The 144,179-nt window shown below is 41.6% G+C and overlaps 1 protein-coding gene, 1 long non-coding RNA gene and 1 other non-coding gene across 11 annotated transcripts in view; 1 reads left to right on the forward strand and 2 right to left on the reverse strand.

The window, feature by feature from the left end:
• The window catches only part of LOC122480707, a 12,688-nt gene extending 4,155 nt beyond the window's left edge, over positions 1-8,533 (reverse strand). The window contains exons 1-2 of the long non-coding RNA XR_006296631.1: positions 8,325-8,533; positions 2,138-3,932 (exon numbers count right to left, since the gene is read on the reverse strand). This is a non-coding gene — a long non-coding RNA (uncharacterized LOC122480707). The remainder of the gene's footprint in view (positions 1-2,137; positions 3,933-8,324) is intronic.
• Positions 8,534-24,482: 15,949 nt separating this feature from the next.
• Positions 24,483-67,467, reverse strand: LOC122480708 (SSX family member 2 interacting protein). 9 transcript variants are annotated; one of them, XM_043575451.1, is made up of 14 exons: positions 67,302-67,467; positions 47,359-47,490; positions 46,284-46,453; positions 45,602-45,814; positions 43,213-43,323; positions 41,015-41,150; positions 39,125-39,200; positions 38,865-39,042; positions 34,834-34,984; positions 32,950-33,086; positions 32,448-32,621; positions 29,503-29,617; positions 28,748-28,913; positions 24,483-25,343 (listed from the first exon to the last, which is right to left on the reverse strand). In XM_043575451.1, the coding sequence occupies exons 2-14, from the start codon at positions 47,399-47,401 to the stop codon at positions 25,169-25,171; spliced, it is 1,845 nt and encodes a 614-aa protein (XP_043431386.1). In that variant the 5' UTR covers positions 47,402-47,490; positions 67,302-67,467; the 3' UTR covers positions 24,483-25,168. The 9 variants fall into 9 exon arrangements, with proteins under 9 accessions (XP_043431386.1, XP_043431381.1, XP_043431387.1 ...); XM_043575446.1 differs by having other exon boundaries at positions 38,865-39,054; positions 67,302-67,449; XM_043575452.1 differs by having other exon boundaries at positions 32,448-32,618; positions 67,302-67,424.
• On the forward strand, positions 48,336-48,443 carry LOC122482225. Its single transcript, XR_006297032.1, has one exon. It is a non-coding gene; the product is annotated as a U6 spliceosomal RNA (small nuclear RNA).
• Positions 67,468-144,179: the final 76,712 nt, after the last annotated feature.

Raw genomic sequence — 144,179 nt, forward strand, 5'->3', positions numbered from 1 at the left:
GCGAAGGTGAAGAAATCGTGTTTCTAAGGAACTGGGCTGGCTGTACACAGACCAGGAGAGTATAAGACATAATGTCTCTGTGGAATGACACTTAACATAAGTCTCCATTTTCTTCTGATTTCATCAGTTCAGACAAATCGGATTGTGTCGGCTGACTCAGGGACAATAAAATATTCCCGCCACATACAGATTTCCTGTAAGCTGTTTTGCAGTAGAAAGGTTGACAAAGGCCTGGAGGACTAAAAACTCAATTCTGTTCAGGCATTTTCCACATTTTTAAACTATTTTTGTCAGAGCTTTTTATGTGGGTTCTCTTTAAGACATGTTGGTGGCGGGGAGGTTGGGGTGGGCACCTGGGTGACTCAGTTGGTTAAGCATCCGACTCTTGGTTTCGGCTCAGGTCATAATCTCACAGTTTCGGGGGTTCGAGCCCTGCCTTGGGTTCTGCAATGGCGGCTCAGAGTCTGCTTGGGATTCTCTCTATCCCTGCTCTCTCTGCCCCTCCGCCACTCACACTCTCTCTGTCTCCCTCAAATAAAGTAAAACTTAAAAAAAAAAAAAGACATGTTGGTGGGAGTAGTGGTGATGCTATTAAAGCAAACAAGAAAAACAAGTTGCCTTTCATTGTTTAGGCAGGTGCAAATGAGACTGAGGCCATCAAGCCCTGGGGTGAAGAAATCGGGCAGGTGGTGAGCATTCATTGAGAAGTTTTTGGTTAAAGAAATAAAGTTATCAACGTTTCCATACAGGAACTCTAAAAAAAGACAAATGAATAAGCAAACAAAAAGCAGAAATGACCCACGACTACAAAACAAACTGATGGTTGGCAGAAAAGAGGAGGTTGGATGGGGGGGCAAAATGGGTGAAGCAGATTGGTCGGGGGGGGGGGAGGGCGGGGGAGGGGGCAGGTACAAGCTTCCAGCTACAGAATGAATATGCCACCGGGATGAAAGGTACAACAGGGAATATAGTCAACGGTACTTTAACAGCGCTGTATGGGGACAGATGGTGAGCACAGCATGTTCTATAAACGTGTAGAATCACTATGTTGCTCACCTGAAGCTAATGGAACATTGTATATCAACTATACCAAAATACAGAATAAATAAATTTTGTAGCAAGAATAGCAGCCAAAAGGAGCCGATGGGTAGTGTGATTCTAGAAGCTGGGGTGCGTTTGAAGGTTTGGCTTCAACTACGCCCAACAGGAAGAGGTCGGGGAACAACTGAAGATGTTTGGAAGACGCTCTGTCCGGAGGAGACAGCATGGTGGCCCTGGAAAAGAGGGACGCACCTCTTCCTTTGTGAGCAGGAGAAAAGAGCAGCAAGGGGAGAGAGGCCGGGGCTGGGAGGCTGGGGCTTCTGCACAGACTGGGCTCCATGCCCAGCATGGCCCAGATCACCCACAACTCACCGGGATTCAACTGCTCACGTGCCTTCCCTTCTGAAGTCGTGTGCCCTTAAAACCTACTTGTGCCACACCGATCTGATTGGATGCTCTTCCCCTTAAAATGCTTTCATAGTTCTGGCGGTCACCGTTGTTATAGAATCTAAATTCCTGGGATGCCTGGGTGGCTCCGTTGGTTAAGTGTCCGACCCTTGATTTCGGCTCAGGTCGTGATCTCATGGTTCAAGAGATGGGAGTCCTGAATCAGGCTCTGTGCTGACAGTGCGGAACCTACTTGGGATTCTCTCTCTTCCTCTCTCTACCCCTCCCCTGCTCATTCTGTCTCTTTCTCTCAAAATAAATAAGTTAAAAAAAAAACAAAACTAAACTGCTGAGCTGGTGCCTTAAGTCCTCTCTTCTTCCCACCATCCCTGTGCCTCGCCCCCACCCAGAGGAGGTCCCTGGCCAGCAACAGGAGTGCAACACAGAAATTTATTAAAAATGCAAAATCTAAGTGGTGCCTAGGTGGCTCAGTGGGTTAAGCATCCTACTTTGGCTCAGGTCATGATCTCACGGTTCGTGAGTTCGAGCCCTGCATCGGGCTCTGTGCTGACAGCTCAGAGCCTGGAACCTGCTTCGGATTCTGTGTCTCCCTCTCTCTCTGCCCCTCCCCATCCCCGGCTCAGTCTCTCTCTCTCTTTCCCTCTCTCTCTCAAAAATAAATAAACATTAAAAAAAAAAATGCACTTACCCCGGACTTGATAAATCTGAAACACTGGTAAAGAGGCCGAGCAATCTACCAAGGCTTCCAAGGGATTGTGATGCATGCTCCAGTGTGAGAACCGTGGGCCTAGTCTTCTGAACCACTGGCAGCTCCCCAGGCCACACTGTGCTGGCCATCTGCACACCTTTATACACTCCCCTCACTGCCCAGCAGGTACCTCTCCCTCCCACTCCCGTTTCAAGCGTCAACTGTGAATCATTTCCTGACCTGCCCTCTCCTCTTCCCTGTGCTTCCATGAAAACTGGGGAGAACCTCCATCATTCAGCTTTGCTGCAGCTCAGGGTTTATGTGTCTGCCTCCCCCAAAGCCAGCGTGCTCCCCAGCACGACGACTGTTTGTCCTGGCACAGTCCTGGGGCTCAGAAGATGTTTGTTGCGTCAAAACGTTATTGAAAAGCAAAGTACAGACAGAGGAGAGAAGAGGGAACCAGCATGAAAGAGACAACCACGAAACGATAATGGCCGGTGTTTGCTGAGTTCTATCTGTGGGCCAGGTACTGTGTGCTAAGTGCGCCACAGAAACTGTTACTTAATCCTCACAAGAACCCTGTAGGGTTTACTGAACTCATTCAACAGGGAGGTTACATAAGGCACCCGAGATGCCCTCAGCCGGCACGTGGAGGAGCTGAGATGACTACACGAGCAGTTCTGTGCTCGGGAGTCTGTACTATCAACCCTAAACGGTCTGGGGGGAGGAGATAGCTTTTTCTGGAGCCCTCATCAGTATTCACTAGTTCAGCAAATATTCCCTCAGTGCCTGCCCTGTGCCCGAGAATACAAAGAGGAATGCAGAGAAGGGCACAGGCACACGGGTGCTGATAACGCAGCCCCCGAGGAGCTCACGCTCTAGTAGAGAAGAGAGAGCTGTAAGCCAGGGAGCATGACTCAGCCAGGACAATTTCCGAAGGATGTCCGAAGTGCTACTTAGACCGCGCAGCAGGCGGGACCCACTCGTTCTGCCAAGGGTGGCACTGGATTTGGATCCTAGGAGATGAGCATAAACCCACAGGAAGTGAGGGTGGGGGAAGGGCAAGATTCAAGGCAGAGGGAAAATGCAGAAGTGACCTAAAGGAGGCATGAAACACCTTGGGAAGTCTACGGAAGGACGTCTATGGAAGGGAGAGGTGTCGCAGGGGCTGGACAGAGAACAATGAGCTGGATACTCCGGACTGACCCACGCCACAGCCATTCCCGGTGTGCTTGCCTGTTCTGCAGAACTGGGAACAAAGCCGCATTTCCAGAATGCCTTGAAGTTATGGTTCCGGAAGGAACTCTGCCAGTCAGATACAGTTTGCAAACCCCACCTGTCTACAGTGTGCAGTGGCAAAAGCATTATTTAAATGATCACTGGAGGTCACCTGGGACAAAAAGTGTCTATGCAAACCAAAACATCGGAAACCCAAGACGCTCTGGCAATAAACGTTTATGGAAAGAGTGAAAAGTTGAAAGACCACGGGGTTGGCTGGCTTCTCTGGAGCGCAGAGAAAGGAAAAGACAAACATGAGGTTACCTAGAGCATCTTCTACCTGCTAGCAGATTCGATGTCAGTTAGGCTTAGGCTCAGCAGCAAGGGACAGAGACTCAGAATAACAGTGGCTCAACTAAGTTAGAAGTTCATCTATCATTGAAAATTCCAGATATAGGCAGTCAGGGCTGTGGCAATTCTGCTCCGTGGCACCTCCCGGCTTGCTGCTTTCCTTTCCCTGGGGTGCACCCCGCATCTTCATGGTCCAAGATGGAAGCCGTCACACTGTTGTTCCAGACTGTAGGATGGAAAAAGGGGGAACAGAGGAGGGGCAAAGGTCACGTCCTCCTGCAAAAGTTCTTGGAAGCTTTCTCATGATACTTTTGCTTCATTCCACTATCCAGAACTTTGTCACCTGGCCACACTGAATTGCAAGAAAGACTGTAACAGGAATTAGCAATTGTCATTATATTTTTTAAATGTTTATTTTTTTTTTAATTTTTTTTTTCAACGTTTATTTATTTTTGGGGCAGAGAGAGACAGAGCATGAACGGGGGAGGGGCACAGAGAGAGGGAGACACAGAATCGGAAACAGGCTCCAGGCTCCCAGCCATCAGCCCAGAGCCCGATGCGGGGCTCGAACTCCCGGACCGCGAGATCGTGACCTGGCTGAAGTCGGACGCTTAACCGACTGCGCCACCCAGGCGCCCCTTAAATGTTTATTTTTGAGAGAGAGAGAGAGAGAGAGAGAGAAAGTGAGAGAGAGAGCGAGTGCGCGTGGGGGAGGGGCAGAATCCGAAGCAGGCTCCAGGCTCTGAGCGGTCAGCACAGGGCCCGATGCGGGGCTCGAACTCACAACCACGAGATCATGACCTGAGCCGAAGTCTGGATGCTTAACTGACTGAGCCACCCAGGAGCCTCAGCAATTGTCATTATTTTAATCCGGAAGCAGGAGAGAACATAAATTGGGGGGGGGGGGGGGTGGGCAGACCATAGTCTCTCCTGCATGACACATGGTAGAGAGTGTCCCAGGAAGACACTGGGATGGCCGGGAACCAGATGGGAAGAACTTGATGTGTGGTGTGACCAGAAGTTTGGACCTTATCATACTGGCAATGAGAGCCATCAGAGAGGTTTAAGCGAGAGACAGATGGAAACTGAGCAATGTTTTCCAGGGATCCTCTGACAGCTGTGCAGGCGAGCTCTTCTGGTGAGATGCTACTGTGACCCCAAGATCAGTTAGAAGGCAGTTTCCCAGTGCGGGTGAGAGCTGCTGAAGGCCTGGACCAGGGCTGTGACAGTGAGGTGGAGAAAAAGAGAAGGGAGAGTGAGACACGCTAGGGTACAGGAGGATGGACCTTGGTGACAATTAGGAAATGGGGGGGGGGGAGGACACCAAGGTTTTCAGCCTGAACAATCTGATAAATGACCATGTGGCTCACCAAAATAAAGAAAGGGATAGAGAAGGTGAAGGAGGCTGCTCCCAGTGATGGAGATAATTGATTGGTTTGATCTGGAAGATGCTGAGCTGCAGGCGCCTGTTGGGTAGAAGACATTCAGCAGACACAAAAATACGTCTGGAGCTCTGGAAACAAGTCAGGGATAAAAGTGCCAACTCAGGAGTGTGCGTCTATGGGACGGCTGCAGACACAGTTTGGGATGGCTTGACCAGAAAACGATGAGGGAACAGAGTCGAGGATGAAGACTGGAGAGTGCCAATGTGGTGTGAGTTCCCTGCAAAGTCTATTCTGATGGAAGGTTCTTTGGAAATTGAAGCTCAAGAGAGTTGAAGTTGCAAATGCATCCTTTTCCCAGACATCTGGGACCTGGGTCAAACTCTCCTTTTCAAGACAAGGTAAAACCACTAAAAGCTTTTGCTTTCCCTGGCTGAAATACTTTAACACCAGCTAATGCTAGGTTCGGGGGGAAAAGTCATATTGAAGGTTGTGGTTTCCATTACTACTCTGTAATACAGTAGAGCCTGTGCCCGGAAAACCTCCTGCCTCCCTCGTCATCCAGGGAGCTGCCTTGTCATTATGCCACCAGGTCTAGGGCTGGGCAACGTCAGCAGGCTGAGGTACGTGTGGTGAGGGATGCAGATCAGAGAGCGCCTCGTCTACAAACTGCTTTCAACCGCAGGGTGATTTAATGGCCTGATGGCTTTTAAGAAATGGGAGGTTGACTGTTGGTCCTAATATCTGCTTCAATTCTAGAAAAGGTTTAAAAAAATGGCATACAGCATCCCTTTCATTTTAATTGATTCTTATTGTTGTTCCCCTCTCCTCTGCCTTCACTCCTTGCTCCTCTCCCCCCTCCCCTCCCCTTCTGCTTTTAAGCAGCTGGCTAGTATAACCCACTTGCAAAACTTGTTTCCTTGAAATTCGCTGATTCTAATTTGGAAAATACTTTAGGCCAAAGAATATGGTATCAAAAGACTCAGTTCTTTGGGTGATCATTAGCAAAATGCCTTCAACTGAGGAGAATCCAAGTAGAAGGACCTTCAATGATCTAGCAAGCACTAAAAGTCCAAACCCAACAGAAACAACAAAAGCAATCTAAACCTGAAATACTAAATGGTGGTACACTTGTCTAAGTTGGAAGGTTTGGATCCAGGATTAGTATAGGATCGTAGGATTAGTGTGAAGTCCTAATTAGTATAATTTCACCCAAATGTCTACTACTTCTCACCTCCATGTACTTAACAATGTTCACTAATACTCAGCATGACTGCCCTAAAATAGCGAAAGAAAAGCTCTGATCAAATAAAGATTGAACTACAGGTCTTGTGCTCTAGTGGCTAACACATGAAAATGGGCAAAATGCAAGCCGGTGACACTTTCACTTTGGAAACGTGAAAAATTAAAGAAAATACGGTAAAACGTTTTACAAAGCAAAGTTTACTCTTTAAGACAGTCCTTTATTCTGAGATCATGTCCCTTTTATGTCAATGCGTCCTTTCTTTTATAAAAACAGTAGCGCTGGGGCGCCTGGGTGGCTCAGTGGCTTAAGCATCTGACTCTGGCTCAGGTCATGATCTCACAGTTCGTGAGTTCAAGCTCCATGTCGGGCTCGGTGCTGGCAGCTCAGAGCCTGGAGCCTGCTTCGGATTCTGTGTGTGTATCTCTCTCTCTTCCCCTCCCCTCCCCTGATCGTGCTCTCTTTCTCTCAAAAATAAACAAACATTAACAAAAATGTTTAATAAACAAAATATATGTATTTTTAATAAATTGGTTACATCTACAGAACTCAAATCTGACCACCCTTGAAAGGCACTCTTGAAGGGGAGCCTCTTGGCTTTACACATCTACTCCTCACAAAGATCCTCAAAAGACCTGGTCAGGCTCCATGTGTTTAGAACACAGCACCAAACCCTTTTCTGCTTTTCAGAAACCAGGAAGGAGAAAGGAGGAAACTTGTAATTACCACATGACGCTCAAAGACAATAAAGAGTCAGCGTTAGTTAGAACAAGCTTGAATTCAGAACTTGGGTTCTCGGGCCTCCAAAATCACAGAAAACTTTCAAAATCGCTTTTCAAGAATCACAAAGAAAAACAAAAGCCCCTTCCTATGGGTTCTTAATCCACTGTGTTTTGATAAAACTATCATTGGGATTCTATTGTTATTTCCCAGAAACCAGCAGCCCACACTTTCCGGATGAATCTGCTCTTAAAGCTGGTAAATATGTAGGCAGGAGCCGAGGCTAGTCCATCATAGTCATTAATCACGGAGACACAACCCTCAAGTTGTTACTAGGGGACCCACAGCGCTGCTTGGTGAAGCCAGGACAGTCTCTCCACGAAAGAGTCTCAGAGCTGCCAGCGGGAGTTAGGTCTGTTTATGTGCAGGTGAGGACAGTCTTAAGAGGGGAGGGGTTTCAAAAATGGTAACGACTCCCCTGCCTCAAACATTTTCCCTGCAGAACACGGAGAAAATAGAAATCATTCTAATTCTACCACCGACAAATGACCACGGTTAACATTTTGATCCATCTTCCAGGCACGAATGGACGCATGGACAAACATACAGATCACCACAACGATATACTTACTACACGTATAGAAGTGCATTTATAAGAACCTATTACTAGTTATTTATGGAGAGGAGAGTTGGTAAAGTGGTAGTGAAGGGAGACTGATTTTTTTAATATACACATAATTTGGATTTGCCATAACGACATATTACTATGTTTTACTTTCCTAACTTTTTTTTTTTAATTTTTAATGTTTATTTTTGAGAGAGAGACAGAGAAGGGAGAGAGTGTGAGCAGGGGAGGGGCAGAGAGAGAGGAAGACACAGAATCCAGAAGCAGGCTCCAGGCCCTGAGCTGTCAGCACCAAGCCCAGCTCTGGGCTCGAACCCACCGACCGAGATCATGATCTGAGCAAAGTCATGTGCCTAACCAACTGAGTCCCCCAGGAGCCCCCCTAATTTTTGTTTAATGGCAAAAGCCAAAGCAATCACTCTTGGGAGCGGTGGAGTCCAGTCGCGAGCACCTCCCCCGCCCCGCGTGTGCCTTGGGGGCGCAGAGGTGACCGGCCGGGCTCCCCTGCCTCCAAGCAGGAGGCTGGTGCGAGGGCCGGGAGGAAGACTCCAGCGCAGAAGCCCGAGGCAACCCGGGCCCGCGGGCCGCTGGAAAGGCCCCGGGGGCGGGGGCGCAGGCGGCCCTTGAGCTGCGCGGGACGGTGTTTACCTGCGGGCAGGGTGAGGTGTGGTGCGCCAATGACCACTGTGTACAGAGCCTGCTTCGCTGTGCACGGGTGTCCCGCCTTCCCGCTGGTGGGTCCGCGGCGGTGGGAGGAAGACTCTCCCCTGCAGGAAATCTAGCTGCTGGGGCGAGGACGCCGGGCGGCGATCCCAGGGTGCCCTCTGGCGGGGCAGGTGCGTGCCCGCGAGGGGCGGGGCGCGCGGCAGCAGGAGGAGTCGGAGGAGGCTTGTCTAGCAGGGATGCGGAAGAACTTGCACCCTTCAGGGACCTGCCCTGGTTTTCCAAGATTTGGTTTGGGTTTGGGTTTCCATTTCTCACCTCCTTGCCTGTGTATTCATATTTCCCTCTACTCCTGTTGGCTTTTTTTTTTTTTTTTGCAACACCAATTATTTTTCTGTTTTCCAAAGTAATGTTTATTCATTGTAAATAAAAATTTGGGAAGCACAGAAACTCATAAGGAAAATAAATAAAACAGCTGTAATCTCACCATTCAAAGATAAGCATGTGTTTAAAAGTGTTTCTAGTAGTCTTTTTTTCTGTCCCCAATATTATATATAATGGTGAGTGTGTATTTAAACAAACTGGTTAATGCTATTTGAGGAGTCAGGCCTCGTGTTGAACTGGCCCATGGGAAGAGAAGACAGACCAAAAGACAAGAGAGGAAGGGCCTTCTGCCCTTAAAAACCAGGCCTGGCTGCTTCTTGGCTTGATAAACCAGTTATTCTGGTCCTAAGGAAGCTTGTTTTTTCACATGAGCCAAAGTTGCCCCTTTACAGGAGGGAAGTAGATGGTGGTGGCCAGTGAGGTTGGGAAGGAAAGGCAAATTGGTCTCACTGTTAGCTTTAAATAACTAGAAGGTTCTAAGTATTTTGTCATGCGGTGCGGCTCCAGCCCCTGCCTGGCACCTTCTCCCAAGCTTATTCCATGTTGTTTGGCTCATCCTGTGTGATCTCCCACCTCTAGGCTGTGAGCCCCAGAGAGCAGGAATATCTCGGGCCCATTTCTTGCACCTGGAAGAATGCTGAAGTCTCTTTGGTCACTTTGTCTTCTTTTTCCTCCACACACTTTGTCCCATCATGAAAACAGCATGCTTGCTTTACAAATGTAGCTTCAAACAATCCCCACCCCCTTCCTGCTACATTTGGGCCTCCAAGCCAGACTCCTTTTTTTTCCTCCTCTTTTTTATGTTATGTTATGTTATATCCAAGTTAGTTAGTATATAGTGTAATAATGATTTCAGGAGTAGAATCCAGTGATTCATCACCTACATATAACACCAGTGCTCATCCCAGCAAGTGTCCTCCTTAATGTTCGTTTAGCCCATCCTCCTGCCCCAAACCCTCCAGAAACCTTCAGTTTGTTTTCTGTATTTAAGAGTCTCTTATGTTTTGTTTTTTTTTTAATTTTTTTTTTCAACGTTTATTTATTTTTGGGACAGAGAGAGACAGAGCATGAACGGGGGAGGGGCAGAGAGAGAGGGAGACACAGAATCGGAAACAGGCTCCAGGCTCTGAGCCATCAGCCCAGAGCCCGACGCGGGGCTCGAACTCCCGGACTGCGAGATCGTGACCTGGCTGAAGTCGGACGCTTAACCGACTGCGCCACCCAGGCGCCCCAAGAGTCTCTTATGTTTTGTCCCCCTCCCTGTTTTTTTTTTAATTAAAAAAAATTTTTTTTAATGTTTTCTTATTTCTGAGAGAGAGAGACAGAGCATGAGAGGGGGAGGGGCAGAGAGAGGGGGAGACACAGAATCCGAAGCAGGCTCCAGGCTCTGAGCTGTTGGCACAGAGCCCAACGTGGGACTCAAACCCACAAATCATGACCTGAGCCAAAGTCGGATACTCAACCGGCTGAGCCACCCAGGTGCCCCATCCCTCTCCATGTTATATTAGTTTTGCTTCTCTTATCTTATCTTCATTTGTTTTGTATCTTAAATTCCACATGAGTGAAGTCATATATTTGTTTTTCTCTAATTTCACCTATCATAATACACTGTAGTCCCATCCACATTGTTACAAATGTCAAGATTTCATTCTTTTTGATTGCCGAGTAATATTCCATTGTATATATAGCACATCTTTATCCATTCATCAGTCAATGGACATTTGGGCTCTTGGCTATTGTTGATGGAGCAGCTATAAACATTGGGTACATGTGCCCCTTCGAAACAGCACTCCTATATCCTTTGGACAAATACCTAGTAGTGCAATTGCTGGGTCCTAGGGTAGTTCTACTTTTAATTTTTTGAGGAACCTCCACACTGTTTTCCAGAGTGGCTGCCCCAGTTTGCATTCCCACCAGCAGTGCAAAAGGATTCCTCTTTCTCTGCATCCTCGCCAACATCTGTTGTCAAGCAAAACTCTTCTTTATGGGAAGTCTGAAGTTGTCCCTCTCTCCTGGGTGTGACTGGATGTTGGTTACAGTCATCGGTTTGGGAGTAGAGAATCAACTTCAGTGCTTACATGTGACATCACATGTAAACTCCCTCCCTGTCTCTGTACTACTTGGCCCAGGCTGAGGCAGAGAGACGGGATTGTAAGAGACTAGTCTGTGGAGCTGAGGATGTTGTGGGGCATCGGGGCACAAGGTCAAATCCTCAGGCCTTCATCTCCCCTCAAACTGATATAAAATCTCATGAGATCCACATTACTCAGCAATGCCTAGTAGAGAGTTTTCCCCGTGGAAACACAAAGAAGGACCGAGTTCCCCTTCTAGTTCTGCTTGGGTGAAATAAAGCCTTTAGGAAGTAAAAGTCACCACCTACTTGACACTCATAAAACTGGCTGGGCCATGCCTGGTCTGACCTGTCTTTTTTGGAGAATAAGAGAAAATCTATAATACCCAGAGTTGAAGGCCTGGGTTCTTCTTATGCTACATGTTAGCATTGTGCTCAGGAGTGGATTACCTGACCTCACCTAATCTCAGTTTGTTCATCTCTAGCAGGGAATAGTCATGTTACCTGGAGGTTGTGTTTCCATGATTGCTGTGGGGCCCAAATGAGCCTTGAAGCTACATTTGCAAATTTTCTCAACTTGAAAGCACTGTACCTCCTTATGTTTGATTCTCCTGCATTAATGTTGAAACCTCTGAGTGAGGAGTATGGGCAGCTTGACAGAGACATGACTCAACATTGAACTAGATGATCCTTCCACCATAGTGGCAGTGTCTCGTACTTGTCAATCAAGGACTGTGCTGGAATCGTCTTTTCGGCAGTTGAAAAAACAAGGCTCAGAGAAGTTGAACAACTCGCCTGAAGGCACACAGCTTGGCCATGACAGGCCCAGGACTGGAATATAGTCCATAACCAACCTGTCCTTGCACCCATCTCCAGCAGGAGATGGGAAAAGAGAGTTCCCTTGGAATTGTTCCAGGGTGTGAGTGTCCCCATGTAGGAGACACGGAGAAAGGGGTAGAGGATCTTAGGCTCTGCTCTAAATGTTTGGTAGTGGGAGGGTGACCCCATTATTCTTTATGCATTTAGAATCTTTTTTTTTTTTAAACAATGTTCTTCACATGCCATAATAGAGCTGAACACTCATTTAGACGCCGTTTAAAAATTTTATACACTGAAATTTCAAAATAGACAACTTAATAGGCTGCTTCTATGTTAAATGAGTCACTCGAAATTAAGATTCTTTCTGTATGTCTCAGAACTGGTAGTCATCTAAGAGACTGGAGAGACACTCTGACCTGGACTTTATAAATACTGACTGGTCAGTTTGACACAAAACACCTTCTTGTCTGCACACTGCTGCTTTCTTGATCAGCTTCAGAAACTGAGCACTGAGCTAGGTTAGGACACGGAAGCAATCTGTAAGAGTTGGATACATATACGTGATATCAGAGAAGATGACCTGACCAAGCAGTGAGAATCTTTTGATTAATGGGGCGCCTGGGTGTCTCAGTCAGTTGAGCATCCGACTTTGGCTCAGGTCATGATCTCAGTCTGTGAGTTCGAGCCCCACGTCGGGCTCTGTGCTGACAGCTCAGAGCCTGGAGCCTGCTTCGGATTCTGTGTCTCCCCCTCTCTCTGCCCCTCCCCCACTCATGCTCTGTCTCTCTCTCTCTGCAAAAATAAACTTTAAAAAAAAAAGAATCTTTTGATTAACCACAGTTTGCCTTGTCCTTTCCTTATTTGTGCATACATTGGCTGTTTATACAGCACACACTCAAACATAAGAGAATCACATCCCTCCTGTTAGCTGAATTTGATTTTTTTTTTTAATTTTTTTTTTTCAACATTTATTTATTTTTGGGACAGAGAGAGACAGAGCATGATCGGGGGAGGGGCAGAGAGAGAGGGAGACACAGAATTGGAAACAGGCTCCAGGCTCTGAGCCATCAGCCCAGAGCCTGACGTGGGGCTCGAACTCACGGGCAGTGAGATCGTGACCTGGCTGAAGTCGGACGCTTAACCGACTGCGCCACCCAGGTGCCCCTGAATTTGATTTTATTACCAGAAAAGGGCAGACCAACCCCTTTTGGGGGCCAAACTAGACTGCCAGGGCACTGTCCTCTGCCCCCTAGGATGTACATGGGCAGGGGGAGATAGGTTCCCCAGACTTGAACAGAGGAAGTGGAATCATTTAGAGATGACTGCTGGGGGACAGGACAAGGTGAATGAATACACCATCCCTGGGAGAAAAAAAAAAAAAAACCCGAGAAAGGAGAATTCTTTTAGAATCCTGTTGGGGATTTTATTTTCACATATTTATCGAAGTCATTCACCTAAAGTGAGAGTTTTCACATTAGAAGTGAGAGTTTTCAAAACCAAAACACACCCATTTCAAGTCCAATCGCTCCCCAGTGCAAGCAAGGAGAGCTCTGCAGAGGACTGGCTTGAGGGAAAGAGCAGCCACATCACAGCAGAAGAGCGCACACAGCATACACCAGAGACACTTCCTGAAGCACCAGGCCCTGGATGGCGTAGAGCCCCTTCATAATATAGCATTACTCTCGGGATCAGGAAGTATAGCAAGGTTTCATAACATGTAAAAGACAGGAACCTAGACAAAATGACAAGACAGAGGAATTTTCCCCCAAAGAAAGATCAAGAAGAAACCAGAGCCAGGGATGAACTTAAAACAGATATACATAATATATCTCAACAAGAATTTAGGACAACAGTCATAAGAATACTAGCTGACCTTGGAAAAAGGCATAGAAGACACCAGAGAAACCCTGGTGACAGAGATAAAAGACCTAAAAACTATTCATGCTAATATTTAAAAAAATGCTACAATTGAGATGCAAAACCGACTGGATGTGATCACAATGAGGACAGAAGTCGCAGAGGATTCAATAGGTGATACAGAAGATAAAAGTGTGGGAGATAATGAAGCTGATAAGGAGAGTGAAAGAAAACTATTAGATCACGAATATAGATTTAGGGGAATGAGCAATTCCATAAAGCACAATGATATCCATATCATAGGCATCCCAGAAGAAGAGAGGGGAAAAGGGGCAGAAGGTTTATTTGAACAAAATATAGCTGAGAACTTCCCTAACTTGGGGAAGGAAACAGACATTCAAGCCCAAGAGGCGTAGAGACCTCCTCGAAAAATTGATAAAAACAGATGAACACCGAGACATATTATAGTGAAACTTGCAAAATACATGATAGAGAATTCTGAAAGCAGCTAGGGTAAAAGGTCCTTAACCTAAAGGATAGACACATAAGGTTAGCAGCAGACCTGTCCACAGAAACTTGGCAGGCCAGAAGGGAGTGGCATGATATATTCAATGCGCAAAATGGGAAAAATATGCAGCCAAGAATGCTTTATCCAGCATGGCTTCATTCAGAATAGAAGGAGAGATAAAGAGTTTCTAAGACAAGCAAAAACCAAACAGTTTGTGAACACTAAACCAGTTCTGCAAGAATTATTAAAGGGGACTCTTTGAGCGGGAAAGAGAGACCAAAAGCAACAAAGACTAGGAAGAAACAGAGACAATCTATAGGAACAGCAACTTTACAGGTAATACAATGGCACTAAGTAAATATCTATCAATAATTACTCTGAATGTAAATGGGCTAAATGCTCCAATCAAAAGACAGAGTATCAGAATGGGTAAAAAAAAAAACAAAACAAAAAACCACAAAACAAAAACCAAAACAAAACAAGACCCATCAATATGCTGTTTACTAGAAACTCATTTTAGACCCAAGGACACATCCAGATGGAAAGTGAGGTAGAGAACCATTTATCATGCTACATGGACATCAAAAGAAAGCTGGAATACATCAGACACATCAGATTTTAAACCAAAGGCTATAATAAGGGATGAAGATGGGCACTATATCATAATAAAAAGGTCTATTCAACAAGAAGATTTAATAATTGTAAATATTTATGTCCCCAACTTTAAAGCAGCCAAATATACAAATCAATTAATAACAAACTCAAAGAAACTCATTGATAATAATACAATAATAGTAGGGGACTTTAACACCTTACTTACAGCAATGGACAGATCATCTAAGCAGAAGATCAACAAAGAAACAATGGCCTTGAATGACATACTGGAGTACATGCACTTAACAGATACATTCAGAGGATTTTACCCTAACACAGCAGAATACACATTATTTTTGAGTGCACATGGAACATTCTCCAGAACAGACTACATACTGGGTCACAAATCAGGCCTCAACCAGTACAAAAAGACTGAGATCATCACATGCATATCTTCAGACCACACTGCTATGGAACTTGAAGTCAACTACAAGAAAAAAATTTTGAAAGACCACAAATACATGGAGGTTAAAGAGCATCCTACTAAAGAATGAATGGGTTAACCAGGAAATCAAAGAATAAAAAAATACATGGAAGCCAAGTGAAAATGAAAACATGACAGTCCAAAACTTTTGGGATGCAGCAAAGGTTGGTTCTAAGAGGGAAGTATATAGCAATACAGGCCTTTCTCAAGAAGGAATAAATGTCTCAAACACACAACTTAACCTTACATCTAAAGGAACTGGCAAAAGAAGAGCAAATAAAGCCCGAAACCAGCAAAAGAAGGCAATAGTAAAGATTAGAGCAGAAATAAATGATATAGAAATCACAAAAAACAGTAGAACAGATCAACCAAACTTGGAGATTGTTCTTTGAAAGAATTAACAAAACTGATAAACCCCTAGCCAGACTTCTCAAAAAGAAAAGAGAAAGGACAAAAATAGATAAAATCACAAATGAAAGAGGAGAGATCACAACCAGCACCTCAGAAATACAATTACAAGAGAATATTATGAGCAATTATATGCCAACAAATTGGGAAATTTGGAAGAAATGGATACATTCCTAGAAACATACACTACCAAAACTGAAACAGGAAGAAACAGGAAATTTGAACAGACCCATAAACAGTAAAGAAACTGAATTAGTAATAAAAAATCTCCCAACAAACAAGAGTCCAGGGTCAGATGGCTTCCCAGGGGAATTCTACCAAACAGTTAAAGAAGCATTAATATCTATTCTTTTGAAACTGTTCCAAAAAATATAAGTGGAAGGCAAACTTCCAAACTCACTCTAGGAGGCCAGCATTACCTTGATTTGAAAATGAAAGACCCCACTAAAAAGGAGAATTACAGAGCAATATCCCTGATGACCATCAATGTAAAAATTCTCAACAAGATACTAGCAAATCAAATCCAGCAGTGCATTAAAAGAATTATTCACCAGGATCAAGTGGGATTCATTCCTGGGCTGCAGGGGTGGTTCAATATCAGCAAATCAATCAACATGATACACCATATTAATAAAAGACAGGATAAGAACTATATGATTCCCTCAATAGATGCAGAAAAAGCAATTGACAAAATATAGCATCTTTCTTGATAAAAACCCTCAAGAAAGTAGGGATGGAAAGAACATACCTCAACATTATAAAGGCCATCTATGAAAGACCCACAGCTAATATCCTCAATGGAGAAAAACTGAGCTTCCCCCTAAGGTCAGGAACATGAGAGGGATGTCCATTCTCACCACTGTTGTTCAACATAGTACCGGAAGTTCTAGCCTCAGCATTCAGACAACAAAAAGAAATCAAAGGCATCCACACTGGCAAGGAAGAAGTCAAACTTTCAGTCTTCACAAACAACATGATACTCTACATGGAAAACCTGAAAGATTTCATCAAAAAATTGTTAGAACTGATATATGAATTCAGCTAAGTCACAGGATGCAAAATCAACATACAGAATCTGTTGCATTTCTATACACCAAAAATGAAGCAGTAGAAAGAGAAATCAAGGAATCGATCCCACTTACAGTTGCACCAAAAACCATAAATAACTTATCAAATTCAATACCCAAAAAATAACCCAGTTAAGAAATGGGCAGAAGACATGAACAGACACTTCTCCAAAGAAGATATACAAATGGCTAATAGACACATGAACAAATACTCAACATCACTCATTATCAGGGAAATACAAATCAAAACTACAATGAGGTACCACCTCACACCTTTCAAAATGGCTAAAATTAACAACACAGGAAAAAACAAATGTTGGCAAGGATGAATTTCCATTGTTTACGGAAATGCAAACTGGTGCAGCCATTCTGGAAAACAGTGTGGAGTGTCCTCAGAAAGTTAAAGATAGAACTACCCTACATCCCAGCAATTGCACTACTAGATACTTATCCAAGAGTCAAAAATACTGATTTGAAGGGGTACATGCACCCCAATGTTTATAGCAGCACTGTCAACAGCCAAATTATGGAAAGAGCTCAAATATCCATCGACTGATGAATGGATAAAGATGTGATACACACACACACACACACACACACACACACATACATTCCATTGTATATACACATCTTGTATACACACACACAGACGATGGAATATTAGTCATCAAAAAGAATGAAATCTTGCCATTTGCAACGATGGGGATGGAACTATAATGTTTTATGCTAAGTGAAATAAGTCAAAGACAAATAGCATATGCTTTTACTCATATGTGGAATTTAAGAAACAAAACAGATGAGCATAGGGGAAGAGAAGGAAAAACAAGATAAAAACAGGCAAACCATAAGAGACTTTTAACTATAGAGAACAAATTGAGGGTTGATGGCGGGGGGGGGGGGGGGCTAAATGGGTGACAGGCATTAAGGGCACTTTGTGATTAGCACTGGGTGTTGTATATATGTGATAAATCACTAAATTCTGCTCCTGAAACCAATACTGCACTGTATGTTGACTAATTTGAATATAAACAAAATCTTGGAAGAAAAACAAAACAGAAAACAAAAACAAAACAAAGGAGTGAGAGTTTTCACATTAGGTTCTTCTCTTAGAGAAAAAGTAAGTCCCCAGGTGTGAAGGAAGAGAGTTTTTAAACTCCCCAGGCAAGTGATGCAGGGTATCCAGGGCTGAATCTTGCAGGCTGCAGTTCCTGTCCCTGGGTCCACAGGTTCAAGGAGCAGTTCCAAAGAGCACTGTCTGGGATTGGAGCTCAAGCCACCCTGCAGGACCCCTGGGGTACAGCCCTTCTATTGCAGGCTTCTCAGAGACCCTCCTCTCCAGAGCTTCCTGTCTAGTTGGAGCAGTAATGGTTGGGACAGAGAACTCTGCCAATACAGAGATGTCATGAAATATAATCCTGCCCTTGGGGAAAGAAAGAGCCTCACCAAACTGAACCAGTGTTAGCTCCGTTTCCCCAGATATTAAATCGAGCCAATTCTGTAACAATAGTTCATCCTCTGAACACACACTCAGCTTTGGGGAGCTGAAGACAGGATTTCTGCACAGGTGATTGTTTGAAGAGATAGGCCTGTTCTCCCCTCTTCATGTCGACAGAGCACAAAGTGGACTTTAGAGCTACAATCTTCCGGCCTGCTTCTGTCACCTGCCATCAGCACCACTGCCCCCATTCTTCTCGCTTTACTTTGCCCCGGTGTCTCCTAAGAGGGCAGCATACACAGGCAGCTTCCAGAAAGTAAATAATGTAATCCCAATATCCTGACTTTGGTGACCTCATTTCAGACCTCTTTCCTATTGCCCATGGTTAGCCAGCAATGGGTCAGACCATCTTTCTGAGGAATTCCAGGAGAAAATGTAGGCTAAGCAAAAAGCTTTGGACGACTCTTTCCAAACCTCAATGGGAAGAATATTCTATGACTTTGAGGCAGAAGTGACGAATTTCAACATGTAGCTTGAGAACCATCTAGTTCTGGGGCAAATTGACCAACACCAGCAGCCCGTTGGTAGCCTGAGAGCACATTGTATGTGCTCCAGTCTTTGAGGTGGTGAAATGTGGGCTCCTGCAGTGGTCTTCTCTTGATAGCAATCTTGCTGCCCAGGCTACTGTGTTTTCTCCAGTCAGCCTCTGTTGCTCTCAAGAAACGTAATGAAGTTCAAGTGTGTGGGAATGACAATAGGGATAAGCTCGAATTTGCTCTAAGAAGCACCGATAAAAGGAATTCATTTGCGAGCATGAATACTTTGTCACTGATTTCTCCCACATAGCTGTGGATGAGAAACACTGGCCTGGTCCCTAAGACTGGGTTTCTGCTCACATGCTGTGGGGACTGGAGTCTGCCCATGGGCCTGAGGTTCCGGCAGCCTCCACAGGCCTTGCCAGCTCCTTCTCCTGATGGGAGGGACCCTTTGCCCTGTATTTCCAACTGCAGATTTGGCATCCTGTTCTGTTGGGGCACGTCACCAGTGTTTCTTCGGTGGTTTATAAGCTGCCAAATTCTTTTGCCTCAGTTACTTCCAACTGGGTTTCCATCACTTATCTACAGGGTCAAACATGAGTTTGCCGTGATGGGATTGGAATTGCTGGTTATGCCCCTGGCACACCATTCTAGCAGCTGGGATGGTGCCTGGTCAAGCCCATGCCTGGTCAAGCCCACTACTGCCACCCTCAAAGGAAGAGTATTTTGAGGCATGTAAAAATGCATGAAATTCAATTTCCGGGACCATAATAAAGTTTTATGCTAATGCAATCATTTTAATTTATTTGCCTACTATGACAGCTTTCATGCTAAGGTGGCAGCCGAGAAGTTGGAAGAGGGACCATATGTGAAGTTCCCACTGCTTTGCACCACCGCCAGTTGTAACTGCGGTGCCACAAATTTGTAACCACAAATGCCCCACGTTTCACCATACAGTGACATTTAAAAACTCTCTATTACCGGGGCACCTGTGTGGCTCAGTCGGTTAAGTGTCCGACTTCAGCTCAGGTCATGATCTCACTGTCTGTGAGTTTGAGCCCCACATCGGGCTCTGTGCTGACAGCTCAGAGCCTGGAGCCTGCTTCAGATTGTGTCTCTCTCTCCCTCTGCCCTTCCCAGGCTCATGCTGTCTCTGTCTCAAAAATAAAAAAATAAATAAATAAAAAAACCTATTACCTGTGCACAATAGAAGTGTTTTTGGTCACTGTGACTGTAGTCACAGAGGGACATGGCACACAAACACTAACACTGCCAAGAGTGAACAAAGACGGTAGAAAAAGCAGGCCGTGTAGGTATATCTTGGGATTCCTCAGTGGCCTCTACTCTGTTTACATGGGATGAGCTATTTGAATTAGATCCTTAATGCCCCTGTCTTGAAAAGGTAAATGTCCAATTCTGAATGGGACTGCCATGGTAACCATTCACAAAAACAAGAGTGAGCCTTGCACTGGGAATGAATGACCAACACTTTAGTGCAGAAAATTATAGAGTGGCGAATTATGGCTAAAGAATCGAGTAATTTCACCTAAAAACGGATACCAAAAGGTCCTGTAGCAGTCTGGAATAAGCTGGAAATTTAGGGCTCAGAAAGATCTGGGTTTTGTGGCACCTGGATGGCTGTTGGTTAGGCATTCAACTCGATTTCGGCTCAGGTCATGATCTAGCGGTTCGTGAGTTTGAGCCCCCTGTCTGGCTCGTTGCTGACAGCACAGAGCCTGCTTGGGATTCTGTCTCCCTCTCTCTCTCTGCCCCTCATCTGCTCGCACTCTCTCTCAAAACTAAGTAAATATTAAAAAAAAAAAAATCTGGGTTTTAAGTTCCAATTTTACCACTTACTAGCTACATGATCTTAGATTCTGAGTCTTTTATTAACTCTTCGAAAACAGAAAGATTAATATTCTCTCAAGGAATCAAAAGAAATTGTGAATGTTCTGTGCAATGTGAATATTTTAGTAACTGTGTAAAACTACCATCTGAATTCCTTAAAACTTTATATTATGAAAATATATACTCTCTTTATAGAGAGTATAAAAGAAGCCTTAAATACATTCCTTAAAATACACTCCTTTCCAAAATTAAGAATATGTGACTTTAATAATCAGCAATAAACCCCTTGCACCAGGTAAAAGGTTTTGCTGGTTATTTTTTGAAGTAAATGACTGAATGGATGAAATATCTCTCTCTCTCTCACACACACACACACACACCTGCCTTAGGTAGCAAACCATCAATGCTCATCAAATAGCTGCATTTTCTATACCTCCTAGTCTTGTTGGTAGTGAGGCTGATTCCAGACGTCTAGGTGTTGGACAAAGCAATGTAGGTAGAAGGCAGGTCTTTTTCAGGTCTGGTCTGTAAAAACATCCACGACCACCTGCTAGACTGTGGTTTTCCTGATTTGACAGCATCTGAGGCCATGAGTTCCAGATGGCATACCTAAAGATGGAGGAAGACTACCCAATTCACATCAACAAGAATTTCATGTTGACCAATAATTAAGCTTTTGTATTGAGCCATACCGACTTAGTGTTTATTTGTAAGATGGTCTAATAGTCTGTGCTAAGAATCAAGCTAGATGGGGTTGGAAATAGGACCCCATCCCCCCGGCCCCAATCATAAAACAAGGTTCTTACATTCTTAAGCATTTTATAGTGTTTTCCTGACAATGAAGTACTGTGATACATTTAATTTAGTGTTTTATGTCTCATTAACAAATTATCTTACCATGTGTTAAGCATTATACTGGGTACAAGTATTTCTAAATCTTAAATATATCAATATTGAGGTGGACCTTTTACCAGCGTCTAATCACAAACCTTCCAAAACCTTCTGAACCCCTCTGAATTCAGTTTTGTGTAAATGTTAAAAATTTACCATCTTAACCAGTCAAGTGAAACAGTTTTTATATTAATCAAATAATCCATCAAATATCAATTTGTCAATAATTAATAATCAATTTATAGTTTGGTATTAAATAATTTATCAATTATCAAAATAACAATTTATCCACTCCACTTTTATATCCAGCCTGAAAAATTATATTTAGAAAAGGGACCAGAATGACCTACTTCAGGACCCTTCTCAACATGTCCCAAATCTTTGCAAATGCATTTTCTGTTTTTAATTTTTTTTTTTTAACGTTTATTTATTTTTGAGACAGAGAGAGACAGAGCATGAACGGGGGAGGGTCACAGAGAGAGGGAGACACAGAATCTGAAACAGGCTCCAGGCTCTGAGCTGTCAGCACAGAGCCCAACGCGGGGCTCGAACCCATGGACCGTGAGATCATGACCTGAGCTGAAGTCGGACGCTTAACCGACCGAGCCACCCAGGCGCCCCGCAAATGCATTTTCTATTACATAGTACTAAATGGTCTGTGGGCAGAAAATCTTACACCGCTTTGCAGGTCAGTATTTTGATTGTAAAAAAAAAAAAAAAAAAAAATGGAAACCCAGCAAAACAAAACGGTATTAATTACACAGTACTTCCCATAGGAAATCATGCAGACTCTTTAATTAGAAGCCCAGCCACGTCACTGTCGTGAAATGGACATACACGGTTCTGCAACAGAACCACCAGTCCAAGTTTTATTGAGACTGAATGAATAGCAGTAAGTGCTATTTCTTTATTATAATTTTGGTTTACATAGCCAGACTTCCATTCAGCTCAGAGGCTCTTGGTGGCAGAGTGCGTGCACTTAGTCTGTCTTCCTACCCCAGTATCTAAGAATGTAGTAGAGTAAGCCCTGAATACAACAGGTACTTCATAAATGCTTACGAAGATTGAAAAAAATTAAGGGCAAATATAGGGAAAAATATATTTACTAGCCTTCATGACCCATACTTACCTTAAATCCAAACCTAGAAACATACTTTGAAGATTTTTACAATAGGGCAATCGCATGAAGGGCTTCCTAGCTCACATCGTTCTGGTTATACACACACAACCTCTCCTGGCTTCCTGGGGCACTCTCATCATGCACCATGGAATGTGTTTTCCTACAAAAGCCGTGTTCCCACAAGCCTATACACACGTCTGGTAAGCAAAGGTAGGAAACGTGGAACTCTTTTCAAGTAACAACTGTTTTTAATTGCACCAGAAGGAAAACAATTTGCTGTGGACTATTCTGTGCATCTAAACATTTTAATACATTGCTTCAACAAACAAAGCAAAACAAAACAAAAAACCTACTTATTAAGTTAAACTTTAATCTTAATTTTCTGCTATGATTCTTCTTCTAAATTTCTCATCATCATAAATTCAAGATACAAAAGTTTAAGAGTAGGAAATAAAATTTTTCTCTCAAATTTTACCGTTTTTGTCCTTTGAAAATTCAAAATGGATATGCCATGTAAAAACAAACAAGATTTCACTTACATATTGATGAACAAGAAAACATTTATCAGGAGGACTTTGAAGCTGAGGCTCCCTGTGGTGCCATCATGTAATCATGGCTTAATGTAAGACCAAAGCATAGTTGAATTATTAGTACCTTGCAAATACCTAGAGAAGGGGAAGGGAAACAAAATTCTAGGAGTTGTATGTGTGAAGTCAGGAGTTTTCCAACACAGAAGGCATTCCAATCATCGGGGAAGTTAAGCGTGATTGGGAATCGCTGGAAGTTGCAATTTACAGTAAAGCAAAAACTGATGCTGTTCGGTAAAAGCTACAATGTCTAGCAGATCTATGCAGATTTTTATTAAAAACATAAGGAACCTGGCTTTCATTTTACTGTTTCTTTCACACCTTTTATTTCAAAATAAGTCTCAAGAGATTGTTCCTTCCAATATGAGAATTCAACCAGCTTAGAATGGAAACAGAATAAAAAATAGATGCTGCTTTGTAGAAATCCATTTTTGTCAAGTGCATTATTCTCTGCAGTAAGATTTATTTTAAAAATTAAAATGTTCTTTCCTGGCAAAGTAGATCATGGAAACTCCTGCCAAAAAAATTCTTGATAAATGGATCAATGGCTATTTCTAAATTTGATTGCCTTTCTTTGATCATATTATTGCTCAATAGTTTAAAAAAAAAATCTCAGTCGTTTCCTCCTTTGGAATATGGTACAATCTCAGAAATTTTGTATCATTTCTAATATTTTAAACTGTGAAGAAGTGACCATGCATCGAACAGAAGGCAGTGACTGCTTTGCTTTCTAAGAGCCAGTTTTTTGAGACTATAAATGTGGCTATTGTGTTACAAGCAGTTTCGCTGTCTTATAAGATATTCTATCAGCCCTGAAAAAAATGGTTGCTACACAAACTCTTAGATCTAGTGAACGATGACAAAAATAAGACTTTTTCTTTTCTGAGCATGATGGATTTAAATGGAACACCCATAACAGGGTGAGTGTATATAAGTGGTTGAACTACTAGAAAATGGGAAGGCAGATAAGCTTTACAATATCTAGCTAGAACTGGGATCTGTATAGGCTTCTATGTACAAAGACAAACAGGGTTAGGCACTGAAGCTTTTTGATACAAATTCTGGGAAAGAACCTGGGCCTACATTTATTATCATCGGTAACAAGAAGAAACATGCAATCAGTTCTGGAAATGAGATGACACAAGTTTATCCAGAGTATTATATTTGGATAAAATCTGATGCTTTTTACATTGTCAGATTTCTTTATCATTTGTGGCAAATACTCCATTGAAAAATTATTTAAAAATTACTGGCAACTATACAAAACCCGAGCTGGTACAGATGTTGCAGTGCTAGTCCCCATCTAGTAAAGAGAAGATCACCATTCTGATATCTTAAATATCTTCTATCATCCCACGTATCTTAAATGGATATTCTTAACTTGTTTTATTCAAGGGTACTTTTATCTTGCCTCTATTATCCTATAATCAAAAGTCCTTTGAAAAATTATAATATCCTACATATATAAAAGTCTACTGCTGTAGAAATCTCAAAAATGTAATGTCAGTAATGTTAATTATCTGAAGAAGTCAGCTTCATGGAACAGCTTTTGAGTATTTATTGCTCAGATGCATTCAAAAAATTCTTAAACATAATGTGGCAATGGCTCTAATACATCTGTAAACAGAATACCACTAAAAAAATTTTATTGGCATGAAATACTATAATTATGGATGTGTAAAATTTTTAAATCTTAAAGCCTCTTAACATAATCATGTATATCTATGTACAAAACATACATAAATTTCACTTTATTTAAAACATATGAAAGAGGAAATTTCAAATCACACTAAACATAATAAATATAGAACTTGCTTTGTTAAAAATCTACAGTATACATTCAAGTAAAGGCTAAACTTCCAATGCCAACTATATAGGAGACAAAATTAAACATTTACAATAATCAGTTTCCTAAAAGTGCTATTTTTAATACCTATAAGAGGAAACTCATTCTAGTGCTTCTGTTTTCGACCAAACATATACATTCCTTTATTCACAGAACCAGATGCTTCTGTTACTAAAAATACATTATCCAAAGCTTTTATATCCTTTTAAATAGATTTAACATTTTAGCTCTTTGGGGGAGGAACAGGAAAGTCCAAACAAACAACTCAGACCACCTTAAATTAGTAGAGATGACTGACTTTATGACACACCCTGTTTCAACTTAGATGTGAAATCTGATGAACGTGTTAATGAAAACAGTTCCAGTCCACACGTCTAAGGTAAGTCATCTTTTTCCACATGGGAGTTGGTGTAGGTCAAGGAGCACCCACTATAGCAACCTTCCTGTGACTCAGGTCTCGATGCCATGCTCCACTTCTGATTTGCACATTCTCTTCCAACCTGATTTGGTTTAGTTTCTTCAGGAGTTATATTCAGTACGTTGACTGAACTATTAGGAAAAGAAAGGCAGATCTTAATAACCATCTCCTCTTTCTTTTATACTTAAGCTAGGCTTGAATGTCTAAAGTCAGATTGCTCCCTTGTCCGATGCTAAGTCAATTGTGAAGATACACAGATAGGGAACAAAGAAATGTTTCAAAATGGCCTAATTTATCACTTTTATCATATCTATCCATGTATTATTTTTCTGTTTACCCACTTATTTTATTTATCTCTTTGGTTTACGCTGAAGCGCTCTACCCAACTAATGCCTAAGTCAGATACAGGACACGTGGGCTTTGAAAGCCAATGTCCCTCCATGTCCCCATCTTCCTGCCACTATTTTGTAATCTGTTTTTTTTATATACATATCCATTTGTACACGCAAGTTTTCCTCTACCCACCCATTTACCCACACAGCTATTTAACGAGTGCCTACAAAAGTAGTAAGGAGTCCAGGCTCTGAAGTCAGATGGTTTAGGTCCATACACCAGCTGAACCACTTACTATGTCACTGTTTCTTCAGCTTCCTCAGTTGTAAAATGGAAATAATAATGGTATCTATCTCACAGGGTGGGATGGAACTGAGTTAACATACATTAAGTGCATACACCAGTGCTGAATTAATTGTAAGTGTCAGGGAGGAACACTCTTAGGTTCTGAATGTGGACACAGCTGCTACCCTTCAATGACACAATCTGAGAGCTATGCTCTGTGACCATCTCTAAACAAAAATAGCTGGTTAAATGATTACTTTCGAATCTAAGGGGTTTAGCCAACAAATAATATATTTTTATCAACTGAGTATCTTTTTTTCCCAAAAACGGGGTTTTTTCCCCCCTAAATGTGCATTTTTTGAGACTTTGGTTTACTAACTCAACCTCGATGTGGCAATCATCTTATTACAAACCCAGATCTAAGGTGCTTCAGGAGCAAGGAGTCCAAATTTTCCAAATAACTTAAAATTTTAAGAACTATGTCAAGCTTCAACAGCTTCTCTCCTGAAACTAGTTACACAACTCTTTTCTGTGTTTTATATTCAGAGGCCAGTAACCACAAATATTAATAGCTCAATGGAGCTTCTTGATGCTCCAAAGTTCTATTTCTATGCCACTGATGTTCTTTAGTGTACCCCTTGGAATATATGAAACAGAAAAGTACTTTTATAAACCATTTATATTTACATATATTTTTATGTTTATAGCCTGAGGGCTTATAATGGACCAAGTACTGTTTTAAATGCTTTATATGTATCATCACTGAAATCTCATAACGCCCTATTATATAGGTACTAAATGTTGGACTTATCTTTACTAAACACAAAATAATGTCTTCAAGGAATGTTATGTCAAATATTTCATAACTAAAAATTAGATTTAAAAGAATTTTAGATACATAAAAATAACCAAGACAAATGCTATGTTCTCTCTCAGATATAGAATGTATTATTTGAAAATGGCGACTAGGGGCGCCTGGGTGGCGCAGTCGGTTAAGCGTCCGACTTCAGCCAGGTCACGATCTCGTGGTCCGGGAGTTCGAGCCCCGCATCAGGCTCTGGGCTGATGGCTCAGAGCCTGGAGCCTGCTTCCGATTCTGTGTCTCCCTCTCTCTCTGCCCCTCCCCCGTTCAAGCTCTGTCTCTCTCTGTCCCAAAAATAAATAAAAACGTTAAAAAAAAATTTAAAAAGAAAAAAAAAAAAAGAAAATGGCGACTAGAATTTGTGTTATTTACATAGAGCACTCTAATTGGTCAAATTTGGGAGTTTAATAACACTCCGTATAAGAAAATACTCTGAACTTACAGTATCTTTTGATTGTAAATTCAACTTTCACTTCCGATACTCCCCCCATTAGTCAATCCGTTGGTTGAACAGCAAAATATATCCCAAATCCAGTCATTTCTACCTTCATGTTATGACCCTTGTCTAAACTACCGTCACCTCACCTTGACTCCATTAATGTCTCCTAACTGCATCTCCTGACCTACAGGACTCACTCCTACAGTCTGTTTTCCAAACAATAAAACAGTCATCTTTTCAAAACAAATATTTTCCACTGCTTACAAATCTCCAATGCTTTATCTGTTGCCCTTAGAACAGTATCTGACCTACAAATAGAGATTGAAATACTTTACAAATGAGGGGCACCTGGGTGGATCAGTCAGTTGAGCGTCTAACTCGTGATGTCTGACTTGTGATTTTGGCTTAAGTTATGATCCCAGGGTTGTGGGATCAAGTCCCGTGTTGGGCTCCGTGCTGAGGGTGGAGCCTGCTTAAGATTCTTTTCCTCTGCCCCTCTGCCCCTCTCCCCTGCTCTCATGCGTGCTCCCTCTCAAAAACAAAAACAGCAACAAAAAACCTTACAAATGAACTGCCAGGTGTGTGTATGTGTATGGGGGCAGCAGAGTGGGGTTATGTATGAGCAACACGGTCATAATTCGGTAATTGTTGAAGCCGGGTGATGGCTATAAAGGGCACCATGACCTTATTCTCTCTACATTGGTATATATTTGAACTCTTGCATAATAAACTTTTTAACCCTACTCACCCAGGACCTTACAGGATGTGATCCTTGCCTACCTCCCACTATTAACTACCTCCTACCTCTTGGTCTTGCTAGCTAACAACACTTGCCCTCCACAAACACACCAGTGTCCTACACCTCAGGGGTCCCTACACTTGCCTGGAGGACTCTTCCCCAGGCTCTTTTTTGCCCCTCAATATTTAGAGTCTTAAACCTTTTAAAACTCAACAATATGTACAGTGTCTTATCCTTTTTAACCTTCATATTTTTGTTCTGAAATTCATTTATTTAACAATTCTTGGTCCAAGGGCTAGTAGGCTTCTTCAACACTTAGCTCCACACCAGTATCTCACTACCACAGGCAAGTGTGCCCCTGCTTTCTGGGGCACCTACCAAACTGGCACGTCCTCATGCCACTGTCCTCTGCTTTGGTTAAAAAGGAAAGATCACCACCACACTTTCCAAGGTATCCCTTTGTTCTTTGCTATTCCTCTGTCGCTAGGAATGTTCTATCTACTTAATCTTGGAACAGGCTCTGAGGTAGAATATTGATATTATACCTTAGAATATGATTTAACAATTTGAGACAGAGAAAAATACGAAAATGCATCAGGTAATAGAAGTATGTGGGTTTCCTGGGGATAGGGAACAAATTTTTTTAGCTCCCAGAAGACAGGGACCAGGATCTACTTTGTTTGCTACTGCATTCCCAGCACCTAACACTGTCCTTATATAATGGCTACCCAATAAATACTTGCAGAATGAATCAATCTACTAAATTCCTCTCCAAAGCCACTATTGTTGCTAACACTACAGATATGCCACCTTTCCCTCAGCAGTGCAACTCTGGCAATGGTACAGATATGTGCAAAGATCACCCATAGACCAATACCTATGTTCAGATGCACAGGAACGTGTCTGGCAAAGGTCTGAAGTAGAAGGAGAAGCGGGAAGAGACTTAGTAAGTTTAGATGTGCAAACTGGAGACCCGTTAGACATATTCTGAGGCTTCTTTTGCCGTGGTCTTGAGTGCATTGTAAGACTGTCCCGATCAGAACCTGTTAAAAGAAAGAAGAAAAAAAGGCAGTCCCTATGGTGAGGTATCAAATATAGTGAAGGTAATTAACTATGATCACCTGAAGGGTAGTGAGGTGTGAGATAGAACAAGTTAATGTGGGTGTTCACTCAAGCCCTTGACTCTAGTCTTGCTAATCTTGCCATCTCTTATGCATATTCCATAAACATCTAGAAGGATTTAGTTTTAAAAATATTTGGTGATCTCCAGGGGTGCCTGGATGGCTCAGGTGGTTAAGTGCCTGACTTGGTTTCGGCTCAGGTCACGATCTTGTGGTTTTGTGAGTTTATGCCCCACATTGGGCTGTGCGTTGATGGTGCAGAACCTGCTTGGGATTGATTCTCTCTCTCTCTCTCTCTCTCTCTCTCTCTCTCTCTCTCTCTCCCCCTCCCTCCCTCCCTTCCTCCCTCCCTCCCTCTCTGCCCCTCCCCTACTAACGCTGTGTCTTTCTCAAAATAAACTAAAAAAAAATTTTTTTTTAAGTATTTGGTGATCCCCAAAGTTTTATATTAATAATTTAAAGTATTTTACTGACATGCATTTTCAGATTAAAGGGTTAATGGAGTACTCACTTCCTGAGAAGGCACTGAAAAGTTTCACATTTTCTGAGTTCTGGTGGTCAAAGGTAGTCATATTTAAAAACTGTTGCTTTAACCAACTGGCTCTTTCTTCTTCAAATGCCTTTCTCTGTCATAACAAGCAAACCAAAGAAATACTGATCAGTATTTCAACATTCACACCGGTGCCACTTCCCATGATTTCTGTAGCTGTTGGTGTTTGCTTTCTGGCTACCATCTATATTTTGTAAGTCAAATGAATTAACCTAAAAAACTAAGAAAAACTTCATTTAAGAAAATCATATTTGAAGAATAAAAATTTACCCATCTCACCTAAAAATCAACTGTTATTTTCACATCTATTTTAAATAAATTCAAATGGATAATGCAAAAAAAAAAAGATAGCACATTAGAATTTTTGAACACACAGAACATTGTAAGTATAAAATTACAAATGACGGAAAAATACCCACTGTAAATTAATCACGTGAGAAAAAGAAGCTATGACCTCACCAGGCATCGCTCTCAGCCTCCAACCATCTACCAGCACCAGCAGCCACCACCACTAAACCACAAGAGGGCACACGTCAGACCTTCCCCTTCCCAACAGCCAATGATAATCCTCAATTCTCCCTCATCCCTCAGGTCTCTCGTGCTTCCTTCCCATCCTTCACTGGCCCCACTGACCAGAGGCAGACAGACTGTCCTGCAGAGAACTGGGAGTGGTACAAAAAGTAGCTAGAGGATCTCCCGGAATAGGACGGATACAGGGATTCAGAAAAAGGTTCCTGTAAGACAGGAGAAAACGCTGATGCAAACGGATTTTATTTTCTGAGAAAGGTAGCTATTGATAAGATCAATTTTCACAAGTGTGGAGGAAACCCATGTCAGCTAAACAGCATATATCTTTCATTCATAAACACTAATACAAAATCATGCGTCCCCAGACATTTGAAGAAAACGAAGAGCATGAAAGAAAAAGAGCCAACATAAAGAGACCTGACTATAGGTAACAGTTCAAGAGCCTTTCGAAAAAATATTCTAACACAAATGACCAGATTTATGAACACCTGTAAAATAATATAATGCTCTACAAAAAGAAAAAAAATGAGGACACCAAAGCCTTGAAAGATAAATTCTAAAATAAAAACTCCTTGGATGAAATGAAGAGTTAAAACTGATGGTGCTGAATATCAGGTTGGTGATGTACAACATAAAGGTGAGAGAATACCCTTAAATTCAGGACATAAAGTCAATCTATGGATGTAGTCAGAAGGCCAACCATTTGTCTAATAGGAATGTTTGAGAATGCAAGGGAAAAAATACAGAATCAAAGAAAATATTCAAAATTGAAGAAATACAGTGTCTTCAGGCTAAATTACCTAGATATATCCTCATAAAATTTTGGAACTTTAATATAAAAAGGAGAAAAGAAGAAGAGAAGGAAAAAAATAAAGCACAGGATATCTACAAAGTATTGCCTGTAGGTTATATGATAATCGGGCTGCTTATTTGCAAAACCAAACAGCAGAAGAAATGGAATAATGGGAAACTGAATTCTATATGCAGCCAAAACAATCACACATGAGTGCATTTTTGTATATCCCAGAATTCAGAATATTTTTTACTCACACAATACTTACAAAAAAATTACTCAAGAAGCTAATACAGCAAATTGAAAAAGGAACCCAAGAAAGTAGATAGTGTGAGCTACAAATTGAATGTGATTCAGGAAATCCTAAGCTATAAAGAAAGTCAAAAGATTCACTACACAGTGGTACACGAAAGATTCTCTCCAAGGTGGCAAAGTCTTATTAATATAGAGTATTTTCTATGTGATCAAACATATTAGTAGGTTACAGAATGAATAATATTTACAGAATCATGATGTCATCAATGTTCTTTCCATTTTTAAGTCTCAACCTTAAAGTACATACACCTGGATTACACCATAGGGCAGAGGACAAATGTGGTAACACCCAACGATGAGAAATAATAACCATAGACAAAACTTGGGAAGTAGAAGGGCAAGAGAAGGGGAACAAGGGTAAGTACAAGAATGTCTTCATCTTTCATTGCAGGGATATGGTACTGCCTCAAGTCAAGCACACGTGAAATGGAAGCATCAAACATATTATTTAAAAAAGTCAACCAAAAGAAACCATTTTTTAAAAGTGGTTTTAAAAAAGTATGAAGTATGAAGTATGAAGTATGTATGAAGAAGTCATATATAGAGATGAGCAACAGCATAGATGGGAGCTGCAGTAAGGACACTACATTCCTTATCTTTCATAGCCGGGAATCAATAGATTGTTATCAAGAAAACAAAGGCTGAAATACACTAAGGTTAAAACAGTACTTCTCAGAAGAATTACGAAGTTCAAACAGTGGTGACTTCTGAGGAATGAAACTGGTGGTAAGAATGGAGGACATTTGTTCAGTTTGTGGTTTTTTGTAGGAGTTATTTTTTAAACCATGTTCACACATTACTTGTGTAACTTTTGAAAGGGAAATATGTAGGTTAATATATCATTAAGTCAAAAAGCAAGCTGTAGAAGGTGTGTGCACACATCCCTGGGTGAGGGGGAGAGGGAGAACTTTTGTACTACTTTTTGATGCCCACGGACAGTGGGAAGATAACAAATGTCCCAGAGAGATCTCCTGTGTGAAGCTAAACACTGACCAGTAGAAAGCCAACCAGAAGGGGATAACGGATGCTTAGAGTTTTCTAAAAAGAAAAGTTTCAATTCCCAAATCTGGTAAAGGCAAAACGACACCCTTCTATAATAGTTCACATGCTTACAATCCTTTCCAGTTTGTTATTTATAAGATCGCTGGTGAAATACTTTAGGGAACAACTGGATGGAAAAAAACAATGAAAGGCAGAACTTCGATACATTCTGCCGGGCCTCCCCAGAACTTGCAAAAGCTCTACAAGGAAAGCTAATTGTTTAAGATACCTCCAATCCTAGGCGGATAGCCGCTTCTGTAAAGCTTCGTCTTTCCTTTTCAAAATTCTTTTTTTGCTCTCTAAATAGGGACCACTCTTCTTTGAGGCGCTCCTTTTCTTCCAACAAGTAGCAGTCTCGAAGCAGTGAAGTGGTGTCGTCATCACATGCAGTAGCAAGCTGCTGCTATTAAATTTTAAAACATAGTAAGTTCCAGAAGGTCCCCGCGGCACCCCAAGTCAAAGCAAGGGACGGCAGGTCAAACTTTTGGGGAAGGACAGAAATGATGAAGAATCAGCAAGTCAATGGAGGACTCTCATTTTCCACTTGGCAAAGCCCCGCCTCAGGAATGGTACGTAATGTCCCTGTTAGTAAGCCCAGAACTTAGTTTAAAGCAGAAAAATGTCAAATACTACATATCTTCTGAAATAAAGGAATAAAAATCTAGTTAAGATTCAGTAAAATCCTGGCCCTTTACAGGGGAAAACAGCTTTAAAAGGTAACTCACGTTTACCTGTAAAAGCTGCTGCTGAGTTTTAATCATTTCTTTACACTGTTGAATTTCCAACTCGAGTTTTTCAGTTTCTTGTTCGTGGTCTTGTCGTGAGATTACGTCTTCATCATTGAAACCTTCTAAGTGTACCTTTGAAACTAACATAAAACCAGTAATTTGACATAGGTTTTACAGCCTCCACTCAGTTTATGGGGCACCTGGGTTGCTCAGTCAGTTAACAGTCCGACTTTAACTCAGGTCATGATCTTACAGTTGGTGCATTCGAGCCCCACATTGGGTTCTGTGCTGACAGGTCAGAGCCTGGAGGCTGCTTAGGATTCTGTGTCTCCCTCTCTCTGCCCCTGCCCCACCTGGTGCGCTCTCTCTCTCTCTCTCTCTCTCTCTCTCTCAAAAGTAAATGTTAAAACAATTAAAAAAAAAAAAACTCTCAGAATTTTTCTAGAATCTCAACAGGTTTTCTAAAAGGTACCTATTCCCTTTGCTCTCTAAAAATTTCATAAGCTATAATAATAAAATTAAATTTATGGTATTTTACCACCATGAAAAAATGTAAAAAGCAAAGCAACTATAAAGGATTCAGGACAACTACAAATTCATACTATTTTTTGGACTCAAATGATATCTTTACTAGTTCTACTATGAACATTTAATTTGTAATCTGTATTTATTCAAGATTATGTCCTAATTAAAAATGGACAACCTATATTCACAGAGGAGAAAAATAACAAATTCATAAACTACTTTCAACACTTCTTCAAAGATCAATGCAGCACTACAAATCTTGCTCTCCAATATTAAATTCAACAAATAAAAAGTCCAAATATACTTGCTATTTACTAATAGACTGGGACTGAAATCAACAAAATCTCATGTAAATTAATTTTGGTACAGAATTTTGTTGATTAGTCTTTACTACTAAAGACAACTGGCAGTGAGTTTGTGACTTCTGACATTTTAGAATAAATTTTCTTTCAACAGACTTCATTTACTGAGCAGAAACCTTAATTTTCTTGATTTAGAAGCATGCAACCTTCAAAAAATATAAAATGTTAAGAATACATTCATCAATGTAAATTTATACTATCTATGGTGACAGGAAATGGTGTCTAAAATAATACATACACTCTTAAGTGAAAAAAAGTGTAGAAAGAATACCTAGTATTCGGTTTTTGTTTTTCATATACATATATATATATATTTTTCATGTTTGCTTACTTGCTTATTTATTTATTTATTTATTTATTTATTTATTGAGGGAGAGCACAAGAGAAGCCCAACACAAGGGCTTGATCCCACAATCCTGGGATCATGACCTAAGTCGAAATCAAGAGTTGGACGCTCAAATGACTGAACCACCCAGGTGTCCTGTTTTTTATATATTTTTAAATAAATTTTGTAAATGCCTACAGAAAAATCAAGAAAGATATGCACCAAACTGTTGAGTGTTAGCTATAGGGAGCAGAAACCTGAATATTCTACTTCATATACTTCCTAATTGATACTTTAAACCTCTATTATATTGAAAATAATTTAAAAATAAATTATTAGGAACCTAGAAGTATGCAAGTATCTAGAAATAATAAGCAACAGGTTTATATTTATACCACATCATGATTAATAATTCTTCATTTCCAAGATTTAGTAAGACACTCAGTTCACTTCATTCAACTGTATACTGCACTCAGAGAAAGATTCACTCTGAAGGCAAAGTATTTTCTCAGTGGGGTTCAAACCTCACCTCTAGAAGTAGATAGAAGCTTGATTATCAAACTACCAAACTGAGTTCGAGTACTTCACAGCGGAGCCCATAACGTGGCTTTCTAAGTGACTGAAATTAAGAGCTGAGTGTCAACTCACTTTGCATGCACTGAGGCAGTAAATTACCTTGGTTATCAAGCTTTTCTACATGACTTTTCAAAATTCTCCACTGTTTTCTGATGCTGTTGGTAAGCTGCTCTCTCACAGTTTCACAGGAAAGGTCCCACATACTCTCCCTACTCAGTTCCCCAGCATCTTCCTCAGCATCAGAGATAACCTACAAGCGAGAGAGGTGAAAGGGAAAGACCAATATCTTAAAATGGCTCTAGATACTCAGGCAGTAGTAATTATCAGAGATCCTTATCAAAATCATTTCTGCACCATATCTTAAGCATATGTGACCTAACATTTAAGATAGAAATTGTCCAATTCAAGTCTCTTCAAATGTGAATTTGAATCTAGTGATGAGAGTCAAGGAGCTGTGTGAGGAAGTTATTCATTACCTGTCCAGTGCTGTGTTAGATGCTCTCATATGTTAATTAACCCTCAAATCATGTTATAATGTGGGAAAAATGAGGCTTTCAGAAGTAGACACACTGCCCAATATCACACAGCCAAGAGGCAGAATGGAGATCTGAAGTTAGATCAACTTATCTCCAGTTCTAGGCTGTTTAAATAAATAAACCAGTGAAGTTATCTAAAAAGTAACTGTGAATCCTATTTTTTTCATATAATTTAAAAAAAATAAAACCAGAGGGGCGCCTGAGTGGCACAGTCGGTTAAGCGTCCGACTTCAGCCAGGTCACGATCTCACGGTCCGTGAGTTCAAGCCCCGCGTCAGGCTCTGGGCTGATGGCTCGGAGCCTGGAGCCTGTTTCCGATTCTGTGTCTCCCTCTCTCTCTGCCCCTCCCCCGTTCATGCTCTCTCTCTGTCCCAAAAATAAATAAACATTGAAAAAAAAAATTTTTTAAAAAATAAATAAAAAAAAATAAAACCAGAGATTATTTTCCTTTTTACTCTACCAGCACATTAATCATAGGAAAATACAGCAACCACGGACATATGATCACACAGAATCAAAGCAGGATAAAGAACATAGGAAAACAGTATTAAAATATATCGAAATAATCTATAGCTACATAAACAATAATATATATTAGACAATAATAATATGTATATAATGTGCAGGTATACATACATATATTATATATATATGCAGGTATATATATGTCTGCATAACAATCTGCATGGTCCTATTTTATTATTAACATCCAAGAAAGTGGACAGAGATCTACTTTACTAAACTGAACAGTAAATATCTTGCTGGGGGAAAAAAAGAAAAAACAGAAGATGAGAAGAAATGCTGGTTAGGCTGTTCCTGCATGCAGATGCAGCAGGAATGAGCGAGTGACTCAGTGTGGAGAGCTGTATCAATAGTGTGAGGTCAGCAATGGCTGCCAAAGTCAAGGTCTCCCAGGGGAAGCAGGTTGGGGAAGGGCCCAGCGAGGAGCTCACTATGACTCTGCTTCTTGCCAATCAATCCTCTGGAGCTACTTGGCAGTAATTCTTCCAAGAAGCTATACCTTCTATGTGTTAAAGCATACCAGAATACTATAAATCCATTACTTAAAACATTAATAATAATAATTGCTTTACACTCCCCAGACTAAATTAAATGCTAAAACCACAAAATGAAAACAAAAAGTTACCTTGAATCTTGGGCATATATTTTGGCTACAATTAAGTAAGAAAATAACTAATAAGTGAAACCTGAAGGCTACCTAGGCATTCTAAGGTTATACCTTACTCCCTTACTAAAATGCTCCAAAATCCTTAAAAGGACTGATTTAAATTATAAGAGAAAAAAGATCTAGAAAAACAGACCTTTTAAAACCAAGAAATATACTTAATTAAGGGTACTTCTCCAAACTTAAACATTTGCATTATTAAGAATTACACAGGATACTAACCCACTGGATGAGTAGCGGTGAGGAGAGGGAAATTTAAATATCTGAGGAAGGTCTCCTTGATTTACTACTTACTCTTGCTGACTGAAAGCTGGTACTGTTTGTAAAGGTTGGGCCAAAACCTGAAGAAACTACAGGAGTAACAGAAACTATGCTAGCTCTGGGAAAGCATTTGTGGATTTTCACAACGAACCAAAAAGTGACAAACTTTGAGAGAAAAGGCTAACTCAATATAAAGGTCAAGAAGGTCCCAAACTGGAGAGTTTATTTTTTTATTTTATTTTATTAAAAAAAAAATTTTTTTTTAACGTTTATTTATTCTTAAGACAGAGAGACAGAGCATGAACAGGGGAGGGTCAGAGAGAGAGGGAGACACAGAATCTGAAACAGGCTCCAGGCCCCGAGCTGTCAGCACAGAGCTTGACACGGGGCTCGAACTCACGGACCAAGAGATCATGACCTGAGCCGAAGTCGGCCGCTTAACCGACTGAGCCACCCAGGCGCCCCAAACTGGAGAGTTTAAAAAGAACATCTAGGTAATGATTTTTTTTTTTTTTTTCTGAGAGAGAGAGAGAGAGAGACAGAGAGAGACAGAGAGAGAGAACGCATGTGTGCAAGTGAGCGAGGGGCAGAGAGAGAGAGAGCATCCCAGGAGGGGCAGAAAAGAGAGAGAGAGAATCAAGGCTCGAACTTAAGAACTGTGAGATCATGACCTGAGCTGAAGTCAGATGTTTAATGACTGAGCCACCCAGGTGCCTCAGATAATGATTTTTTTAAAAAAGAAAGAAAATAAGACGTAGAAGAGGGTAGACTTATCAGCAGGACTGATCTGTGACACCACAAAGTAAACAGTCCCCAAATGTAGGTTTAAAAACAAGTTCTGATGGACTTGCTGACAATTAGCATTTTCCATCAACATTGCTATTTTCAGATTTTTAGTCACTTGGTTGAATCCGGAATTTAAACATGGAAAGCAATTAAGTTAAAAGAAGTTTTCACCATGATGTGACTTGTTCTTTCAGACCTCTGCACGTATCATTCATTCCCCTTGCATCACATGCTTTCTACTCCCAAAACATACACCTACTTATTTTTAAGAACCACCTCAAATTCACTTGCTCTCTGATGCCTTCCTTGACTGCCTCACTTGCTTTGTTCTGCACACTGCACCACCCCGTTATAGCTCTTAACAAGTGTAACAGTTACTTTTCTACATGCCCCTTCTCCCCAGAAGAGCTTCTGAAGAATGCAATGGACTGAATGTGTTCTCTCAAATCTGTGTTGAAATCCTAACACCCAATGTGTGGGTATGCGGAGGTGGGGCCTCTGGGAAGTGATTAGGCCATGAAAAGTAGAGCCCTTGAGAATGGGAGGAGTGCCCCTACAAAGGGATTCTGGTGAGCAATCCTCCTGTTTCTGGGCATGTGAGGGTACAAGGAGTCAGCAATCCGCAACCTGGAAGACCTCTCTCACAGACACTGGCCCTATGGGCACCTAGATTTTGAACTTCCCAGCTCCAGAACTGTAAAAAATAAATTTCTGTTGTTTTTAACCACCCAGTCCATGGTAGTTTGTTATAACAGCCCCAACTAAGACAAAGGAAAAAGTCAAAGTCCTTTTAGTCTTTTCTTTCCAGGGACCAGACAACAAATTTATGGACTGAATGATTAGCTGGTTCCCAGAGTTAATGAATGTTTCACTCTCTGGAAAGCAAAGCATGCTTAAATATGTAACACCTAAACTAAACTATTTAGAGGATATTCAGCACAGTACTTAAAAACACGAACTCTGGGGTAAGGCAGACTTGGATTTAAATCCTGATTTTGTCTTGTGTGATACTAGGTTAATTAGACTAAGGTGCCTCAGTTTCCTCAGCTATAAAATGGGGGATAATTATAATATGAAAAGCATCAAATTATAAGAATGAAACGAGACAATGCTCATAAAGAGCTTAACACAGTGTTGTGGGCACAGATCAAGTCCTTGGAAAATCATCTCCCTCATTTCCCAGGGCATGTCTAGAAACATATCGGACAATTTTTTGGGTTGTCACAGTGATTGGGGGTAGTACAGCAGTGAGTGTCCTGTCCAAAACATCAGTAATGTCCCCCACTGGGAATACCTATCTAATGTTTTAATTGTTCGACTTAGCAATCCAAAACTGTATTAGAGAGGAAAGAGCCACTTACAGTTCCTGTACTATCATCTGCTCTTTCTCTAGGTTTCTGCTTTTGGGGAGAAAGAAGAGAAATCATTTCCTTTTTCATTTGCTGAAGAACCTTCTTAAGTTCAGCATTTTCCATTAGGATTTGTTTCTGACGATATTCATAATCATTCAAGAGAATTTTATACATTTCATCTTCATTCCTGAGAAAGAAACTGTCAGCATGAAAATGCAGTTATAGAAAGAAAAGTCTGATGAAATGTATCAATTTAAATTGGAACTTACCTGGCCTCAGTTTTACCCGTCCTCCAGGAGCCTCTTTTTCCATCAGCTCTCCCCACATAATTTAAAACTTCCATAGCTACAAACATGAACATGCAAAACAAAACCAATTCTTAACATACATATGTTTAAGTGTATAAAACCCTAACACACTATATACACACTGGAGACCTAAGTCAACCTGGTGCAGATTAGGATTTGGGCTCAGAAAGTCCAGGATTTCAAGTTCCAGTTCTCCATTACTGATAAACACTGAGATCTTGACAAGTTATTTACCTGCTAAGCCTGTTTCTTCATCAATACAGTGGCAATAATGAAAATATCTACCAAAGAGTTGTTGTGAAGAGTAAAAGATATTGTTAAAACACTTAAAGTACTTGATAAATATTATATTATCATTATTAATTTTATCTTCGGGGTTGGCACACTATGGCCTGCAGGCCAGATGCCTGATTTTTGAAATAAAGTTTTATTACAACACAGCCACACCGTTTGTTTATATACTCTTACACCACAAGTGCAGGGATGAATAGCTGTGACAAAAGGCCACAGACTCCACAAACCTGAACACATTCACTATTAGAACCTTTATAGAATAAGTCTGCCAAGCCCCGCATTGTCATCATCATCAAAGGAGCCAAAGCCCCTGACAGTATTAATTTCTCTTCTATCCTAGGGGGAGACGGAAGCAGTTGGCATAAGAAGGAAAGAAGATGACAATAAGTTACTGTAGTTTTAAGCTTGATAAAATCATTATGAAAATACCACTTCCAGCTAGGTTTGGACTAGGAGACAGCCAGATTCCCACCAAATAAGAGCTCTGTTACCAGAGTTAAATCTTCAATAAACTTCTCTAATTAGTACACTTCATACTTCTGGCATTTCATCTTGCTCTTTATTTAATTCACGGATGAACATGAGGTTAACCAATGAAGTTTAAGTTTGATTACCTAAAGATTTCCCACCTTGTCTTAATAGCTTACCACACTTCCGTTTTTCAGTAATGTTTAAAATAAAATAGCTGAATAACTGAGTCAATAGTGAGCTGCCTGCTGACAGCGGACATGGCCCACCATGTGACAGCTTGGGACATCTGCTCATCAGCTGTCGTGTCAGCAAGTCCAACTGAGCTCTGTTTCCGAAACCACGGTTTAGGGTATTACTGTAGCATGCAGGTTAGAGGACAACCTGCAGCCCACGTGGGAACCACTCCTCGATAAATAAATGCACACATTTCCTGTTCTGCATCTCACCAGCCCAGTAAAACCTTGCATGTAGCTCGACTTTTGTGTGCATGGTTCCACTTTGTAATCTATGTCATGTACCTGAAATTATGCTTGGATGATGTAAGCTGTAAATTAATTTTCAAAAGAGTAACACTAGAAAGAAAAAAAAAAAAACGTAGGCACAAGCAAAAGCATAATGTCCACAGTCCCTTCTTTAGACCAGCTGCTTCAAAAATGCACAGCTACATTTAAAGGAAATGACATAGATGATTTGATGTGAAGAATAATTTTGCAAAGTTATTTCTAAAATCATATACTTTTTTTGGTACTCAGAAACTCATCTTGCCTTTTCATATTATCAGTTCTTTGCTATAGAAGATTAGAATATCCTCTGGCTTAGTTTTTTCCCTATGGAACCACAACTGCCATATTAAAAAAATATGTAATTCTTATATGCAACTAAGGAAGCAAAGCAAAATTATTTACTTTTCACTAACGAGTTGTCTCAATTTCTAGTTTATGTGGATATATACCATCTAGAGACATTTTATGCATAAGGCATAAAAATAACACTTCATGGGTTGTTGTGCTCCATCTATTCACATTTCTTTCTTAGCATATTAGCTTATGCATTTACTTTGCTCTATCTCAGCCAGTTGTTTCTTACCTATTTTTTTATCCTTCTTGTTCATAACAAGTTGATGCAGACGCTCCTTTAATTTATTATATTCACGTTCTTTTCTCTTCATATCATGATTATATTGAGTAGCTCTACTTGCAATGATATTTTGTAATTTTTGTACCTGAAAAAAGCATTTTCCATCAAATGAGTCCCTTTATGATTGACAATCCCCCAGTTAAAATTTATAAATTCAGGGGCGCCTGGGTGGCGCAGTCGGTTAAGCGTCTGACTTCAGCCAGGTCACGATCTCGCGGTCCGGGAGTTCGAGCCCTGCGTCAGGCTCTGGGCTGATGGCTCGGAGCCTGGAGCCTGTTTCCGATTCTGTGTCTCCCTCTCTCTCTGCCCCTCCCCCGTTCATGCTCTGTCTCTCTCTGTCCCAAAAATAAATAAACGTTAAAAAAAAAAAAATTATAAACTCAAAAGAGAATATAAGTCCTAGCATTCACCTCCTCATAAAATAGTTTACTCTAGGATTATTCTTTCTTCTCAATAACCACTGGAAATCACTTTGAAAAGTATCATTAAGTGAACCACAAAGTTTTTATTGTTTAATTCTGAAACTTCCAGAACTCCTAACTTTCGAAATTATCTTTTTCTACCCTCTTTACTCTACATTTAGAGTCTGATCATTTAGAAGCCAGAAACTCTTACAGAAGTATTAAAGTGATCAGAGCTTCATCTGAAACAAGAATCAATTGATCATTTGTAGTGACTTCCTTACATTACTTACTTGAACCACTTTATTCCCTATAAATCTGTGACAAATTAGCCATAGCACATCACAGCATGTAAACAGGTTTATTTTTTTGTTTGTTTTTTTTTGTTTGTTTTTTATTTTTTTTTCAACGTTTATTTATTTTTGGGACAGAGAGAGACAGAGCATGAAAGGGGGAGGGGCAGAGAGAGAGGGAGACACAGAATCGGAAACAGGCTCCAGGCTCCGAGCCATCAGCCCAGAGCCTGACGCAGGGCTCGAACTCCCGGACCGCGAGATCGTGACCTGGCTGAAGTCGGACGCTTAACCGACTGCGCCACCCAGGCGCCCCTTGTTTTGTTTTTAAACAGGTTCATTTATCTGATCACAAACACTTCTCAAATTAGAGTAAGCCCAAATAGCAGACAGAATCCAGTTCAAATATTTGCTGAGTACCCACGATATGCCATGCCCTACTGTTCAATGTTTAGATCTACTATGGTTTCTCAGGCAACCCTTGATAGAAAGCATGTTCTATTCTATAATAACATTTTTAATCTCCGGTGAAGATGATCACATTTAACTCAATCCTTACTAAAGACTAACTACATTCAAACCACTTAAGTGTAATCAGCACATCAAGTCAACATTTTTCTGGGAAATAACTCAAGAAAATGTATAAGCAATCTTGCAGTTTAAGATATTTCATTATCCACCAACGGAATATATTACCAGTCAAATATGATAAAATCTGTCTAAATCACTATAAGGTCATTAATGAAATATGCTCCCTTAGAAGTCCTTAATTATAGTTTAAAAAAACATACACAACACTGAAAATATTGTATTTTTACAGTTATCAAGTGGTCAGGGATCAAAAACTGCAGAGCAGTAAGAACATAATGGTTTCTTCATATATAAATTAAAAAATAACTTCAAATGCATGAACTCTATAGATCTAAATACTAAGTAACCACTATAGCACAAGTGAGATTATAATTATGGTATCATTAGCAATCAGAAGTAAGATTTTTAAATGTGAATTCCTTTTTTTAAAAACCAATAACTCTTGTGTCCATTTAGTCAAGTAACTGCTTGACTGTATGAATAATGGATTTAAGATAAAGAAGAGGGATGCCAGATATTAAACAGAGATATAGCAGAGGATAAAAGATCTGCATTTAAGGCACCCCTGCCCCTCGGAAAAAATATCAATGCATTTGAGTCCAGGCAGACATTACAGGACACTGGCTGTCACAAGCTATGGACCACTACACTAAACCAAATGAATCCTCTTGGAGCAGGGATGACACAGAGAGTTCCTGACCTCAGTTAAATATGCTGCAGTGGTGTAGAAAGAGGTCCACCATACCAATTTGACAAAGGATGAATTAATGATTCTTGTTTTAAGGTAGCCATTATGGTCACCTCAAATCAAAGAAGAAAAAAAAAATCACTCAAACTTTGTCTTCAATAACTGACAACTCACTTCATCTTTTTCATTTTTCAGTAGCTGATGCAAATTCCGGTTCTTGCACTGTAACTGTCTGTCTCTTTCCTGAAGCCCAATCATTTCTCTCCTGGAGGTTTCCAGTTGTTCCTAAAACATCCACATGCAATCCTGATTAAAATTAACACAGGACTCGGAGCAAATGAATTTTTAGAAGAACAGTATAAACACTGTACACATACTAGGGTTCGTTAGCTAAAACTGCAGTTCAATGGCACACAAAATGTTTAGTTAAAACAATTATTCTCAAACAATACTATAAAGTTATAAATTTATTTATTTAAATTCCAAAATGTTGTATGTATCTGACAAAAGAGTTTCGAAGTGGATCCCTTGAAAGGCTCTTCACTTATTCAAGTGATGCTGCCACTGGACACTTTTAAAATTTCCTTTTAGTACTTTGTAACATGGCTATAGCACACTCTTTGAGAAAGAACCAAAGTGATTTGGAGCTAAGTCTAAAGAAGATGGGTGACCAAGCAAGCAGCAACCCTTCAGGTCAAAAAAAGTGAGGCTCAGCACAATACTAGTTCTCCCTTGCAAGTGGGAACCTCTGAAGATTTTCTCCAGAGAGGAACGGCAGCATTGCTGGAATCAGTATGGGATAAGATGCTCACTTTGAATTCATTCCACACGTTCCGTGAGGAAATGTGCCAAGTTCTGCATGAGACCACTGGAATATTTTTAAAAGCCTCTTATCCTTATAAAATAGAAAACCCACTCAACTTATGGCATAAGTGACCATAAATGACAACTTGCACAATCTCTTTAACAATGGATCTCAAGAGGATTTAGGAATTTATAAAATTTAGGAATACAACTTGGATAACTAAGGCTGTCAGAATTTTTGGCACCTTCTTCTCTGGAGTGCTGAAAGCTTCCTATCATGCCAGACCATTTGGAATGGCTGAACTTAAAGGCACTGGGCCAGTTGACATGTCCCACATATGTCAAATCAGATTCACTCTGAGTAATTATCAGTGCTTTACCTGAACTCACTATCATCCCTGCAAATCTGTACACCCCCCTGCTATATCACTTAATTCAGTAAATCATACCATCATCCTCTGTAAAGTTGACAGAGACCTGGCTGGTATCTTAATTCATCACTCTCTTTACTCCCCAAATTCAATTTTTCATAGAATTCTACCCATTTTACCTCCTAAGTTTGCTTAATATCTCCCTTTTACCACCTCCACTGGCAAAACCTTTCTGGCCTTAGCAGCTGCTAAGGCCTGCCAACAGCTGTCCTTTCCACCATGCCTTCTAGGCTCCCTACTTCCACCCCAAACACAAACCTACACCTCTCCCATAATTTCTCCACCCTACTGCCAGACTGGTATCTCTACATGATGCCCACGATGCCTTCTCTTGCTTACGTTCCTTGGTGCCTCCAGGTTTCTGCACAATGCGCTCACATCATCTGACGCCTGGGTCCCAGCCTCACCTATCCGTCTTCATCATAACCATATAGTTCAGCTCCTACAGGGCTACTATCTGTTTCCTAAAAGTAAAATCCTCTCTCATACCTCTACGCTTTAAACAGGTTGCACCCTCTGCCTAGAATGTCTTTTCCAAACATTAGCAAATTTCTACTTATTCCTCAAACCTGAGATCAGTGTTAAGTCTCTGTGAAGCCTCCTTTTACCTCCAAGAACAATTAATGACGCAAATAATCTTAGTTCCATGTATCGCCTTCCACTGGACTACAATCTCCTTGAGAGCAGGGACTGGGGTTCACTCCTCTGTAAACCCATTGACCCTAGCACACAAAATACTCAATAAATTCTCCTCCACAAATTGAATGATTCATATACTAGGAGAGATCAGCAACTTTTGCCACTGAACACATTTCTGTCCACAGAGAAATACCTGATTTTGGCCCAGGTCAAACCCTGAATTAGAAGACTTCCTGGAAAACACTCTATACTCTGGGCTGTCCTAATAAGCGACCACTCCTTAGGGGAAAGGCTAAACAGCCCCCGGTTATCAATATCATTGCACGATTATTCACTATCTACTTAAAAAACACTCAGCCAAGGTTATCCAGATATAAAAAGTTTTAATGCAGAATTACTGCCTTCTTAGGCTTACAACTCTGAGTCACTCTAATTCATAAGACCTTCCATAGGCCTCTCTGATTAAAATTAAAGTACTATCCACAACCCACAGCCTTTTTATAACCTGGAGGGTATACCAACTACCCCCTCCAGCCCACCACAGCTCCCCTGTCAAAATAATCTCTAGCCTGTAGGCACCGTAGGATGTACAGAGACCTAAAAATATTAAAGAGAAAACATTGTTATCATTTGGCTTAGCTTATGAGACATCTGCCTTATTGAAATACAGGTTGACATGCAATTTCTACCTTAAGTTTTGCATAGCAGTTCTGTAGATGGTCCATATCACTTCCCAGTTTCAGATTCTGTGTTTCTACATTTTCCTGAGCTAGAAGGTTCTTCCGCTGAAGTACAAGTAGCTCATTCATACAATTTAAAACAGCAACTATATTTAATTCTCTCTTTGTGTCTTTACCTTTGGATTCTTCATATAATGAAGGAAAACCGAAAGTAGTCAATTCCTGGTAGGAGAAAATGTTTTCCTCAAAGTTAGTTATCAGACAACTAAGCATAGAAACAAAAGACAGAAATATTTTCTGAGAAATCATAAAAACTACCCTGAGTTAAGAAAACCGTAAATATCCCAAAGGACAAAGAACAGAGAGAACTGGGCTCTTTTAGCCTCTGCTCTGCAATTGCCTGTATCCTGGAGCAAGGCACTCAGGTTTCTGCAGCAGTAAAATAAGGGAGAGACTCCAAGTGGAAGAGCCCCTAGGGTGATGTGCAGGCCAACCTGCTCCTGACAAAAACATTTACCATGTATCCAGACTAGATGATCACGGTGGTTCTCTGCATTTCTAGTGTGTTTAAGTCCCAGGCCGATACATAACAACATACATGTGCTTAACAAGTGTTTTTCTCATAACTTTGATATGTTCTATTATATAACATGATTTATGCTATTCTTCTCACAAAACATTTTTTTTTTACCTGATCAAGATATGAAACACTTTGTTCAATATTCTCCTCTGTGCAGAAGGCACTGAAAAAACTGTGCACATTTTTTGATAAAGGTATTGAAGAACATAGCACTTGCTGTGAGTATAAACTTGATGGAGACATCTTTGTTTCTGAGGTATATTGACAGATATTTTTGCTTTCTGAAAGAATAAAAGGTATTTACTTAAACAATTTATAAAACACATGCAAAGAAAACTATCTCCGTTACCAAAGATGTTGAATTATATAAATATTTTTTAAAATTTTCAAATTCAGACAAAGCTGGGTTTTGTAAGAAAACTACACAAAATTGACCCTTGAACACTGTACTGACTTCCAACACAGCTGAAAAATCTGTATATAACTTCTGATTCACCAAAATTTAACTACTAATAGCCTACTGTTGACCAGAGCCTTACGAATAACATAAGCAGTTAACACATATTTTGTATGTTACATGTATTATATACTGTATTCTTCCAAAAAAGGAAATTAGAGAAAAAAAAGTGTTATTTAAAAAATCATAAGAGAAAATAAATATGCAGCATGGTACATTTATCAAAAAAAAAATTCTTGTATAAGTGGACCCACAAAGCTCAAATCCATGTTATTCAAGAGTCAACTGTACTTTTTTTTCAAAAAGATACAACTATCAAGTGCCCTTAGGAGGCATGTTAAGATACAATAGATTCTTAGTTTATACTATTTCAGATTTATAAAAATAACAGAAAAAAACCACCTATGTCAAAGTTTATATATTAAAGGAATAAATCAAAGTGTACTGAAGTAGCCAATAAACTCATTTCAAATGCATAAACGTTTCTCTCAAAAACAGTAACAATCAAACTCATCATCCGTCAAAGGCATTTAACCCCACTTAAGTATGGCACAATTCTTAGCTTTCCCAGATAATTTTTCTCAAAATAAAAATCTAGATATTTTACAATTATTTATGTCTCTCTCTAGTCACATCTTCAATATCTGTGGTAAATCATTTTACAGTTTCATTTAAAAATCCACCTTTACAATTACTGATTTAGTTTATACTTATTTTAGACTCAGGTACCTGAAGACAGATCTGGATCTGTAACAGTCATCCACTCTCCCATAGCAATCACCAGAGCCAGGATACCTGAGGAACCAGTTCAGCAGTGAAACATTCAGTCCAGCTGCTGTCACTCTTCTATGTAGGCATCTCCTTAAAAAGCAAATCATAAAATAACAGCATTTAACCAAAAATAAAAGCAAATATAAAATCAATGTGTAAAAAGAAGGATTTTGCATTATTTACTCCTGCACTCCCATGGTAGAGCAGAATGATAATCTGTGTCCATGTATGCACGTGTGTGTATGTGTGTTTAAGAATCAGGAGTAAAGAGGGATGTCTGGGTGGCTCAGTTGGTTAAGCATCCAACTTTGGCTCAGGTTATGATTTCACGGTTCATGAGTTCGAGCCCCACGTCGGGCTCTGTGCTGACAGCTCAGAGCCTGGAGCTTGCTTCGGATTCTGTGTCTCCCTCTCTCTCTCTGCCCTTCCCCAATTCACACACTGTCTGCCTCTCTCTCAAAACTAAATAAACATAAAAAAAATTTTTTTTAATTAAAAAAAAAGAATCAGGAATAAAGAGTTCTAGTAAAGTATTCATATTTTTTCATATACGAAGTACACAGTACATGATTTGACTCAGAATATAAATCTAGGTACAGCATTGTTGTACTAATAGATATTTCTATATTATATTCCCTAAGATAAAGTACAAAGCATTTATACAGATAAGAGAAAGAAAAACTTCTTAGATAGCATTCTCATTTTTTGTTTTTACTAACTATATTAGCAAAAAAAAAAAAAAAATTTAATTGCAATTCCCAATGGTGGCACAGATGTAGAAAAAAGCATACTCCCATACACTGCTCGCCACAAAGATCACATCAATTTATACAACTACCAGTGATTTGGCAATATGTACCAAATCTTAAAAATGAAAACACATTTTGACCTAGAAAAATTACTTGTAAAGTTTTACCCTGATAAAATAATGATTTATGCTCATTTTCAACAGCACATATACAAAAATTGGAACAATACAGAGAAGACTAGCATGGCCCCTGTGCAAGGATGACACACAAATTTGTGAAACATTCCATATTTTTTATGTGGAATTTAAGAAACAAAACAGATTAACATGAGGGGAGAAAAAAGAGAGAGAGGCATAATAGGAAAAAAGACTCTTAACTACAGAGAACAAAATGAGGGCGATGGAGGGAGGTGGGTGGGGGGATGGGCTAGATGGGTAATGGACATTAAGAAGGGCACTTCTGATGAGCACTGAGCATTGTATTTAAGTGATAACCACTGGATTCTACACCTGAAACCAATATTACACTCTACATTAACTAACTGGAATTAAAATAAAAACCTGAAAGTAAAAGAAAAAAGATTTGTACAAGGATTCATCTACAAGTTGTTCTTGAAATCAGAAATAGCTTGTATGTTCCACAGGAGACTGGTTAAATAAATGACACATTTATACAACAGGACACCTTTAAACACAACCATGTGGAGTTAGGGTGGTTAACAAATACATGAGAGGCCAGAAATATGTATGAATGAAGTGGACTAAGTATAAGAACCTTTCACATAACAGTTTCAGCCTACCATCATTTTCACTTTTTTATAAAGAAAAATGGAAGAAATAAATACTTCTACACCATAAAAAAATTCAAATGAAATTTTGTGAAATCTCCTAATGTTAGAAGCTAATTAGAAAATTACGCAAGTACCCTGTGGAAGGGGCAGTGGCTGGAAGGAGGATGTGAAAGAGCCTTTTCCACAGTGATCCGAGATGGCTGCACAAGTATACACATTAGTACAATCCTTCAAGTTGTACACTAAAGATCTGTGCACTTAACTGGATGTAAGTTACACTCCAAACAACATTTTTTAACAAGCCAAATAAAAGGCCGGATCTGGATTATGAAACAAAGAGTTCGCAGCCCGTTCTGAATATTTAAGATTATGGAAATATTCATAATGTAATACTGAAATGAGAGGAAAATTTTCATTCATTCAATATATTTTTAATTGTGCTACTGTGTGCCAGGCACCCTCTTCTAGGCACAGGGGAAGCCCTGCTCTCAAGTTTACATTCTGGGGGGGGGGGGTAGAAATAGATAACGAGACAATAAATTAACCTAACACAGAGTGATAAGAACTATAAAGAAAGCTAAGCACAGTAACGTGAGAGTCCTGGAGTGGGGGTATCTAGATTCATCAAGGAAGGCTGCATCGAAATGTTGACATTTAAACTGAGACCTAAATGATACACAGTCAGCCACAAGATGTTCCAGCCCAGGTAGAAGAAACGAACTTGGTAAGAATGAAAACCATAAAGAAGGCCAGTATCTCTGAAGTACACAAGGACAGATGGTAGGAAGGTAGATTTTCTCAAAGTAGCAATGCAAAGCCATGGAAGGCATTTAGGCAGTAAATCAACAGGATCTTCTCTAGGCTTTGAAAAAGATCACCTCAGCTACTCTACCCCCTGAATATATTGCAGGTGGGCAATAATGGAGGCTGGAAGATATGAGGCTACTGCATGAGTTCAGGCAAGAAGACACTTTTACATTACAGCTTGAACAGAAATAGACACAGGTAGATAAATTAGCGATGTGTTTTGGAGATAGAATCTTCAGGACTTGGAAGATGGGATTAAAAATACACAGAAGAGAAATCATCAAGGATGATTTCTAGGTCATAACAGCAGCCTATAATACATACTAATGCAAATTATGTTATGTGCTGTATTACATGTTACAATGTCACACACATACAGGTGGTTACCCAATCCGGCACCAATTTTTGCTATTTTTCTACTCATGTGCCTTAGTAAGAGCACCCTGAACTATTTTGCACTTCCCTCTGTCCTTAAATGGGTGCCTTCAGGAACAGGATAAGCAGGATAAAGGTCTGCACCAAGAAAGACAATGATTTCACTTTTTGCTTTCAGAGCTAGCAGCCATAAACAAAACAGGATCTAAGGGACAATAAACCCGTCTATACCAGCCCAGCTCTGCTTTGGTTAAGTTACTTAACCTCTCCAAGCCCTACTTTCCTCACTGGTAAAATGACATAGTAATGGCTTACTTCATGATTTTCCCTGAGGATTAAGTGAGCTCAAGCACATAAAGAAGTACTTAGCACACGACTCGGCATATGGGACACACATAATTACTATGAGTTGTCATCATCACCATCACCATCATCATCATCTGGACACAGATCTGGACTGCTTGAGATAACTGACAGGAGATTCCATAATCTATATAACAAAAGGCACTGTTGCTCTTAATGATAAAAGTTGAACACAAATCCTGAGAAAATGTGGAGGCAGATATCCTCATAAAAACACATTTGTCAGTGGGTTAATTCTTTGTAATCATGACATAGAGGGGAGGCATCATATCAGAAGAAAATAGGCACTTTCCCAAGCCCTTCCTGTTTTTGTTTTGTTTTTTTTAAAATAAGACACAATACTGCCTTAAGTACCTTTTGTCTTCATACATAACAGAAAGATCAAACACCAAAATGTTTGCCATACATCCATTCTTTAAAATTGTAATTTAAGTCAGTTATTCTTCTTCTGTGAATGTAGCTCTGTCCACTGTCTACAGGTTTAGACAGTGAATTTGTTAATTAAAATAACAAAAACAATAAGAAACAACCAACTGTGAAATATTCAGGTCTAGTTAAATGTTCACAATGAAAACCAAAACTCCACTTTGAAGCTCTACCAAAAGAAGAACTTAACCAACAGTATCTGACTTCACACAATCTAAAAGTTTCTAAGTATCCTCTTCTGTTCAATGATGCACCAAATTATACGCCAGAATGCTTGTAATAAAAGAAGTTACCCAACCAGACTATTAATCAACATACATCCCCAAACCAAGAGACTAATAAGTTAAGCAAGTTATTTCTAGCTCAACCACAGCTAAATTTCAGTAAGGATACCAACTATTTTTTATAAAGATATTATAATAAATTAGTATTAACTTCAAAAGATAAAGAAAAAAGCTAACAGGAATATCTCTGCTCTGCATAAACCTAACACCATCACAAGTATTTCAACTTTGAAAGCTTCAAAAGCAGCCAAGAAGGACCCCATTAAAGCCAAGTGCTGAAACACACAATGAAAAGTTCCACATAATAGATAAATCAAGTCATAGCAAATCATTACACAGTGAACCTTGAGCACCCATGACAAGTCACATAAGAACAAACTTGGCTATACTAGCATTGTTATTATAGATTCACTATAGAAGGAGAAAAGGAAATGGTCTACAGTAAATCATTTCACATTCAAGTAAACTGCAACCCCCATTTCTCTCCATATACCACTGGTTAGGGAAGCTGTCTGGATTCCAAGACAGATGAAATTCATGAATGAATTTTATGAGCAAAACTTGAAGATTGAAGAATTTAACCATCCTGTAAAGGTCCTTTCATTCATCTAAAATTGTTGAGGAATAACCTTGAAATAAATTAAAGAAAGAAAACATCTATAAAGTAATCCATAAAAATTCTTTCTCCTATCCTCTACATCAGAGAGTTTTATTCCCTCCTCGTGGGTAACATATATATAGACATCTAAAAAACTTTCTTGATTCCAAGTATTTCTCAATGTACATTCCAGTAAGTCAGTCTACATAACAAAAAATCTTACTAATTTCAGCAAAACTGCAGTAATTTCTGTAAAAATGTTACCTTACTCTTTTCTGAAGAACTACTTTGGCTTCCTTAATATGTTGCCAAAGTACCAATGCCATATTTCGGGTATAAATAAGCAAGGGTACTCTAGTCTTTCCTGGGTAAAATTATTATGCAGAACTTAAGAATTGTCTAGTGGCATTTTCTAGGTTAGAATCCTAACAGAAAATTGGGAAATAGTAAGACATCTGAAATTAACTGTACCCTTTATGAAAAATGAAGATTTTAGTAAGTTTCATAAGTTTATCATTCTTCATGTCAAAGCATTTTCTTTCATATATATTTATCTATATTACAGACAGAAAACTTGGGCTCAGAGAGGCCAACAGGATTGCCTGAGGCCACATTTCTGGTTGGTTGTGAAGCCTGGACACAAATCTGTCTTCAAAACTGCTCTTTTCACTCTGTCACCAGGTAACCTTTCCACACTGTTCACACAAACCTCTATATACAGAAAGACAAGAGTTAAAAGTAGAATAGAATAAAAAAGATTTCCATCAAATTTCTTAAAGAGCATGAATCCCATAGTTCACCTGAAATCATCCTACGCAGAGCATACAGTCCTTAAAGGAACATATCTACTACCTAAATTCAGGCATATGCATAAACTTTTCTGCTATGCCATAAACAACAGCTTTTTTCCTCATTTAGAAATACTTTGCTTTCAAAAGATTTAAAAACAATTCTCAGAAATGAATTCAGTTCTATAGAAAGTTTAACGAGGGTGGAATCACTCATCTTACCATTTTGTATTCTAGAGTAAATATTAAGACAACATCAAAACCAAAAGTTTGTAGATGTTTAGCAAAAACATTTGTAGTTCAGGTTAATTACACCCATTGTTTTTTGTTGTTGTTTAGTTTCCATCAGAAAAGTTCCTTGGCTGGTTATTGCTCTTCCTTTTATACAAAAGACTCTGGGGGTCTCAATATACAATAATCACTTGCAAAATTTGGGAGTAGGCAACCTCTAAGATGACTCCCAATTACCCCTGCTTCCTGGTGTGCACACCTTTGGGTGCCCTTGCTCCTTGAATGTGGGCTGGATTCAGTGGCTAACTTCTAACAAAGAGAATACACCAAGAGGTGACAAGATTTCTCTTCCATATTTGGGTTATAAAAAGGCTGTGGCTTCTGATTAGGATCATTTACCACCCACTGCCTCTTGGATCCTTCTTTCTGTCATATTGTGAGCAGAGGCCAATGTGGCAAGGAGCTGATGTCTCAATGTCTCCAGCCAATAGCCAGTGAAGACCTTAAGCCTGCCTAGACTCACAGGAGTGAGGTTAGAAGTAGATCCTCCCCCAGTCAAACCTTGATGACTGCTGCCTTGGTCAACATCTTCACAGCAGCCTAGCGAGGGATCCCGAGCCAAAGGCACCCAAATTCCTGATGGACAGAAATTGGGAAATAAATGTCTGTCGTTTTAAGCTGTGAAGTTCTGGAGTCATTTGTTATGCAGCAATAGACGACTAATGCAAGTAAAAAAAAATATGTATACATTTTGCGTCCCTCCCATAATTTACATGTCTCTAGCTGAAACATAACTAAAGTGAAATCATATACGACAAGTGCAACAATCACCTTTACGACAATATCATCTAGTGCAATTCATCTGTCCATATTATTATAGGCAGATGCCTCCCACGACTAGTTTATGAACGTCTACAGGAAGTTATGAACTTTCCTATAGGGTTGGGATCTTTGTATCAAACAGTGCCTGAAACAAAGCAGGTGCTCAATAAATGTTCATAAAATGAACTGCATCCCACATTCGGCCCACTCACTTCCAACCTGTGTGCTCCACCTGGGCTTTTGTCTCTCACCTAACCCCAAACTAACGCTTCTTCAAAGCCCAGAACAACCACCACCATCCCCTCCGCACAGCTCACGAAACTCTATTCTCTAGGTCCTCTGTATACTTACTAATTTGTGTCATTGTTCCTAGCTAGACTCTCACGTACTACAATTTTTACATTCCTGTATTCCCTCCACTAATCTTAACAGACAGAACAATACTCAATAACTGATGATAAATTAACATGTTCATTCTGGGAAGCAAAGGAAAACAGCAACGGAAAAGATGCAAAAGATGTGAGTCCTTCAGAGAAAAGTATTACTCTCTTCATCCCCCAAATCTCTAACACAACTACCAACTGAAAAAGAGCTCAGCAGAAACATAAGTAGTATCTTGATTACAAGATTTCCTTCACACAGTACAATATTTTAAGTGTTCTTTTCAAGTTCACTTGAAATTCAAGCTTGAGAAGGTGCAATTGCCTACCTAATCGGAATTCTAAAACTTCAATCAAGTGTCAGAAAATAATAGCTTTTCATTACAGGAATGTAGTAACACTCACTATACCATCTAGGCTTCTAAATATTGCACAGGATTTGTCACAAACAGCTAATTAAAGTCTTCGCTAATATCTCACAAAGTTAGAGTCACCAAATTGTCAGGTTAAGAAAATTGTTAAAACTATGTCTTTATGTATTCGTCCTATCTTACGAATTCACTCATAAAAATTAAAAATTCAGTTATCAGCATATTTTAAATAGATGTTATTACTCTCAAAAAGCAAATGTTATTACTTTAAAAACTAATACTACTATCTATATTTTTGCTCCAAAGAAGACTACAGATTTAAATTCCATTATAAATACTTCTACTACCTTACACAAAAGCACTGAGGTTTGCATATCAGTGTAGAAACACACCAAATTCAACTTAGAAATTCTATCTTTTACAAATTTAAAATCTAAAGTAACTCATCTGAGTGGCACAGTTTAAAAGTATACAAATTTTCCACAGAAACAAATTCCTCATAACTTAAGTTTGAATAGATACTTGGATGGCTGAAACTCCAAATGTGGCATTCCCTTAACCATCCCTTCTGTTGAGTCTGTGGCTACGAGGAGGCCTGAGGGTTCGGGAGTACAGTGCCAACAGGGAAAGCCTCACAGGCCTGAGCCAGACAGACTAGGATCACATCCTGACCAAGTCTCTCCAGCTGGTTTCCTCACCTGGAAAACGGGGTAGCACTCTCTTTTTGGAGGGTGGTTGTGGGTATTTAATGACATAATAGGTGAAGAACTAAGCACAGCATAGCTAGTAGTTAAGGAACTGATTTAACAAACATGTGCCAGAGGCTGTTCTAAATGTTTTACATATGATGTCAATTCTCACAACAATCCTATATCATTTCCTTTTACAGACAAGGAAATTAAGGCACAGAAAGGCTACCCACCCCCTCCCTAGACTCCAGAGCCCATTCTCTTAACCAACACATGCTGCTGCTTTAGTGGATGAAAGGCTCAGGAAGCAATACTCCTAACAATTATTAAAGGCCACCACTCATTAATCCAGATCTCCAACTGGGCAAAGACTGCACAAAGTAGTGTCAAGACACAAATTATGGTCAAATATTTCATGCATATCCTTTTGGGTTGAGGGATACAATCTTGGTGAAGCTCCAAGCCAGAATCTGCCATTAGAAAGCCACCCTCTTAGTAGCTTCGGAAGCAGGGAACAACATGCTATATTTTAAACTTCTTATATACACCCTTGAACCAACTGTTGCTGCAGTATGAGTAACAGTATGGTATAATGGTTAAGAGCACAGGATCCAAAGCCAGACCACCGGGTTTCAAACCCCGGTTCCACCACCCACAAACCCTGGACAGAAATCTCTGAACTTCATTTTCCTCATTTGCAAAAGGAGAGTATAGAGTCTTTAGTCTCAAAAGATTATTAGATGGGTAAATATATTTAGTTTTAAAAATTATTTAATAGCCTTATTAAAAGTTTATGCATGTGCAGGGCTTCACATAAGGTCTTGGTTACATGGTAAGTGCCCAGTAAGTACTCAATAAACGTTAGCTATTATTACTTTACTAACTTGAAAAGATTTTACAATATTTTGTTAATAATAAAAAAAAAGTTGCAGAACAATTATCTAACATGACCTTATTTGGTCTTTAAAAAACTCCCAGGGCGCCTGGGTGGCTCGGTCGGTTAAGTGTCTGACTTCGGCTCAGGTCATGATCTCACGGTCCATGAGTTCAAGCCCCGCATCGGGCTCTGGGCTGACAGCTCAGAGCCTGGAGCCTGTTTCAGATTCTGTGTCTCCCTCTCTCTCTGCCCCTCCCCTGTTCATGCTCTGTCTCTCTCTGTCTCAAAAATAAATAAATGTTAAAAAAAAAAAAAAAAACTCCCAAAACTATATGAGTATATACAGATAGATATAAATTCTGCTCTATAAGATAGAAATTTGTTATAACAGAAAAAAACTAGAAAACAAGAACAACCTGTGAGTAGAAAAGGGAGGGGGAAGAGCCAGACTTTATCCCTTTCATTTACACACAGATCTTATGCATAATCGTTAGTTTTTTGTGTCTTCCAAGTTTTCTGTAAGTGAATGTGTTTTCCTTACAATGATGAAAAAAAAAATCCACGTTTTTAAAAGGCAATTACAATGATAAACATCTGCAGTATCTTAACAAACAAAAGCAAGCAGCCCTGTTGGGCAAAAACCAGTGAGAAATTATACAAAAGTCCTACAGCTACTCAGATAATTATGTAAGGGAAACAGAACTTTAGCAGCGGTCAGTAGTTTGTAGTTTTAGATGGCGATCTATCAGTCTGTAAAAATTTGCAATCTGTAAAACGCTTCTATTACTACATATCCCATCATACAAATGAGCAAGCATACCATAATGACAACAAACTGGAGACAATCTAAACGTCCGTCAATAAGTAGTTAAATGCCAATACAGATAGTTTAGCCAAAAGATGGGCTACTTTGGGATTATTCAAGAAGATCTGCATGTACAGCAGATCTGAAAAAAAAAAACCCAGTATGGATAATATCAATAGTATGATCACCATGTTTCATTAAATCAAACTATATAAATACTACCTAACTCTAGGAGAAAGGTCTAGAAAAGTTACAAACTGTTACTAACATGACAATCCTGTGGGATGAGATGGCTGGGTGTAGGGAGGGGTGGACCCTACCTCCATTCACTTCTTTAATAGGACATTTTGATATAGCTGGAGTGTTTTAGGAGCATGGATTATTTTGTAGTATCTTTAAAAACAGTGGGCTCATGCACAATTAATGAGATAATGTATGAGGAAGTACTCCCACATCAATCCCAGATGGTAGCATCCCTACCCTTTAGTGGAAACATCAACTTAGACAAATGATAAGCTCTCTCCACCAATCAGTTACATTTCTAGCACCTATCCCACCTATTCACACGTTCAAGTGAGCAACGGTGACGCAGTCTTCACAATGATGCCCTGCTTTGTTGGAGTATATCCATGGGGATCTAGCCCATCAGGGAAGACCATCCCCCACTGCACTGCTGTGAAGAGTAAAGACAGAGTACTGGCACACCTAGCAAAAGGGACTATCCCTCTGGCTCAGTTATAATCTCAATGTGGTAGGAGAAAGAAGGGAAATAGATTGACACGGATTTATAACTATGAAGATTCTTTTCAAAAAAGAATGCTCTTACTCTATTGATCTTCTATGACTCAGCAGTACTTCCTTGCGTCAGGAGAGCAGTTTATTAAGTTACATAAGGTATGTACTTAGAGATATTCCCCATCACCTGATACTTCATTATACACTGACTTGCACTGCTTATGTTTTTATCTGTTCTGGTCATGGCTCCCCAATCGAATTGTTAGTGTGTTTCAGGACAGTGTCACTTCAGGAAGCTGCACAGGATATTGAAGTGAATGGAGGTAGGGTCCACCCCTCCCTACACCCAGCCATCTCATCCCACAGGATTGTCATGTTAGTAACAGTTTGTAACTTTTCTAGACCTTTCTCCTAGAGTTAGGTAGTATTTATATAGTTTGATTTAATGAAACACTAGACCAGGTGTCAGGGGCTAAGGTTCTTGGGGCCACTTCTGTCATTCACTGAGCAACCTTGACCTAGTCATCATTTCTCTGGTTTTCAGTATCCACATCTGCAAAATGAGGAGGCTGAACTAGGTGACCTTTAAAGAATTTTGAGTCTATTAACTATATATTTTTTTACATTTCTCATGGGACCTAATATGGAGTTGAGTACAGCTATTCATACCAAAATGTCCTCTTTATAAAAATGTGCACACATGGTCTTCACAACCGTATGTTTAGCAAAAGAGATTCTACCTAATTCTAACAAGATTAACTTTTTTTTAAAGTTTATCTATTTATTTGAGAGAGAGAAAAAAGAGCGGAAGGGGAAAAGAGAGAGAATTCCAAGCAAACTTCAAACTGTCAGTGCAGAGCCTGATGTGGGGCTTGAACTCACAAACTGTGAGATCATGACCTGAGACGAAACCAAGAGTCAGACACTTAACCCACTGAGCCACCAGGTGCCCCTAACAATAGTAACAATTTATTAAGGATAAACCATTAACTAGGAAAAATTTAAAGCATTTTAATATAATAACTCATTCAATCTCACAACAGCCCAAATAGTTATCTTCCCCCACCCCATTACAGATGACAAAACCGAGACCCAGAGGGTTTTCTTGCCCAAGGTCACACAGCTAGAGTGTGACAAAGCCAACATTCAAACCCAAGTAGTCCAACACATTAACTATTACAACTTACTGTCTTTATTATAAGAGAGGAGGGAAAACACAGTACATGAGCTGCTTTTCAAACTGAACACAAACATAAGTACTCACTTTTCTGCCAAGTCACCTTGAGACTACATTACAGTAAGATAATAATTATTCCAACTGAGCAACTGGGATGTGAAGTATATAAGCACAGACAAAACATTCCATGTTATAGCAATTAAAAAAATTTTTTTTTAATTTTTTTTAATGTTTATTTATTTTGAGACAGAGACAGAGACAGAGAGAGAGAGAGAGAGAGAGAGAGAGAGAGAGACAGAGCATGAACAGGGGAGGGTCAGAGAAAGAGGGAGACACAGAATCCGAAACAGGCTCCAGGCTCTGAGCTGTCAGCACAGAGCCCGACGCGGGGCTGGAACCCACAGACCACGAGATCATGACCTGAGCAGAAGTCGGATGCTTAACCGACTGAGCCACCCAGGCACCCCCCAAAATTTTGTTTTTAATCTAGTGAATATAGACCCCAAATTGCCAAGCTTTCCTGGAACTGCCATTCCCTTCTGTTTGTGTTTCCAGGTCACTTTGCATTAACTTTTTTTTTTTATATTTACCTTTGAGAAAGAGAGACAGAGCATGAGTGAGCAGGTAAGGGGCAGAGAGAGAGAGAGACAAGTAGGCTCCAGGCTCTGAGCTGTCAGCACAGAGTCAGATGCAGGGCTCCAATCCTCGAACTGAAGTTGGATGCTTAACCGACTGAGCCACCCAGGTGCCCCCACTTTGCATTAACTTTTACAACACAGATCTCACTGTAATGAAACTTGTCTCCCACTACCTAAACTGACCTACTGGTCAAGAGGCCTGGCATTGTACTGTTTGTACTCTGCTTTGCTATGATGTATCATAAATGAGCCATGGTAGGATCCAGTAAAACATTTGCTGAATAAATGTCAATTAAGTTCAATGACATATTAGTGTGAGGTATGCTACTTTAGTATGATGACAGACAAGAACCCACATTTAAGCCATAGTGCATCTCAGAATGGCTTTCAATTCAATCTTGATTGGTGCCAGCTCATAGAAGCAGCAAGGTGATCTAGTGTACAAATCAAGAGCATGATAATTTAGGGGTGCCTGGGTGGCTCAGTCAGTTAAGCATCCGACTTCGGCTCAGGTCATGATCTTACAGTCCATGAGCTCAAGCCTCGCATCGGGCTCTGTGCTGATATCTCGGAGCCCGGAGCCTGCTACTGATTCTGTGTCTCCCTCTCTCTCTGCCCCTCCCCGGCTCATGCTCTCTGTCTCAAAAATAAATAAAACATTAAAAAAAATTTTTTTTTAAAAAGAGCATGATAACTTAGAGACAGTATACCAATTTCAAATTCTTCCAGTATACATGTAGGAAAGCAACAATCATATTCTTACAAGAGGATTGTTAAGAACAAAAGAGAAGCAGTGTTTTAAAATTTATCTTACTTTGTAAGGTTGAAAGTGAGCTAAGAAGTCCAAATAAAAAAGTTACCATTTATCGGTATTTTATTCCTAAAATAATTACGGTAACAACACATAGTAAAGGCAATGGAAACAGCAACAACAAAAAACCCACCATAATTCATGAATTTGTAATAGTGTAATCATGTATAATAGCTTTCTCAATGATTCAGCCCAAATTCAGTTATTGGTTATAGTTCTCAAATTGTGGTCCCAGGATGGGCATCAGTAGCATCTAGAACTTGCTAAAAATGCAAATTCTCAAGTCCCATTCCAGGTCTAAAGATTCAGAAACTCTGGGAGTGGGACACAGAAAATCAGTGTTTTCACAGAAACTCCATGGGATTCTGATGCATCAAGTCTGAGAATGTGGCTTATACTCTACGGAATGTGTTTCAGTGTAAGTTAGTATTCTATTTATGCACTTAGAATATGGAATACCAAAAAGGAATTCTTACCTATGGGTGCTACAGAATGGATTTCGAGAATAATGTAAAAGTGTTCCAGAGTACTACATGAGGGTTGAAAACAACAGTCCTAGACAACCTGGCTAAGGCTCAACAAACCTTGGAAGGTAGGGAGCACCTTTGAAAAACAAAGTTTGGCAGCTGAAATTCATATATCCCATTCATATACTCTACAACCTAGCAAGTCCCCTTAGAGGTATAAATCCAAGAGAAACTTGTGCATCTCTGTGCAAAGGGGCATGAACATAAATAGTGACATTCTTTATATGAGCCAAGTAGCACAAGAGCATAACCCTGGGGCAACCCAAACACCCAAGAGCAACAGAATGAAAAAAAAAAGTGGGGCATATATGCAAAACAGAGTATTAGGCAGCAATCAGAAAATCCCAGAGACACACAACATAGAGGAGTCTCAGCAATACCACGTGGATGAATTTTGCATTATAGTAAGTGAAAAAACAAGTCTCAGAAGACAGGGCACGTAACATAGTTGTTAATTGTGTATGTGTTTGGAAAACCCGTAGATGCCATAAAACTGTATTTTAAAAGACACCAAGGGAATGATGAATATAAGATTCAGTAAACGGTTGCCTCATGTGAGACAGGTAGGGAAAAGGGCTGGAAGGGCCTATATGGTTATACGGAAGTTATTGTCAAGGCACTACTGTTATGTTAGATGGTGCCTATCATCAAAACTACATAAATAGATTAATTATGAGAATGTGTCCTGAACCAAGAATATAACTAATTCTTTGTATCTGAAGTCCTTTAATTTTTTTTTTAAATATATAATGTCCCTCAAATATGTCAAACACTAAATTCTACCTGGTCTGGCTATGAGGCACCAAGAGCCCTGGGTCCTCAGCCTGACAACTCCTAAGGCAGGGATAGCTAGTGATTCTTCCTCCCCCTGAAAGTATAAAAACAAGCAGTTTTGGCTATAGTTTCAAAGATCTATGAAGCCATACAGATCTACAAAGGATGCATGGACAGGGAGTGAAGAACTGGAACTCCTATGCCAGTTAATTACAAGAAACCAGTAGGAGAGAACAACTCTCAGCCGAGTGGCTCATCAGCTATGCCATCCTTACCATGGCTCTAGAAAGGAGCAGACAGAACACCATTTATAGATGGAAGAATCTGAGACAGATTAAACCAACTTGCCCAGTTACAAACCTGGGAGCAGGAATGAAAATCCAGCTATTTAATAATATGGAAGGTAAGAATAAAAACTAGCTATTAATGATTCCAAAGCCTCACAGATCCTGGCCTCCTCTTGACACTCAACACGTATCCCAAGCAAATGATATGAATTCTGCAGGCCCATCTCTTCATTATAAAATAACACAGCTGATGACGGGTTTACTTATTAACGATTTCTAAGATGTCTTCTTGCATTTTCTATTCTAGATCTTTTGTGTGGGGATATTTTTAAGACTTAGATACAGAATAGAAAGAATAATGTTGAAGGTGCCAAATTTTAGACAGGAAAGTACAGACAAGCAGATGACAATCTATTGGCAAGGGACTGACACACTCAAGACTGGGACCTTTACAACCTAGACTAACTCTCAGATGAAAGGCATATGCAATAGCCGGTACTCATCTCGGATTTTAAGTAGCTACTGGCCACTCATTAAAACCCTGTACATGATTGTATGTAGTGCTAGGATTCCTTTAGAGCAATATTCTTCTAGCAATCTCATCCCAACTCGATGTTTCCAAAACATTAAGGTTCCATTCTCGGCAGCCCTCGCACAAAAATATTAATAGCCAACTACGCAATTAATGGTCAGGGTCCGGCTGATGGACTTAGCCATGATGATGAGGATCATGAAGGACAGATAAACACTTCAGAAGTAGGACTGACAAACGCGATGACAAGTATACAAAAGGGAGGCATTTATTCTCATGCGAAAATCTGTCTTTGGTGCTAGACAGGTAACAGTGTCACTTAAAGAGAACAGAGGAAGAAGATTAATAAAATCAGGTGTAGTTAAGTATGTGATAATGACCTCAGTGTAGAACTCACCGGGTTTAGAGATGCCCTCATGAGACATTCAAATGGGGATAAACTCTAGGGCCTGGAGATCAAAAGACATCAGGGCAGATTTAGGAGTCGTCAGCACATATGTGGTACAGAAAAAGAGAGGCAGCAGAAAGAACTCTAAAGAACATTAACATGTAGCAGGTGAGTGAAGGGAACCTGGATATATACTGGGGGAGATAAATACTGGGGTAGGGGGTGGACTCTAGGAAAGTTAAGGGAAAAGAAATTTTTAAAGAAGAGGGGGTAATGAACAGCAGCAAAGGCCATGAGAGGGCAAGATCTGAATAAAATATGGTGGATTTGGCAATTAGTGACTTTATGACAAAGGTGAAGAAATTGGATTTCAGAAAAGTGATGAGCAAATATGAAAAGGAGACAATATATCATTTACTCAAGGTTAGTTTCCCAGAATGTGAAAACTGAGTTCCTTACATGTGGAGACTTTATTAGATGCTCACAGATCTGCTAGCAACTCAAAAAAATAAAAACATTCTGTCCTTAAGTTAGTTCTTATTCAATTGCAGCATTTTTATATCAAATAGAAATACTAAATAATAAATATAAGTTATTTTTCTAGGCACCATTATGGATATTAACATATTATTTAATCACAACTCCATGAAGTATATATTATTCCTAACTTACAAATGAGATGACTAAGGACAGAGAAGATAAGGTCAAGTAATAACTTGCCCAAGGTCAAAGTAGTAGCAGAATGGTCAAAACCAAAATTCGACTCAGGAGAGTTAAGAGGGAGGGAAGGCAATATAGGAAGCAAGAATTAACAGATGAGAGCTGTAAATATTATTGGCTAACTGGCTGTAGCTTAATTTCTACTTAAGAACTTTTTTTTTTGAGATGGGGATGGGGGGAAGAGGAGCAGAGGGAGAGGGGGGAGAGAGAGGGAGAGGGGGGAGAGAGAGGGGGAGGGGGGAGAGAGGGGGAGGGGGAGAGAGGGGGAGGGGGAGAGAGGGGGAGGGGGAGAGAGGGGGAGGGGGAAGAGAGAGGGGGAGGGGGGAGAGAGAGGGGGAGGGGGGAGAGAGAGGGGGAGGGGGGAGAGAGAGGGGGAGGGGGGAGAGAGAGGGGGAGGGGGGAGAGAGAGGGGGAGGGGGGAGAGAGGAGGAGGGGAGAGAGAGGGGGAGGAGGGAGAGAGGAGGAGAGGGGAGGGGGAGGGAGGGAGGGAGGGAGGGAGGGGGAGAGAGAGAGAGAGAGAGAGAGAGAGAGAGAGAGAGAGAGAGAGAATATCTTAAGCAGGTTCCACACCCAGCAAGAAGCCCAACTAGGGGTTTAAGCTCACAACCCTGAGATCAGGACCAGAGCTGAAAACAAGAGCCAGAAGCTTAACCAACTGAGCCACCCGGGTGTCCCAAGAACTTATTTTTCATTTAAAACACAATTTGTGGGTCTTCTCTCATCTCGGAATCCTACAGTGCTAGGGCCTTTGTTTTTTAACAGCCCTTAATGACACTTAGTTTCCGTACTGCATTATAATTTTATTTCTCTTACCGAACTACAAGTTGCTTGAAATGGAGCTATATATTTATCTTTGTATCCCTATTCCCCCAATCTTGAAAGTAAAACATCCTTGATAAAAATTGGTTCTATGAATAATCACTTTTCTTTCCTACAGTTTCTGGGGGCTTCAAAAACTATTTTTAACTATATTTAACTGTTGAGTAGGGCTGAGGTCTCTTAGATTCTACTTAGATTATCTACATTCAGAACATTTTCAGATCATTCAAATTACTGACTTTGGCAGAAATACCCTTCTAAAAATCTAGTATAATTCTCCTGGATAAAAACCATTTAAAAGCGGGTTGCTTGGGTGGCTCCGTCAGTTAAGCGTCTGACTTCGGCTCAGGTCATGATCTCACAGCTCTTGAGTTCGAGTCCCACATCAGGCTCTGTGCGGACAGCTCAGACCCTGGAGCCTGCTTCGGATTCTGTGTCTCCCTCTCTCTCTGCCCCTCCCCTGCTCACACTCTGTCTCTCTCTCAAAAAATAAATAAACACTAAAAAAAAAATGTATAAAAAACAAAACAAAACCATTTAAAAACTCCCTAGCATCTACTGGTCAAAGGTCATAGCTCTGTTCTCTAACCTTATCACTAACACACCCCACCTGACTCCAACAACCAATCCACTAGTATTTCCCCAACAGTATATTGGGCAGGAAGTGACACCATGCACTTACCAGGTGAACTCCTTCTCTGTCAAAACACAGCCGAAATTTTCCTTTCCAAAGCCTATTCCTAGTTGCACTTTTTCTTTTCTATTTTTGCTCTCTCCCTCCCTACACTGTTAATTTCCTACAAAACAAACTCCTCAAGGCAACACTCATCTTTTTTATCCTTAGGTCTGGCAAGCAGCAGCTCAGTGTTTATTAAAGCATAATTCAGTACATCTGCTGGTACTGTGTATACTACTGACCCACTATCAAAAGTAATGATTTTAGGTTGTTTTCCATTAGCAATAGTGAATGGTGCACCTCTCTAGGTCACCTCTGAATTCAAGATTAACATCTACCTTCATTACCAGCTAATCATAATCACCATCACTAAAGACACAAAAAGCCCCTCAAAGTATCAAAACCCTTTGTGTCTTGAGCGCAACAAACCAACAAGGCATATTCACAGCTATCGTAAAATGTATGAAAAGAAACACTACTTAAAAAGCTTTGGACTGGCTCCGATTTAAGGATGTGAAACGAACTAAAATCACACACTTGTGGGGCAATGTCTTTGACCTTTTTATCTGTAGGCACATACTACACATATAAGGATACTTTTGTCTACTTTTATAACGTCCACCTTTTTAAAACCTGCTTTGTCAAAGAGCAGCTAGGTCGGGTTTTAGGAGAACCCATGAGTATATACAATCTTTGTGCCAGTCTTGAGGCTTCTGACAAATCATCTGAACAGTTAACGTTTTAGTTCTCATATATATGCCACCTCGGCATGCCTGGAACAGAACGTACTTTAACAAGTCTTGTCACAAGGCACAATGTGTTATGAAGAGATCTTCACATTTCAGCATAGAATAACAGTCTTTGCAGTTATCTTCAAGCTGCTTCACCCATGTTACTTAATCCTAGGGCTTTATTATCTTCATTGCACAGATGGGGAAAGAGGAGGGAAGGAAGGGATAAAACGACTTGGCTGAAGAGGCCCCGCAAAGTCACTAAATGAGCCTTCATTTTATGAAAAGAGCTGCTAATCCTCTTTCAAAGAACCATTTTGTTTGAGGAACTTTCACTGACAGCAAACAGAACAGTGGGTCAAATTGGTCATTAGCTTTTTTACTTGTTTAGTTTGAATAACATAAGATTCCTAGGCCTCCGTGTTATGATAGCTATAGGAGAGGAGTTTTGATGGAAGTTCTGTCTGAATCCAAGTTCATAAATCTACCTCTAACTTCTTCTAAATTTCAAGATAGCTTGACTTCAAGTTTAACTCTAAAAGCATCTTTGTCACTCTCCAGATCTCTCACTCTTTTCAAGTTTTATTCAATCTCCTAAATGTGTCAAGTCATACCTACCTTTCAGCTCAAGATCAAGCTACCAGAATTTTCTTCTACCTAAAGAGTAAACCAATTCCTCCTGAGCCATGCAATGTTCCAAGGCATCCATCTTTCACCACCAACTCTACAGCCAGACTCTAATCTGTGTTAGGGAAGCCTTAGCAATTTCAAACTCCAGGCCGCTTCCACTCAGTTTAGATCCACTCTTGGAGGAGTGCCTCTTCTAATCCTCTCCCCCATTATGCCCCACCCACGAAAGGGAAATCTCGATTCTCTCAGATTCAACAAGAACTGTATCAGAGTTGCAAGTAATGACAATCTGGCAATCACAACTACGGACCTTGAAATGAGGTAATAATCTAAAGATCGCCACATTACACGTGCTAGGAACAAATTATTTAGCAGATTCCATTTCTTGGGCCCAAGTGGCTTGCAAAACAGGGCGATTAGCATAGGCTCAAAAGCGGGCAGGGAGCTCACAATTCGGCTTACCGTTCTCTACTGTTAAAATTCTACACCAAAATATTTTCACACTTGCCTGCCTTTTAGATGATGTAAGCTCTTCCCCTTGACTTTTAACTAGACCTCCATCGGGGATCTCTTCCCCCGCAGCAGCCACGGGCCGCTCAGTCAGTAACTCATTCTAAGGACTGCCTCTTGCGGCTCGCCCCAACAAATCCCGAAGCCCGCATGCCCCGCAGCCTCCGCTAGCGACACACCGCAGCCCCAAACTGGCCATCCCCTCCTCCCCCACGTCGCTCGTCATCCCACGCCAGGCGCCACCCTCTCTCCATCCGGGAGAGGATTTGGGGCTCCGCGGTCCGCATTCCTCCCGGGGGCGCAGCGCTGCGACCGCTAGCGGGAGCGGACCCGCGCTGGCACCTACCTCCCACCTCCTCCTCCAGCCACGGCCGGGGTCAAAGCTCGCCCGCCACCTCCAACGGCCCCAACGGCCGCACCAAGCCTCTCGCAGAGGAGCGGGGCGCCGAGCCAGGTGCCGGCGCTCACCTCCGCACCCGCCCTCTGGCTCCCAGCCGGCGCCCACCCCAGGCCCCGCCGGCGCCCCCGCCCCTCTCCGGGCGGGCGCGTCACAATCCCCGTTCGCGTGGCGGTGGGGGGAAGAGTTCTCACCGTCACCGCCCCCGAGAGCGGCGGGGGAGGCACGGCTCGCTGTCTTAAGCCGGCTCTCGCAGCCCCGGGGGCCCGCACAGGCGCCGCGGCACGCAGCGCCCCGCGCCGGCGGCCCCGCCTCCGCCTCGGGCTCCCGCCTTCCCCGCCCTTGGCCGGGCTCCGCTCCTCCCCTCGCGGCCACCCCCAGCCTGGGCAGGTTCGCTAGGTTCCCACCCCGCCCCCGCGCCGCCGGCGCCGCAGGCTCAGCCGCCTCCCATTGGCTCCTCCGGTTGCTAGGCGATGAACAACCGCGGCCTGCATTGGCCCCCAGAGTCTCCTCCACCCCCTCCAAAAAAACCTAGAGAAAAAGAAAACCTTATCCCTAGAGCCGGAGAGGGATGCGGGCGCAGCTGCGGCTGCGGCACCTGTTACGCCCTGTGATTCACCCGGGCCCTGCTCCCCGCCCCCTCCTTACGCCCGCGGGGCTGGGGCCCCTGGGCTCCGTGGGGGAAGCGGGTCGTGGCTGCTTCAAGGCACGTGTTCCGAGCCCCAGTGAACCCCAACACCCACCCTAGAAGCAAAAATGAAGCATCCCAAAAGAGCCACGTGCGCTGGCAAAAGTGGAGAAATAAACCAAACAACAGCCGGCACCCAGAATTAGGTCAGGCCCAGGGGAAGGGAGGTTCAAGCGTTGGGAATCATGGATGCAAACAACCCAACCCGGGGAAAGTTACATGTAAAATTAGGGCAAAGAAACGGACCTGGGCAGAAGACAGCGAGAAAACTGACGATGGCACTCGTGAACTAGAAGTTTATGCAGCAATGTTCCACACCCACTCAGCAAAATATGTGCAGAGAAAATGAATGCCTGTGTTGCTCCCGTAGCGGGGGTCAAACCGGCTCCTCCCCTCTTCCATAGCAGCCTAAAATTCTCCAGGGAGGAAGAGGGGCCGGGGAAAGGAAAGAGATCAGATGGTGAAGTCGCAGGCATAGGAGAGGAGTTAGAAAAAACACAAAGATGTGCTTTGATGGATTTTGTTTGTTTTTAGTGGAGCCAATGGATTTACTCGAGAGGAGAGAAACAGGTTTGGTATTTTAAGGAGGCTCCTGAGAGCTCTTGGAAACCTAAATAATTGAGACAAAAACAAATATTAACACTGAAGAACAAGGGAGGGTGTAGTGCTCCCACCTCCCCCGCCCCCAATGTACACGCACAGACCCCCAATCCTGGATGAAAGATCAAGGCGAGAAAGTGAGCACACCATGGTGACAGCTTCAGAGTCCAATGAAATCCTCTTTGCTTTTGGCCTAAGCCATCAGGAGGCTGGCTAGATGTTGTTAAGCATAGGTGAATGACAGCCAAATAGCCTGTTAGGGGCCATCATTGCAAGCTCGCTATTAGCGCAGGGCTGATGGGGAGGAAGAAACCAATTATCACCAAAGATTACTTACCTATCCCCTAACCCAGGCTACCGATACGGGGGCGAGGGGCTTAGTCCTGTTCCCAAGAAGGGTTTTGAAATTTCAACTATCCATCCCTCAAAATCCCACACCCCTCCCCATCCTAAGAAGCAACTTAATATGACAGTTTTTCCTTGAAATACCAAGGCTTCATTTTGGCCATTTCCCCTCACAGTTAAAAAGGTATAAGAGTTGAGCTCAAGGTATAAGAGTTGAGCTCAAGCAATTCAAACAGGTATAAGAGTTGAGCTCAAGCAATTCAAAAAGCAGCCTCTGGCACACCCTGTTGTGACCTAACCACTAACAGACTTGGATTCTAAGAAAAGAAGGCTTGGGTCAGGCTGAGGTCTGGAAATTCAGACGTGCCCCCACCCCCAAGGATGAATCAGGTCAGTCTGAATAAAACAGTGGTCTTCGATTTTTTGGTTTCAGGAAACTCTTTCCATTCCTAAAAATGATAGAGGGGCCCAAAGAGCTGTTGTTTATATAGGTTATATTGACACTTACCGTACTAGAAATTAAAACAGAAATTTAAAATGTTTATTTAAAAAAAGAAAAATTACATCTTAACATAAATAGCACATTTTAATGGAAAATAAGTATATATTCCCCCAATATAGTAAAGAGTGATATTAATTTAAAAGTTTGCAGATATCTTTGATGTCTGGCCTAATGGAAGACAGTTTGATTATTCCATCTGCTGAATTCAATCTGTTGCACTATTTCAGGTCGCCTTCACTACACGCTCATAAAAGAATGGTAGTAAAAAGGGCAAATAACATCGTAGCATTATGATTAAAATTGATTTGACTGCACACTTCCTGAAAGGGTCTTGGGGATTGCCACCTCCTTCCAGGGTTCCTAAGATTACACTTTGAGAACTGGTCTAAACCTGTCTTGATACTCTGTCCCTCTTTGTTAACTGGTTTAGGACCTGAGCATGTGACCTAATTCTGGTGAGTAATAATGTGAAGTAAGAGGGTGTGGGACTTGGAGGAAGAGTTTTATCCCTGAGAACCCATAAGAATTCTTTTCCTTACCTCTTGCCTTGGCCATCCTCCAGTGAGCAAGATGTGTTTGGAGCTGCTGTGGTATATCCCTCAATAGTGAGAGAAAAACAAGAAGAATTCAGGAAAAGCAACCCAGAACCCAGACATCACTGAGTAGGGCTCTGCATACCTGCATACTCCTCACATGCTTATTCACTGATGTATCCCCAGTGCCTAAAACAGTGCCTGGTACTTAGTTGTTGGTGCTCAATATTTATTTGGTGAATAAATAAGCATAACTTCAGATGAGTGGTTTTCGTTTCAAAGTAATCACTTTGGCAGGCTGTATACATGACCTATTCCATTGATGCTGCTGGAAAGGTATCACACCAGTAGGGACTGAATTTATTGAAAAGAATTTTTTTTTTTTTTTGAGAATAAACCTGATTTTTGAGACAATCCAAAAGTTATTCAGAGCCAAATCTGATGAACACATTCTGGAGCCATGCTAAAATGCCAAACCTGTGTTTTCCAACTAAGTTGCTGCATTTGGGTAGATAAAGGTCAAAAAACAAGATGTGTTTGATTTTCTAAGACAGTAAACTGACTCGGAACCTAATTGCAAAGAGGAGTTCTAAAAATGTACACCAATAACAAGTTGCAAATGTATATGTGTTTGTGTTTATGTGTGAATGAACCTCTTCCAAAATGTCTGCAGACTACAGACATTGCCCCTACTACATCAGTTTTTCAAAAATGAAAATCAGATCCTTTCTGTCCCCCACCCCCGATTAAGAACGTTTAATGGCCTCTCGTTGTATTTAGCATGACATGAACTTCCTAACCAATTATACACACACGATCTGGCTCCCATCCCCCTCTTGGTAATCTCACTATGGCACACAAAGTCCCAGCCACAGTGGTGCCCTTTGTGGCACTCTGTCCCTTGAACCTGCCATTCAGTTTTCTTCCCACAAGGGTTTAAACTCTGATTCTTTTCCATCATTCAGACCCCACTTTCAAATATAAAGTAATCTTTCTTTGGGCTTGGTTCTATTTGTTTACTTGTTTCCTTGCTTATGGTCTGTCTCCCCCGCCACTGGAATGGAAGCCTCATGAAGACAGTGATCTTGGTTGTGTTCGCCTTTGCAGCCCCTCCATGCCTGCCCTGGAGGGTTGCTAACCAAACTATTAATAGTGAGATTGGGAGGGAAGGAGGGAGATAGGAGGGAGGGAACATTTGCTTTACATTTTATTAGCTTCTGTTATACATGAATTTTTACAAGTATGTATTATTATAACTTTAAAATATTTTTATTTTACAGAAATAAATAGGTTCTGACTTTAGTATATGTATTAAATTAATAATCTACTCCCTATTTACTCATACACATGCCTTAGAAACCACTGTTTCAAATACCACAGCAAACATTCAGGCCACACAGCTTCTACTAATGTGTATATTCAAATCTGGATAATAATGGACAAACTTATAAAGCCTTTCTGTTGTAATTCATACCATCTGGACTATTTCAATAACAGCAACCATTTCTGGACCTAGAGGAGAATATTTCTTGTCAGAGCCTGTAGGCTGTAACAGATGAGAAGATGGGCTGAGTCACTTCTCCTTAATGGCTACACTTTTATTATTTCTGTGTTCTGGCCAAGACCATCTTTCCAGGGGTGGCAGGGTGGATAAACAAAATCTTACTGGATATTGTGCTAGCGATTCTCTTACCCATGGCCTCATTTTATTTACAAGATCAATTTAAGGCTGTTTGTAACTAACTGCAAAATACTGTAGGACAGGTTCCAAGGCCCAAAGACTTCAGAGTCCTCCTTGTGGGCTCAGTGGTCTGGGAGTCCTCCATAGAGGAGAGAGAACTGTGGCAATCTTCACCCTGCAAGCTTGACAAAAAGCTGAGACCAGCCACCAGCTCTGCTTTCTGACTTCTAAAAGGTGGCCTTATACTTGGCTGGATTTGGCTCCCTTAGCTATCTGACTGAATCTCTACATCATGCCGCATTTCCAAACATGATTCATTCCTGGCAAATCCCTTTGGATTTTGGCCACTTGTAGTCTGGCTTGAAATGAGAGTCCTGTGCCACTTACAAAGTCCTGGCTACATCTGCAGGGAAACAGACTGCTGTGGTGCCCTTTTCCTTTCATCTCCACTCAGGTGAAAATCTCCAGAAAAGAAAACTGTCCCTTCACATTACCTGTCCCACCCTACTCTGACACATACAAACATACAGAACAGCGTACAATTACCTGATGCCTGACAATCTTCCAGGTATTCCATTCTTAGTGCTTTAGATTTTTGTCTAGTCTGCTGAGTGTTTTGCTCTAGTATTTTTTTTAATGTTTTTTAAAATAGTTTATTTACTTGGGGAGTGAGAGCACAAGCAGGGGAGAGGCAGAGAGAGAGGGAGACAGAGAGAATCCCAAGGAGGCTCCACACTGTCAGTGCAGAGCCCAAAGTGGGACTCAATCTCATGAACCGTGAGATCATGATCTGAGCTGAAATCAAGAGTCAGACACTCAACAAACTGAGTCACCCAGGCACCCCTAGTTTTTTTTTTTTTTTTTTTTTTTTTGGTGAAAGGGTTCTCTTTGAGCAAGAATACCTGATGAATTTATTAAGCTCTAACACTTTGGTTTCCAACTCTCCCATTTGTCCCCAAATCAATTTGTTAATTTAAAAATATGCCATGCAAAACTTGATTATGCATAAACCACACAAACAATTATAAGATATTATCAAGAAAGGTGGTAAGATATCAACTGGAGTAGTTCTCAAAACCTTTATTTCTGGGAGAGAAACATACCTCCTTTAGTAAATACAGTGAACACGCGTGTAACACACACACACACACACACAATGGGCAAGCATTTTGAGCATTAATAGGGACTGTCTTGAATTCTGATATAAAACATTTGGATCACATTAACATAAGTCGTTGACACAAACTCATCTTCTTTAGTATCTACTCATACTAAGTATAACGTTTTTTATATTTTTACTGAATATATGTATATATATATATATATATAAAGGAATATTACTTGGTTACAAAAAGAATGAAAGCTTGCAACAACATGGATGGATCTAGACAGCATAGTGTTAAGAGAAATAAGTCAGTCAGAGAAAGACAAATACTGTATGAATTCACTCTTATGTGGAATTTAAGAAATAAAACAAAGAAAAAAGAGATACACCAAAAAGCAGACTCTTAACTATAGAGAACAAACTGATGGTTACCAGAGGGGAGGTGAGTGGGGGGATGGGTAAAATAGGTGAAGGGGATTAAGAGTTCACTTACTATGATAAGCACTGAGTAATGTCTAGAACTGTTGAATTGCTATATTATACACCTGAAACTAATATAGCACTGTATATTAACTGTATTGGAATTTAAAAAATAATAACAAAATAAAAAGATTAAAACTTACCAATCACACATATCTCCTATTGGGTCTCTCCTTCGGCCACCTTGTTTTTACTCGGGCCCTCTACCCCGTCCCCTCCAGTACATATACACACTCATGCACAAAGCTAACCTTGCAAACTGTGGTGACTTCTAAGCCTTTCTCAGAGCAATTTGGCTCATTCTACTCTTCTAAACTTGCAAATTTAAACCCAGAGCACCGATCAGCCAACAAAACACCCTCCAAGGAAGTGGGGGTGGCGGGACTATCAATGACCCCAAATGCTTTTTAGTTATACTGAAACCTATTTAAAAACCACAGAGCACAAAAATCCAGCCTTGACTTGAACAGTTCTGATTTAATTCTGCACCAACGCACCCTTTTATTTCACATAGTCCTAGTCTCCCTCCTCTTATTTGAAATTTTCCCTAATGGTTCAGTGAATATTTATTGAATGATTACCATGGACCACGCATTGAGGGATATAAGGTCCCTGTTCACAACAGGAACTCAGAATCTCCCAGGAACACAGGACAATGACAGTCCTGTAGGGAAGAAGTAGAGTGTATCACAGGCTCTTGAGTCAGACTTTCTGGGCTGAAATACTGCCCAGCCACCTGACTCCATATTGACATTACTGAGCTCCCAAACCAGCCTGAGGCTTCCTTCCCCTGGACATTGAGTTTAGTAAACAATAAATGCTTTGTGGTCTAAGTCACTACTAGTTAGGCTGTGTGTTCCTTGCAGCCCAAAGCATCCTGATAGTATTCTCATAAAGTAATCTGAGGGTATGATATTTCATTTTATTGGTACAAATGTACTCAAGTGTCACAAGTGGAAACAGTCAAGTGAGCAAAAAGTCAGTGAAAAATGAAGTATGGGAATTATTTACAAAGGACTGATTGAGTGGAATAATTAAATAAAGTAGCAAAAATATGGAACTTTCTGTCATTTGAATTATAATATATATCTAGGATATTAACATTTTTCTACATTATATTTTCTTTCTTAATTAGGCCAGAAAAATTATAACATATTGATAAATATAACTTTTCACAAAATTTTTTGTTATTCTGAAAATTTGAGGCCACACTATGGTTTTTTTTTTTCCTAGTACTTGCTTTATGTTACAGATATTTTCCAGGAAAAGCCGTGTGTAAATAATGTATTTAGAAATCAAATTTTATTCTAAAGCTCCTAGTGAAACTAGGTGTTTCAAAGAAAATTATGATAAATCTTTTTGTATGATAAATGACATCTTTGTAGAACAAATAATCTCTTTATCACTTATCCATTCTATAAGATAGTATTTTAAATATGCTGGCTATCCTTAAAAGGGTTTTACCTATCATCATTTTAAACCCAGACTTTTATATAACTATTTTATTTATTTATTTATTTATCTATTTATTTTAAATGTTTATTTATTTTGAGAAAGAGAATGATCAGGGGAGGGGCAGAGAGAGGGAGAGAAAATCCCAGTCAGGCTCCACACTGTCAGTGCAGAGCCCAACGGAGGGCTCAGTCTCACGGACAATGAGATAATGACCTGAGCTGAAACCAAAAGTTGGATCCTTAACCAACTGAGGCACGAAGGCTCCCCTCCGTAACTATTTTAATGAAGAGTTTTCTCTAATATGAATCGGATTACAGAAGGCTGAGGTGTTGAAATGAACAGTTCATATCCTTTTATTCTGCAACTAGCATTTCAATTTCACCTTACTTTTAAATTTCCTTTTGATTTCATTATTTATATTTTGCCAGACAAAGTTTCTTTTCCTGCATTGTTAGCGAGGAAGAAAGCTGGAGGCTTGCCTCCTGATTTTATTTCTTGCTTTATAAACCTCTATCAATGATGTCATCACATAAGTGCTCAAGTTGAAATATAATGGAAGAGAATCTTCTATATGCTGGGTAAACTGCCCATATAAAATTTCAGATTTCAAAAACGTTGATATCGATTAAAGTATGGTATTGCCTTAAAGTAACAGCTTAAGACTGAAAATCATATGTGAATCTGCCTGTCCCTTTAAAGAGAAAAGCAATTGCATTTTGGTTGCTGAGCTCTCTTGGATTTATTTTATCTTAACAGCTGTTCCTGAAGTCGATGTTATTCAAATGAGGGGTTTCAAGCTCTTTGTTATGTTTTGCAACTTATGGTGTATGCTATCAAACATAAAACCCAAATTTAGAATGGAGTGATGGGGGAGGCAATTAGCAATACTAGAGAAATAAAATAATATTGAAAAAAAACCCTCTAATTTTTATTTAACAAAGATACAACTGATGAACATGATCTGCCTGAGGCCCCGGTAACAGTAGCAAGGCAAAATCCCCAAACCTCTAGGACTGAAAGTTGGATGATATATTTAGTAATAAGTATATGTGTAGTGGGGAGGGGTGGCATTCTAGATGGAAATAATGGAAATTTTCTGTGGTTATAGAAGATGAGAAGAGAACATATCAAACACTTTTCAGTCCTGGAAATATATGCTGGAAATAAGCATATTATAAACTTTGCCTAACATAGGCCATTCTTTGATCTTGGAAGAATAACTTTACAACTCACACTCTCTATTTCATTTATTTTTGGTGCACTTGTGTTTCAAAAGGCAGCAGAGTCTGAATGTTAAGACTATGCAAACCCTGAGCAAAAATATATGCTTTGCTCTGTCACATACTTGCTGTGGAAACTTCAGTTTTCGTTTAATTTACAAATTAAAGCAGTTCACTTCAGTCATAGCAAAGTATATATCAAGTTTTTAACTTACTTAGGAGTTATCATCTTTATGCGTATGTAAGATTTAATAATTTCCTAGTATTAATGTTAATGATTTATTGAATGATTATTACTTGTTAAGCATTGTTGTCAGAGCCTTAAATATGAATGTATTTCATCCTCAAAACAACCCTATAAGGTAGATATCATTATTGCCTTTATTTCCAGATTAGGAATTAACCAGGGAGAGGTTAAATAATTTGCCCAGGATCACACAGCAAGTAAATTTCAGAGCTAGGGTTCACAGGGCTCTTTTCTTAACCACCATGTCATTACCAACCTATTTAGGACTGCCTTATCTCTGTGGCTCTCCAATCATTTTTGTTCAAAAGGCTGCTAATTAGTGAAGAGTAGTTTTTTTTATTAAAAAAATTTTTTTTAACGTTTATTTTTGAGAGAGAGAGAATGGGGAGAGCATGAATGGGGGAGGGGCAGAGAGAGAGGGAGACACAGAATCTGAAACAGGCTCCAGGCTCTGAGCTGTCAGCACAGAGCCTGACGCAGGGCTCGAACCCGGGGACTGTGAGATCATGACCTGAGCTGAAGTCAGATGTTTAACCCACTGAGCCACCCAGGCACCCCAGGGGTAAATTTTTAAACTGAGGTAACCACGCTCTGCCTAGAGACACAAAGACTCTCCATGTGGTACAGAACATGGATAGTTTGAAGGGAATCAATTCCACCCCCTCCATTTCCGCACTTTTCTTCAAATGTATCTGCCTGAGAACTGGCTTGTAGTCTCTCTTCCACCCCCTTCCCACAATTAATTGCCATTTTTCCACTTAACAAAAGAAAGTCATTCTCACACACCCCACTTCTTCCTATGGTGCACTAACCCCAGGTTCACAAAACACAGGAAATCTGAAGACCGTGTTAGTGTTGAGAAAGAGGGAATGTGATGAACAGAACTGTTGCCTGATAGAGCATTACAAGTAATTCAAACGATAAATCATCACGTGACTCTTGGCATATAATTGAGAATTCGAAGAACTGAGTAACACTGCTACAGCAAATTCCTCCCATTTCCATCTACTCATTTCTGTGGATAAAGCACTTCAGCGTTTCTAACTATACAGTGTCAAAGGCATTGAATAGAATTGAAGCAGAACCCAATCATACAAGCAGAATATAAATATATTCATCCACAAATCCACAGGATTTGAAATCCCTTTCATTAACACATGCATTTTCTTTTTTTTTTTTTTAATTTTTTTTTTCAACGTTTTTTTAATTTATTTTTGGGACAGAGAGAGACAGAGCATGAACGGGGGAGGGGCAGAGAGAGAGGGAGACACAGAATCGGAAACAGGCTCCAGGCTCCGAGCCATCAGCCCAGAGCCTGATGCGGGGCTCGAACTCACGGACCGCGAGATCGTGACCTGGCTGAAGTCGGATGCTTAACCGACTGCGCCACCCAGGCGCCCCAACACATGCATTTTCAATAAGATCTCATTTTGTAATGTTTCACGGTAGTTATCAATTTGTAATATAGCCACTCTTTGATCAGTTGTGTACTACTAATAATTTTAATGATAACTCCATCCAGAGACATTTTTAACACCTAGAACCTAGAGAGTCACTGGAAGTAAAATGATGTCAATATATAGTTAAAATGTCTGTTATGAAGAATGATGTAATGATCAAGAAAAATTTTTCATGCATGAAAATACACAATAAGATACCATCCTGTGGGGAAAATGGAGTGAAAATATGAATTCAAGAATAAAAAGCAAAAATTTAAATTTTCTAACTGTTCAAGGAGTGCTAGTGTATATACATTGAAATAATAATGTTGGGTAAAAATTACTGTGGGCTTTAAATTCTTTGGGACATCTTTATTTATTTATTTATTTTTTTTTTATGTTTATTTTTTGAAATTTATTGTCAAATTGGTTTCCATACAACACCCAGTGCTCATCCCAAAAGGTGCCCTCCTCAATACCCATCACCCACCCTCCCCTCCCTCCCACCCCCCATCAACCCTCAGCTTGTTCTCAGTTTTTAAGAGTCTCTTATGCTTTGGCTCTCTCCCACTCTAACCTCTTTTTTTTTTTTTTTATTCCCCTCCCCCATGAGTTTCTGTTAAGTTTCTCAGGATCCACATAAGAGTGAAAACATATGGTATCTGGCTTTCCCTGTATGGCTTATTTAACTTAGCATCACACTCTCCAGTTCCATCCATGTTGCTACAAAGGGCCATATTTCATTCTTTCTCATTGCCACGTAGTACTCCATTGTGTATATAAACCACAATTTCTTTATCCATTCATCAGTTGATGGACATTTCGGCTCTTTCCATAATTTGGCTATTGTTGAGAGTGTTGCTATAAACATTGGGGTACAAATGCCCCTATGCATCAGTACTCCTGTATCCCTTGGGTGAATTCCTAGCAGTGCTACTGCTGGGTCACAGGGTAGGTCTATTTTTAATTTTTTGAGGAACCTCCACACTCTTTTCCAGAGCGGCTGTACCAATTTGCATTCCCACCAACAATGCAAGAGGCTTCCCGTTTTTCCACATCCTCGCCAGCATCTATAGTCTCCTGATTTGTTCATTTTGGCCACTCTGACTGGCGTGAGGTGATATCTGAGTGTGGTTTTGATTTGTGTTTCCCTGATGAGGAGCAATGTTGAGCATCTTTTCATGTGCCTGTTGGCCATCTGGATGTCTTCTTTAGAGAAGTGTCTATTCATGTTTTCTACCCATTTCTTCACTGGATTATTTGTTTTTCAGGTGTGGCATTTGGTGAGCTCTTTATAGATTTTGGATACTAGCCCTTTGTCCGATATGTCATTTGCAAATATCTTTCCCCATTCCGTTGGTTGCCTTTTAGTTTTGTTGGTTGTTTCCTTTGCTGTGCAGAAGCTTTTTATCTTCATAAGGTCCCAGTAGTTCATTTTTGCTTTTAATTCCCTTGCCTTTGGGGATGTGTCAAGTAAGAGATTGCTATGGCTGAGGTCAGAGAGGTCTTTTCCTGCTTTTTCCTCTAGGGTTTTGATGGTTTCCTGTCTCACATTCAGGTCCTTTATCCATTTTGAGTTTATTTTTGTGAATGGTGTGAGAAAGTGGTCTAGTTTCAACCTTCTGCATGTTGCTGTTTGGGACACCTTTAAAAACACCTCATAACTTTATGTTAAAATATCATGAATTGCATTATGCTGGAAACCACACCCTTTACAAATTTATGATAAAAAATTATAAGTGGTAACATAAAAATGTCGGAGGGAAGCTGCCTGGGTGGCTCAGTCAGTTAAGTGTCCAGCTCTTGATTTCAGCTCAGGTCATGGGGCAGTTGGTGTGTTCGATCCCTGCATCGGGCTCTACACTGATAGTGCAGAGCCTGCTTGGGATTCTCTCTCTCTCTCTCTGTCTCTCTCTCTCTCTCTCTCACACACACACACACACACACACACACTCAAAATAAATAAACTTTATTCAAATATGTGGGAGGGATACAAGTTTTTCAAAATTCTTTCAGGGAGGTATATGAGCAAAAAGTTTGAAGACCACTGATCTGGAAGCCCGAGAAGATCTCCCTAGGGTAATTAATACCTGGTCCAGGTAGTCATTAACAATACCATTTTACACATAAAAACATGACTGCTATGTAAAATAAAATGCCCTTGGTCACTGCGCTTATGCCCTGGACATTCAGCAAATAAATGTTAACAAATGAGAACTGAATATACCATTTTGAGTTGACACGGGCACTTTTTTCTATGCCCTTCTTTCATCTTTAAGGACACTGTGTATGGCTCTGCCTACCACACTATGTGTTTGAAGAAAACATAACATAAAACACAACTTTTAAGAGCACATTTAAGATAAAGAAATGTACTACAAAATTCTCTTGTGAACTTTCTGTTAATATAAGCCAGGCCTATGAACTACTTGGATTATATGATTTCTTTTTTTTTCTTTTTTTCTTTTTAAATGTTTATTTTTATTTATTTAAAAAAATTTTTTAATGTTTATTTATTTTTGAGAGAGAGAGAGAGAGAGTGCGAGCAGGGGAGGAGCAGAGAGAGAGGAAGACACAGAATCTGAAGCAGGTTCCAGGCTCTGAGCTGCCAGCACAGAGCCCAACATGGGGCACGAATCCACAAACCTCAAGATCATTACCTTAGCCAAAGTCGGAAGCCTAACCAACTGAGCCACCCAGGTGCCCAGGTTACATGATTTCTAAAACCAAATTTAAGACCAAAGTGTCCTTTGGAGATTAAACCGGTAGTTTACTGAAAATCAGAAATATCCTGAAAATCCAGGGCCTCAGGTCAAATTGGATACAGTTCACACCATGTTCACTATCTTAAAGAGAAAATCTTGTAGTTTATTCTAGGGCCAAAATTAGACCCCAGAAAGCTTGGATTCTCATTTTATTCTGCTACCAATCCTTAATAAGTAACTTCTCTAGGCCTCATTTCATCATTTATAAAATGATCAGGATTATTTCCATATCTTTGGTTTCCCTTCTACACAGAAGTTCTACGCACTCATAAATTTAACAAACATTTACTGAGCACCTGCTATGTACCAGAGCTGTGGAAGGTGCCAGAGATTCAAAAGAGAGTAAGACCAAGTCCCTTTCTTCCAGGAGCTTCTAGGTTCTGAGAGTATTAAGACTGCTTAATTGTTTGCAGATAATTACAATACAGAATGATAAACACTGTGCTAGAGGATTATGGAAAGCACAGTGATAGCTCAGTGGAGGAAGTGTGAAGTTAGGGAAGACTTCACAGAGGAGGAAACACTTACATGTATCTTTTTTTTTTTTAATTTTTTTTTTCAATGTTTATTTATTTTTGGGACAGAGAGAGGCAGAGCATGAACGGGGGAGGGGCAGAGAGAGAGGGAGACACAGAATCGGAAACAGGCTCCAGGCCATCAGCCCAGAGCCTGACGTGGGGCTCGAACTCACGGACCGCGAGATCGTGACCTGGCTGAAGTCGGACGCTTAACCGACTGCGCCACCCAGGCGCCCCGTTACATGTATCTTTTATTTGGTCTATTGATGCTTTAACTGTTTGTTTGTTTTTTTAATTTGCATCACTTTTAAAGATGAGGCAATACATTCATATAGTATAAAATCCAAAATGTACAAAAGGGAATGCTAGGAAAGGTTTCTCTTCTACCTTCCCCCCCCCCCCCCCCCACCAGGCTGCCCAGTTTCCCTTCTCAGAACAGCCAGGATTGCCATTTTTTCTTGTACATTCTTTCAAAGATTTGAATTCTCTCTGAAAAGAATGAATATAAGATAATCAAATGAAAATGGGGGACTGAGCATTGCAGACAAAGGGAACAGCCTGAGCCTGTGGGAGAATTGGGGCCCATGAGGCCGCAGGACAGAATGAGGGTCAGCTCCTTGAGGGGCATCCCCATGATAAGAAGTTTGGATCTTATCTTGTAGCATTTAGAAGAGCCCTCAGTGGATTTAGAGCAGAGAAGGTACCTGATCAAATGGATGACTTAGAGGGGATCCTGGGTGGCTCGGTCAGTTAAGTGTCTGACTCTTGGTTTGGGCTCAGGTCATGATCTCACTGTTGGTAAGATCGAGCTGCCAGTGCAGAGCCTTCTTGGGATTCTCTCTCTCCCTCTCTCTCTGCCCACCCCCCACAATAAATAAACAAACTTAAAAAAAATAAATGAATGACTTAGAAATAAATGAGTGACTTCTGGCAGAAATATGGAGAATGAATTAGAGAGAAGCAAGATCAGTGAGAGCAACCCATTAGGGGGCAACTGTAATAACCCAGGGAAGGAGTAGTGAAGACCTAAGTCAGTACAGAATCAGTGGGGATTGGAAGAGGGCCAACTTGAGCTATTAAGGAAAAAGGATGAACAGCATTATAGAATCAACTGGATTCCAATGAATTGAATTCTTATTCCCTCCTCATCTAAGAATTGGCTGAGTCAAGTTCCAAGAATAATTAGAATTAATTATCCCCTCCCTTTAAGCTGCCACCAGGGCACCCCGTCTTGTCTAGATGTTTATCTCAGTGAACTCAAGATGCCTAAGCTTCCCAGGTCAAATTCATCACTCAAATTCGAATCCCCATATGGCTCTGTCATCAGAAAGTCCCCTATACCCACATTCTTCTCTGACCAGTCTCTTCACCTTCTGGCTCTGGGGGAAACCTGGCTTTTCTCTGAGGACACTGAATTCCCTGCAGCACTCATGAGTGGCAGCCATTTTCTCTCACACTCCATGTACCACCAGGCCAGAAGGTGGTCCAGGCAGACTTCTTGCTTCTCCCTGCCACTTCCAAACCATTGTCCCTTTCTTGCTCTCCCCCATCAACTGCTTTGAAACTGATGCCATCAGACTGCACCTCTCTTCTGACCCCCTTGCTCTGTGGCCCTCTCCTGTCCTCCAGATCACTCCCACACAGTTCTTGGAGATTTCAATAGCGGGTTCACTATCTTTCTCTCTGCCATTCTCCTACAGTGAATGGTCTATCCAATCTCATGGCCTCTTCCTTCCCCAATCTCTTTATTTGCAGTGATCTTTTCTTCTGCCACATCACTTCAGCCACCAAGCCAGTTATCCTTACACCTTGTCATTTATAACTGTCCCCCTCAGTCATCTCAGTTTCAAGCATATTACTTCTATACTTCAGTGCATGCCTCTTCACACCTCAGCTCAAAAAATTCTTCTCCTCCACTAGGCACTTTGTTCATTTGACCCTACTGCTCTTTCACTCTGTTTATCTCCATTCCCCAGACCTTCTTTTCCTCCTTACCTAGCTTAGAGTCCACGGTCTTGCACTATAATTAATTCTTTAAATATATGCTCACCTCTCTTGGCCCATTATTGTTTCCATTATATTGTCCTGAAAAGATATTTGTCTGCATTCCTTGTCTCCTTCTCTCACCTCTTCCTCCTTTGGTACCTTTGACCTCATTCTATCCTACTGCAGACAAAATTTCTCCATCAAGCAGGGAACATGGATGCACGTAGCTCTTGGGTGACATCTGATTGCTTGTCACCAAAGAGAGATGAGAATGGTATCTACTCCAGAAAGTGCTGGGAAGAGGTTTTGATTGTTTCAGCTTAGATGATGTGCCCACCTTGGACCAATTACTGTGTTCTAAGGAATGTGGTCAACTAGCCTAGCCTGGATCGCCTACTAAAATCCTCAGCAAGGCAGCATTACCACAATCAGCAGTCCCACCAGATCCACGTGGAGTAGAGGAGGAGCAGTGAAAAAGCTGGCGCTTTTACTAAAGAAAAAGAGATGAAGGATAAGTGAAAACAACGGATACCTATAATATAGTTCTTCAGGTGGTATTGGAACCTGGAAAAGTGGGTGGCAGGCAAATCATAGAAGACATGATTGCAGCATATTTAGATTACAAATGTATTCCATAACCAAAGTAGAGCCTGTGAAATAAATTTCAAAGCCTCATCCAATAAGATATAAATAATGAAAAAGAAAATATTAAGAAATAATATTAAGCAAGGGCCCTATAAAGTAAAATTTAGAAAATGATAAGAGGGATTTAATTTATATGTTGCAAATCAGCAGCACATGAAATGCATATCCAAATCAGAGCAATACCCAGAAAAAAGCACTTCAAAAATATACAATTAATAGCCTTCACTTTTCATTTGCATGAGAAATAACACTTTAAATTTAACTCACTTTCTGCAAAACTAGGGTAGGCAACCAAAAACATGAATACATTCTGAAATATTCAAACGAATATAGTCTTAAGGAACAAAAATAAGCAAGGGTGTCTGGCTGGTTCAGTCAGTAGAGCGTGCAACTCTTGATCTTGGGGTTGTGAGTTGGAGACCCATGTTGGGTGTAGAGATTACTTTAAAAAAAAGAAGAAACAAACAAAAATAAGCATTTGGAGTTTTATTTGTACAGAAAGTCTTGCTATATGGTTTGTTTAGTATAAGAGTATTTTTTTTTAAACGAAACATCCTCTTTTTTAAACTATACAAAACAAACAAAATAAAACAGGAAAACCCATAAACCCTGCTGGAGGTTTTGAGATGCTAAAGTTCTCAGAACTGCTGTTTGCAATTATAAGAGATGATGAACTATTTATAATCCCAGCATTTTCAGAATTCAGCATATTTAAATGTTGCTACCTGATTTACAAGCCAAGGGATTTAAGCTAGAACTGCAAGCAATATGGATAGAATAGTCAAACCCAGACCAGATGGCTCTTTAATGCTTTTTAAGTAGGTTGGTGGTAGCATGGTGTTATCTGAGGACCCAAAAAAAGCACTTCAAAAATATCTCCCTTATTCAAGTCTTGGTGGCTGAAACTCCACCTTTAGCAATTGGGGAAGGTAGAGGACATATGTTGCTTTTGCCTGCCCAGCATTGATTTCTTTTTCTGGTAACAACATCCTGTTTTTCTTAGGAAAGCACTTCTCCTTAGGTCTCCTTGAAGCAGTTAAGGGGCATTGATTCTGACCCTAAATTTGGAGGTGAGCATGAGACCTGATCTTGACTAAGCAGAGTACCCCACCCTCTGGCCATAGCAGTTGGTTAAGGGACAGGTAGAGAACCCAATGATATCCATTCACGGGATTTCGTATGGAAGGACAGAGAAAGAGAAAGTACTCTTTCCCCTGGGAAGCTAGCAGTGGAGAGTGCTATATGCCTGGGGCCATTCCCCCTTCTTTTCTGCACTCCCCCCCCCAACCCCCCACCTCTCACTTAGGTCAACCACTATGGTGCTGAGATTGGGGAATGCCTGTGTAGACTCCTGCCCAGACCTTCAGGGCCAAGCAACACTTCCACTTGTTAACATTTTCTAGCTTTTGGAGATACCCTAGGACAATTCATTGGCATCTATAAACCACCGACTCCCATATTTCCCAGGCAAATGCCAGAAGACATGTTCTAGAAGAGCCATGTTACCCTATGTAAACGCATGATATTAATATTTCTGTTAATACTCTCACAAGGGAGTTTGGAAAAAAGAGAAATCTCTATTTGTAAGGAATCACTTGATTTTTTTTTTTATTTGGCCTCTTGGAAAGAAACTAAATGGACATTCAAGTTTTCTAATTATAAATGTAAAATATAAATACTGAATTTGCTCTGTATACAGTAAAGATGACCTATGTACCGTAAAGATCTTAGAGTGTCATAGTCAACGAGGACCTCTAAAATGAATCCTAGTCCTTTTCCCTTCTTGGAAGTCTTCCATGGTGACTAACAAAATGCCAACCATGAAGACAAAGGCATGGTGAGATTTTTTTTTTTCTGAATGTGTTTCACTTCTCCCTCATTTCCAAATTTGGCAAGTTTCAAGAAGAAATCATCTACAGTGAGAGGAGGTGGCTTAAAAATAGTTCCATCTTATAAATATTTAGAAGTGAACTGACCTGAGTTTATGTACATGCTCCATTACTTCTGTTGCTAACCCTCCTCCAAAATCACTTACTGTCTGCCTCTAGTAGGACAGAGGGACACTGTGTGACAATGTCCTAGACATCAGGGATATAGCAACAAATAAAGCCAGATAAAGACACTTCTCTCATGGGGCTTATATCTGCTGTTGGGTGAGACAAAATGAAAACAAATTAGTTAAGACAATAACACCAAGTATGTGACAGAGAGTGCCATGTAGGCAGGATGCCTTAGGTGGGGTGGTCATTCTAAAATCTTAGGGCAGAGGACTCCAGGCAGAGGGAACAAATGCAAAAGCCCTAAAGCCAGAACAAGCTTGATGTGTATGTATGTATTAGTATATAAAGTATGTATTAGTTTCCTATTGCTGCTATAACAAATTACCAGAATCTTAGTGACTTAAAACAACAAACATTTATTATCTTACAGTTGTGGAGGTCAGAAATCCAACATGGGTTCAGGGGGCTGAAAGCAAAGTATCAGAAGGGCCATACTTCCTCCATAGGGTTTAGTGAGAACCTGTTTCCTTGCCTTTTCTAGCTTCTAGAGGTTGCCAGCATTTCTTAGCTTGTGACTCCCTCTTCTACGTTCAAAGCCAGCAGCCTAGCATCTTCAAATCCCTCCATGACCTCTCCCTGTCTCCCACCCCATCCCTGCCACCTTCTTTTCCTCATAAGGACCCTTGTGACTACATTGGGCCCACTCAGATAATCCAGGGTAAGCCAAAAGGCCATTCTCCACCTCAAGTTCATTAACTTAATCAAACCTGTAAAGTCCCTTTTGCCATGTAACAATTTCACAGGCTCCAGGATTTAGAATATAGACATCTTTGGGGGGCCATTATTCTAAATACCAGAGAGTATAGAGGAGGAAAGTGGTTGAGAGTTTGAACTCTGGATGGCTAAGCGGGATGGGAAGCCATCAGGGCAGGAACCTGATCTGGTTAAAGTTTTAACAAGATTATTGTTGAGTGTTGTGTGGAAAATGGAAGTAGTGATGCCAAAGTGGAAACCAGAAGACCAATTAAAAGGCTATCACAAAAGGGGCGCCTGGGTGGCTCAGTTGGTTAAGCATCCAACTCTTGATTTTAGCTCAGGTCATAATCTCACAGTTGGTGAGTTTGAGCCCCACATTGGGCTCTGTGCTGACCGCATGGAGCCTGCTTGGGATTCTCTGTCTCCCTCTCTTTGCCCCTCCCTCCCCCACTTCAAAATAAATAAATAAATAAGCATTAAAAAAAAAGAGGCTATTTCAATGGTACAGGAAAGAGATGATGGGGTGTTTAGACTTTGGGAGAGCTACTTAGCTTCTCTGTGGCTTAGAAGCCTACCATAAAATATAGGTAATATTGCAGAGCTGTCCTGGGTTAGCAACAATTCCTGTAAGAGATTAAGTGCAGTACCTACTTCCAAATAGTGCTCAAGAAATGGTAGCTATTATTTACATTTGCTTTAAGCTTTAAGTTTTAATTAAAAAAAAAAAAAATAGAGGAGAGCCTGTGTGGCTCAGTTGGTTAAGCATCCAACTTTGGCTCAGGTCCTGATTTCACAGTTTGTGAGTTTGAGCCCCATATCGGGCTCTGTGCTCACAGCACAGCTTCACAGCACAGCCTCTGTCCCCCTCTCTCTCAACTAGACGAAATCTTAAGGATTAAGGAAGTGAGGCCCAGTGAGGAGAAACGACTTGGCCAAGCATACCTTGCTAAGTCAACAGATTGATAATAAGCTGTATGTCAAGAGAAAGTAAGGACAGAAGCCACTTTCTGTCATCTTTACAGAAACCAGGAAAGGCAGCTCACAGCTCACTGGGAAGCAATGGGAAGGGCACAGGGCAGAGCCCCAGGAAGCAAAGGCCTTGGCTTTGTAGTGTAGGGACATGCAGATGGTATCCAAAGACCTACTTTCAAATGCTGCCACTTACTGACTTTGATTTTGAGCAGGTCATTTACTCTCCCTTTACCTCATTTACTTTTCTTAAAAGTGGGCACAGTATCACACTCCACAAGGTGGTCATGAAGTTCAAATAAGAAAATGTAAGACAGAGCATTTTGTAAACCACCACACCTGTGAAGTTAAGAATTCTTCCCCTCCTCCCAAGCAGCATCCTTTCCATTCCGCTCCAATCTTTAAAGGCATTTTCACAATGGTTTTAGATGGACTAACAACCTTCTGATAGCCCTCCTAGCTGGTGGATCCAGCAATGTTTACCAGTTTCTGCTTCTGAGTGCACCAACATTTTCCTTCAAAAGTTAGCATTCAATCACAAAATGTGCTTTCTCCAGGCACATGGTTCTGGGTCTTCATTTCTCTAAGCTTTTTTCTGCTTGCAAATTCGCTTGTTATAAACCAGAACTCAGATGCAATAAAAATAACTGTACTCTCCAAAAAGATAACATAGATTTGAAGCTATATGCAACTGGGGATTATTTATAACAAAGCCAGTTTAAGGACGTATTTAGCCAACTAGCACATATATGCCTTACATAACAGTTCATTTAGGCTTTGAAGAGCATTAGCGATAATAGAGCTTCGAGGCCAAATGAGTGGATAGAAGTCAATGCTGCTGTCACCCACAAGGTCAAAGCTAAAATAATAATAGTACCTTTCAGCGTTCACACATGTGAACTATAATACGTCAGCTTGTGGACAGCTTATCTGATTACTACACTGCAACTACCTGCTCTGAATAAAACACAACACCCTCCCTCCCTCTGGCTTTGTTCTCAAGAGTTCTCAGCTGTGAGTGTATCAAATGCTGTCTAGAACCAGCCCCACCTTCTCCCAAGGGAGAGCCTGCTGTCTGTCTTCTCCACGGAGACCAGAATGGAAATAAATCAGCCATTCAATATGTCTAATCAGATGAAAGCCTGTTCCCTGAGGGATGACCTCAATCCCACGGTGAATGGGGAACAGATTAGCATATCGAAGATCCCAGGGCACCAGACATTGTCTGGTAAACAAAATGAAATTAGAAACACAGGAGTAGGACACAAAAGCCAAGACAAATTAATGCTTTGCGGGTGTGTTAATGTTTATCTGTGTTTAAATGTAGATTTTTGAGACAAGTGGTGAGTCATCTGCAAATAAATGTCTGGTTAGACAACAGTGTTGGGTGAAAGTGGGGAATTCTCATTCAGTAAAACACATGAGATTTAGACTTCACAGGTGCGGGGCACCTGGGTGGCGCAGTCGGTTAAGCTTCGGACTTCAGCCAGGTCACGATCTCGCGGTCCGTGAGTTTGAGCCCCTCGTCCGGCTCTGGGCGGATGGATCAGAGCCTGGAGCCTGTTTCCGATTCTGTGTCTCCCTCTCTCTCTGCCCCTCCCCCGTTCATGCTCTGTCTCTCTCTGTCCCAAAAATCAATAAACGTTGAAAAAAAAAATAAAAAAAAAATAAGTGTTAACCAATTCTTATTTTCTTAAATGTATTGGTTCTAAATCTTAGCCTACAAATACAAGTGTATAAGAAACAGAGCTTTATTTTAAAAAATTTTTTTGGTAACGTTTATTCACTTTTGAGAGATAGAGAGAGACAGAGAGACAGAGCGTGAGACGGGGAGGGGCAGAGAGAGAGGGAGACACAGAATCCGAAGCAGGCTCCAGGCCCTGAGCTGTCAACATACAGCCTGACGTGGAGCTCGAACCCACAAACCGTGTGATCATGACCTGAGCAGAAGTCGGATGCTTAACCAACTGAACCAGCCACGCACCCCCAGAGCTTTATTTTTGTACAACTGAACATGTCTCTTTTAATCCCACTTTCTATCAAGGCAATCAAGAAAAGAACCTCAGGCAGTCCTAAGATACCCTCAAAATTTTCCCTGTAGTTGTATCTAAGTTGCAGAGTGTCTAGAGATCCAAGTGTTGGAGGCAGGCGGTGTGGGATGGGGGCGGCTATCTGACCCTCAGGTCTTCTGTTTGCACTTCCCATCTGGTGAGACATCCATCATCCCATTTAACCCATTCACCTTTGTGTCCTCTCTTTTCCCCATCTTCATATTGGGTGGGTCACTAGCCTACTTCTAGGTCAATCTCAGGCCCTTGGAACTCATACTGCTTCTCCCACCACAGTGAGCCATCTGTGAGTTTCTCCAAGACCATTTCTTCCCTGGGATTTTCCTACTTTCTGAGGTTCTCCCTGGGAGAGAAGACACCAGTCTCTTCTTCTGAACCTTAAAAACTTAGTTGGAGTTTTGTCCAGCTTCATCTCCCTCCACTGCCCCCCTCCAGTCCAGGCCGAGGCCAGGAGCTGATGCAGGGCCTCATTTCTTCAAGACCTAGGAAGACAGTTTCCCACAGATCTATCATTTTCGACACTGCCTCCTCTTGCAACCTCGGGAGCCCTTGCTCTTACTCAACCATATTCCCTTACATATTTTTCTGTGCCCTTTTAAAACTCAAATACTGAGGGGAGCCTGGGTGGCGCAGTCGTTAAGCGTCCGACGTCAGCCAGGTCACGATCTCGCGGTCCGTGAGTTCGAGCCCCACATCAGGCTCTGGGCTGATGGCTCAGAGCCTGGAGCCTGTTTCCGATTCTGTGTCTCCCTCTCTCTCTGCCCCTCCCCCATTCATGCTCTGTCTCTCTCTGTCCCAAAAATGAATAAACGTTGAAAAAAAAAATTAAAAAAATAAATAAATAAAACTCAAATACTGAAGAAAGTTACCCTCTTCTCCGCTTCCTCCAGTCATATTCTTTCTCTGAGGCGATAGAGAAAGAGTAGCTAACTAAATGGGGGAAGGGAAATGATGGGGGAAGATGTCCATAAGTATTTCAATTATTTTTCCTTCCATTCCAACAATGTATGAATGGAAAAAAAAAAACACATAGCTGAGTTACTTAGCCTTTTCAAATTCTCATAATTAGTTAAGACAGCCTTGGCTGTGTTTCAGAATGTTCAGAACGAGGATCATATTGGGTGTCTGCCTTCAGCTCAGCCCTCAAAAGAATGATGAACTCGTCAGTGTGGGCTTGTAGGTACAAAGGAGATTCCTGCCTCAGTATTTTCCAAAAAGATGTAAAACCTGTTCCAACAAAACTAGTAAGGGCAGACCAGAGAAATGTAACCACATAGAAATGTAACCAATCGCTAATTGCTGCACTTCTAATTTTGGGTGGAGGTGCATGTTTTGAGGAAGGCCTTGTTTGGGAAGACAAAATAGAAGCTCAGTAAAAGTAAATTTTGTTCTTTTAGTTCTGAGCCATCTCACCTTGCTTTACATTTAGCAATCATGCCATGCTGGCGGTTGCATGGATTTACCCTTTCGTGCATGCGGTAAATAAATATTTGCGAGTGTCCGGGTGCCAGGCACTGTGCTATGAGCTCAGGCACAACCAAGACTGAGGAATATATGGCTGTGCTTTGTCTTCTAATCCAACCAGACCCGTCTATGGGTATGAGTTTGGGAAATCATTAAACCAGGGTTCTGGCCAGAAACATTAGTTATCATGGGCTAAAGAATGTGTAGTTAGGAGATGTGTGACTAAGAAAAAAATGGTGGCTTTCAGCTAACAGGCAAAGAATAGAGTAAAAAGGCCCTTTATTGGTGTGTAACTGTGTGAACAGAGCACGGTGGGGAGAGTACATTGTGCTGAGTATCAGGTTAAATGCCAATGCGTTATTACTGGTCTAATGAATTTTAAAAGTATCGTTCTAACGCAAATCCGGTGACCTACAAAGATAAAGAAATTCTGCTGCCATAGCTGAAAACATTGCCACTACCAAGGCACTGTCTAAACAGGCATACACTCAGGCTGGGTTACACGTTGGACCCATTAGAAACTCCCTGCTCACAACAAACATCTCCTTGAACTTATAGTTTTTAACAAAAGTTAAAGACCAAGAGAAAAAGAACTCATTGTATTCTAACAGTTAAGGGACCAAAAGGTCATGCATTTACCTTACTTCACAATCTCACGTATTCCCAGAATTTCTAGCTCACCGAAGGTAAAGAATATTATTTTTCCCTTTAAAGATCGCTCATTTTCTCCATCAAAATGAAAAGCTGAAACGTTCTTTGTTACATTTCTGTTAATTAGTGATAATTACGGGGTTTATAGCCAGTTGAATCAGGTCGCTGGTTAAAAAGAAAGATTCTCTTATAGAAATTACTGGGAGTTTTTTCTTGCTATGGCATAATGTTTCAACAGTTAAGGGTCAAAACTATTTCCACGTGAAACTTAAACAAAGTGGGTATTCAGGTGAGCTTTCTTCTGGGGATTAGTGATCTTGAAAATTCAATATATGAAACAAAAACAAGAAGAAATACCTTTTCTGATATACTTAAAGTGTAGTGTAAGGATTACCCCTTTTGACGGACACACTCTATTCAAACCTCTTAGGAGATGAAAACTATGTCCATGCAAATTTACGCAAGAAAAAGTATAAATGAGAGAAAAGGCAGCTGCTTTGACTAAGAGCCATAAAGCACCTCCCTATGGTGTTTGTAAGTAATTGGGGAACCATGTCCCAGTCTGCACAAGGGGAACCACAGAATGTCTGGTAGGGGGAGATGGTTTGCTGACTCAGGGTCTTCCTCTCTCCCCCAGATTAGGTACCTTGCCACAAAGTCAGGGCTCCCTTGCAGGTCAAACTGGGTCACTCTTAGGTGACTCTATACAGTGTCGGTAACACACATTATGATACCATCATAGCCTTTAATACAATGACTAAATTGCAATCGATTATTTTGTTTCCCATTTTCTCCACTAGGCCACTGCCCAGATTTATGGCTTTCCTCCATTTTTGGCAGTTGGTTCTTCCTTCCCTGAAAAGGCAACAAATCTGCCTCCAGTTTTACCCTCTTCATATTTTTGACTAGCAAATACAAAAATCTAATGAAAGTGATCTTACAGAGTTTGTTTTTTTTTCAATATATGAAGTTTATTGTCAAATTGGTTTCCATACAACACCCAGTGCTCATCCCAAAAGGTGCCCTCCTCAATACCCATCACCCACCCTCTCCTCCCTCCCACCCCCCATCAACCCTCAGTTTGTTCTCACTTTTTAAGAGTCTCTTATGCTTTGGCTCTCTCCCAATCTAACCTCTTTTTTTTTTCCTTCCCCTCCCCCATGGGTTTCTGTTAAGTTTCTCAGGATCCACATAAGAGTGAAACCATATGGTATCTGTCTTTCTCTGTATGGCTTATTTCACTTAGCATCACACTCTCCAGTTCCATCCATGTTGCTACAAAGGGCCATATTTCATTCTTTCTCATTGCCACATAGTACTCCATTGTGTATATAAACCACAATTTCTTTATCCATTCATCAGTTGATGGACATTTAGGCTCTTTCCATAATTTGGCTATTGTTGAGAGTGCTGCTATAAGCATTGGGGTACAAGTGCCCCTATGCATCAGTACTCCTGTATCCCTTGGGTGAATTCCTAGCAGTGCTATTGCTGGGTCACAGGGTAGGTCTATTTTTAATTTTTTGAGGAACCTCCACACTCTTTTCCAGGGTGGCTGTACCAATTTGCATTCCCACCAACAGTGCAAAAGGGTTCCCGTTTCTCCACATCCTCACCAGCATCTATAGTCTCCTGATTTGTTCATTTTGGCCACTCTGACTGGCGTGAGGTGATATCTGAGTGTGGTTTTGATTTGTATTTCCCTGATGAGGAGCGACGTTGAGCACCTTTTCATGTGCCTGTTGGCCATCTGGATGTCTTCTTTAGAGAAGTGTCTATTCATGTTTTCTGCCCATTTCTTCACCATTATTTGTTTTTCGGGTGTGGAGTTTGGTGAGCTCTTTATAGATTTTGGATACTAGCCCTTTGTCCGATATGTCATTTGCAAATATCTTTTCCCATTCCGTTGGTTGCCTTTTAGTTTTGTTGGTTGTTTCCTTTGCTGTGCAGAAGCTTTTTATCTTCATAAGGTGCCAGTAGTTCATTTTTGCTTTTAATTCCTTTGCCTTTGGGGATGTGTCAAGTAAGAAATTGCTATGGCTGAGGTCAGAGAGGTCTTTTCCTGCTTTTTCCTCTAGGGTTTTGATGGTTTCCTGTCTCACATTCAGGTCCTTTATCCATTTTGAGTTTATTTTTGTGAATGGTGTGAGAAAGTGGTCTAGTTTCAATCTTCTACATGTTGCTGTCCAGTTCTCCCAGCACCATTTGTTAAACAGACGGTCTTTTTTCCATTGGATGTTCTTTCCTGTTTGTCAAAGATTAGTTGGCCATACATTTGTGGGTCTAGTTCTGGGGTTTCTATTCTATTCCATTGGTCTATGTGTTTGTTTTTGTGCCAATACCATGCTGTCTTGATGATTACAGCTTTGTAGTAGAGACTAAAGTCTGGGATTGTGATGCCTCTTGCTTTGGTCTTCTTCTTCAAAATTCCTTTGGCTATTCGGGGCCTTTTGTGGTTCCATATGAATTTTAGATTGCTTGTTCTAGTTTCGAGAAGAATGCTGGTGCAATTTTGATTGGGATTGCATTGAATGTGTAGATAGCTTTGGGTAGTATTGACATTTTAACAATATTTATTCTTCCAATCCATGAGCACAGAATGTTTTTCCATTTCTTTATATCTTCTTCAATTTCCTTCATAAGCTTTCTATAGTTTTCAGCATACAGATCTTTTACATCTTTGGTTAGATTTATTCCTAGGTATTTTATGCTTCTTGGTGCAATTGTGAATGGGGTCAGTTTCTTCATTTGTCTTTATGTTGCTTCATTATTAGTGTATAAGAATGCAACTGATTTCTGTACATTGATTTTGTACCCTGCAACTTTGCTAAATTCATGTATCAGTTCTAGCAGACTTCTGGTGGAGTCTATCGGATTTCCCATGTATAATATCATGTCATCTGCAAAAAGTGAAAGCTTAACTTCATCTTTGCCAATTTTGATGCCTTTGATTTCCTTTTGTTGTCTGATTGCTGATGCTAGAACTTCCAACACTATGTTAAACAACAGCGGTGAGAGTGGACATCCCTGTCGTGTTCCTGATCTCAGGGAAAAAGCTCTCAGTTTTTCCCCATTGAGGATGATGTTAGCTGTGGGCTTTTCATAAATGGATTTTATGATCTTTAGGTATGTTCCTTCTATCCTGACTTTCTCGAGGGTTTTTATTAAGAAAGTTGCTGAATTTTATCAAAGGCCTTTTCTGCATCAATTGACAGGATCATATGGTTCTTATCTTTTCTTTTATTAATGTGATGTATCACATTGATTGATTTGTGAATGTTGAACCAGCCCTGCATCCCAGGAATGAATCCCACTTGATCATGGTGAATAATTCTTTTTATATGCTGTTGAATTCGATTTGCTAGTATCTTATTGAGAATTTTTGCATCCATATTCATCAGAGATATTGGCCTGTAGTTCTCTTTTTTTGCTGTGTCTCTGTCTGGTTTAGGAATCAAAGTAATACTGGCTTCATAGAATGAGTCTGGAAGTTTTCCTTCCCTTTCTATTTCTTGGAATAGCTTGAGAAGGATAGGTATTATCTCTGCTTTAAACGTCTGGTAGAACTCCCCTGGGAAGCCATCTGGTCCTGGACTCTTATTTGTTGGGAGATTTTTGATAACCGATTCAATTTCTTCGCTGGTTTTGGGTCTGTTCAAGCTTTCTATTTCCTCCTGATTGAGTTTTGGAAGCGTGTGAGTGTTTAGGAATTTGTCCATTTCTTCCAGGTTGTCCAGTTTGTTGGCATATAATTTTTCATAGTATTCCCTGATAATTGTTTGTATCTCTGAGGGATTGGTTGTAAGAATTCCATTTTCATTCATGATTTTATCTATTTGGGTCATCTCCCTTTTCTTTTTGAGAAGCCTGTCTAGAGGTTTGTCAATTTTGTTTATTTTTTCAAAAAACCAACTCTTGGTTTCGTTGATCTGCTCTACAGTTTTTTTAGATTCTATATTGTTTATTTCTGCTCTGATCTTTATTATTTCTCTTCTTCTGCTGGGTTTAGGCTGCCTTTGCTGTTCTGCTTCTAGTTCCTTTAGGTGTGGTGTTAGATTTTGTATTTGGGCTTTTTCTTGTTTCTTGAGATAGGCCTGGATTGCAGTGTATTTTCCTTTCAGAACTGCCTTTGCTACATCCCAAAGCGTTTGGATTGTTGTATTTTCATTTTCGTTTGTTTCCATATATTTTTAAATTTCTTCTCTAATTGCCTGGTTGACCCATTCATTCTTTAGTAGGGTGTTCTTTAACCTCCATGCTTTTGGAGGTTTTCCAGACTTTTTCCTGTGGTTGATTTCAAGCTTCATAGCATTGTGGTCTGAAAGTATGCATGGTATAATTTCAATTCTTATATACTTATGAAGCGCTGTTTTGTGACCCAGTATGTGATCTATCTTGGAGAATGTTCCATGTGCACTCGAGAAGAAAGTATATTCTGTTGCTTTGGGATGCAGCGTTCTAAATATATCTGTCAAGTCCATCTGATCCAATGTCTCATTCAGGGCCCTTGTTTCTTTATTGACCGTGTGTCTAGATGATCTATCCATTTCTGTAAGTGGTGTATTAAAGTCCCCTGCAATTACCACATTCTTATCAATAAGGTTGCTTATGTTTGTGAGTAATTGTTTTATATATTTAGGGGCTCTTATATTCAGCACATAGACACTTATAATTGTTAGCTCTTCCTGATGGATAGACCCTGTGATTATTATATAATGCCCTTCATCTCTTGTTACAGCCTTTAATTTAAAGTCTAGTTTATCTGATATAAGTATGGCTACTCCAGCTTTCTTTTGGCTTCCAGTCGCATGATAAATAGTTCTCCATCCCCTCACTCTCAATCTAAAGGTGTCCTCAGGTCTAAAATGAGTCTCTTGTAGAAAGCAAATAGATGGGTCTTGTTTTTCTATCCATTCTGATACCCTATGTCTTTTGGTTTGGCGCATTTAGTCCATTTACATTCAGTGTTATTATAGAAAGATATGGGTTTAGAGTCATTGTGATGTCCATAGGTTTCATGCTTGTAGCGATGACTCTGGTACTTTGTCTCAGAGGATCCCCCTTAGGATCTCTTGTAGGGCTGGTTTAGTGGTGACGAATTCCTTCAGTTTTTGTTTGTTTGGGAAGACCTTTATCTCTCCTTCTATTCCAAATGACAGACTTGCTGGATAAAGGATTCTTGGCTGCATATTTTTTCTGTTCATCACATTGAAGATCTCCTGCCATTCCTTCCTGGCCTGCCAAGTTTCAGTAGAGAGATCGGTCATGAGTCCTATAGGTCTCCCTTTATATGTTAGAGCATGTTTATCTCTAGCTGCTTTCAGAATTTTCTCTTTATCCTTGTATTTTGCCAGTTTCACTATGATATGTCGTGCAGAAGATTGATTCAAGTTACATCTGAAGGGAGTTCTCTGTGCCTCTTGGATTTCAATGCCTTTTTCCTTCCCCAGATCAGGGAAGTTCTCAGCTATTATTTCTTCAAGTACACCTTCAGCACCTTTCCCTCTCTCTTCCTCCTCTGGAATACCAATTATGCGTATATTATTTCTCTTTAGTGCATCACTTAGTTCTCTAATTTTCCCCTCATACTCCTGGATTTTTTTTATCTCTCTTTTTCTCAGCTTCTTCTTTTTCCATAATTTTATCTTCTAGTTCACCTATTCTCTCCTCTGCCTCTTCAATCCGAGCCGTAGTTACCTCCATTTTATTTTGCAGTTCATTGATAGCATTTTTTAGCTCCTCCTGGCTGTTCCTTAGTCCCTTGATCTCTGTAGCAAGAGATTCTCTGCTGTCCCTTATACGGTTTTCAAGCCCAGTGATTAATTTTATGACTATTATTCTAAACTCACTTTCTGTTATATTGTTTAAATCATTTTTGATCAGTTCGTTAGCTGTTGTTATTTCCTGGACGTTTTTTTGAGGAGTATTCTTCCGTTTGGTCATTTTGGATAGTCCCTGGAGTGGTGCGGACCTGCAGGGCACTTCCCCTGTGCTGTGGTGTATAACTGGAGTTGGTGGGTGGGGACGCAGTCAGACCTGATGTCTGCCCCCAGCCCACTGCTGGGGCCACAGTCAGACTGGTGTGTGCCTTCTCCTCCCCTCTCCTAGGGGCGGGATTCACTATGGGGTGGCGTGGCCCCTCTGGGCTACTTGCACACTGCCAGGCTTGTGGTGCTGGGGATCTGGCGTATTAGCTGGGGTGGATCGGCAAGGTGCACGGGGGTGGGAGGGGCAGGCTCAGCTCGCTTTTCCTTTGGAGATCCACTTCGGGAGGGGCCCTGCGGCACCGGGAGGGAGTCAGACCTGCTGGAGGGATGGATCCGCAGAAGCACAACGTTGGGTGTTTGCGCTCTGCTCTGCAAGCAAGTTCCCTGGCAGGAACTGGTTCCCTTTGGGATTTTGGCTGGGGAATGGGCAAGGAAGATGGCACTGGTGAGCATCTTTGTTCCCCACCAAGCTGAGCTCTGTCGTCCGGGGCTCAACTCTCCCTCCCGTTGTCCTCCAGCCCTCCCGTTCTCTGAGCAGAGCTGTTAGCTTATAACCTTCCAGATGTCAAGTCCCGCTTGCTGTCAGAACATATTCCGTCTGGCCCCTCCGCTTTTGCAAGCCAGACTCGGGGGCTCTGCTTGGCGGGCGGGCCGCCCCTCCGCCCTGGCTCCCTCCCGCCAGTCCGTGGAGCGCACGGCCTCGCCACCCTTCCTACCCTCTTCTGTGGGCCTCTCGTCTGCGCTTGGCTCCGGAGACTCCGTTCTGCTAGTCTTCTGGCGGTTTTCTGGGTTATTTAGGCAGGTGTAGGTGGAATCTAAGTGATCAGGACGCACGGTGAGCCCAGTGTCCTCCTACGCCGCCATCTTCCCAGGATTCCGATCTTGCAGAGTTTAAATTCATAGTTGGGAATTTCTCTTTTGATCTTTCCCAGCTTAATTGGAGAAGGATTAGACTTCATGTCTTTCTTCTTTTTACTAAATCTATTTATAGGGCCAGAAAAGACTTAGCATTCTAGTTTCCTACATACGCACTGTGGACATCTTTCCCTGTCTTTTCAAATCTCTGTAAACTGATAGACCACCAAAAGCCATGTTTATATTATATCTGATGATGAGTATGGCCTTAAATAGTTGTCTTCATCACCTGCAGTTCATGGATCTTCTCAGTGCAGTCGGTTGGGATTTTTCTCATTCTGCTTTAGTGCTGATGATACACAGGAAGCCATGTTCTGTGACTGGAATTAGAAACTCTGGCCACTGGAAGGTTAACATTAGACTCCTTTCTCATCATCTGTGAGGAAGTAATCAGATATCCCCATCTTTCAGGAACTCTGGCATGCCACAGTATGCCACCTGGTCTCTTCTTTATTAGTCAGTATGAACAGCATGGGTTAAGAGATATTATGTCAGTCAAGTTGATCCATTGCTGTGAGTGGTATAACTATTGTTCCTCCCTTCCCCACATCTGTCATTGTATTAGGTCCTGCCAAAGTTCAAATGAATTATGAAATAAGATACAGGAGACACAAAAATGGCTTCAGATTTGTGGCAACGTGGACTTGCCCAAATCCTTCCTTTTCTAAAAGTTTATCTATCAAGTCACTGGCTCATACATGCAATCTTGGGTTTTTGAGACAGGAACAAGCCCTGTAACTTACAACAACTGACAGGGCAACTGACAGACATAGCCTTTGGTGGCTGGCAGCTCAGAAGGAAAAAGAGAGAGAGAGGAAATCAGGTATACTCAGTTCCATCACTAAATTCACTGATTTGGTAAGTCCTCCTCCTTCCTGGAGGAGGAGGTAGTGAAGGCGCAGAAGGAAGTTGATTTTGTTCTCTTCTTCCGGATAGTGGAGTGGAAATTCTTTTCCCTCTGTGGGCACATGAGCAGTGGGGACTGAGTGTTCACCTCTAACACAATTGTAAATGCTAGAAGAGTTGAAGGAAGGCCAAAGGCATGTTTGGTTCTGTTGTCCAGGCTGCCCTTGCCAAGATGGGCTTGGCTGGGTCCTGTGGGTAAGATGGGTGTCAGAGCCACAAATGGACCCTCTCTAGCCTTCTTCCTGGCCAACAGTGTCTTAGCAACGACTTTCCTTCTTTCCTTCTCCCTCTTTCTTTCATGCTAGTCTTGTGCAACTCATGACTGCATGGCCAAGATGACTCTCTCTCAGTGAAAAATCACTAGATTTAGGGGGCAGTTTTAACCATCTCAGTTCTCACTTTCTCACCCACATCCTATCCCAACTCAAAAGCCTAGCTGAGGATGTCTGAAACAGACCTTGTAGCCCTGACCCAAAACTGATGGATGGGCCATGGCCAAGATGTCAGGTGTGAGCAGGAGGTATAAACCACTTCCTCAGCCATGTCCCTTCTTGATGTGCTAGAATTAACTTAAAGGTAAAAAAAAAAAATCCACTTCTTTAGTTTATAAAGTTCAGTGCTTCATCTTCTTATCCAAACATCATTCAAGTTTTCTTGATATTTATAGAAGCCAACTATCTTAAGAAAAGAAGTTCTCTTTACAAAAGAAAGGAAAATTGACAACTGAGAGGAACCTATTTTCAGATAAGTAAATCATGTTTGTTATAACTAAAGCTTCCTTTTTAACCTATCTAGGTATAAAGATGTCTATATGTGTATTTGTGGATACATATATAATCTCTGTCTATCTATTATCCTGAATTAAATCGCAATCTTAGTAAAAGCAACAGAATACATTCTGGCTAGTTTAAGCAGAAATACTCTTTTAGAAAGGATATTGAAAGATACAAGGTAGCTCGGAGGGTCAGTATCAGAGATGATGCAGTCAGGAGTAAGATGGAAACCACACGACAGTGGCTTCCCTAGTGAAAACACCACAGCTCACACCAATAGGGATGGACATATGATGCCAGGAACCTTACGATGGCTGCCCTTTAAATGTGGAATGTTTCCACACTCACCTTACCAGTGGCTCACCAATGACTCCATTCTTTTCTGTACCTGAACTTCATTTTCCTCACTTCTAAATAAGAGTTTTGTCTAGATAGAACTGAGGCAAGGTTATCTGAGCTGCAAGGAAGGCTGCAAGGGTGACTTGAGGAAGAGGGGATTACAATGCAGAAATTCTCTGAACAGGAAGAGTGACTCAGAGGCTGTGTGACTGCAATAGGACTAGTGTTGACTTCAGTCTACCCCTTGACTGTAATACACAAACCGCTCCCTTCCATACTTACATTTCCCAACACTTAATTTGAAGAGCCATATCCATCCCCTAACAAGAATCAGGATTTGATTACAACTCCTTCCCCTAAATCCACACTTGTTCACCCTTTCCCCTTTCTTTTCTACCATTAAATGACCACATGGCTCTATCCTTTTTTAAGTTTGCCAACTCCTCATCCAAAAGGCTGTTATTGTTCCTATTGCTATTATACTGAGCTCTGGGAGGGATGAAGGAAGGAAAGTTGAAGGAGATAATTAATATTAATCAGGAAATTCTCTGAAGGCAGGGAATTGTCAAGACAGAACTGAAAACAAATATTATGTCCTGTTGTGTTCTTTTCACAATAGCTATTCCATTGTTGGAGGTTTCCTTTCAATGTTTGACCTCATTATACATCTCTTTCCCCAGGTACATCCTTCCTTGGAAAAAAGGTCCCAGTTGTAACTTGAGATTGCTGCACCTGTCTTGAATCTCTCCCAGAGCTTCTTTGGGCTCCAGGCTTTCCCTGACCTCAGTGACCTGGTAGAAAATCATCTTCTCTCCATAGGAGGAAGCTAACGATCTCTATTTTTCTCCTTACGTCAAGGATGACTCACACTAGAATGTAAGACAATGAGAAACATTATCACTCCTCATTCATTCCTATTATTTCTTCATTTATTTACTCTGAAATCCTTATAAACCCAGGGATTAATATGGTTTACTATCATAGGAGTCTTGACATTCAAGAAGCAGAGCCAAAGAGAATGCTATTGGTTTTTAGGGAGGGGGGTAGATGGAGAGCATCTCTCAAAGAACATTAAATGGGATCCTATCATATGCTGACACTTGTTCAAATCGCCATCTTTTCTAGCTACTTCCTACATCCTGTCACAACTCTCATGGCTCTCTCCTCAAGCCGACCCTCAAACTCCTCTACCCACCAGCACTACATTATTTAGATTATTTTAGTTCTTGGTCCACTATCTCTTATTTATTACCATTCGGATACATATTTTGGGGATAGAGGACAACTCAAAAGAAATCAGAGTTTGGCCGCAGAACTCTGTGAGCATCCCCCAGGGTTCTGATGGAGGAAGGAGGATGCACGAAGAGCAGAGGGAATTGCACTTAGAGGGTGCACTGGGTAAGCCACATTCCTTCCCCTTTCCCCCCTCTCTGCCTATTTTTCATCATAGAAGCCCAAAGAACAAGTTTGTCAAAGACAAAAATCTCCTCAGAGGGTAGAAGGGGAGGAGAAGAAGCTAAGCAGGCAGAAAACGAATCCTCAGGAAAGGGGATGGTGAATGACTGTGAATCCGAATATTGGTCATTTTTGTCTGGTCACAGTTCATTCATTTGTTCATTCTGTGTGCTTCCATTCTCCAAAATACCCAGTCAATAATGTATACCAAGACAGGAGCCCAATATTGGGAATTAAGCAATAAATCAGACAGACCATAGTCCACGGCCTCAGTAACCTCGTTGTGGGTTCCCCTCCCATCCAGCCTGACTTTACCTGCTGCTCTCAGGGTTGGTTTGTTCTTGTCAGCAAGGTTTCGCCCCCTGGTGGCTCCCTTCCGCAACAGCGGACACAAGGAGCAGAAGATGTCCTAGGAAGCTCCCTGCTAATAACAGCAGCTCCCCACATGCCTGGTACAGGACCTGCTCCCATCAACAGTGCTCTTAAAGTGCCTGTTGACTCACCATTTTGTGAAGCATTGGCCCTTAGCACCAGGGCTGAGTGTCTCAGCATCACCTCCAAGGAAACTGCTTGCACTAAGCTGCCGATAGACAATACCAATGCCAGGTCCCTTGTCAAAGGCCCTTGCTCCAAGCGACTGGAACAGGTTTCTCAAACTTTAGTACGATACAGAATCTCAAAGGAAAACAGCGCTTCAGCCCCTAAGAATGTGTCTGCAAACTGCAAGCTGAGAAATACTTCCTTAAGTAATGTCTGATTCTATTTAAATGTTCTTCAACTATATACTATCATAAGAGAAGTTTTATTGATATAATATATAATATCCAAAATAATTTCTTCTTAGATCATTACAATGGAGATAGAAAATAATTAGAAAGTTTAGAAATTATCCAGATTATATCCATTAGCTCCCCAAGCTGGATCCCACAACTGGCTCAGGAAGTGAATCTCACCCTACCCCACATCATCTCCCTCCTAGCCATCTCCTTCTGGGCACTCTGAAGCAAGACACAGAACATTGATTCTCTGATGACATTTCACTTCCCCTAAAGAGTGCTCTCAGGACTGATATGTCCAAAGGAAGGTAACCAGGGAATTGACAAAAGCTGAACTTAATTTCCTCTCGGCCCTCAGAGGGTACAGGGACACCCAAACAATTCAAATCCCAGAAACGACTTCATAGTTCCTGAGCATATTATGAGTAGCAGATACTCCTGCCTGCCTACCTAGTGTCTATTCTCCCCTTCTTTATTACCAAGAGATTTCCAATTTTGTTCAAGGTGACAGTGAACCCAATTGCATTTTCTGTGTAGCCAAGGGTGATGAAGAGATATGGTTTTAGCCTTAGGCTAGAGTTGTAAGCAGAATTGTTGGGCAGGGCTTCTAGAAAGCTCATAAAAGGAAGTGAGTTTAGGCAATTTTAGCTCTTTACTCTACCCCTCCTCTAGTATGTGGAGGCCATAGTTGATGTGAAACTATCATCTTCCAGCAGATGGCCATGAGCATGACACTCATACTGAAGGTGGCAGGGCACTGGGGCTGGGAGGAGCCTGGGTCCCTGGTGCCCTTTACATCCTTTACATCCTGTCCCAGCCACTGTTTTTAGAGGTTTCAATTACTTATAACCAAACACAATCTCTAACTGATATGCTATTTAAACAAAACTTGCATGTTACCCTTGCAATGGTATTTCAAGTAATGTGCCTGCAAGGTTATTCTGGAAGCATGTTGAGTCTTGCAAGTATGTTGAAAGAATTTGTTATTTTTCTCCTCTATCAAAATGAAAAATACATCTGTATATGCTATTTCTCACTGTTTTATTGACATAAAGTAGAATTCACAGCTCAGTATTTCTGAAGTAGCTCACACTACTTTGGTTTGTTTGTTTGTAGCTTTGTCTTATTCAAGATTCCCCAGGGAAATAGAACAAATAAGGTATGTGTATATATATAGAAAAGGAATTTATTATAAGGAATTGGCTCATGTAATTATGGAGGCCAGTGAGCCCGAAATTTGCGGGCTGGCAGGTTGAGACCCAGGAGAGCTGATGTGCAGTTCCGGTCCAAAGGCTGGTAGCCTAGAGAATTCCCTCTTGTCTCCAGGTGGCTGGTCTTTCGTTGTATTCAGGCCTTCAACTGATTGGATGAGGCCTACCACATTAAGGAGGGTGATCTGCTTTAAAACGTTCACCAGTTTAAATTTTAATCCCATTCGAAAATATCCTCCAAGTTGACATATAATATCAACCATCACAGGGTTTGTATTTTTGTGTACTCTTTTAACGCAGACTGACTCTAGGATAAAGGGAATGTACATGGCTTTGCCAAAATCCCTGGAGTGATTTTTTTCTCCTTAAAAATGGAAACAAGGTACAAAACTCGTAGCTACCTCTTAACAATAATCATATCACTCCTGGCTTTAAGGAAAAGTTAACAGAGATACATGAAAGTTCCAGTAAAACTGTATTTATTGAAATGACCACCCCTCTTAAAATTTGCTCACATTCCAGAGGGACTAGAATTTGCCATTAATTTGTTACTAACCAAGAGAAAGAGTACCCCTTCTATAGCAGGGAGCTCCAGGATTTAATTCTGTGCTGTGAGCCTGACATTCTAATTCTGGAATTCAATAACATCACACATCTTTTTTTCCCTTCAAAACAGTCATTTAAAATATCATATAGTTTTCTGCATCTGAGCTGTCAAGTATCCTGGAAGTTGCTGTCATTAATACACCCCTAAAAGAAACCCTGGCTGGGGTTTTGGAAAAGAATTTAAGAGGAGACTCTTAAGGTTAAGAGGACAACAAAGTCAAAGGTAAGATGAGCACACAAAATGTTAAACATATATTTTTATGTTTTTTTAGAGATGAGCCACAGATCTGGCTCTAGTATTTCTAGTGGCAAAGAAGGTGAGAAATCCAATCTATTATAGGATTTAGAATTTTCCACAAGATAAAGTAAAAGAAAAGCTTAATGTTCCAGAGAAAAATGTAGTTTTCCTTGGTTTTGAGTCTCCTACAAACACTAAATGTCATGGATAAGACCCTTCACAATATTCCTACTAAAATAGGTACACCCTACGTACATTTATGATTTCCACACCACTGTTTATGATAGGGTATCTTAAAATACTGCTTCTGAAAAAAAAATTCTACAAAGGAGCAAAATAATCTAGTTTCAGTATGTCACTCTCTATAGCTTGGTCTAAGGGTAGAATTTGAACCCGAGAGCAGTGATTTTTGAACCATGCATCCTGGACCCTCTTGAATTCCAGAGAGGTGCTTTCAGGGTTACCCCAGTGGGGGAAATATGGCTGAGACTGAGGAACCCAAGGTCTTGTTATCATCTACCATCCTTTTAATGTATGTTTGGATTTAATTTGCTAATACGTTTGTTGAGGAATTTTGCATCTATGCTTATGAGGGACATTGGCCCATAGTTTTCTTTGCTTGTAATGTCTTTGTCTGAATGATGCTGGCCTTGGAAAATGAGTTAAGACGTGTTCCCCCTCTTCTATTTTCTGAAAGATATTGCATAGAATTAGTATTATTTTTTCTTAAATATTTGATAGAATTCACTATTAGCATTGCCCTCGTATTTCTCACTTCTTTATCCAAAGCTCCCTGGGGTAAGGTAAGCAGATAAGATACAGAATTCCAGGTTAGATTTAAATTTTAGATAAATAGAAAATAGTTTCAAAACACAAGTTCGCCCCATGCAATATTTGAGCCATATTTATATTAAAATATTCATTATTTACCTGAAGTTCAAATTTGACTTAAGAGAGTTAAAATCACGTGAACACACAACTTGTCCATGAAGGTTCACAGTAGCATTATTCTTAACAGCCAAAGAGTAAAGACAAGCTGAATGTCTATCAACTGATGAATGGATAAACAAGATGTGGCATATCCATACAATAGAATATCATCAGCCATAAAAGGAATGAAGTACTGATTATGTATTATATAATTAACATGAAATATCCAAACTGGCAAATCCATGAGGACAGAAAGGAGATTAGTGCTGTCGGAGGGCTGGAGGAAGGGGAGAATGGAGAATGATTGCTAGTGGGCAAGGGGTTTCTTTTGGGGGTGATGAAAATATTCTAAAATCAGACAGCGGTGGTGGCCACATACATTGTGAATGTACTGAAAACCACTGCATTGTATACTTACAGGGGTGAATTTTATGGTATATGAATTAGAGCTCAATAAAAATAACTAATGAGGCATACCAGGGTGGCTTAGTCAGTTAAACTTCTGACTCTTGATTTTGGCTCAGGTGGTGACGTCACGGTCATGAGATTTAGCCCTACATCGCGTTCCATGCTGAGTGTGGAACCTGCTTGGGATTCTCACTCTCCCCCCCTGCCCCTCCCCCGTGCAAATGCTCTCTCTCTCTCTCTCTCTCTCTCTCTCAAAATAAATAAATGAACTAAAAAAAAAAAAAACTGGTGAAAAATTTAACCAGTCACCATCCTATATTATTTGTTAAATCTGGGTGCATCTGATCAGTGAAACCCAAGTTACATACATCTGCACTGTAGCCACAAGGGCATCTGGGAAATGCTGGTTTGGGACTTACAACGTGGAAAGCCATCAAAATGTATACAGGGGTTTTGAGACATGTTGAACAGCCTCAAATGGCAGATGTTTACTACAGATTCTGAAGTGAAAATGCCTGGGTTTGAATGTCATGTCTGCCACTTACCAGCTGTGAGACGAGGGAAAGTTACATGGCATCCCCTGCTTCTTGAAAGTTCATATTACACCACTATGCTTTTACAAAAGACCTCCATTAGCACCTGTTTTTGCTAACTGAAAGAAATTTGAAGAGCACTTTTGCTTTTACATGAGAAAGTGAAAAACGAAAGCAGCACTAAGCTTCTATTTTGCAGCGAGCTGTTCTAGAGGCAGCACGCACCCAGAGAGGCAGAGTGGCCTGCCAAGCTCCTTCCCCAGGAACTAAACTCAGCATCTCAGCATCAAGCTGCACAGTTTTGAACTGTATCTGTGAGCATCTGTGCTTTATCTCAATTTATTTTCTGCATCTGTTAGCAAGATGTGTCCTGAAGCATCAGAAAAGCCTAAGAGAGGTTATTTTTGGGGTCTGGGAATGCTCAAAAAATTTTCCATATAAATGAATGGTAATTGCTTCTTCATTTTATGGCATTTTGGCTTATGGAAGTTCTCATAGGAACGCTCTATTTTGGGATAGCAAAGGAAACCTTGTAACCATCTGTGTCTCAGTTTCCTTACACGTAAAATTTGTCAGTACTGGTATTGTGATTGCTTCCTAACTGGTCTCCCTGTTTCCTTCAGCATTCTCCCTGCACTCTCCATTTACAGAACAGCCAGAGGGATCCTTTTAAAACATAAGTTAGATTGTGTCACTTAAACTCTTCAGTGGTTTTCTAGACTCCGCAGAGTAAGAGAACAGGGGCTTATACTGAAGAGACACTTACAGAAGGGAAATCAAAGTTGAGCAGGATGCAAACAAGAGAGATCAAGGAAAGAGGTACAGATAAAAATACTGGAAGGAAACAGCCAGGAGATCTTAGAAAACAAACCTTCATATTTTCTAAACCCCACATGAAAAAAGTAAACCAAAGAGGGAGCTCTGTGGTGTTAGAAAAGCTATCTTGAATGAATATTAAATAAAACTGAGCCACAGAAAGGAATCAAGATTAAATCCCAAAGAAAGTTGTTACAATTACAAAGAGAATAAGGAACAGAATTATACCCTGCAGTCATTAAAGAAAGATAGTGCCTTCAAAAATAAATTAAAACTATAGCTTATTATTTCAAAGCAGGCTACAATACATACAGAAAAGAACATACATGAGAAAACATACACAGAAGCAAGATGACAGAACTCAAGAAGTTGGTATAAAGAATAAAAGAAAAAATCATTTTAGATATGAAGTCTGAACTATGAAGAACACAGAAGAAAATAAACACAAAAATATGCCTTAAGAGAAGTTGAAGATGAAAAAGAGAAAAATGTTAAAAATCAAAAAGATATGGAGAGAAAGTACAAATACTTAAAACAGGTAAAAAAAATCTATACAGATAATAAGAGTCACTGAAGCAAAACACAGTGTAAGAGAAGAAATACTAAAAACTATAATTTGAGAAGGAAAATCCTGAGGAAACAAAGATGTGAAAGAGGTTACCATTTAACTGAGACTATCAACCCAAGATGACCAACATGGCACGTAAAATTACTAGATTTTAAAGGAAAAGAAAAAATGTTTGGACATCTAGGTAAAAAAGAGCAAGTGCCTTATAAATAAACGAAAATAGATTGTCTTCAGACTTTTCAACAATAGCACTTGCTGCCATAGAAATTTGAGTAATGACATATTTTGTTTTATTTTATTTTTTTAAAATTTTTTAACGTTTATTTATTATTGAGAGATAGAGAGACACAGAGTGTGAGCAGGGGAGGGGGCAGAGAGAGGCGGAGACACAGAATCCGAGGCAGGCTCCAGGCTCTGAGCTGTCAGCACAGAGCTCAATGTGGGGCTCGAACTCACAAACTGCGAGATCATGACCTGAGCTGAAGTCAGTCGCCTACCCAACTGAGCCACCCTGGCGCCCCGAGTAATGACATATTTTAGATACTCAGAGATAGAAAATGAGAGTCAAGAATTTTATATCTGGCAAAATGACTTTTCGAGTATGAAAAGCACAACCTGTTATCAACATGCAAGAACCCAGGGAATATTGTTTCCCTGAGCCCTTTGTGAGCTAGCCAAAATGATTCCAGGGATTTCCAAGTATGCACTGGTGGCAAGCACTGAAGATGTCATTCCCTGTTGAACTGAGACTAAACGAGGGCTGATATGGAGAGAACATCATATGTCATGGTCGTAGGCTGTGACAGTGTGGATATAAAGCAACTATTCTTAAAAAAAAAAAAAAGAAAGGAGAATAGGGATAAAATTACAAAAAATGTGTAACTATTTTCAGTAATCATAATTGGTAGTGAGAGTGTCAGTATTGTTATTCTGAGATTCTAATGTGGGATAGAGCAAGTGAATACTGATGAGCTATTCTAATCCTATCATTCACTGTCTTCTTGAGAACCAGAATTCTTTTTTTTAATTTTTAATTTTTATTTTAGAGAGAGACAGTGGGGAGAGGGGAAGAGGGAGAGAGAGGGAGAGAGAGACAGAAAATCTTAAGTAGGCTCCACACTCAGCACAGAGCCCAACGCAGGGCTTGATCCCGCGAACCCTGGGACCTGACCTGAGCCAAAGTCAAGAGTTGGATGCGCAACCCACTGAGCCACCCAGACACCCCTCTTTTTTTATTTTTGAGAGAGAGAGAGAGAGAGAGAGAGAGAGAGAGAGAGAGAGAATGAACATGTGCACGGAAGGGGCATAAAGAAAGAGAGAGATCTTAAGCAGGCTCCATGCTGGGCATTCTTGGTCTGACATAGGGCGTGGTCTTGGCGCTTGGTCTGACAACTATGAGATCGTGACCTGAGCCGAAATCAGAAGTCAAGTGCTTAACTGACTGTGCAACCCAGGTATCCCGAGAACCTGATTTCTTATATGAAAGAAAGGAGTCTTGAAATTTATAGTCTTGATATGTGAATGGAAAATGTCAGTATGAACGTGTGTGTGTGTGCGTGTGTGTGTGTGTGTGCATGTGTACATCTATATGTACCTACTGAAAGCCCTAGAAACATAGACCAACCCAGGTACCTATGAATACCGCTAATGTTTAGACTGCTGTTTTGAAATACTATTTCAAGAAATCAAGGCTTCTTGTTCTTGGAGAACTGGCTGATTTTAGGTACAGGGCAAGAAATATACAAATTGAGCCTGGAACATCTTGTATGCCAGATAGCAAGGAGTCTGTCAAAGACTACAAGGTTGTGTCAAAAAGACTCTGAACCAACTTGAAGAGGTTTCCATTGGCCAAAGAGGGAGTAATTTGAGCTTCAGTATGATAATAGCTACCGTGTATTGGAACACATAAAATATATTTGAATTGATGAGTTCATAATGATATTTTTAAAATATAAAAATAAGTGGTCATCTTTGGAGGATAACAGGGAAACAATTTATTACTATCTTGAAATCTGGTAAATAAATGGAAAGAATCAAACATTTATCCTGCCTTTCCTGTATGAACTTTATCATTGTGTAACCAAATAGTAGAAAAGGAAAGCATTGCTTTATAAAATTATTCCAGCTGATAGATGAAAACTAAGTTATATCATTTGAATGTCACTAATTTGCAACTACCAGCGAATTAATGAATCTAGGAAATGAACATCAGTGGTTGCTAATATCATAAAAAGAGCCAGCCAGACATTATGTGCCTCCCGATAAAAGAGCACAGGATTTTTATTCTCACCAAAGGAAGAGAACTTGAATCTGCTCAAGCTCTGAATCCAGCACCCAATCCGCAAGAGACGGAGGACAGTGGAACATACTGAATGCATCATAAGGATGCAGTCAGCAAAATTATAACCGTGGAAAATTCCATAGGCCAGTGATTCTCAATGTGTGGTCCCAGACCAGCCGCACCCACATCACCTGGGAACTTGCTAGAAAAGCAAATTCTCAAGCCCCATTCTGACCTACTGAATCAGAAATTCATGAAGGGAGGTCCAACAATCTGTATTGTAATGAGCTGATGCAGGCTTATGTTTGAGAGCCACTGCTATAGGTCTATTGTCCAGGGTTCTTGAATAGAAGCGAAAGGAAAAGAAAGGGTTAGAAGAGAAGCTATAGACTAAATGAGATACATCGATTTTTTTTTTAAATGAGTGAGACAAAATTACAGTGTCTAAGGACCTGCATTTGGGTGAAAAACCATACAGAACCATAAGGACGTTATTCGGACAAAGTTAACAGCATGGTCGCTTTGGGAGAAATGTAGGAAGTTATAACTTTACTGAAGTCAGAGCACATGAGAGGATGCCTGGAGTGCTGGAAAAGTTCTGTTTCTTCACCTGGGTGATAACTACAAGGGTGTTTGGTAGATAACACTTCACTAAAGCTATACATTTCTTTTGCATGGTTTTCTGTATTTTTGTTTTGTTTCACAATAAAAAAATTATTGAGAAATTATTGTTGATTGAATGACATTATTTAAATTGGGCCTTAGCTTCTTTGTCTGAGCTATGAAGATGTAGCTTCATGCTCACTCTGGAATTTTATTTTACAAGCCAAATAATGCTGACCTTATGGTAGTTATTTGTCATGGTTACGGGAAATGACTGCATACATTATAGTTCTCTAAGCCAGTACTTAAATCATGTGTGGGGAGTGGAGAGAGCAGAAAGGATTGGCTTAATTCTTAACAATAATTGCCTCTACACTCCCATTTTCTCTTTGCAACTGCCTGAGAAATACACTCTGTCACCAGAAGCCCGTCAAAGAAGAGGAGAAAGCTGTAAACGTGGGATCCTTTGAGGTAGTAGCACCTCATTTCCCTCTGGCGGGAGGATGTGTACTTATAATCACTCTTCTGCTTATGATGGGGGTCATCGCACAGGCAAAATCTTCAGAGAACTGGCACGGGATTCAAAGTTGGACAATCTCTTTCGGCTCAAATAAAGGCGAGCCTCAGCGAGGAGGTATGAGTGATGCTACAGGGCAAGGTCCCATCCCACCAATGACTGAGGTAAAGACTGAGCTGTTGGTGTGGAGAACTCAGCAGTAGGACTACACCAGAGCAGGATGTGGCAAAAGCCTTCACGGACCACTCCCCCTGACTGGTAGCGATCGGGCCAGAACTCTGTGACTGCCAGGCCAGGGAAGTGTGTGCCCATGGGTCTTAGGGTTGTGTGTAGACAAAGGTAATTGTGAAGGAGCTTGAAACCACTCACTTGGTTTGGGAACTTTTACACCCCTTAATTCTTTTTCTCCCTCTTTTATATAAATATTAATTCCTTTTATAAATATTTTAATGTCTGTGTTTTCTATTTAACTTTTGTATTTGTCGATTTTTATTGTATTTCATAGGAATATCAGTCTGTGATTGATTGGAAATTAAAGCCCCCCCCCCCCGACCTTCTAAAAGTGTGTCTGCCATAGATAGTTTGAGAAGCACTGAAATATAGACCGCATTAAAATTTTAAAATTCTGTTCATTAAAAGGCATCATAAAGGGGCGCCTGGGTGGCGCAGTCGGTTAAGCGTCCGACTTCAGCCAGGTCACGATCTCACGTCCGTGAGTTCGAGCCCCGCGTCAGGCTCTGGGCTGATGGCTCAGAGCCTGGAGCCTGTTTCCGATTCTGTGTCTCCCTCTCTCTCTGCCCCTCCCCTGTTCATGCTCTGTCTCTCTCTGTCCCAAAAATAAATAAACGTTGAAAAAAAAAAAAGGCATCATAAAGAGTGAAAACACAAGTCACTGAATGGGAGAAAATGTTTGCAATACATAAAACACATAAAGGACTAGTATCTAAAATACATAAAGAATTCATACAAATTAATTAGAAAAATGGGCAAAAGAGTTGAAAAGTCCCTTCATGTAAGAGGAAGGCCTGATGGCCAATAAGCACATGAAAAGGGATCCGTTCATTTGGGAAATGAAAATGAAAGCCACAGTGAAAACCACATGGTCACCAGATGGGCAAAAATTTAAGTCTCCCAATTATGAATGTTGGTTGAGAGTATGGAAGCTCTCATATGTTGCTCATGAAAATGTAGAATTGGTGACATCACTGTAGAAAAATCTCTGACGGTATGAATCTACCAAAGCTTAATATGCACATGACCCATGAGCCAGCAATTCCACTCCCAGACACACTACAGATATTTGACCCAAGTAAGTCAAATGGCGGGTGCAAAATTTCACAGAGCAGCATTATTTGTAATAACCCCAAATGGAAACACTCACATACATCTGTCACCCGAAGAAGGGTACATTCTGGTTTATATACACTGTGGAACACTAAACAGGAATGAAAAAGAACAATCCACAGCTTTACACAACACCATGGATGAATCTGTCAAACATACCCCGTTGTCATAGGGCTTCATCATGGTTCCCTCAACGAGGCACAGGATGCTTCAGCAGATGTACTGGTCTATAAATTCAGATCTATCCTGGTGCTGGAATATTTTCCTCTGAAAGAGAAGATTGATGGAGTCTGGGACCAGAAGAAGTTTCAGAATCTGACTTATAGTCTATGACTCTAAGAAAGTCAGAGGCTGGAACCAGAGCAGAGGCCACCAGACCCCCTTGCTGGAGTCCTTGTGCTGGGGACTCACCAGGTTGGGGGTGGCTTCCCTATCTCCATATCCCAGCTGGACAGCATTTGGCCCAGTGGTTCTTGAACCAATCCCGTATGTTGTGCTTGAATTTGTTAGCTAAGTCATCCCCTTCTTTATAGGGTGGGTGCCTGGTTCTCTCAAATTGTTCCTTCAACCCTTGCTGGTACTCCCTGCTGGTGAGCATCCCTGCAGGTGAAGCATCCCTGGACTGCCTCCTTGTGGGGCCCAGGAGTTCCTTCCATCCTTCCACTCAGTTCCCTCCCTGGGTTTTTACCGACAACTTTTGTTTATTGTACTGCTTGTTGGCATCTTTACTAGGGTCAAAGGATTAGGCAAAAATACTTTCTTCCATTCGTAGTTAATCTTCTGTTGTTAATCAACGGTCCTAAGTCCTTGAACCCAAACTTTCCTCACCTTCTCCTGCTCTAATTATATCTGTCATTTCTCTTTCTCCCCTGCAACTTCTAGCTCTCCCTTTCTGCTGGCTCCTGCTCCTGCTGTGTGGAATGGTACCCCCGCCCCCGGCCGCCACTTTCCAACCCTTTCTCTACTCATCTACTGAGACCCGGGTTTTAGGTAATGTGTACCTCTTCACTGCCCCCTGTCCTGGATTAAATACTCATCACCAAGTGTGTCTCTCTGTCACTGCACCAACTACGATGCCAGCAGGGACACTAAGAGTATTTGCTGGATGGATGAACGAATAAATAGCTAATTATTATTATTTTTTTTTCAAACGTTTATTTATTTTTGGGACAGAGAGAGACAGAGCATGAACGGGGGAGGGGCAGAGAGAGAGGGAGACACAGAATCGGAAACAGGCTCCAGGCTCCGAGCCATCAGCCCGGAGCCTGATGCGGGGCTCGAACTCACGGACCGCGAGATCGTGACCTGGCTGAAGTCGGATGCTTACCCGACTGCGCCACCCAGGCGCCCCAATAAATAGCTAATTATTGAGGAATGAAGGTGGTATTCAAAATTGGTCCATTTTGCTTGGGTGGGCACAAGTGATAAAGTATGAAACTAATCTACCTCATGAGGTTGGGAGATGTAACCGTGCTTTAACCTTTCTCTGTCTGCACAAATAATGAGGAGTTAGCTGCATTCTCTTAGAACTGAAAGCTTTTGTTGTTCTCCATGATTTCCTGGCCATGCAAGGGCCCTCCTAATCACTGCATATGTTACTGGAAAAGGCATGCAGTGCCCTCACATTCCCACTGAAGACCTCTCCTGATGGTCCCCACTATATAAAGGAAAGTTTCGAATTTTGTTTACAAACTGTATGTAGGAAAAGGGTATTATTTGCCAACCATATGAAGCAAAAGGTAAAATATTGCGCAGAAAATCCCCAACTTATGATGGTTAGACTTATAATTTTTCAACTTTGCAATGGTGTGCAAATGGTTTGTATTCCAGTAGAAACTGTGCTTAGAATTTTTAATTTTGAGTTTTGATCTTTTCCCTAGGGATATGTGTACAACGGTCTCTCGTGATGCAGCCCCAGCTGCCAGGCAGCCACACCATCATGTGAGTAAACAACAAATAGACTGACAACCATTCTGTACCCACACAACCATCCCGCTTTTCACTTTCAGTACAGTGAGATTAAAGTACAGTGAATTACATGAGATAGTCAACACTTATTATAAAATAGATGTTGTTGGTTAGCCGTAGGCCAATGTAAGTCTTCTGAGTACATTTAAGGTAGGTTAGGCTAAGCTATGATGTTTGGTTGGTTAAGTGTATTAAATGCATTTTCTTAAAAAAAATTGTTTTTAGTGCTTATTTACCTTTAAGAGAGAGAGAGAGAGAGAGAGAGGCAGAACATGAGTGGGGAGGGGAAGAGACAGAGACACAGAATCCAAAGCAGGCTCCAGGCTCCAAGCTGTCAGCACAGACCTTGGTGCGGGACTCGAACCCACAAGCTGCGAGACCGTGACCTGAGCTAAAGTCAGACGCTCAACTTGACTGAGCACCCACGCGCCCCTGAATGAATTTTCAACTTACGATATTTTCAACTTACAATGGGTTTATTGGTAACCCCATTGTACACGGAGGAAAATCTGTATTAATTACAAGAGTGAGAATTAATTTTTAGTTGTCTCCCCTGTGTTAATTGGGATGCTGCAGACTGCTGTTGCTTGGAGCTCATGTCTGTGAGTGACTCACTGTTGAGAATAAACATCTCTCTAACTCAGGAACAGAATGAACATTAATAGTCTGCCATAAATCCTGTTGGTTCACAGTTTGAAAGCTTGTTTTTGCACAGATGTTAATACTAATGTGTGGCTTTAAAACACTCCTTCCATTATGCCAATGTTGTGTCCCAACATTCCCCGTGAAGGGTTTTATCTATTGTTCTACTCACCTGCCTTTGCAAAATTCTCACCTGATGGTGAGAAACACAACCCACCCTCTAATGTCCCAGAGCACAAAGAGAGGGCAACCTCTCCTCTGAGTGAGAAAAACAGGACTACATTTGTGTGGGAGGAAATTTATATATACCCATGTTTATAAATAATAGATTTTATACTATATCTATTAATTATATCAATCAAAATGCATTAAGTATCAGTTATGTGCACACTATACCGGGGCGCTGGGGACACGACATTGAATAAAATATGATTTCCAACCTCAAGTTCTAACAATCTAGTGAGGGTTAATACTTTAGCACCAAAGAGGGATGTGACTTAGAGTTTTTAACCACTCTTTAAAAATTCCACATTTTCATTTAGATTCATCACTCACGTGAACAGTCTCTCCTTTTATGAGAAGGGAAAGCATCAACTCCAGTTTCTGTTCTTTTGCCCCAGCCAGCCATAATTCCTGAGACATTTTCCTGAGATATTTTCATCAAAAAAAGAGAAAATGTACAAACATGACACCGACAAGGGTAGTGGCCCCATGTCTGTGGGCAGGTCAACATGTTATCATGTGATAACACGGACCACATGTGGTATCATGTGCCCACGAGGAACAAATTGGGATTTACAACCACACTCATATTCTAAGGAGGTAGCTCTCATTAGACGAAGGCCTTGTTTTTCAGCTGAGCCCTTTCAAGGGTGCTGAAGTTGGAAGCTGGCAGTGGAGAAAGTTTGTGTCACGGAGTGAGAAGAATCAGGAGTTCTCAGTGTCAATCCTTGGGGGAGGAAAAGAGGAAGAAAGAGAAGCAAAGGGGGGCGGTGTCAGAGTGTGGAGGAGAGACAGAATGAGGCAAATGCTCTGTGCATGAAATGGTCAAAGAACCACCCTCAGTGGTGGGACAGCCCACAGGATGATGTCCAGGAGTCAATTTGAAGGAGTTTGCATGGCTGTAGCGAAGCATCTGTTGACCTCTGTGGTCTTCCCCCTTCCTCAGTAAAGCCTGCCACTCACATACAGGACGTGCACGGATGGGCACTGGGCTGTGTGGTGGGCAGAACCATGGCCCTCAAAATTGTTCTAAATGCTAGGACCTGTGATTACGTTAGATGACTGGGATGTGATTAAGGATCTTGAGGTGGGGTGATTATTCTGGATTATCTGGTGGCCCAGTGTAATCACAAAGATCCTTAAAAGTGGGAGAGGGAGGCAGAAGAGGAGAGGTAGGAGATGTGAGTACAGAAGAAAGGCCTAGAGAGATGTGACATTGTTGGCTTTTAGGAGTGAGAAAAGGGCCAACGCCGGGGGTTAGAAAAGGCCAGGAGACAGCTTCTCTGTTAGAGCCTCAGAAAGGAAAGTAGCCCTCACCAACGCCTACATTTTAGCCCTGAGAGACTCATGTCGGACTTTAGACTTCAAACTGTAAGATAATAAATGTACATTTTTAAGGCACTAAGTTTATGGCAACTTGTTACAGCAGCAACAGAAAACTAATACAGGGTGTAAGTCAGGGAGAGGAATTGAGTACAAAGACAGAACAATGTAAGTGAGATTTAGGGACAGTCGTGAGACCAGAGGGTTGCCGTGGCAGGCGTAATAGAATTTAAAGTCAGAAGGATGAGTCTGACTCGGGCTGTGGGAGCCTTACATGAAAAATTAATGAGTTTAGACATGATCTTTGGGTTATTGGAAAGCTTCTGATCAGTTTCAGTAAGGAGGGGCAATGAGCAGAATTTTGGAAGCGGACGCCATGAAAGCACACTAAGGGACCTCCTGCAGTGCCTTCTGTAAAGATGCCCAGGGCCTGCCTTGGGGGCTCGGCTGTGTTGGGGCAAATGAACGCCCTGGGACTGCCATCCCCACTTCTCTAGGGCACTTTGCCTTGTTCCCTGCTTTCTATTTTTGGCTTCTACTTCAGATTTCATTTGAACAAGGGATTTGTATCTGAAATAAAATTTTCAGGTTATGGAATGAGCACATCTTGCTACAGAGAGGTTAAGTGTCTTGTTCCAGGTCACCCAACTGGAAGGTAGGGAGGCAGGCACTTTTCCCTAGGAATCGTGACTCCCAGTTCTGAACTCTTCTGGTGGCGGGTCACAGGGACGGGAAGGAGAAGTAGATGAGGCTATCTGCTAGGTGACTTTCACCATGGACTACGGAAGCTTTGAGCATGAAAAGAAGGGTCTGGATGGGTGATGGGGATTAAGGAGGGCACTTGTGATGAACACTGGGTGTTGGTTTTAAGGGATGAACCACTGAATTCTACTTCTGAAACCAGTATGCACTGTATATTAACTAAATTTTTTAAAAAGACCAAAAACAAAGAAGAAGGGTATGGATATGAAATGCAACTCTCAAGGATCAATGTGTCTTAGGGACTCAGTGGACCCAGAAACAGCAGTGTTTCACCCTCAGATCAGCAGCTGCCAGTGAGAAACAGTACACTGACCCCTTGCCAAGTACACAGACGGAAGATGTGGACGTTGTGAAGCTCTTGCAGGAAGCAGAGTCACATCGGCAGACCCCAAGGTGGGCACACTAATGATGCAGACAGTCCTTTCGCAAGGAGGGTCCAGTGTTGGGTTAACAAAGCGAGAAAATGAATGGGGCGCCAGAGCAGGAAGCAGAAACCCACACTTGGGCTTCGGCTGCGATCCCGCAGGAATTACAGCTCAGTCTATTAACCTCCGCATGACCCCGCTTCCAGCCAACTTGTAAAATCATAAACCAAACAGCTCTGTGAGGGCTCGGAATGAACGTTTAGGGCCTTGTGGCTGTCTAAGCACGCCTTTCAATTGTCAGGGTATTATTACTTTAACAGGAACGTTGTAATTACTTTTGCATTATTACAATACACAAAGTGATTTAAGCAGTAAAAAGGCTTTGATGAATTAGTAGTTCTTTTGATTCCTACAGTTTTGTGGCTCATGTTCAAAGACACCTTTTACAAGTTTCAGGTCCATGGAAAAACCACCATAGCTTTTACCCAGATTTTCTTTTTTTTTTTCTGATTCAGAATCTGTATATCTTACTACTTCCGGGACATTCCACCCAAAATCTCACCCTCATCTCCAACTCAACGTGTTCAAAACTGAAACCCATCACCTTGCGCTCCCAGCTTGCTTCTCCTCCTATGTTTCTATGTGGGTGGATGGCCCTGCCACTCATCTGGCCATCCAAGCCCTGCATTCCATGAGTTATCTTTATTCTTCTCTGTCAGCCACCACCACTATTTACATCCATATATCACTATCAATCACCACCATAACAATAATAATAGTGGCGGCCACCTGGGTGGCTCAGTCGGTTAAGCGTCAGACTTTGGCTGAGGTCATGATCTCACAGTTGTGGGTTTGAGCCCCACGTCGGGCTCTGTGCTGACAGCTCAGAGCCTGGAGCCTGCTTCCAATTTTGTGTGTCCCTCTCTCTCTGCTCCTCCCCTGCTCGCACTCTGCCTCTCTCTCAAAAATAAATAAACATTAAAAAAAAAATTTTTTTTTAAGAGTGGTGGCCATTTCTGAGCCCCTTAGATACATTATCGCTAATCCTTAACAATTCGGTAAATTTTATATTATTATCCTTATTTAATAGTCAAGGCCTTAAGATTCAGAGACATTCTTTCAGCAAAGTCCACCTGCTTGTTGGTGGCAGCCAGGGCCAGGATTTGAACTCACATTTGTCTGACTCTAAAATATGCATTTTCGATTAACCAGAGCACATCCAGTAGATTACCAATAGTTCTGTCCAAATTCCCCATTAAATATTACTGAAATCCACCCACTTGTCTCCATCCGCAGGGCTGTCCACTGTGTTAGTTTATGTGTTTGTTAGTTCTCCCCAGGACTGATGGCAGAGCCTCCTTACTGCCATCCTGAGCACGTTCCTGCGTGCTCACCCTGGACCTACTAAATCCGAATCCCCAAGCCTGCATACCAGTCTTAGTAACAAGCATCCCCCCATCGGTTCTTAGGATCAGTCAGGATAGCCAAAGAGACCTCTAAGAGGGAAACCCCCTGCTTAAAACCTAAAGGGGCTCTTGGTCCCCAAAGGATAAACTGAAAACTCCTTACCCTGACATATAAGGGCCTTTCACGATTTAGCTCCTACTTATCCTATCTGTCAAAGTCACTTGGTTAATTGATGCACGGTATGGGAGACAGAATTACGGAGCCCTAAGTTGTGCCTGCCCTAATCTCCAGAACTCGTGAATATGTTGCCTTAAGTGGCACAGAGAACTTTGCAAATGTGATTGAAGTTATGGACCGTGAGATGAGAAGCAGGTGGGCCCAACCTAATCTAATGAGTCATTAAAACCAGAGAACCTTTTCCAGCTGTGGTCAGAGAGGGCCATGATGATGAGAAAAGGGTCAGACAGATGACATAAGAAGGACTTGAACTGTCATTGCTGGCTTTGCAGATGGAGTAAGGGGCCATGAGTTAAGGAAGGTGGCAGTGGCTAGAAGCTGCAAAAGGCCAAGAAACAGATTGTCCCCTAGAGCTTCCAGAAAGGAATGCAACACCTTGATTTTAGCTCACGTTGGACTTCTGACCTCCAGAACGACCCAATAATAAATAGGTGTTGTTTTATGCTGCTAAGTTTATGGTAATTTTTAAAAGCAGGAATAGAAACAAATGCACATGGGTTTCCAAAGGTGACCTGCTCATCTACACTTCTTTTTTTAAGTTTATTTTTTTATCTAGAGAGAGAGAGAGAGTGTGTGTGAGCACACGCGCATAAGTGGGGGAGGGGCAGGGAGCGAGGGAGAGAGAGAGAATCCCAACAGCCTCCACACCATCAGAGCAGAATTTGACTCGAGGCCGAACCCACAACCATGAGATCGTGACCTGAGCCAAAGTCAATGCTCAACTGACTGAGCCACCCAGGTGCCCCTCGTCTATACTTCTTGAACCTCTCATTCCTCTGCTTGGAGTGCCCTGTCGGGTCCACTTGGAAAACTCCTCTTCACCCTTCAAAACTGAGCTCAAACTGGCCAATGCAGACTGGCATTTATGAATAGCTCCTTCAACTCTATAGCACCGAATATTATCAGCAGTAGTAACATCACCTTGCTTTTTATTTATTTTTTGTTTACTAATCTACATTCCCCATTCTCCTTAGGGCTGAGATCTGTCTTGCTAATTTTGTACTCCTAGCCTGGCATAGTGCCTGGTATTTAGTCAAAATTAGCTCAAAAAATATTTTCTGGGTAGTAACTATGGAGATATTGAAGAAATTGTATTATATAAGCACCTCATGTAAGCCAGTTGCTGTTGGATTCTGTGAATCCTTAATAGAACTTCAAGGATTTAAATGTTAAAAGTCAGAATGATTCCAAAAGTGAGTCTCTTTAAGACTGGTAGTTTTTGCTTACCACTTATATTACTTTCTCTAGAAATCATTTTTTAAAATTTTCCTTATATGGAAAACATCTATTTCTAATATTTTACTCTGGACAGAAAAGACCCAAAAGAAAAAAAATTACCTTGATCAAATGCAAATTCTGCATCCCAATGTTGTTATTAAGATTAAGCGTGCACATCTTCTCAGGAACTTGATTCTCACTGGTCCTCTTGCTCTGTAGCCGTGTGAAGAATTTAAGAGCCTTGCCATAGTTCCTCCATAATGTGAGAAAGCCTTTGGTAGCTAAGAGAGCACCATGCGGATTCTAGGGAAGAAACTATCTGCCCCCAGAAGTAATCCTGTGGTTTTGTCCTGCCATCCCTGACATGACCCCACTTTGTGTCAAAAGGAACCACGGGGGGCATGACTGAGTGGCTTAGTCAGTTGAACTTCCGACTTCTGCTCACGTCATGATCTCACGGTTCGTGAGTTCGAGCCCCCTCATCAGGCTCTGTGCTGACAGTTCAGAGCCTGCCTGGGGTTCTCTCTCTCTCCCTCTCTCTCTGCCCTCCCCAACTTGTATGTGCTTAGGAGCCCCCCCCCCCACCCCTCTCTTCTCAAAATAAATACATAAACTTAAAAAAAAAAAACAACAACCCAGGGCCTCATCCCACACTTGCCTCAGGGCACAGGAGAGGACCAGGACAGGAACTTACTCTCCTAAGGTACCTGGAGAACTGTTATAATTTGTTTCCAGGAGTTGCTTTGTTTTCAGCCCTGTCTGCAAATTAGAACCACCTGGAGTGCTATTAGCAAATTCTTGTGGAATTCTTATCAGTTGGTATGTGGTAGGACCTGGGAACCGGTGTTTTTCAAAGATCCCCTGAAAGATTCTGATGTGCAACCAGGCAAGATTCCCCGCAGACTATAGTTTTCAAATTTCAGTTGGAATAAGAATGACAGGTGGTGTGTGCTGGGCATGCGGCATGGGCTCCCGGGGCCCCATCTGGGACCGTCCTGCTCCCAGAGTCCCCACCGGCAGGTCTCAGGTGGAGTCTGGGAATCTGTTAGTTTAACCTGCAGCTCCAGCAAGTCTGAGGCAGCCCTGCAGGCCCCTACCACCCACTCTGGGGGTGCAGACATTGTCAGTACCGCCATCTGGAAGCGTCCGGCCCCACCCATTGCCCAGCTGCTAAAGTCAGGACACTGTCCTAAGAAGCAGAAACCCTGGCAAGGGACTCTTGGCGAGGGCCCCTGAAACAAAGGCTGCAGCTGTTTGCAAGCACCAGTTTGTCTATAATATGCTGACAGCGTGAAAGGGTGAGGAGAAAGCAGGACTGTATGCTGATGGCCATATACAGAACACAACCCTCCTTTCCCACCATGAGATAAAAGGGAATCAGGTCCTTAGGAATTCCACCTTTCCCAGTCAAGCATCCTGCTATGACATTAACATCTTAAATTTCTTTTTTTTTCTTTTAATTTTTTTTAACGTTTATTCATTTTTGAGAGACAGAGCGCAAGTTGAGGAGGGGCAGAGAGAGAGGGAGACATAGAGTCCGAAGCAGGCTCCAGGCTCTGAGCTGTCAGCACAGAGCCTGACATGGGGCTCGAACCCACAAACCATGAGATCATGACCTGAGCTGAAGTTGGAGGCTCAACCGACACCACCCAGGTGCCCACATCTTAAATTTCAATGGTAAATTTGAAAGAAGAGTTACATGAGAATTCACAAGTGAACTCCCACCACAGGCTGCAAACAACCGATTGTTTAAGATTCACTCAGCTTCAGTTCATCCAGTTTTTATTTACTCAGCTTAAATTTTGTGACAAAAATGTTTTGACTGGGGGGGGGGGGGGCGGGGGGGCGCCTGGCTGGCTCAGTCAGTGGAGCATGTGACTCTTGATCTCGGGGGTTGTGGGTTTGAGTTCCACATTGGATGTAGAGATTACTTAAAAATAAAATCTTAAAAAAATGTTTTGCCTTGACTGACATAATATATGGGAAATTTATGAGTCTGTCACAGTCAGGTCAGCACTGCTCAGTTACCTGTGGTTTCATTTCAGGATATTTACATCAGCAATCCTACTCATGAAGGACAAGCAAATATTTCCTTACATCAAGCGGGAGAGAGAACTCGGACTTCCCCACCCCGCACATTCACTTTCCCAAGGCTCTTGGATGAAAGATGGTCTAGAATGAGTCAGGCTGTTGCCTTATCTGCTGGGACCAGTGGGCTTCCAAACCCCCCCATGGATGGATCCAGATGGAGACTTGAGGCCATGGCATAAGTGTGGGTTATCTAGGTCAACTGAGAACTCTGGTGATGGTGAGCAGTAAGCAGGTGAGCCAGGGGTCCTCTATGATGAAGCCACGGGTGCCTGAGTTTGTTAAGATCCAAAGGTTTGCATTAAACTGTTCCCTGAACCTCCTACAGAAAGTCTCAGGATTCTTGGCACAGAGGTGGCCTTGGCTGCTGGTGGAGAACATAGACTTCGAGATCGGTTGACCCGGCCTGCCAGCTATGGCTTTTTCCAGGCCTCCAGCCCTGACCTGACCCGCCTTGAGGGGTTCTAACCTAATCTTTGCGGTCACTGTACCTACAGCTACATTACCTCACACGCTTCCTAAACAGGGGCTGACATATCCAAAAGTAAGTGCTGGTTTGTCTGGAATGAATAACATTTCTAGGAAATCTGAGCATGTGAAGAAGCGACTACATGTTCATTTGAATCCATTTCCCCAGTGTTGGTCGCTTACTGACAGCCAGCCCTGACAGAAGAAAGACCAATTTCCGCTTTCCTTTTAGAAACTTACGGGCTGCAAGTTGTCTGCAATTTGTGGAAACAATGTAAGAACTATAGGGAGTCCCAGGACTTGCCTGTCTGCACACGCTTGCGGGGGGGGGGGCTCACCTCCAGTCCAAACTTTACCATGTTTCACACAGCATATGATAAATTTCACTTAATTCTTGAGGTTGGTTCGGATCTTATATAAAGGAGGGGCAACCACTTTCAGATGGCCATGTGATGTTACCTGCATTGCTATACTGTGTTATAATCACTAACATGCCTTCCTTTGGTTGGGAAAGGATGAGTTTCATTCTTTGTTCTAAATGTGTTATTCTCCACAATCCCATCCTAGAGGGGAAAACTGTCTGGCTGAATTCTCAGTGTGACCCGAGCTCTAAATGACAAGCTATACATTATTTGGGTCTATCCACATTTAATTGTACTTCCACAGTTTCATGACCTGCACTGGAAGGCTTTTATGAGCCACTAATAACGTAGAAATCGGAATCTGACTAAAACGTATTATTGGCAGTAATCACATATTTGTAAACAATTCTAACAAAATGGAGGTACTTTAATTTTTTTTTTTTTTTTTTAGTGTTTATTTTTGAGATAGAGAGAGGGACAGAGCGTGAGTTGGGCAGGGCAGAGAGAGAGAGGAAGACACAGAATCCAAAGCAAGCTCCAGGCTCCAAGCTGTCTGCACAGAGCCGGACATGGGGCTCAAACCATGAGGTCATGACCTGAGCCAAAGATGGACGCTTAACCAACTGAGCCACCCAGGCTCCCCTGAAATGGAGGTACTTTAAAAGGCTCTGTGACTTTGTGAAGCTCTGGCTGACTCCCTGCCTCAAACCTTTTGTGGTACGTTGACTTGTATTTTCCTGCCTGATGAGGGATATTGCTCAGAGTGTTGACATAAAGCTTCTTTTGCCAGTCATAGGGGGCATGTGTGCACACACGCAGGATGGAGGACTGAGAATATTTTAGTGGTACCCCAAAAAAGGCATCTGTTTTCAAAAAATGTTCACGTTTAGCACAAGAGTATTCTGATTCCACTAAATTACGACATTAATGTACACATACATCCATGGGCCCTAGAGGAGATCTACATTTAAATTGGGAGCTCTCTCCTCAGTTCTGCAAAAGGTTGAAAGCACCATGTGAGTGGGTTACCATAAACTTTACACCCAACACGGGGCTTAAACTCACAACCCCAAGATCAAGAGTCACATGTTCTACTGACTGAGCCAGCCAGGCACCCCTCTATCCCATTTTTTAAAATGCTGCTCGCATTGTATGTTGAGGACCGCCATATCGATTACCTGACCCATGAATGCATGTGATCTGCAGTTGGAAAAATGTGACAGTAGAAACATAAGAGTGTCCTCAGCTGAAGACTCTAACAGTAAGCCACAAAGACTGCTTGGGAGGTTTGGGAGTTGTAGTCCAGAACATTTTTCCCAGAACCTTCTCCTCAATGGTGGCCTGCAGCTTGTGCTCTGGGCAGCTGGGCTGGCAGCACCCTGGGAAGGCAGCACCCTGAGCTCACAAAATGGGGAGTGGGGTAGGAGAAGGTTTGCATTCTTTTTTCCTTCAGCGGGGCCTGTTCAGGAAAAAGCCACCAATTCCAGCTCTTAGTGGAGGCTAAGAGCTCTGTCATCCCTGGAGGAAACCTCCCATCCTTTGAGATGAAACTCAAGTGTCACTTTCATGCGGCTTTTCTTTAACTCTGACCCTTGAGAATCCTCTTTTCCTCTTCTCAACACCTACCACCGTTAACCCACCCCTCGTTTTGTGTATATAACAGTGGCTAAACTGTGGATCAGTTATGCTTTGGTCTTATGTCCCTTATTGACTGTAAGTAGCTTGGGGGCTGTCACGATGTCCTACTCATGTTTGTGTCCCTGATCTAGCACAGTGTCCCGCACATAGTAGGTGTTCAATTGATATTTAGTACATACGCAAGGAAGCCAGAGAAATGCTTTGTCTTGTACCTGGAAGTTGAAATTGATTTATCTTTGAGAAAGTGTTGCTAAAATTCTGAAGTCTCACTTATCCCGAATTGGGATCTCTTACCTTCTGCTTGTTCATCCATCCCTCCATCAGTCCCTCCATCCATCCAATGCTTGAGTCTACTGTGTTCCCATGCTAATCACTGGTTAGTAAGATGCGCAAGGGAACCCCTGTCTCTAGTGTGTGTCTATTGCCTAGAAGCCCAGAGTCTAAAGGGGCAGAAGACAAGGCAGAGAGTAATGACAACATACTATGAGAAGTGCTGTGAGGAGGGGTGGCAAACTCAGCTTTCTGACTCATCCAAACCCAGTGCTCTCTCACCATAGATTTTGTCTGCTGCTGTCCAGCTTCTTAAACTCTGCCCCACCAGCAAAACTTTTAAGCTTTATATCCTAGAGGTTATATTATTTAAAAAACATTGCTGTGTAAAAATGTGAAATGTTCTACTACTGAATATGTTTTTTCCCAAGTGTTTACATATATCTAAAGCAAAGGTGATCAAATGGGAATTACAACACAATGTGAAAAGCAAACTATTTAGGTTGAATAACCTCACTCTACCGTTGAAACTTTTCAAAGGCTTCCCTTTGCCCTAAGAATAAAACCTGCAATGAGGTCTTGCCAGGACTAAAAGTTTCCACATGATCTGGCCCTATCTGCTTATCCTTCCCCACCGATCTCTTTTCTCGGCTATGCTCCAACCAGGGTGGTCCCTCTGCTTGGTTCTCTTCCTCCATCCCATAGCGTGTGGGAGGTGGTGGGGTGCAGCCTACAAACTCATAGAAAAGTCTTCCTGACCAGTTTATATAAAGGCATCTGCCCACCATTATTTTCTATCTTAGGAGCCTGATCTGACCACAACGTGCAATTATTTCATTTCATCACTTGTCTCTCTTGTTCTCTGAGCTCCACAAACTGTTCTGTTCACTCTAAGTTACCCGAGAAACCCACATAGTCTCTGGCACCTGGCAGACCTACTTTATAGATATGTCGTGAATACATGAATGTTAGGGCAGCTCACAGAATGTTAGGGCACCTGCTTGGGAAGGGAGGACTAGCTAGGGACAAGCCGCTGCAAAACCCAGGAGTGGAACAACAGCGCCACCAAGTGATCAGTCACCATATTACCTAAGGCATCTGTTTTCCTGAAATCTGCATTAGAGGGCTGGCTGTTTCTGGCATTTAAAGGTGAATTGTAATCTACCAAGCTTGTTTCTTTATTTCCTTTACTTAAAAAGAAAAAAAAAAAAACTGTTCTTACTGTCCTCAAACATCTCCCACTTCTTCCCCTGCACAGGGCGGGGCATTTGAAGGCTTTCGAGGCTAGCTAGCTAGGCAGACTTTGGGAGTTGCTATGGTAACTTTTCCCTTTTTTGCTAATGGTTTGGAAACCTTACATTTTCAAATCTGCGTGCTTTGAAAAGATCTGCTTGCATCTACTTTGTTTGTCAAGCTTTGCTTTGATTTACTGTATTTAATTTGCTTCACCTTCTAATTTGTTAAATGACATGTTATTAAAATTCCCCAAGGAGTCAGCAGAAATCTGCACTGCTGAGAGACATAACTGCATTCTGGAAGCATCGGTGATTCACATCTGAGCACCCCTCGCAAGGTCTGGAAAACCCATTAGGCTGTTATTGCTGAGCTGTCGCGGACAGAATCAGTGCTGGCCTGGAGTCTGCAGCCTGCAACTCCAGTTTTTGGGTGATGCTGGACAAGCCTGCGTCACCTCTTCATTCCCTATGCCCATCACCGCCTCTGCTGCTCCGCCCTCTGCGGCCAACAGTCCTCCATACGAGGAGAGCGACCCTGATTGCTCATCGCACCTGCTTGTTTTGTCTCATTAGTCACCCCGACAAGGCAGGAAAACAGAATGTTCCGTGCTCAATTAGAATGACGTGAAAATGCATCCCCGAGGTCTGTCCATCACAGATATGAGACAAACATAAGCAACAGAACATGCCATTAGGCGGTAATGGCCAGAGCGGCACCTCCATCTCAGGAATGAGGAAACAAGGCTGATTTAGAGAGGCCTTGCGGCGCAGGAGGGCATCCCTGCAGTGGGCAAGGGAAGTGCTAAGTAAAGGAAATGCTGGCAAGCAATGATTACAAAAAAGGCTCCTAATAGAGGTGGAGCTGTGAGAGCCTCCAGGAGAAAGGCAAAGGTAAACATTTTTTTGCATTGTGAGAAAAATAAATCCCAGAACCCTCTTCAACATTAGGAAGCAGCTGTAGGGTCCGTCTTGTGCTTCGAGTAAAAAGGGAGGCGATTTCTCTGAGCAAAGACCAAAGCCCCAGCGCCCTTTCTGTTAAGTGGCGTGTGTTTCCACTACCTCCCCATTTTATTTTTCAACAGAGTAGGTGGTAGTTGCGTTACCTGAAGGCGTGTTCCTTGGAAAAAGGAAGAAATCAAATAACACAGAACCGCGTGTGGGAAAAACGAAGGCTCACTCTTCGTATCCCCTTTCTACGCACCTCTATGTAGGAGGTCCTCTTGGAGGACTCTCTTGGAGAGTTTTCCAGATATATAGACTTACCTATACATACGTAAATATATGTGCGTATATACGTGTACATACACAATCTAGGCTTAAGGACTCAGTGAGACCGTGTGCTATTTCTGGAGTGCAGTTTTAACTTGGGGTCCAGTTTGAGTGTCAGGCACAGACCTCCTTCTTTGGGTGCTCCTTTTGTCTGCCCCCCTGAACCTGGCTCTCCCACCCCCTGCCACTTCATGCTGATCTCCCTACACACCATGCTGGGTCTGTATATCCTGGACATGCTGTCTGGATTCTGTGCTTGCCTTTCTGCCACCTTCCAGGTTGTGTTTTGTTTTGTTTTGTTTTGTTTTGAAATCCCAGCTCTGTTACTGACCACGATACTCCCCAGAATCATTCACTTGAGTAAGGTTCACCTGCCTTCTTTATCTTCAGGGTCACAAGAGTGTCACTGAAGCTTCCATGAGGTCTCCCTATCTTCCAGTGTGACACAATTCCAGCCGTCTTCCCTAGGGTGTGTACATGGACCCTACCCCACCTGAGCTCTCTCTTCACCAACTTTGTGATCTTCCTGCCTTGATACCCAGGCTTGGCTCTTTCAACATTAGGGTTTCCCAGATTTGGATAAATGAAGGGCACATCCATCACGTACACACAATTTACCTGGTTGGCATGTTGCATAATAGCCATTGTGGTGAAGAGTAAGATGAGGGGAAAAAGTGTTTCTTTTTTGTCAAGCTTGTCCCAATGGCCTCACCATCAAATCATTTTGCTAGTTGCTGCTAAGTAGAATTGGGATCTCAGATGGCATTCACACCTGCCTCCCCATCCCCCACGTACCCTTCACAACACCCCCCCTACGTTTTTTTTTTTTTTTTTTTTTTTTACCTATAATTTCTTTCACATTGATTGAGAAAGCATTCACTCAGGGCATAACCCTGTGATAGGCACTGTGAGGGATATGAAAAAGCCATGGGGCCAACTGTTTTAAAAAGGTGCTAATTGGATTTTTCCCATATAAAACCCCCCATAGCATTTTATTTCCTAACTCTGCTTCTCACAGTCAACTTCATTTGCCCATTTAATGCAATTTGCTTCTCATGATAAGATTCTATTAAGTGATTATTAAGACATTCAGAGTTACTTCAGCCAAGCACATCTATAATCATTACCTACCTCCTGGGGGTGATGCGAGGTGTAATTAGTTAAAGCTCACCGTTACCTCCCAGAATCTGGAGCTACAAACAGAGACCACATCCACACAGCCAAGCCTGGAGCCCTGAACGTAGTATAGCAGCAGGACCAACACAGCATGGTCACATTTACATATATTGCATTACATATATATGCATTACATATATTGCATACACATATTGCATTTACATATATATGCATTACATATATTGCATACTGGGTTTCATGACAGTCAATGACTGATCTGTGGAAATAGATAGCATACCAGAAGCTGGCCATTTCTGTTATGTCCCTGAGGGTTGATTTCTTTTGGTTACTAAACCATATTATATATTATCCTAATCTTCCTAATAATGAAGCACTGGACCAGGATCTAAGGCTAAGATGTTGAGAAAGAAAGTCACTGCCCTTAGGAATTCATAATCAGCAAACTACACAAATGGCAGTCAACACTTTGGGCAAACTTTCACATTTACTGAAAAACCTAGCTGGCATTAAGGGAGAGTGGGAGGCAAAGAGAGAGGGAGAAAGAGGAAGAATTTGCCTCTGAGTGGTTTAAATACTTCATTGATGAAAGTACTTGAGTCAAGTACCAAAGGCCCCAGGGCTCCTGGGCTCTCTGTTCTCTCCTGGTGAGTCCACTGGAAGATTAGAAGCATTTAATTAGAGGTTGGGGGGGGGGGAGGGGGGACTGCTTCAGTAGGCACACAGACAATGATGAGAAAGGACATGGGTGAAATCCCTATAATAAGGGATCAGGATGACTAACTGAAAAAAGAAACATGAATTCGCAGAGCAGTGCGGTGCGGGCACATTTAGTATCAGCGCAAAGAGCTCCACAAACTCCAGCAGCCCCTCAATCATTTATTTCATAAGGACCCCAACACACTAAGAAAAGGTTACAACATGGCTGCCAGGAAGGGGAATAAATAATAGAAGGTGATTTTCACCAAAAATAAATAAAACAAATAAATAAATAAATAATAATGCTATGTCTGGGAATTCAAATCAGTTCTTAAAATGATTAAAATCGGTTCTTCACATAATTCTTCAATGATAAAAGGCAGGAGGGCAAGTTGTAGTTCAATGCAAAGAAGTGTTCTCTCAAACTATTAGCTGCCCCTCAGTGGATTGGGTGACTTTGAGAGGGGGCGAGTGTCCTATGGCTTAAAGGTGGAAGCAAAGTGGGGACAGTCACTTACGGGGAGGCTGCCAGGGGACTGCAGATGTTGGCTTTCCACATGTTTTGTATTGTCTGAGAGCTAAAAAATGTCTTTTACATTTTAACATGCAAATTGTAAAAATGTCCAGAGGTCTGTTAGCTTTTCAGGGAGAACTGTTGCTACATGTTGCTTCTTGACTTGTCAAGCCTAAAACGTTTACTATCTGGTACTTTACAGGAAAAGCATGCAGACCCCTGCTTTAAGGGATTGAAGTTCCCTCAATGCTGAGGCGCTGGGATCTGAAGCACAGCTCATTTCCTGACAAAGCCTCATCCAAGTGGCAAAGCTATCTCACTGTGGAGTAGAGCGTCCCTACAGGAGACACGGACTGTCTCCGGGACCAAACTTGGATCTAATATTAGGGAATACGTATGAGGATACACAAATACTGCATTTCCTCCTTCTCTCCTGTTGCCTGCAAATTAAATTTTATACTTTCAGATTTTATTCGTTGGCTGGGAAGAAAGGTAACTCCACGAGCTCCCCAAGACAAACGTCAGGAACAGGGCACATCAGAAATAGAAGTAACAGAAACCAGATTTCCCCTCCCAGCAGCAGAAATGGGATACTTCCCAGGGCATCCCACATACAAGGGCTGAGAGTCCCTGCACCACCCTCCAGGGAGTTCCTCCAGGGAAGAAGGTAGAGGCCAAGGCCAGGGAGCATCATGTCACTTCTACTCTAAAAGAGAAATACGCTTTAGAAAATGTCAGTGCTCAAATTCCTCTAATTTTTTTTCCTCTTTATTTATTTATTTTTTTAACTTAGGAAGATGCCATCTCCACCTGTTCTGTCTTCGCTGAGGGATTAGCAACCCTTGAAAGGCTCTGGTCTCTGGGCCTACTGGGGGCAAGAAGAAAAGGGCTCGTCTTATGACTATCACAGGTGTGAGGTGACAGTTTCAGTAAGTCAGTAAGATTCCTGGATCTCCAGGAGGAGGAGAAACAAAGAGGGGAAAAAAAACCTCTGACACAACCCAGTTAATCTTAGCTTAAGGTAATAAATTCCACTGCTCAGAATTTGAGCCAAGAAAACACCAGTCGTCAGGGGATTTTATCATCTCCAGGGACACATAAGTGTTTCGTGTTGGTTTTTAAAATGTGCACGCGTCTATGCATGTTTCTTAGCATCAGTGTGCCTAGACAATGGCAAGTCCCTCTGGGCACAACAGCATGCAGTCTGCGACATTTAAAATCACACATTGTAAGTATTTTTAATTGCCTCAAGCAATTGTGCGTGTGCGCGCGCGCGCGCACACACACACACACACACACACACACACACACACACCAGCTCAGTGCTCTGTGACTTCTACCGCTGCGTTCTCCTCTGCTGTATGTCAGATTACAGGGCCACGGAAGCAAAGCTGATTGCACAAAAAGGGCCAGGCTAATGTCACAAGCCCTGCATGGATTTCTCCAGGTCTTTCATTTCAGAACCCTGAGCACAAAAGGATTATTGTTATGCCACATTGAACTACACGTTAATTGTGTGGCCCCAGTCACTCCTGAAACACAGTCTTCACCCATCGCGGCTGGTTTCATTGTGACTGTTTTCATAAGCATCCGTGAGAGAGGCTGCAGATACGAAAATATCTTTGACAGAGAAACGGTGGCCAGGAACCTACAAATCGCTTCACTCGGAGGGTCCAAGCCTCCCTGTCCCCTGCCTCCCCGCTTTCCCCTTCTCTTTCCGCCCCTGCCCTTCAGCATCTTTCCTCTCACACACACAACCTCACGCCTCTCCTGGAGAATGGACTTGGGCCACGTACGCGATGAGTGGCAATCTGGACGAGCACATGTCCTCTGTCACAAAATCGTGTCTTCCATCCAAGCCACTCTCGTCCCCGCCCCTCCTTCCTGAGGTGCTGCTTCACAGTTAGAATTCAGCCCAGAGTGAAAAGGTGGCACTCAGCAGATGGCTGCCGGCGGTACCTTCGCGCAGCCCCGTCGCCCACTCCTCAGCAGAAAGAGCCAGGGAGCGCCATATGCTGGAGCTGCTAACATTGCCAGCAGAAGGGAAGCTTTGTTCTTTTGTTGGGTTTCTTTTGAAAGGGGAACATAAATAATACACACCCACTACTCCTTCCCCGGCAATCTGGGCAGAGTTTACCGGCAGTCCTGATGGGGGCTCCAAGTGCCTAAATGGCTCCCTGAACACCGCTGGGTACGCGTGCTGGCCTCGACCAGATGGGTTAAGTCTGATTAATTGCCAGCAGTAAATAGTACCCCTATTGCTTTTCTTCTATTTTAATCAGTGAATGAGCTTTTCGCTGAGACGATCATGTTCCCCTTTAAAAATTAAGACCTTTGTTTTCTTCTCACAGAGTCAGTGGGAAAAATGGCCAACCCTACCGCCTTGATAAATGTGTGTGTTGCAGAGAGGGGAGAGTGAGGTGTGAGGGCAAGGAGGGGGAGGAGAGGGGAGGGGAGGTCCGAGTTATGAATGCTTGGAGGGGTGGGAAGGAGGGGAGGGCTGACAGGTGAGGGCCTGGAGGTGGGGGGAGGGGAAGGCTGAAATGTCAGGGGAGGGGGAGAGGAGGGCAGGGGTGGCGGAGGGGAGGCCCCAAGTGTGAGTGCTTGGAGGGTGGGGAGGAGGGAAGGGCTAAAGTGTGAGTGCATGGGGTGGGGAGAAGGGAGGTCTGAGGTCTGAGTGCATGGGGGTAGAGATAGGGGAGGTATGAGAGCATGGGGGGGGGGTGACAAGGGGGGTGCTGAAGTAGAAGCACACTGGGGTGGGGGTGAATTTCCTCCAGGCTCTTGAGGAGTATCCAATGAAGGAGCCTGCAAGTCTGTTCTGCCATCAGCCAGCCAGGCCTGTTTCTCTTACAAAAATCCTACATGCTTCTCAAAGTCACTCATTTCAAGCTATGAAAAGTGTCTGAAAGTTCTGAGAAGGCAGCACAGCCTTGCTCAACACCTTATCCAACAGTGCCGGGCACATCAATTCTCAGTAATAGCTGTTGGATAAATGAATAAGTGGCCAATGGATGGGTACTTTGGGGGTTAAATTCTTGATAGCTTATAATGTTCTGGAAATAAGTGGGGTTTTTTTTTTTTGAAAGTTTCTTTCTTTCTTTTTTTAATTTTTTTTAAGCAATCTCTATCCTCAACATGGGGTTCAAACTCACAACCCCGAGATCAAGAGTCCTACGTATGCTCTTCCAACTGAGCCAGCCGGGTGCCCCTGGAAACACGTTCTGTATGTGTACTTGCATTTACATGCATATGTATACCAAAAGGATCTAAAATAATCTAGCCAAGGTAGTAACAGTGTTTAGTAAGATTTATTGCTAGTCTCATGTTTTTCTTGTGTTACTTTTGTTATTAGAAAAAATTAGCTTCGTGTTGAAAAGGAAGGAAAACATGTAACATTAAACAAACCAAAACAATATCAACCACCGCTGTTATCGTAATTACAGTTTACGAGAAACTTTGAGTGGGTGCCACATGTGAGACACTGTTCTTGAATATCTCATATGTGACTTCACCTAATTCTCATGACCACACTATTAAGTAGGAACTATTATTAACCCCTTTTATGGAAATCAATTAATGCAAATTATTTATGTTCTAACGCAGTAGGCATAATGCAAAGATAAACAAATGAATACAAGGTACAATTTATAACACTTTCCCCAAGAGTAGCGTGTAGCTGACAACTAGGCCCTGACGTGCGACCAAGGTAATAAAGTCCCCCTGAATCACAGACAATGCCTGCCTCGCTGGGTTTGAGAGTAATAAATGAGATCTGGAAGTCTCCAGCACTGCCCCTGGCTCTGAGCTGGGACTTAAGTGAAAGTCAACCATCAGTCCAGTCCCCCAGCCCAGGTATCTCCTGGACCCTTTGGGGTGAATGGTATATCTTAGGCCTGAGCTGCAGCATCTGGAAACAGGAAGATAGACCACCACCACCACCACCAACAACAACAAAGTAAACCAGTTTGAGACCAGGCCAGGCCTGTGGTTGGTGTTTTATAGTGGTTACCTCATCTAGACGGCCTTTCTAGAAACTCTACCCCTGCAGTGGTAATTTGCAGGGACCCCATTGCCAACACCGCGACAGCAATGGGATCTATGCAAACACCATGAGACAAGACTGTCAAGTGCCTTCGGAAGCACTGAAAATCATGTTCCGCGCCATTGTAGTGTAAAATGGATTTTATCTGAAAAAAAAATGTCTCTTTCAAAGTCGGTAATCTATATACGGTTGTCACCTCCATTAACAACTATTTGTAGAAAGTTCACGGATCATGTACTCAGTGAATAGGAGAGACAGCTGTGAGTTTTTATAGATGGTGGAGAGGTCAGGAGACCAAGTTAATTCTGACTCTGCCACTCACAAACGGGGTAAACTAGGGCCTCAGTCCCTCCACCACACCGCAGTGGAGGTGGCTGTGTGCAGCTGCTTCTAGTTATAACATTTTGTGAGTCTGAGCTAACAAAGCCTTCGGAAACAAAGGGGCAGCAAAGCTTCCCCTGTGGGCAGGGGCACATAAGGAGCGTGCACCGTGCACTCATAAAGCCCAAGCTCTGGAATGATGGGGCTGGTCTGCACGTTGTTCAGAATAGACTTCTTAGAAAGGCAGAGCGTGAACTGGGTTTCTGTGGGAGTGGAGGGAAGACAGCTTCCGTTCAGGTGGAAGGGGATTAGAGAGAGGAGCCTGGGAATAGGCTTTCCTGCTTGGAAAATAGCAAGATCTGCTCCGCGGGGGCAGAATGTGCAGTAGGGGTGTATGTAATAAAAAGAGGAAGACCCTACAGTGAATTAGTTCAGCAGATGTCTGTGGGGCATTAGCTGTGGGTGGGGAAGAGGCTGATTCTGGCATGGCAAGGGGCTTCTCCAGGTCCCTGCTCTCAAGGAGCTTACAATCTGGTGGGTGAGCCTAGGGTAGAACAGGTCACCAGCAGCCTCCAGACTCATGGGAGAATGGAAGCAGGAGAGGCACTCCCACAATTCGGGAAGAGGCATCTAGATCAACGTTATCGATCCAAGAATGAGCTGACCATAGGCTTGGTAATGTCAGGAGGGAAGGAGGGAGATGACGGGATTACATCATTTCCTTTAAGATATTTGATTCCCTTCTCTAGGTCCACCCTGTGCAAACCTACCCGTATGTTGCAGGAAGAATTACCTTCTCTTCTTTTTTTAAATTTGAAAAAAATTTTTTGTTTTAGAGAGAGAGCATAAGTAGGGAAGAAGGGCAGAGAGAGAGAGAGAGAGAGAGAGAGAGAATCTTCAGCAGAGTCCATGCTCAGCATGGAGCCCAATGTGGAGTTCAATCCCATGACCTTGGGATCATGACCTAAGCCAAAAATCAAGAGTCGGACGTGCAATCAACTGAGCCACCCAGTCACCTCAAGAGTTACCTTTTAAAACACAGATAGCTTTGGGTCTCTCTTCACAAACCATCATCAGCTCTCATTTGCTTCAGAAAACTCCTAGTATGGCATTCAAAGCCCTTCACAGAATGACTTCAGCCTGTTTTCCTAGTCGTATCGCCTACCCCATCCTCATGGGACCTGGATTATGCCAGGAGCATTCTTTTGATCCTCTTGGCTGTTTATACTCTTGCCCCTTTCTTATGGTCTCTATTCCCTCTTTCCCTTTAAAGGGCCAACTGAAATATTATCTTTCCCAGGAAGATATTCCCTATCTTACAAATTCTGGTTAGCTCAACAAAACATCCCTTGTATTCCTTTTGCCCCAGTGCCTAGCACACTGCTCTATACACGTAGGCATCCTACTGAGCTAAAGCCTCAGATTCTAAAGGGATTTTGAATGAAGTTTCTAATGGGGGGCTAATTTGCAGACTGGAGTTTCATCTTGCATGGCAAAATTTGTCCCCTGATGGTGCAGAGAAGGATTTTGATGCAACAGTTTGGTCTAGTGGGAAAAGTATGGTGGTTGATTACTGATGTCTGCCACTGTCACAGGAGTGGGTGGCAGCACGCATGCCATTTTAAAATTATTTCAGGGGTGCCTGGGGTCAGCACCAGTTAAGCTTCTGGCTTCAGTTCAGGTCATGATCTCACGGTTCATGGGTTTGAGCCCTGAGTCGGGCTCTGTGCTGATGGCTCAGAGCCTGGAGCCTGCTTCAGATTCTGTGTCTACCTCTCTCTCTCTCTCTCTCTTTGCCCCTCCCCTTCTTGTGCTCAGTCTCTTTCTCTCTCAAAAATAAACATTAAAAAAAATTTTTTTTAAATAAAAATTAAAAAAAAATATTTCACTAGAAGCTTCCAAAGGACACATACTTCTTTTTGTTGCTGTTGTTAATATAACGTAATGCTGGTTGTTTGTATATATTTTTTGGTCACTGTAATATGTTCATGGTTGTCAGGAGCCAGCTTTTCAGCTGTTCCCTTCCAATGGACTTCATCGACATTTGGCCCCTAGATTCGTGGAGGCTTCCTCTTGTATAAAAGTTTCTATCATCCATAGTTCTAGCTAAATAATGAGAAAAGGATCTTAAAAACAAAATGCAGTTGGCGTAAGTATCTTCCACTGACATTTGGAATTATGAAGGCATTATTATTATTATTTGAAATCTTAGTTTTCAATATTCTGAACCTCCAATGCTGCTGGTTATCTGCATAGCCAATCCTGCCTAATGCTGTCCTCTACATTGAATTAATAATGTGTTCTGGATGCTTAACAATGAAGCATGGTCGGATTTTCATCCAGCAATTCAGAGAGCAAAATGGCTCTTGCAATAAACCAGATCTACTACCTCTGCCCATCCTTATCTGACTGGGTGCCCACAGCACGGGAATTTGTGCCGGAAGCTGGAGAAGAGTCCCCTTTGTTCAGACACTTCCGAATGAGGCGTCTAACCTGAGTCAGGCAGTGCATGCAGGGCCCTGTGATCACAGTCAACTCAGGTAAAACAAGGAAAACTCCAGAGCTAAGGTTGAAAGCAGGTTTAACGCATCCTGGGTATTTTGTCCACTCTCTCCATGGGCTCTGAAAGTGATTATCTTCCCAAGCAGGGAACAACCACTGCAAAGGAATGCATTCGTTGTAAAGCCCAAGGGCACACAGCTTTCTCTAACCAGAAACAGGTTTCACAATGCAGAGAGGACACCTGGGATGTCTCCACTGCCAAGGGAGAGGGGAGTGCACCGGAGGGCACCAGAAAAGGTCCAAGATGCCAACACTCTGCTGGAAGGGAGGCGGCTGCCATTTGAACTAATGCGTTTGAAAATCTCCTGCTGGGGGAGAAACAGGGAAGTGCTAATGGATGTAATGAACCAAGACTCCCAGGAAGCCAGAGAGAGACGGGGGCGGGGGGGGGGGGGGGGGAAGAACGGTCCCATTAGCTGAATTGTTTAAAACTAGAGCAAGGAAAACACTTTGGAAGAGAAGCATACTGGGGCACTTCAGTGTGACCCAGGAAATGGGCAGAAGCTCCGAAATCAAAAGCTTAGTTATCAGCCCTTTAGCCCTGAAAGAAGTTATTTTGTGTATTTCCAGCACAGAGGCTAGAGGTGGGTGCCTGGCTCCAATCAGGAGTCTCCCACATGCTTGGGGGAAAGGGTCTGGCATGGCAAGGATAATTTACAAAGGTAGCCGGCAATGGAGGGGAGCACAGAGGGCACAGGGCAGCTGAGGCTGTGTCCTCACACAGACCCCCTCCCTGCCACATCCACGGCACTTTGACCATACCATCCTTGTCTACAAGCATGCAGCTGGATCCTTGCTCCTGTCTTGGTTTCCTGTAGCTGCCGTAACAAACAACACAAACCGAGTGGTTTAAAACAAAACACATTCATTCTCTCACGGTTCCAGAGGTCAGACGTCCATGACGGGTCTTATCTGGCTAAAATCAACGTGTCAGCAAGGCTGCATCTCTAAGGGAGTATCCACTTCCTGTGTTTCAGCTCCTAGAAGCTGCCTCCATTCTTTGGTTCATGACCCTTTCTTCCGTCTTCAAAGACAGCAGAACGTCATCTTCTCTCTCTGAGCCTCCTCTTCCTGCACCCTTTTCCCTTATAAGGACCCTGGAGGTTATATTGGACCCACCTGAATAACCCAAGACAATCCTGCCATCTTGAGATCCTTAGCTTAATCACATCTGCCAGATCCTCTCGTCAGTAAGGTAACATTCACAGGTTCCTGGGGTTAGGACTGGGTATCTCTGGGGAGTCATTATTCCGCCTACCACGTCCACCCGCTCCCCCACCCAGCACCCAGAACGGCACAAATGCCGGGGTGAAGGTGAGCCAGGTGGGACCAGGGGATGGTATGGCTGGCCTTCTTTACCAGCTGGACTGTGTGGCTAGCATCTCTTTATTCTAGCACTTTTCCCACTGGTCCCGTCTAGTTCATGGTCACCTTGACTCCTGAGCTGCGGTTCCTGGAATAACCTGGCACTTCTGCACCTTCCATGTAGACAATTCACAAGGAGCTTGGACCCTCCGTGCCCATACTCCTGAGCCTGCCCCCCACCCCCCAGGCTCTTCCCTGTGATGCCTCAAGTTTGGCTCCTCGCCTGGGGCTTGGCAGATACAGTGAATGAGTTATTTTTCCCACTCACTCTTCCTTACCCATTTGCTAGAAGAAACCCCTGAATCACCATGGCTAAGGGGCATTTGAGTCCTGGCATACTTTTTTAGAAATTAAAATGCATTTCCCAATGAAAGCAGAATTAAAAATTATGGGGAGGAGAAATCACTGAAATTGAATGTACCTTGAGCACATTACATGCTAAGCCAGTTTGTTGGATGGCCAAGATCTGCCCCTCACCTTAAACTTCATTTCAGTGGCAAAACTTCTGCTGAACAGCAAACATTTATTAGCCATCCCTGCCTGCCCGGCAGTTTTCTAGCTGCTGTGCTGAATTTACTGTCACCACACTGCCTGGTCCACACTCATGTCACTATCGTCTGTTCACTTCCTCCCTTCCCAGGGATTTTATTATTTCAACAGTCACTTCCGTTCCATCATGATGCTGGGGAGACACTGCAGATGCCTCCTGCCTTATACAAAGAATGGACAACATCAGACCTCAATGAAAGGCTAATGGAAAGAGCAGGGAAATACAATTAATGGGCAAAGTTATTAAACTCGATGCAGTCTTGTATAGCAGATGTGGGTGATTGAGTCTGGGCTCCAGACCAGACCTTCCTGAGTTTTAATCCCAATTCTGCCATTTCCAACTGTGTGACTAGAGCAAGTATAAGTAAAAACTCCCCACGTCTCGGCTTCCTTGTCTGTAAAAAGAGATAATGATGGCACACACCCAGCCCCGTCTTCCTTGCCTGCCTCACACAAGAGCGGAGTATAACAGACACATGTTTTCCCATCCCCCTTTGTAGCTGGAGATGATACGGTTTTGGCCAATGGGCTGAAAGTGGAAGTCTCCCAGGGAGCTTGGAAAAATAGTTTTCTCAGTAATAAAAGACATGGGAGGAGTTTCTCTTACTTTTCTCTCTTTCTGCGTTGGATGCAGAGAATGCGATGTTTAGGGCTGCTATACCCATGTCACCATGAAGAGAAGGTCAGGAGAACATAGAAATTCTCACCCATCACCCTGGCACCACTGAGCGGCTCGACTACCCTGGAACTGCTCACCTCTCCCCTCGTGAGACAGTTAAATGACTCTAAGGTTTAGGCCACTGAGAGCTGAATACTTGGATAGAATCCAAAGTCTTGTGACTTAAAACTTCTTGCTGATACAAATGTCTGTCTCAGGGGGGGATCATTGTAAAGATTAACTGAGATAGTGCGTGTCAAGTGCCTAGCACAAAACTATCATTCCATAAATAGTAATAATCAATACATGGGGGAAATTAGGATCTATAGTTATTTGCTTTTTAACTTCCTACTTTTCAATATCTCTAGCTCACTAATTTATGCTTGTGCTGAGAAATACAGTGAGGTCTCAGAGGCTCGACTACATTTGTTGAGTGGTTTATATCCTTATTTGGGCTCCTGGAATAGGAGCTCCCCAAGGGCAGGGGATGTGTCTAATTCATCATTAAGCTCCATGCCTGGCATGTAGGATGCCCTAAGTGAATGTTTTTGGGTGGATGGATGGATGGATGGATGGACAAGTAATCAAACCCCAGAGTCTTTGCAGAATACCCTCTTACCCATCATCAGGCCTAGAAGCTTCTTGTCTGTATAATACCAAACCTGAACATCAGACTCTTATGGGAATTGGCATTTTTTATTTTAAACTTGTAACCAGCGATGTTTTACAATCTACCCAGTGAGGTTTCTACCCGGGCTAAGAATGCAATTGAGTATTCTCCCAGCCCAGCATGAGCAAACTTGTCTATTGCTTTGATGGAACACCTAAATTTACCACAAGTCCTTTATATAATAGGACTGTTTTTTATCCAAGAGGAAAGAAATGACTTGCACAGAGGAGTCTTAAGAAAATTGCTTACTACAAAGTAAAAGTGATGATTTTTATTATACCCACAGGACTGCCCTCTCCTCCCCCCCCCCCCAAAAAAAAGAAACGTTCACAATAACCAACTTCTGTTGGGACTTCAACGAGCCAAGATAATCTGATGTCTATGGCTATAGTTATTGTCTCATTTGCTAAAGAGATTGCTAAATTAGGGAATAGATGTTGAAGCAAGGATTGAGGAACAATGCGAGATGCTCATACCGTGCTTCTGATCAATTAGCCCAGACAATATCACTTTATCACTTGTTCTTCTCCTGCATAGCCTGCTATCCCTCATCTATGCAAATGAATCAGGATGTGTGTGTGTATGTGTGTGTGTGTGCTTTCACTCCATTCTTACCTCCAAGGTTTCTTTCTTGTGCATTGAAATTCTGCAGGTGAAGACCACCGAAGAGATTTCATCCTCTAACTTTTACATTGTGATGGTCAACAGAAGTCACCACATTTTCCTCTAGCTCGTGTCTTTCCGTACTCCTGTATCAGTAAGGAGTTTCTATTTATTGCTAATTCTAGACTGGAAATAATGTTTAATGAATATATTGTTTGGAGGTGGGTGGTCTAGCCCTGGTTTGGTGGTTCTGTGGTGTCAGCAGGAACTGAAGCTCTTCTATCTTTCTGTTTTAGCATGTGGTTTCCACTTTGAGGCTGCCTTATGTTCCAAGATTGGTCACGACTCCAGCCATGAAGCCTGCCTTCCAGATAAAAAGCAGAGGGAAGAGAGGAAGAGAAAAGGAATGCATCTCAACTCTTTTTCCTCTTTAAGGAACCTTCCTGGAAGTTCCACCCAGTAGCGTCCATTTATATTTCATTGGCCAGAAGCTAGTCATTTGGGTATAACTGTTTGCAAGGGAAGCTGGGAAATGTAATCTTTTGGCTGGTGTGTTGCCACCCTGCATACAACTTGAGCTCATTATTAGGAAAGTAGGAGAGGATGTATGTAGAATAGAAACAGTATATGCCTTGTCTCATCTTTACTTTGCTCTTTCACCCCCAAGATCTATCTGAGTTCCGACCTCTGATCTGTTTTGGGTTTTGTTCTCCCTTAAACCAGTGTTGAACTTTTAATGTTTATTATCTATTCCCTGCACAGAGACACCACTTGTGGTGTTGTTAGTAATGTATTTTTTTAAAAATTTTTTAACGTTTATTCATTTTTGAGAGACAGTGAGAGATAGAGCATGAGTTGGGGAGGAGCAGAGAGAGAGGAAGACACAGAATCTGAAGCAGGCTTCAGTCTGCGAGTGTCAGCACAGAGCCTGATGTGGGGCTGAAACTCACAAACTGTGAGATCATGACTTGGGCCGAAGTCAGACACTTAACCAACTGAGCCACCCAGGCACCCCATTAGTGATGTGTATCAATCAGAACAGACTGAGCTATTCCATTCAGCTTGATGGTACTCTCACTTAAGACAGAAGCCTAATGCCTCCGGGGTAACCTGCCATTATTGCCAACACCACCAAAGACAGGTACAGAAAGAAGCAAACAACCTGTTAATTGAGCCGTCTTACCATGTCCCACTCGATCCTTCCAGCTAACATCCCTAAGAGGTAAGTGCAATTATTAATCTTCATTTTACAGATGAGGAAATCAAGGATCAGAGAAGTTAAGTAAGTTGCACAAGATCACATAGCTCTGAGGAGAATCTGAACACAGATGTGTTTTATCCCAGAGTCTTTCCTACTGTATATTTAAATAACTTCTGCACTGTCTCCCCAAAATGAAACTAGGCCCAAACCGGAGCCTACAGATGTGTGGGGTCTTCCCCCAGAACACACCGGCCCAGCCTGATCAGGATTACTAATTTCAGAGGCTCCTTTGGTCCTTGCCCAATCTGCATGACGGAAGGAGGAGGGGCAGTGAAAAGGTTCACCACTGGTCTGGTCCTCAACCTCAGTGCTGCCAAACTTCTTTGCCATCATGGCACATGTTAAAAAGTGCTCATATTTGTACAGCATGGGGTAACAGAGGTTGATCCAGGCCCCCTCCTACCAGAGGTGGAGGGGCCCACGTCTTGTCTGGTCCCATGTTCTTTACTTATGCTGTCTTCTCTGCCAGGAGCATGAATGTCCTTTTTCTGTTCCAGCCTCCAATCCAAGATCCCACATTGCGCATTGCGTTTAGTTGGCCTGTCTTTTCAGCCTCCTCCTGTCTGTGACAGCTTCTTGGTCTTTCCTAGTCTTCCATGACCTTGATACTTCAGAGAGTACCAGGCAGTTATTTTTGCAGTGTCTCTCAAGTTGGGTTTGTTTGACATTTTCTTAGAATTAGTTTGAGGTTATGCATTTTTTATCAAGACTGCCTTAGAAGTGATATGTCCTTATAGATCAATGGAACAGAATACAGAGCCCAGAAATGGGCCCACAAATGCACGGCCACCTAATCTTCAAAAAAGCAGGAAAAAATATCCAATAGAAATAAAAGACAGTTTCTTCAGCAAATGGTGCTGGGAGAACTGGACAGCAACATCCAGAAGAATGAAACTGGACCACTTTCTTACACCATACACAAAAATAAATTCAAAATGGATGAAAGACTTAAATGAGCAACAGGAAACCATCAAAATCTTACAGGAGAAAATGGGCAGCAACCTCTTTGACCTTAGCTGCAGCAATTTCTTACTAGACATGTATGTCTCTGGAGGCAAGGGAAACAAAAGCAAAAATGAACTATTGGGACCTCATCAAGATTAAAAGCTTCTGCACAGCGAAGAAAACAATCAACAAAACTAAAAGGCAACCAATGGAATTGGAGGAGAGATTTGCAAATGACATATCAGATAAAGATCAGTATCCAAAATCTATAAAAAGAACTTATCAAACTCAACAACCAAAAAACAAATACTTCAGTAAAGAAATGGGCGGAAGACATGAACAGACACTTTTCCAAAGAAGACATCCAGATGGCTAACAGACACATGAAGAGATGCTCAACATCACTCATCATCAGGGAAATACAAATCGGAACCATAAATACCACCTCACACCTGCCAGAATGGCTAAAACTAACAACTCAGGCAACAACAGATATTGGCACGGATGCAGAGAAAAGGGACCCTTTTGCACTGTTGGTGGGAATGAAAACTGGTACAGCCACTTTGGAAAACAGTATGGAGGTTCCTCTAAAAATAGAACTACCATACAACCCAGCAATTGACTGCTAGATATTTTTATCCAAAGGATACAAAAATGCTCATTAGATGGGGCACCTGGGTGGCTCAGTTGGTTGAGCGTCCAACTTCAGCTCAGGTCATGATCTCACGGTTCGTGGGTTCGAGACTTGCGTTGGGCTCTGTGCTGACAGCTCAGGGCCTGGAGCCTGCTTTGGATTCTGTGTCTCCCTCTCTCTCTGCTCCTCCCCTGCTCACACTCTGTCTCTCTCTCAAAAATAAATAAAGATTAAAAAAAATTTTTTTAAATGCTCAAAGGGGCACATGCACCCCAATGTTTATAACAGCACTATCAACAATAGCCAAATTATGG

The sequence above is a fragment of the Prionailurus bengalensis genome, chromosome C1 (genome assembly GCF_016509475.1).
Source record: "Prionailurus bengalensis isolate Pbe53 chromosome C1, Fcat_Pben_1.1_paternal_pri, whole genome shotgun sequence".
Lineage (NCBI taxonomy): Eukaryota > Metazoa > Chordata > Mammalia > Carnivora > Felidae > Prionailurus > Prionailurus bengalensis.

Bases quoted from the DNA above. Each gene is read 5' to 3' on its own strand.
- LOC122480708 (XM_043575446.1), bottom strand. From the start codon at position 47,401: ATGGGAGAGTGGATGACTGTTACAGATCCAGATCTGTCTTCAG. The intron at 29,618-32,447 runs GTATCTTAAACA...TTGTTATGACAG, and splicing joins CTATCCGCCTAGGATTGGAG to AGAAAGGCATTTGAAGAAGA. The intron at 28,914-29,502 runs GTGAGTACTCCA...TTCTTTTAACAG, and splicing joins TTTCAGTGCCTTCTCAGGAA to GTTCTGATCGGGACAGTCTT.